Raw genomic sequence first — 144,179 nt, forward strand, 5'->3', positions numbered from 1 at the left:
TTCTTTGAAAGACATTTATTTTATATAATTAACATGAAAGACATTTATTTTATATAATTAACATTACTGTAAAGATGCGCATCTAGCGCGGACGCTAATACATCGATTGCGCAGTCAAAGACACATTTTAACAGAAGCTGAACGACGTTCCGCTTCGATCTAAATAAAAGATGACAGTAAAAAAAAAAACTTTGGTAGATCTTCAGATTTTTTAATGTACTTCTGTTTGTGGTGTGAAAGCGTGAAGAAGGTCGACTTTAAGCTAAAAAAGTGAGCGGTCTTGCCAGCGTGCAGACAACACTATTAATTAATAACATTCAAGTAATTTATGTTCGAAACTGTAACTCGGCAAGATATTGTTATCGGAGGTATTGAACAGTGCAAGAATTGTCTTTAACGAAGGAGAAAAGTGACTGTAATTTGTGACAAAAACGCGAACATAGGAGCTAGTAAAGGACAGGTTGAAATGTGATCGCACCATAGAGTTAGATAATTACTTATGTAAGTTATGCTGTCTATAAAGTAGCTCTAATTGCTTGTGAGAATTATTAGAATATATTTAGTGTTTACCAGATTTCTTATTCTATTCTTTTCCTTTATACTTTTTTATCCTGCATGCCATATTATTTTTATAAATGTCAAACAGCCTTTACTACAGCAGAGAATACTGCGGCATCCTGGTCATAGACAGAAGGCCGCTCCTTGTCTTCTATACAATTCATAGCTGCCCCATTTATGAATGATTTCATTTGCAAATGCATTTTTTTTACTGTTCATTGTTAAAGGTCCCTTAGGTAATTATAAAATTCATACTGATTACGTAAAGAAATCCGGGTTGTTCTTTTCCAAGTAATAGAAGTCTTTGCGTAATCAAAAACTAGCCTCCTTCTGACAACGATCAGGAGCCGACCAGAAGACGGACGTCTTCGACCGCTTATGTGTCTCCTGTGGCAAAGCTGTGCCAAACTGGGAACACGACATTCTAGTATGAAACACAGATTTAAATTGATAGAATTGAAATATATTTAACATAATAATAATAATAATTTTTTTATCATACTAGAACCCACATGCCTTGCTCATACTGTGGCATCAAGCAGTCAGTCCTGCAAGATGAGTGGTCTGCCAAGCGAGTGGATTCATTCTTATTTATCGAGTAACATGAACTCTCGTACTCACAATTAAGTTACCAATTATCCTCCTATATGACTAATACGCAACGGAAACGTACATCTGACTATCAGTGATTTACAGAACTCTGACTGTTCACTACGCACTGGCAATACCACATTTTCTTTTTTGTCTTTTATTTAAGGCCTTTTATCAACACGTGGCCACCGCACTGAATATGAATGGCGCGCACATTATAAATTCAGGACATCATGACAACATACAATTCGAAGGAAAAGTCCACCAATCTTTTTCTTTTCACTATCTTATTTATTCCGATAAATTCTATAACCTAAACACACAAATTCTATAACCTACAACAATAACACATGAGAAATTCCGCCCAGTGGGCACGATTTTACAATGGTGAATCTCTATATTATGGTCTCGTAATTATTTAACGCTACAGTGCACTTTCTGGATAGGATGGTGGATCTTTTATTATTTCTCACACTTCGACTCTCACAATCATCATCACGAAACTTTCCTCCAGACCGAGCAGTACAAAAGGAACATGCATACCCACTACCTCTGAAACTACCTTGCTACTCTCCCATGCAAACCACACATACTTAAATTACATGACATACACCACACTGCAACATGAAATACAAGACAGGGAATAGTCACAACATTATCACTTTCAGCTTTCCCACTTCAATTAATATTTATCCCAGTTTCACACGACACTGCCCCACTTCGTAATTCTACTTTCCTACTATGAACTCTGGAGATATATGCACGTCTTCCTGTGCAATGCAAGCCATGTGGCGCTGCTGGATAGACGGCCGACTCACCTTGCTTCTCTCTCTTGAGTTTGAATGTAGCGTCTCACAGAATCATATCACGCAAAGTAATATTAAGAATGTATTCATCACACACGCGTGTCCTCAACTGATACCATGGACGAGTACTTCTCTTTATCTTTTGTCTCATACACAGATTGAGACTCACACAGTACTCACCATGTGGAAGTACTCGTCTCTAATTTCAAGTCCTGAACACGCCATTTCGTAAATATTTCAACTTATGGTACACACGCTATTTCTTAAAGATTTCAACTTATTGTACACACGCTAGTAACTCAGCTTAACTTAAGCACACAGAAGTATTTCAACTTATTGCTACACGTGGTTTCATTGTGACCGTTGGTCACTTCCGAAGATTACTACAATCCCATTAATATTACCTGCCTGACATTTAATTCTCCCCACAAAAGTTCCTGAAATAGAGAAATTATTATTTCAAACTACTCTTAAATATTCCACATGCATACCATGTCTCCACTCTTTTGTCTTTACAGAGCACAACTAAAACAGGTCTTAACAGCACAAGATCCAGCGGCAGAGTGCCGAAACATGGCCGTTCTTGAGGTCCTCTCGCACCTCTGCTGAAGTGGGGGAGCACCTTGCTACCGTATTGGTCAGCCACATTTCAGGCGCTCAAAGCTCAGGTAAATTTCCTCTCTTTGGTCCCACCAAAGGTGGCCAAAGGATCGTCTCAAAGATGATCATATATTCACATTCACTATCTGTGGTTAGCAGACGACCATACATTCATTCATTTCACAGATCTCACCAAACTGGATGTAGGGATTTACTTTGTGGGAGTGCACATGTGATCAATTAAATAAATAAATTGTCATTCTTTCCCACACTGGTATCTGGGTTCGCTGTATTAATTGAAATTGAGTTATTTTACAAAAAAATGTGTTGTTCTGACAAAAATAATGAAGTATGTTCTACCTATTTTCAATGTAACTATTTGCGTAAGAAACATAGTACCGTTCGTGATATTAACTTGCAATTACTAATTACTTTCACAGGATATTTTACAAGAAAAATATATGGCTATAAAACATGCAGTACTCATAGATTTATCTCAGGTTAAAACAGTGACGCTGGCCACTGACTCATGGACTTCCAGTAGGCAAGATAGCTACATAGCAGTGACGGCAAATTTCATAAAAGATGCAACACTGACTTCGACATGTCTTGACTGCTCCGTTTTTAATGAAGACCACATGGTAGATAGTATCGCTGATAAACTTAAAGAAATAATGGAAACATGGTGTATTTCGAGCAGAGTAACTGCCAGTGTCACAGATAATGGCGAAAATATGGTTGCAGCCGTAAAACACCTGTCCATCTGCCATATTCATGTGTGGCACACACAATAAATTTAGTTTTGTCGGACGATATAAAAAATACTCCCACACTAGCTGTGCTGTTATATCATTGTGCTGACATTATTTCAGGTAAGTCAGATTTTTTATTTCCGTCACTAACAAACATAAGATGTCTGCGTAACAATAACATTTAAAATTCGTTTCAGGCAAAGCAATATTGCTAACGCAGAATCAACAAGTGTGCAAGATATCGCAGGGAAACAGCGATTACGTCTAGTGCAATATGTTGTGACAAGATGGAATACCAGATTGGCTATGATCACACGTTTGCTAGAAGTGAAAGATGAATTGGTCCTCGCTCACTCGCATTAGGCAAACGGTCCTCGGTCTCTTACAGGTTTCTATACATGTGTGATTATAATATATATAACTTTTTCCAGTTACTATCTATTTAATTAACGGATCCCACTTGTTTTATTTCAGCAGAGGATTGGACAGTTCTTAAGGAAGTGTGTTTAATTAGTAGCCGTTAAATACAATGATTACTGTTCTCTCAGGTGAATATGTGACTGCCTCCCAAATTATTCCACTAGTTCACGGTGTCTATTTTACACTCACTCACGTGAATGACAATCTGACCACCAACACTGCTAAACTGTATTTAACATCTATTAAAGAATCAATTGAAAAACGCCTGTTTCCCTATAAACACGCACTGTCACAAAGTTGGCCACCTTTTTTGATCCACACTTCAAGAAGTTAGTGTTTCAATCTTCCCTGTGTGCTGAAGAAGCGATAACTATGGTGACGCCAGAAATACAGTGCTTCCTGAAGAAGCAGGAAGATAAAAGTTGTGCAAACAGTTCAATCAGTTGCTGGTTGTAGTTCCTGGAGTGCAGGATTAGTAGATTTATGGCAGAGAAATTAAAGACTCAGTGGCCATCGTCAGCTGCAGTCGATGCCACAATATGTGTGCATCAGTATGTTGAGAATTCATGTATGCCTCCGATGACAAATCCTGTGGAATACTGGTGCCGGGAAAATCTTAAGACAGGGTTAAGTGATGTTGTGAAGTGGTACTTGAGCATTCCAGCAACATCTGTACCAGCCGAAATAATATTTTCAAAAGCTGGAGAAATTATTTCTGACAATTCATTTCACCCAGAAACATCCAGAAAACTTATTTCTCTGAGTGGAAAAAGGAGTATTTATAACTTATTTAGAGTTTAATCAATTAAACATTCTTATTTAATGTAGTTACTGCTATATATAATTAAATTATTTTTTCTTTTTATGCACAAAATATATTGGCCTTTCTTCTTCGTTCTCAATTTCCCTTGCTGGCTCCCATCACTCTACTCTTCACTTCTTCATAATGATAGATAAGTCTGGATAGAGGGAAAGATAATAATTACATGTAGGGGTAGCTGCAACGGTTTCTTTAGAAATTGTCCGATGTAACTATAGATCACGTCACCTAGGATGGCACTTCCGTGCATATAGGCAGAGTGGAAAGGAAGCTTGGTGGAATGAGAACTGCGCATGCGCTGTAGCAAAGAGTGGCCAAAGTCCATGTTGCCGAACTGCGTTGCTGTGGACAACAGCCAGGGTCGTTTGCTTACGGTACATCGTATTAAACGTTCAAATCTATGTGGGGAATAATAAATATTCAAACCAATTTCGATCAGTTGTAATGAGAGAAATATTAATTCACGTCTTGATGATGCTGCGTCCACTGCTCCACGAATTTACTCTGAGTGACATCGGGAGGCGAGAACAGCTGACACAGCTTTGTGAAGACGTGAAGTAAATTTTTTCTCAAAATGACAGTAGTCAAACGGTAAGGTCATTGAAACTGCTTACAATAATTACCATTTGAACTGCATTATAAGTAAAAACTTAATATACAACAAAATTTTTCAAGCACAAACCGAAATCATTATATCTGCTTGACAAGTGCTTTTACTTAATAGAATTTTTAAAAATGTGGATGCGTGTGTGTGTGTGTGTGTGTGTGTGTGTGTGTGTGTGGATGTGTTTGATGATAGGTAAGTGTAATCGCTGCTTGTAGAAATGAATTAGTGGTAGAAAAGACTACCGTAAAAACTGTCAGTAAACTGTTACACTTTTCGCTGTTAACAAGCATTATGCGTGTTAACTAACGCATTCGAAATTACAATGAGAGACTGCATTTATAATCCATCGAACAAGCAAACAATTAACCATCATCTGGAATAACTCCAGGGATTGCTCACTGATAACATCGAAAACCACCGATACCTCGCAAGTTCAAAAATGGTTCAAGTGGGTCTGAGCACTATGGGACTCAACTGCTGTGGTCATCAGTCCCCTAGAACTTAGAACTACTTAAACCTAACTAACCTAAGGACATCACATACACCCATGCCCGAGGCAGGATTCGAACCTGCGACCGTAGCAACAGCGCGGCTCCGGACTGGAGCGCCTAGAACCGCACGGCCACCGCGGCCGGCTATCTCGCAAGTAACAGTTACTGTGATATTAGGGCCTTACAGTTCATGCCTTGAAAATGATAGAGGTTTACATGTGGAAATATCGGACTTCTGACGAATTTATACAGCTGCATTCTCACGTGTTATTAAGGCATACGAAATGACATGATGGGAGAAGCGCAACTTCTTCTTGCGCAATAGTTTGAACGTTATAGTCTGCATAACTAAAAGAATCCAAAGCCCTAATCTACGCTAGGAAGTTCTCATCATTATGTATGTAACTGACATGCTGACAAACACATTTTTTAAACCGCAAGTCTTTAAAACTAAAAAATTTTATTTTTTTGTTTCAAAGTCTATATCGTAATACGATCGTCACTTCTATTTGAGTCTGTTTCTCAACAATCTGATAGTAAATTTACGATGATAGGTTCAAGGCTTATATCCATCATCATCACTCCCCTGTCAGATTCTTCTTTCTGAAGCATTTCAGCATGCCACACAGATAGTGCTCACGCTGCAGATGGAATGTTGTCTATTGCCTCATTCTCTACTGTCTCACGCACAAGTGATTCACTGTATGTTATCTTGAATGTTTTTTTTTTCTCCCACATATCCTTAAAATCCTTTGCCCAAATTAATTCTATGGGGCTACACTGACAGTGACATGGGAGTAAACGCAAAACTGTGTCAAGTTCTGACACGTGACTTGTATAAATTAAAGAGTTACAGGAGATCGGCACGAGTCTGGTTTATATGCCGCTTAATACTTCTATTTTTAATCTGGGGGAAAAGATCCGCTTTTCTTGTGTTTGTACTTAATGTTTTCTCTATAACAGTTGAATTATAATTGGCAATGACCGACTTCAAAGCAAGGTATGACAAGAATTGTGAATTACATCACGAAAACGACAGCGTTCATTTCCAAATGGAAATAAAACCAGAAGAAGAGTCAGCATGCAGAATAATTATCCGAGGACCTATTCCTATGAGAACTTTAAAAGTGCCATTACCATCACTCATTTTCCAGCAGATCTTCTCTGAATGATTCTAATTGACCCATGTTTCATCAAGGTAATACACTGCTGAACAACCTCCTTCTCTTGTGTCGTGAATCTTTATATGGGATATAGTTCGTCTGCAACTATGTCACTTCTTTGAGCTGAAAACTCTCTTCTTAACGCTTTTAAAATTCTTTACATTGACGAAGCTGCATAACTGTAACACGCTTTTATGATGTTGGGCACTCATTCACATGAAGCACTTTAAGAAACCTTTGTTAAAACCATCCATTTGTGTGACAGTTTCCTCGCAATTTCGATGCTTTCCAGGCGACATGAAACCAACTGTTTCTACAGTTCTTACAGCTCTGACACTTTGGTTTACAATTCTTTTTACAGTTCTCTTGCCGACACCTCATGGTTCTGCAGTCCGTTCTTGTGTTTCCAGATGTCAACAGTATGAGGCCTGCTTTCAAATTCACTTTTGAAAAAGTCATACATGGGGTAAAATTTTCTGCCTCATCTGCTTGTGAAGCACTTCACATTTATTGCCATCACCTGATTTTTTTTAAATTGTACTTAAACATTTGCAGATACACATTCACAGTTATACTGATTCAAGAAAAAAAAGGAAACGAAAAAAATTGAAAATTGAATGAATAATTCGGTTGTCGCAAAGTGCGGCAAGAGTGCAGCATGTAGGAGCGAGATTCTCGTTCTGTAGGTGTAACTCACTGCTAGTTGCCCGGAAAGATAATGAATATTATTGGCTGCCAGTGGCTAGTGGAGGGGGATGAGCAAAACGGCTGAAAATTGGGCCGCCTTCTTACATGACGCGAATTTTAGTACAAGCAGAGCGACAAGAAACGATGAGGAAACAGAACACTAACAACACTCCCTTGTTTCCCGCTTATATACAGTTTTTGGAATCACTGCTGTGGACAGACTAATCAGCAACATAACAGTAGGTCTAAACTAGCTTGGAAAGTGATAGTTTAAGTTTTAATGTGATGTAGAGACACTTGTCTCCAGTTCGACTTTCTTCATAGAGGACTCCTTCAAATTGATTTCACAAAATACGTGGGAAATTTATATGAAGATGGGACACTGTGTAGACGTTAACTTGACAGTTTTTTACAGAGAGCTATAAGGACAGCCCTTGATAAATGTATATGGCATGTTGAATAAAGCTTTAAGAATATATTACCTTCTAGAAAAAAACGCCCTTTCGTAGTAGAAGTGTGAAAGAAAACAAAATTTGGAACACTTATGGAGAATTCAAATGTTCGATATCACGTGGAATCGAACTCAGGACCTCATACCCAGCGATCTTACACTTACCAGAAATGATGCATTACACCGAGTTAACAGCAAAGACGCGTATTGAGAAACAAAGGAATGTACGACAGAGAAAACACGTGGTAGATGTATAGCATATACATCCATATTTCGAACATAATGTTAAGCATATCACATTTTTGAGTCCTAGTATCCTATTCTTCAATTGAGCTGATTTATCTATTCCTATAAATATGAAACAGCAATGTTCGTCAACTGCAGTACGAATACAAATTTTACAGCTGCTGCTTTTTGTCACCTTCACTAGCACTAGTATTACTACGAAATTTTTCAGTCAATACTAGTATTGTGGAAGGCAAAAAGATCGAAATAAGAAAAATTTGTATCCCGTACTTCCATTGACCACTATCGGTCATCAGAAAAGTAAGATATTAGCACTAGCAAAGACGAAAACGGCGACATACATTAACATTGGCATCCTGTAACACAACTGAACTACAAAGGTAGTATCCTGTTCTTCATTTGACATATACAGGTCAACTGCAGTACGGGATACAAATCTTATGTATGTCGCTATTTTTCGCCTTTGCTAGCACTTGTGTCCTATTCTTCACTTGACCTACATAGGTCAGCTGAAGAATAGGATACTAGTGCTATCGAAAGCAGAAAAGTCCACATATATTAAATTTGCATCCCCTACTGCAGTTAACCTATAAAGACCAAATGAAGTTTGGAATACAACTCATATACTTCAACTGAGGTATTCCATGCTTAAGTTACATCAGTCACTTTTTTCTTTTTCTTTCTTTTTTGCACAAGTATCCCATTCTTCAGTTGAGCTGATAAATCCATACCTACAGACGAAAATCAAAAAGGAAAATATGTCCAGAATCAAAAAATTCTTCCAAAATATCTCAAACTCATTAAGAATGATAAGTACCTAATGAATCGAAACGAACAAATGATTTAAATTAATACAAGCGCCACAAATAGTACACAATGTCTAGTCCCTTTTCTGAAAACTACATCCATTTATATCAACTTACAATGATGACGCCTAGCCACAGAAGACAACCAATTTATTATCTATGGCTCGAAAATAAAGATATTAATGTCTTGGAGTAAACTATGACGTCGTTGGGCACAGCCAACAGGTTGTAGTAGTAGTAATAGTAGCTTTATTCCTCTGTAGATCTCTTTTCACAAGGATATAGGCCGCGTCAAAGAATTTACAAGTTTAGACCAATTTAAAATAAGCTAATTCGTATACACATACATTTAAAGGTTTCTAGTTAGAGACAATCATTAGATTTACTCCTGGTATACAATACATTTTTTACAAATAACTTATTAAATAATGTAATGGCACACTGTTCACTCATATCTCACTATCAGTCACTGCACACACTATACACACATAGTTTCATAACACGTCACTCACTACACACACAAACACACACACACTAGCGATCTCTGGGCCATTTTCTGTACCACAACTTCCCATTTGCAACCTGAAAAACTGAGTCAGTATCCCTCTATAATGAGAGAGATGTTGAGCTCAGAAAGAGGAAGAGGTGTTGGTATTGTGTGATGCATAGCTTGGGGGTAAGTTTTCCTAGAAAAAGAAAAAATAAGGAAATAAACATAGTGTGAAGGTGTATAAAATAAATAAAATAAAATAAAATAAAATATAATATTAATTATTTTTATCTGTATGATTGGCTCTCCTATGGGTCGTCAGGTTTTGATTATTCGGTATCAGACGCTTGACAATGGCTTTTTCGTAAAGGCAATGTTACTCGTAGTTGACCGTGAAATAAAACTGAAATAATCGGACTTCGTAATTAAATCGTTTCCAAAGACTGCTGCGGTAGGTGCGGACTCATAAACTAAATCTCAATATTACAATAATTTGCCAGCCATGCCAAAACGTCGTACAGAGGTGATTGTCTACTAAACAAAAAATTACACAGTTAGTTAAATCAGATATATTCAATGAATAAGCCTACAGTTCATAATCCTACTTACTTTTATAAATATAAATTCTTTACAGAATCGAGTGCCTAGTATGGTTGCAACTCGCAGTAATTTTCTATATCATGAAATATGGCGGTGTGCCAGACAATAAACTAAAATACGTGCTTCTCGCACCACTTCAACCAGGGCTCTTTCTTTTTTTTTTAATCAAACATACGAGTAACGTAAATGTACTTTTGTTTTATCAGCGACACAGCGCTGCAGTTGTGTGCCATAGGCTTTATTTGTTTGTCACTGATTATTTATTTAATTAATATCTCGCGTTTCCGAGGAAACTCACGCTCGGCATGCAAATGTGCCTTTATATTGCCCCCTGAATTGCGAGGCGAAAGGACACACCTGCAGGCGAGCAATTCACCTAAAGGCACAAGAAAATCTAAGTTATCTACAACTATTTACATGACTTACATTATACAGTATATTATATACAAAATTTGAATGACGCACGTGCGCCGAAAAAGTTCTTATGTTGGCAAAACAGAGTGCGCGCATGCGCAGAAGCGTCTGTGTAACTACGGCACTGCCGTTATTTCGTAAATTTAGATCACGCGGCACAGTATTGCAGTTCATATTGTTCGTGTGCGCGCGCATTTCTTAGTCGTTGCACAAAGAAAATATTCCACCAAGATTACATATGAAGACTACATTCTATGACAGGTAACTTAGTTTTAAAATTACAATATTTGTTATAATACAATACAACTTTAGATTGTTGAATGTTCTTAGTTACATAGCATTGCAATGAAATGCTTCAACGAAAAATGTTCTGTTGTTTCAGGTGCGTTGACCTATACACATGGTGTCGTTATCACAGTTCATATTCATCTGCTGCACCATAATTTTTTACAGGTTAGTATCGTCGTGGTAAAGTTTTTTGATCACAGTAACATCGTTGTATAACAACGTGATTAATACATAAGCGTGTCCATTTCCTATTTCCATTATAGTCGTTGTGATGCAGTTCGTTGTGACGAAAAGCATTGTTTATTACAGATCAGACGTGACCCGTCGAGTAATTGGTCCACGTGCAGTTCGTTTTTTTTTTTTTTTTTTTTTTACATTCCGTGGAAGCTTGGTTGCAGAACCTCGGACGGCACATAGCTGGCGTCGATCCTTGGACAGTCCAGGTAAGAGTGTCCGTCACATTTCGAGAACATTTCATTCCCTGAAGTTCCAACCAAAACTCTTCCACCCGTCGTGTTGTTTTCTGGACAGGCACTTTGTGTCCATTTAATCCAGTTAACATCTTGAAGTTGGGTACTGTAGTAATGTCACTAGACGATGCACGAATTATTCACTTCACATTTTCAGTTTTTTGCTGAATATAGCTCACCTAAATGTTCGTTAATGTCCGTGAACAGAGGTTCACTATGCAATGTCTTTTTGGCACTCGTTTTGTTCAAATTTTCACACAGTAACAGTTACATTATACATCAGTTTAAAAAAACATAAGTAATAACACATACACACGTCACATATTTTCTTAGCATAAACATAATACAGTTGCACATAAACATGTTTACATCATCATTACATAGCTATAGGTTATTACATTGTGTCACATTTGATTACATGAATTGCAGATATTTACATCCTCTTTAGCGGTTTTGCTGGGATATTATCGATGTTTTTTGTGATGTCATCTGAAATTAAGATAGGTTAGACACAACATTCCTTACATCAGTAGGCAAGACCAGGCGTTTTCACTACTCAATAAATATTCAAAATAGTAAGAGAGAGAAAATGTTCGATTCCTCGCGTTTTGTGCGTGTGTGTAGAGTGTCTGTGTGGCCTTGACTACTGATAGATGCTTTTCGTGTTGAGAGATGTGCGTCTAATCTATTTCTCAAAGTAAAAGATCGCTTCACAGATGACGTCTGTCAGTTCGTCAGGTGTCATATCAAGTCAGTGGTACCTACAATAACAAATGTTCCGTGAAAAATTAATATGTCATTCACTGCTACGTAATCATAAATTTTACTTTAATATTCAGTCTTCTCGGTGGAGCCGCGGCGTTGAAAGAAAAGTTCTTCTGTCTTCAACTGCGTCACTGGAACGCTGAAATGAAAATTTCTATACTACTTATTATCTGTGTTGTAGCAACAGAGTTTTTCGAGTTGCTTAGCAATATTTTGATGGGTATGACTTTTACATTATTCAGCCTGAAATGCTCTAAGATCTCGGTGTGCGTATAGCCCAATAATTTTGTTAGTTCTACGATGTTGTAACAGATACGCACCAGGGTGCGGTATGTTAACAATTATATAAGGTCCTTCATATAGCAGACGCCACTTAGCGTTGCGTCGTTTGAGTGCAACAGATTTATGATGAGTACGAAGTAGTACAAGCATTCCTACCTCGAATTTTTGTTTTCTTTTTATTATGTTTATGTGATGTTTGTTTCGTATCTGTGCGTGATGTGTCAGCGTAGTCAATACTTCTTTTATTTTCTGTTCAGGTGTGATTTCCTTGTCTGGCAACTTAGGTAATGGTTCTATCCACTGATCGTTCTGTTTGCAATTGAACATGATCTCGTTAGGTGTGTAATTCGTATCGTAAATATTTAAGTTATTGTGTACGTCTTCGAAAAGACTTAGGTAGGACACCCAATTAGTATGTTTTGATGAAATATAGGTCCTCATGAATCGATTTAATTCTCGGAAAAGTCTCTCAGTCGCGTTACATTGTGGACTAAACCTCGAAATAAATATACTTTTAATGTTATTGTCCTTCAAGAAATTTCTCCATTTGTACCCAGAATAGTATGCTGCATTATCTGATAGAATTGCTTTAGGTTTTCCCACGTGCGTCAGGTAATCACTTGAGAATCTTCGTATTATAGCACTTGCAGTGGCGGATTTTAAAGCATAAAGTTTAACATGTTTAGAAAATATATCGTAAAAAGCTAAGATATATTTGACGCCTCCAGAGCTTGCTGGATGCGGTCCACTAATGTCAGTACACAGAATTTCCAGGGGTTTACTAGGTAAAATAGAATGTAAATCTGTTTTTGTGGATAAATTCTGAGGTTTTGATTTTTGACATATGACACATGTTTTTAGTTCCCTGTAAATTTTTCTTCTCATATTGCTAAAATAACAGTATGTACTGAGCTTTGCCAAACACTTTTTCGTCCCATAATGACCCCAAACTAAGTGTGTGTGCCAAATTAAATTACGTTCAGACTCTTTGGGAATGCATACACACCAGTTAGTAGCATTTGGATGTCGGCGGTAAAATAGCACATCATTGTGTAACTTGTAATACTTAGTCAAAGGATGATTGTGTTTTTCTACCAGTAATGTTATTATCTTATACCAGTGAGGATCAGATTTTTGTAATTCAGCCATGTTTCTGCACATATCAATATAATATTGGTGATACTGCTTGTCTTGCATTAAGAGAATCCTGTAGTCATTTATATTTTCTAAGTCACTGTTGGTATCATTCATACCTTGTGGAAGTCTAGACAAAGTGTCTGCAATGGTGTTGTCCTTACCTCTTATGTACTTAATTTCAAAAGAGTAGTTCTGAAGTGTAACTGCCCATCGTGATAGTCTAGGATGTACAAGTTTACAAGTTAACAAAAATGTCAGGGCCTGGTGATCGGTGTAAATTACCGTATGTTTTCCAAATAAATAATAATTGAATTTCTTGAATGCCCATACTATGGAAAGTGTTTCTAACTCAGTAGTGGAGTATGTACGCTCACATTCAGTTAGAGTGCGACTCGCAAACCCAATAATTCTTATCTGTTCCTCCTCTTTATTCTTTACAACTTGAAATAAGCAACAGCCCAAGCCAGTACGTGAAGCGTCACAAGTCATACAAAAATCTAAATTGAAATCTGGATGGCTCAATATGTTAGCATTCACTAAAGCATGTTTAATTGTATTAAAGTCATTCTGGCACTGTTCCGACCAGATCCAAACTTGATTCTTTCCGAGTAGATTTAGCAGATGTTTACTGTTCAAAAGTGGTTGTGGCAAAAAACGTCTGAAAAATGAACATAGCCCAAGGAATGATTTTAACTGCTTTTTAGTTCGAGGGCTAGGAAAGTTTCTGATAGCATCTAATTTACTGGGATCCGGACGTATGCCCTGTGAATTAATGATATGTCCTAAATACTTTATCTCACTGCAACCAAACTTTGATTTTCTAAGATTGGCTGTGACTCCAGCTTGTGCAAATTTTTCTAAAATTCTTTGAAGTGTGTCAACGTGTTCATTCCAGGATTGTGTAGCTATCAGTATATCATCTACATAGTGTGTGACTGTCTCAACTAAATCGTCGCCAAGCACGGTATCCAGGGCTGTAATGAATACCCCAGAGCTGACATTCAGTCCGAAGGGTAGAACACAAAACTGATAGGTTCGCCCCCCGAACATAAATGCAGTATATTTCCGAGAATCAGGAGTGATACCCACCTGCCAAAACGAATTAGCGAGATCTATTGTGGAAAAATATTTTGCATCTAGAAATTTCTGTAATTGCTCTTCTAAATTTTCAGGTTTTGTGTGAACCGGTAAAATTATTTCATTAATAGCTCGTGCGTCTAACACTAACCTAATGCCTCCATTTGATTTTTTGACAACAAGTAGAGGACTACAATAAGGTGAGGTGGATGGTTCAATGACCTTCCAGTCTAACATTTGTTTTAATTCTTGCCACACAGCAGGTCGTTGAGATAACGGTACGTTATATGTCTTATGGTAGAAGATCTTGTGAGGCTTAACTTCAATCTTGTACACATACGTGTTGATAACACCTAATCGTCTGGTAAAAACTTGTAAATATTTGGATAACATTTCCTGTAGTTTTATACGTTCATGTACACTGAGAGCTGTAGCTTCACTTATCTTATGATCAAGCAATGTTTTCAAGTCCATTAGCTCTGTGTCAGATGAGTGTGTTTGCATGTCTTGAATGTCTTTGTCAAGTACTAACTGAACCTTGTACCCTGTACAGTGTTTGTCATGCTTTAGAGTTCTCCTGTCCAAATCAATAATAATTACCCTGCTTTTATCATTTAAAATACATTTACCTTTGGAGAAGTCTATAATGCAGTCCTTCTCGCTCATAATATCTATTCCTAATATGCAATTAGTCACAAGGTTTTGTACAACCAGGAATGGCCATTGTACGGTTCCATTACCTATTTTAACGTTTACAAAAACTTGCTTCGTAACCCTACATGACTTATTACCTAGTGCAGTAGTTATTTTACAGTTTTGGGCAGGAAACTCAGGCACAGGTTCCAATTCACACATCTTTTTATAAAAATTAAAAGATAAAACGCTCACAGCTGCACCTGTATCTAGGATAATAGTAGTTGGAATCCCACCTACTACACCAGTAGTGGATGCTAAAACAATTTCATTTGTGTTTAAACGACATTGTGTACTGTCTTGTAAAAGTTCATCTGATATATTGTTATTGTGGTTGTATCTTATAAATAAAACAGGTAGTTTTTGTTTAGAATTACTCGGCATATCATTATTCTGTTGTTCAAGTGTGGTGTCAAATAACTGATTAACATTGAAGCCGCCCCCCAAGGATTCTTCAGCCACGACCTGGGGCAAAGTAGTGACTGTTTCTAGTTTGTTGGATTAGCATTTGTACTAGGTACTGACACAGATTGAGGTTGTGCATCAGGTGTCATTTCTATTATATTCACATTCGGATATTGCCTATTATGATCTCCAAACTTTTGCGGTTGTTGTTGCTGTTGCGCATTATAACTTACCTGTCGGTCGTAAGGTATGCTCCAATTTTGACCTGGTGGCTGCTGTGGTAAAGCAGAGTTTGAATGAAAGTACTGATCGTTACGAGTCCAACCTTGATGCTGTCTTGGCTCGTAGTTATTATTATTTCTATTTCTGTTTGTGTTTTTGTTATTACCTTTGTATCCGTTGTTACCGTTGTAGTTATTACCGCGGTGCCTTTTGTATGGATTGCCGCATGAAATGTTATTACTGTTGTAACTATTGTTCGTATTGGAATACGCGTGTTGATTTTGATTTCCGTACTGAGACGGCATGTGAGTTTGCTGTTTTTGTTGTACCGCGTATCCAACTGTGGGCGCGCCAGAATTGTGTTGGCAAGCCTGCATGTTTTGCATACCACTAGTGTAAACATTATGGCTGCTGTTTTGCCGCGCGAAGCGCTGATCTTCAAGTAACATGTCTACCGAATCTAAAGCTGTTAAAAAATAATCTGAATCGTCATCCGGGATATGTAGAAGTTTTTCCTTAATGTTGAAAGGCAATTTGGCCTTCAACGCTCGGAGTATATCACGTGTTGCGACTGGTTCGTCTAAAAAATGTCCCATGTTCAAGTATTTTTCAAAATATCTGCGTAAGTTACCATTTTTACTGTTAAAAGTTTCAGGTTCTAAGATTTGTCTTCTGAGTCGCTCCTGGACGGATTGCGACCAGAATTTGTTCAGAAAAGCACGCTCAAACTCACTGTACGTGGTACATACGTCAGCTTGACTGTATGCCCAGACAGCTGCATCGCCTTGGATGTAACCGACAATATATGAAATCTTTTTCCGGTCACTCCAAGTGCGTGGAAATGCGTTACTAAAAGATTTGAGAAAAATCACCGGATGAATGGTTCGTTTCTCTGGGATAAAAATCTGAAATTGCCTGTGTTTCATTAAGCTTTCTTCTTCCTTTGCATTATGATATGGATTTGTACCATTGTAATTACTGCAATGCTCAGCTGGCGAGTAATTACGATAATGTTGCTGTGGTTTACCATGATAATACCTTGTGTTTGTGTTTGCACGTTGTGGTATGTGTTGTTGTCGTGGTGTGTTTTGTTCTTGTGTGTATGTTGTGTGCGGTATGTGTGCGTCATACTCGAATGTATATTGATTTCTGAACTGTACATTTTGACTGATATTTTCGTTACATTCAGACTGTGGTTGATCGGTGAATTGTCTCATGGGTGCAGTGACGGATTGTACTGCGTCACTAATCAGCTGTTTGTTATTAGTGATGTATTCCGCTACGGAGTCGTGCACAATTGTTGGTAAATTTTCACGTATGCATCTATCAAAATGTTTGTCTTTGTTCTCTACCCAATCATGAAATTCTTTATTAATATTTTGAAAATGAGCTGTGGCATCAGATTGTAAGATGTCAGTCAGGTGTTGTTCAACATCGTCAAATTTATTCTGCACGTCAGTAATTCGTTTTTCAAGGTTGTCGTGTACTGAAGGATATGTTTGAATTTGTTCAGTAAGAGCTTCACACGTGACATTAAGGTTTTTTAATTGTGTCTGTAAAAGTGCTACGTCATTTGTAGTCTTTTCTTGTCTCGTATTAAGCTTGGAAAATTTCGTACTGAGTTCAGTCATCTGTTTGGTCAGTGTGGCGTCTATAAGTTCCACACGCTTACATAAAGTGTCATTAGCTGTCTTGAGTGCTATGAGATCAGATTTGATTCCGTCATTTTGTGTCTTTAACTGTTCATTTTGCATCTGTAAGGTTGCCATGTTTTCGGCGTTTTGCTTCATTAGCATTTGTAACATGTCGGCAATGTTTACCGTTTGCAAGGTCTCTGCCCCCGCCGCGTCATTAGACGTGACGTCATGCATTAACATGGGCTCTGATTGAGACTTTGAAATTTTTGTGGTGGAAGGCCTATTGTCAAAATTTTCGTCAACACTCGCGTCAATGTTTGATGAATCGTCACTACCGGTTGCTGTCGTAAAGTCATTTTCTAACATTTGTCTCTCGTCCGAGTCGGATTGCGTCTCAATAGTACGTCTTTGCTGTTCCATTTTTGCGTATTGTTTTCTAGTTATTACCATGCCACACGTGATATATGTTTCAAGAAAATATTTGTCACTGATTTTAAAATAAAATACAGTTGAGTATGAATCGGTCGTAGCAACAATGGCTGTCTGTTAATTTAAAAATATAAACTGAATTTGAGATTATTGGTAATGGCTGCTGGCCATGTTACATGATATCGTACAGAAGTCGGCCATATTGTACACTCGTGTATTGGTATTGTTGCATACGTTATTGTTTAAGGAAAAATACTGAGAATGGAATTTATCTCTGAAACTGTTATGCGGAAAAGAAACACTACAGAATTTTACTGAAAAGCTAATACACTGAATTATACGTCTGGTCAAGCCTGCTAATGCAAAGATGCTGCGTCTTACCTTATTTTGCTGGAAGCTTCTTTGCGTCTTCCCGCAAAATTTTATAATTGGCAAATATCTTCTGATTTTTTTTTATTTCTCATATAGTCAAGTCCAGGACCAGAAGGTTGATTTTTCACATGAAACAAAGAGAACAATGTAACAAATGACAAAATAACAAGTCCGACACGCAGTCGCCAATATAAAATAAATAAAATAAATTAAATAAAATATAATATTAATTATTTTTATCTGTATGATTGGCTCTCCTATGGGTCGTCAGGTTTTGTTATTCGGTATCAGACGCTTGACAATGGCTTTTTCGTAAAGGCAATGTTACTCGTAGTTGACCGTGAAATAAAACTGAAATAATCGGACTTCGTAATTAAATCGTTTCCAAAGACTGCTGCGGTAGGTGCGGACTCATAAACTAAATCTCAATATTACAATAATTTGCCAGCCATGCCAAAACGTCGTACAGAGGTGATTGTCTACTAAACAAAAAATTACACAGTTAGTTAAATCAGATATATTCAATGAATAAGCCTACAGTTCATAATCCTACTTACTTTTATAAATATAAATTCTTTACAGAATCGAGTGCCTAGTATGGTTGCAACTCGCAGTAATTTTCTATATCATGAAATATGGCGGTGTGCCAGACAATAAACTAAAATACGTGCTTCTCGCACCACTTCAACCAGGGCTCTTTCCTTTTTTTTTAATCAAACATACGAGTAACGTAAATGTACTTTTGTTTTATCAGCGACACAGCGCTGCAGTTGTGTGCCATAGGCTTTATTTATTTGTCACTGATTATTTATTTAATTAATATCTCGCGTTTCCGAGGAAACTCACGCTCGGCATGCAAATGTGCCTTTATAGGTGTTATGTGTAATGTTGGATGTTTTATGATAATAATATTTATTTTTTGTATAACTTTTTCTTTAACCAAACTCCTAATCTGTTTTATCTGAGTAATCCTTCAATGTACAAAATGTATTGCATAACAGATACTTTTTAGCTGCCTTTTTAAATAAGTGTATTTTTGCAATTTCTTTTATCTGTTTTGGTAATTTATTGTATAGTTTTATTCCTTGGTAGAAAACGCTGTTTTAGGTTTTAAGTTTAATTTATCTTGGCAAATGTAAGTTGAGTCTAGCTCTTGTTCCATGGTCATGAACAGAGCTGTTTGTGCAGTAATTACCAATGTTATTTTTGTGTGTAGGACTGACTGGTAAATGTATTCATACAAAGCAATTAAAATCCCGAGTGTTTTGAACTGATCTTTACAATGAGCTCGACTACCATTTTTGTTATGATTCTTATGGCTCTTTTTTGGAGTTTGAAAATTGTGTTCATATTTTGTGCATTTATTCACCAAAAAAGAATGCTGTAACTAAGAATTGAGTGCACATATGAATAGTGTGTAACTAAAAGACTGTAGCGTTGCTCTTTGGGGGCAAAAAGAAGAAGAGTTGTTATTTTATATTTTTTTGAAAAAATGTCGAAAAAGTGAATATTTTGGTGGGGTACTTGGCAACAGAATCAGAGATTCAGTATACTATTATAATAACATACGTTGATCATTAAATACCTGAATAAGAGAAACATTATCATTTCTGTGCATTTTTATATTCGCGATGTAGTCATACCCGGAACAACTCTAAGGGACCAGAAGATTTATAGACTTTAAAAGAAATGCAACACTACACAATTAAAAAAAGTTGGTTCAGAAATAATAGGAAAACGGTAATGTTCCTTCTGCCTCATGCTGCGTTTGGCCCATCAGCGTGAACGTAATTTCTGGTGATGAACTAACACAAAATAATTATCAATTAAGTAAATGAGGAGATGGAAATCATCAAGGTTAATTTACTAAAATAAGCACACTTATCTACACTATTTATGATAGACTTGCATTGTAGAGCGGCCACTGGTGATGGCTTCGACAAGGAAGTCCGTATCTTTCACTTTCAGGGCTCGAGAGTGGCTCTCCGAATTATTTCATGTATGAAACAGATAAAATGTCTTATACTAGAATAGCTTACAAAACTAATTTTATATACATGTGGGATGGGATACAGGAAGGACCGGATTCTTTGGCGTATTTTCGTGTGCTTATTTTCATTCGCATCATGACCTCTTGTTAAAGTTTAAATTTCAACAATTTTCAGAGGTGACCTTGTGACTTATCTCTGTGTATAATCAGTCATTATACTAATTACGCTAACTTCTCTATCTTAGAGTCTCTCAGAAGGTTTATGATAGACACAAAAATGTTTTCAGTACTGGGTGTAAATGTTTTTGCTACAGAATGTAGCGCACAGCAACTGCTGTTGGCGGTTGAACGTTTACATTATTTCGTCACATGGGGGCTGTCCGCCTCCAGTGTTGTGAGCAGTCTTGAAATTCAGCTTGCGCGCGCACGTGGCCGGAGATTACTTGCACAGCGTTGATTTCGCGTTTGAGGTGCCGTGCGTCGCTTTTGTTCGTCGGATCGTGGCGTTGTGCTTTTTAGATTGCTGGAGAGCACTTCTGCCACCGAAACTGCCTCACATCACTTCTGTCCTCTATCCAGTTACGGATTCACAGGTAAGTGGTAGCTACCGCTGCAACTGCATGTGTGGAATGACACTGATTATGACACACTGCACACATCAATGAATTTTTCACACATATGGTGCAGTAGAATATTACCACTGAAAATCGCGAACGTTACAACTTCACTTGCACTGTGGTGAGCGTCTGCGTGAATGTTGTATTCGATGAAATTCTCACTTCATAACATCACACTGTGTTTAGAAGTTGATTTACATACTAATATTTACAAGAGTTCATATAAATCGAGACCACTTTGAATCAGAACAATTGTTTCTTAATTAGTCTTTTCTTTTACCATTTATGCCTACAGTCACAGGTAAGGTATTAAAAGTCCTTTTTCTTTGACTAAATTCATTCCAATCTCCTTTACAAATTAATTTCGTGCATAGTAATCTTTTCAAGCTTGCTTATTCATTTTGTAGGCCCAATACTTTTTAATGATCATCTTATTTAGTGACTTGAGAGTGATGCTTCATTTATGTCACAGTTTCTCTCATATGTGCTTGTCTTTAAAGAAAATTCGAAGACAGATTTGAAAATTGGCCTCTGGATTTCGTGTAGAAATACAAACCATCGGAAAAGAAGTGGGCAAAGCCAGGCCTACTCGCGGATCGTTGACAGAATTTAAATTACTCCTCAACGAGGTCGAAAATTTAATTTACATTGCGCAATACAAAAGCAATATGCGCATCGCGAACCTACTCATTTTTATACGTAGTGCCTTACTTCCCAAGCACACGTGCATCTTTACAAGTTGTCCTGGGGAGTGGATAGGATCAAGCATTTTAAAAGATTTGCATTTAGGAAAGGGATTCAATAACCACATAATCACAGAGAAAACAATAAATTTTGCAGTGTGCACTTAAAATAAAATCTATCACTTCAAGCACGTATATCTAATATGTATCTTGCTGCAGCTTTCTTACTACTCTTTGTTCATTTCTTAGACTAACTCAAGTTTATGCATTATGCATTTGGGTATTAATTATCATTTGTATATATAAGTTTCTCACTGTAGTCCGTGAGACGAGTGATTGGTACTGAAAGTTCCGGCGGGCAGACTAACTCAAGTTTATGCATTACGCATTTGGGTATTAATTATCATTTGTATATATAAGTTTCTCACTATATAGAATGTTGTTGTTTGCTGCTGTGGCGATCTGTGAAGCTTGGGCGAGATTCTCATTTCTATTTGCTGCTAGCTTGTGAATTTGCAGTATTGTTAATGCTCTATAGTACCGTGAATTTGCTATAATAAACCATGTTACTCATATGTTCTTTTACTCAGCTTGTTTGTAGTCTGGACTCATCTTACTTTGCGTTATATAATAAGCTTCCTTTTTATTCCATCATGCTTTTACTTAAGGTTACCGTCAGGTCTTTTTAGAACAATTGCACTGCGTTATCAATCTGTTCATGCTTAATCCTAAGTATCTGTTTACTTCAAAGAGATGTTATTTTGTCGCTGGCACAGCACTGTGCTGGATCTTACAAGTTAAATCTACCGACTGTTTTGCGCTAACAGGTGGTGCCTTATTTACTTCACTTTTGAAATTAGGGAATAACCTCATGGAATAGAATGTTTTCACACTACTTTCCTCCTTTGTCTGGACGTTAAGTATTTTCTTTCAAAACAGGTCATTAATTTGTCCTCAATTAAATTTCACTTACTAATACTAAGAGCACATAATCATCATTTTTATATTTACTATTTAGCGAGAGAGGTGCATTAATCGCTCCTTCCTCCTTCCTCATTTTAGTACCTTGGGGATAATTAATAACTCTCGAGTACATCATTTTTCTTACACACTAACTTATAATTAAAATTGGAAATCGCCTCTAGGACATGTCCTCCTGTTTACATAAAGATGATTCATATAAATACTTGTCTACAACTTATTCTGTATTTTATTTTCCCGACACATTGTTTTAATACACAAGGTTTTCTTTTAGCACCGGTTAACGTCCGTAAACAGTTCAGTTCAGTTCTTGTCACTCATTGGTTAATCCTGATCTCCAATACCTTAGAATTTTCTTACAGCTTAAATTAACTTAGTTTCTGGCGTTATAAAATTTTCTTAAATCGTGATGGTGATCCTTTGATTTTATTTGTGTCAGGGTCAGACAACAAATAGCTATCGATGTGTGGTTCCCTCATTATCACAAAGGGACCTTTATAAATGTGTTGCCTCTTACGATTCTTCTTTAACAACAGGGATGGTTTAAAGTGAGTCCTGACTAATACCTTTTCTCCTTCTTTGAAATCGATAACTCTGTTTACCTTTTTATCAAATGCCTTTTCTCGGAGGTTAGCATACGTTGTCAATGATATGAGAGCTTGCCTGATTTTTGCGTCTAGGTCCAATTCGTTGTCTTGTGACTTTGGAAGGGGGTCTATCCACTCATTCCTTTCTTTTGATCTTGACATTAACTCATGTGGCGTGAATCCGGTCGACAGATGAGGAAGGTGGTTTACAATCCGTTCGAAAGGTGTTACGAAGTCTACGCACTTAGATTGCTTATTCGGAATGTATGTCCTTATAAATCTGTTAAATTCTTTGAAGGTTCTTGCTGTCGGATTTTATTGCGTTCGAAACTGGGATATCAAAATTTGTTTGATTCCATGGCGAGCAAGAAATGCCCGCGACGGGCGTGATGTGAAATTTGAAGCATTATCGGACAAGATTTATTCAGGAACCCCGAATCATGGGAAATAATCATTTTCAATGCGACAAATTATCGAATTTGCACAAGATTTTACTGCGTACAGTCTTATGTGCTTAGAAAAATTGTCCAGGATTTTTACTAAGTATTTAGCGCCTCCCCTACCGGTGGGTAGTGGACCTTCCAAATCAATACTAAGAAGCTGGTTTGGCCTTTCAGCAATTCTTGAATTTAGTGGGATTGAAGTGGAAATGTTTAAGGATTTTGCCTTTTGACAGATGACACTGTTTCTCAATAATTTATGGATTCTCTGATGTAGATTTGGAAGATAACAGTAAGTCGAGATTTTCCTTTCACATTTCTCTGGTCCATAGTGACCTCATGAAATGTGAGTGTACCACAGAAGATGTTCAATGAAATTTCGAGGGATGCAAACACACCACCTCTCAGATGACTCTGATGTCTTATCAAATAGCACTTGGTTATGAACTTTATAAAACTTTGACAACTTGTGAGCTGGATTTTCGTGAAGAATTTGTCTAACCTTTTTCCATTTTGGATCTGTACTTTGAAGAATCTGAATCTGCTTACATAACTGAAGAAATACTTTCTGTGAATTGGATCTTTCATTAACAAAATTTTATAATTAGACATTTGTTCCACCAGTTCACTGGTTTCAGGTAAGCCCTCAGATGAGCGAGAAAGTGCGTCTGCTGTAACATTATCTTTACCTTTTATATATACAACGTCAAAGTCATATTCCTGCAGGAATAAGCACCATCGAGTAAGACGAGGATGTTGCAACTTGCATATAAGGAGAAATGATAAGGCTTGATGGTCTGAATAGACTTTAATTTTTCTTCCATAGATATAATAGTTAAATCGCCTAGAAGCTGTAACGTCTATTAGCAAAGGACATATTTTGTAGTAAAGAGAGAACATTGTGCATCATATTCTGTTATTGTATGGAATTATGTATTTTTTTATTATTATTATTTATTTTAGATAATATCTGTGTCGGCGAGTACTGAAACCGCACAGACGATAAATATCATACAAAGATAAGAATATACCACTAGTATAAATAATACAGAACGAACATTAATTTCTCTGTCTTCTTTTGGGAGTTGTACGAGTAAGATAGCCTGTGACGCAGTAGTATATGCTAACGTAGTCTTCTTTTGTCAAGGTCGATAGATGTACGCCATTACGTACTCATTGTAAAAGGTGTGTATTAGTTAACATATTTGAATGTTTTGAATAGAGTTATTTAATGAAGCCTTGCATTATTATTTGTAGTAGCTTGCTTGGAATATTATCCCATCCTTTTGAGATATTTTCAGTTATTTAAATATTATCCGTGGTGCAGAGCTGCGCTACGGACGAACGAGCCGCTGCCGCAGCGCATTCAAACTGCATAAAAAGAAATCGATCATACCGCAAAGAAGCGGGAACGTAATAGTGAAATAAAATCATCTCTTTCAGCTTCCGGACTTGCAGAGCAGAGCAACAGATTTTATGATGTGTTTTGCAGGTTGACGCGGGCTGCTGATAATATATTACTAACAGTACAAAAAAGATAATTTACCTTCGTAACATAATAGGAATTTCGCTGTGCTTAGTTCTTGTCTGGCAAACCTTATAGTGAAAACGCATTTTTCTCCGACAATAGTGTCATGTTCATGTGCTAGTCGTGGTAATTATTGGTGTTTTACTCTTAACAAAAATCCACTGCAAAATTATTTTGATGATGAACAATCTTTGCGAACTGTAACATAAATATTTCATAACAAAATAATTTTTCATTTTCAATAACTATAAAGGAGGGAAAATATGTTGACTTTTATAGTGAGTTAAAGTAACGAAAAATGTTCCTTTAATAGAGAGCCAGTTACAGAACAATAAGAACCTAATATATTCTGTTTTGTTGAAAATTAATGATTATAAAGAAATTCATGGCACAGCATTAATAAAAGGTATTTCGCGGCTCTTTTCGTATATGCGTTGTTACGCAAATAATAATAATAAAACAAAGCAAAATAAGAGAAAAGAGAAACTGGCGCCCATAAACGCGGGGCCCGAATTTGCAGTGGCCACGAAAATAAATGTTTATGTAATTTCTTTCAGTGTCTATTGTTATATATATGTATGTATTTAGTGATAAATGTATGTATGTGTATCATGATTAATGCCATGTATTAATGAATGTACAAAAATTCTTTCATGAAACAACGCACCACTGCAAATGAGTCAGAGGAAACGATCCTGATAGTAATGAGAAACTGTAACGACTACATAATCCAGGGGCAGCTGAACCCCGAGATCAGATAAACTAAAGGTAAGACTACAGTGTAGTTGTCCTGTTTGTAGAAGCTTAACTCCAGTGAAGTGATCTCATATCGCTAGTGGTGTGTAGTTTGATGTTAGTGTTTATGACAGGACAAAGTTGATTGTAGATAGTAATTTTTAGTGTGCCGTGTATTGTAGAGAAATTAACATATTTTGTGTGCAAGTGAAAAAACTGTCAGATCTTGTGTTCGAGTAGGTAATATATGAATATGGTTAAATTGCGTAGTCAACGTCTATGCAATATGGATACTGAGGAACAGCCATTAGTCAGTGCAGGAAATGTAGAAGCGGGTGCATTAAGCAGTACAAGTACTCTCTTTGAGGAGAAAATGTGGGGGCAGGGGCACAGGAAGTGATGCCACAGCCCACCAGTGCTCAAGGAGAGGTAGATAAAGAAATTACACCACCTCCAGAAAAGCAGGAACCAGAGAGTGGTAATCTGCCTGGTGGGAATTCACTTCAGGCGATATTAGAGCGCGTGCTGGATTACCAGGCAAAATTTGCGCAACAGCAAGCCGAGCGAGATCGCCAGCAAGCTGAGCGAGATCGCCAGTTAGCAGAAAATTTACTTGCCCAGCAAGCTGAGCGAGATCGCCAGCAAGCTGAGCGGGACCAGCAACTTGTGCAATCGTTAGAACATATGAAAAAAGAGATTGCCTGTATGAAACAGAATTATGAGTCGATACCTAAGGCCGTGCAGGAGTTGACTGTACAGGTCAACAACCTGCAAGTAGCAAACACTAACAGGGTAGACGAGATAGGTGTCTTAGCCAACCGATTAGAAAAGCTAGAAATAGATTCCACACAGCTTGTAGAGCAGAAGTGGAACGAACAAGCAACTAAAATTGAAACCGAATTCAACTCATGGCTAGAAGTAAAGGAGAGTGAGATCGACAAAAATATTAATTCTAAGGTACAAGCAGCCATAGCAGATAGAGATCCCGAATCGTTCAGTACCGCAGTAAATAGTCAGGTACAGAACGACGTGCAAACCATCAAATAGTCAGTGAGGATATTCCGCAGTGGCAAGTGAATATTAACAAACGGATATCCGACTTGAAAAAGGGTTTAGCACAAAGTAGCAAACATCTTGAACATGAAACTATGTCGCTAACAGCCAATGTTTTTGGCAACGCACAAACTTATATGCGACGCAACAATGGTGAATCTTTAGGCGATAATGCGAAGAGCTGTAGCTTCGGTTCGGAGCACACAGCCTGTGTCCCAGGAGCAAATCAGTATAGTCCAAAAATATTAGTTGAAGAAAGTTTGATAAAAAATAGGCAATTTCAAACGTTTACTACTGAACGGAAGTCAGTACACCCAGTAGTATTCATAAAAAGCTTTAAAAATATCTTGCCTAGTGTGTGGAATGAAGCACAGAAAATTCAATACGTAATGTCATACATTCAGGGTGATGCAGCATTGTGGGCTACGGAAGTAGCAGACAGCTGCATGACATACGAACAGTTTGAGAGGGCATTTTTGTCGAAATACTGGTCGCCTTGTATACAAGAGCGGCTAAGAAAAGAAGTATACAATTCCGAACCGTACTCACCCCGTCTTGGGAATCTGAGACGGTATTTCGAGTAGTACATAAACAAAACGAGTTACTGGGACGAGCCTATCTCACCAAGAGACATAATAAGACATTTACCCCTTCATATCAAAGAGAAATTAATACACGTACCAGAAAGCGACATGGAACATTTCCTGTCTGTTCTAGATTCCATAGACTTAATCCAGGAAGACGCAAAAGCAGCGTGTGATCACTCGCGGAATAATGGATTAGGGTGTAAACATGACAGAAATAATAGTGCACAAAACCACAACCATGGAAATGGTGGGAGTGGTAACAAGCGGCAAGAGCATTCGCAAAATTGTAATAATGGTAGAAATCAAAACGGGTATGGTCAGCCGTCTCATAATAAAAAGCGTCGGTTTGACGACCGGTACGATTCCGGACTGCCAGGGACCAACCGCTGGAAAAATGCGCGAGGTCAGTGGCATACCAATTACAATGACGGTAATCGTAATTGGAATCAGAATCAGCAACCAAGCCCAGAGCGGCAGGGTAATGACCGGTACGACAACAACAGACCACCACTGCAAAACGCGCCTATTGCGCAGTCGTGGCGGCCCACAAACCAAAGCGTAAACATAGTAGAGGTCGTGGATAATAGCCGTCCAAGTACCTCGCAAGCAAGCCATCCAACAAACTAGAATCGGCCTCGATATGCTCTCCATCGCTGGCCGAGGGGTGGAGTGAGAGCAACACGAATGACAATAATATCCCTGGAATACATATGCTGCGATACAACGACGGTATCAGTATGGATAAAGATCTACTGACCGAACCGCATGAATGTAAGATAGATAGCAACGAAAATGTGCAAGCCATAATAGAAGCGAAAAGCAATGATGTTGCAGTGAATATAATCATTGACACACGTGCCTCAGTGAGTGTAATGAGTACAGAGTTGTTTAAAGTGCTAGGGAAGGGACGTAGCATACCGACTTTCCCGGTTAATAATTGCAAGGTGTCTGGAGCTATAAGTGCACAGAGCCAGTTAGTTAAGTACCAGGTGCAGGTGGAGATTTGTAAGGAGGGCGAAGCCATAGTGAGCTCGTTCCTCATTGTTAAAGGGTTAAGGGTGGCCTGCATTCTGGGAGTAGATTTTCTCCGTGAGAGGGACGCAGTGATCGACCTCTCCTCAGGAAAACTAAGCATAGTTAATAAAGGTAGGAGGATTGAGTTGTCTATGATGAAATCGAAGGAGGTACTTGTGCCATGTTGCAATCGAATTAACATCAAATGTAGGAGCCCCTGGGTACTACACCTCAATGACTATTCACCTGTGACGGATCTCTATTATCCGAGTATAGGAGATAGAAATTTTGGACCAAATGTTGATGAATTTCAAACCAAAGTACAGGAATCTGAAAGTTTGAGCAACATACAAAAGCAACAGTTGACGCAGCTGTTATCAGAATATGACATGGTATTTACCGACCGACCAGGAATAGTCAAAGGGTACCACTATGATGCCCCATAAAACATACTGTCGCGCATCTTACTCCATACCTTGGTCGAGGAGGGAGGTAGTGGCTAAAGAGATTCGGAACATGTTAGAATGGGATATCATTGAGCCCTCTCTCTCCCCATACAGTAGTCCTCTTGTAGCAGTGGCGAAAGCCAACGGAAAAATTCGGCTAGTGTTAGATGCACGGGATATCAATAAAATTATTATACCCGTCAGAACTCGCCCAGAAAATTTAGATGTGCAGATACAAAAATTCCACGAGGTGTAACTAACAAGCCGAAATACAATGTAGGGGACATGGTGCTTATTCGTAACCACCCCAAATCCTCAGCCACCCTAAAGCGAAATAGTAAGTGGCAATTGGTATATTCAGGGCCCTTTGAAGTCATAAAGGTGCCACACGAATGTAGCTATTTGCTAGCACATCCCCAGACGGGGAAAATAAAAGGACTGTATCCACGTAAAGATGTAAAATTATTTATTCAGTGACATGTCTGATGTAAATAGTAGTAGTAAGAAGATTTCAATTGTGTTTTAGAGTATAAGTATGTTAGTTTTAAGAAAGAATGTGTGTATAGTTAAAACTTTGAGGAAGTAGAATCAGTAAACTGAGCAATAACAGGCAAAGTGAAGACTTTGTTTACAGACAGTTAGTGTCATTAAAATACGATATGCTCTTCAAGCAATGAATAATCTTTTTGTTGACAAAAGAATGATTAATTTCTTGAATCATTTTTCATTTGTAGTAAGTAAGTACAATTAATGATGCAATCTCATATAATTATGTAACAGATGTAATTGTGTTAGAATTAAGGAACCCTGAGAGAGAGTCTCTACTAGCCAAAAATGGACTTTGTAGTACGAAATAATTATGTGATGTAATGTTTACTGCCAATAGTGATCTGAGAACGACACTGGAGCAGAATCCAATCAAAAACAAACCCGTTCCGTGTAACCTACGCTTTGTATGTATCGATGCTTCAATTGAAGCCTGTGTACTTGGTACACGTCCTTGATTATTAATTATGCGGTACGCGAATCAAGTTACGCGGAAACTACACTGTAGTCCGGTAGGACAGATCATTAAAAATAATACTAGTACTAAATGAAGTATTTATTGAGCAATATGCCCAAGTCAAGCTGTCATGCACATGGTAAAATCTGTTGGCTGGATGGGTGATAACCTGGCAAGCTACACTAAAAAATGAAAAGAAAGCTATGTACCAAAAATCACACACCTTTAAATAATTACAAAAAAAGCCATATATGTCTAGTAATAGTATTAAAAGTGTGTAATGACAGGGTAAGACAATGGACTCAATGTAAATGAGAGTGATTATGCTAAGAACAGTTGTTATGCATTAAAAATAAACTGTGTGCATAAACAATCTAGGAAAGGACGGAATATTGTGTGTAGTAGGGACAGAAAATGACTGTTGTACCTGCACCAATATATACGTCGGTATAAGTTAAGTGTTGAGTGACTAACTGTCATAGTGCAGTGCTCAACAAACAATACACTGAGTAAAAACAGTAGTTAGTGATCCGTTCGGAGTCGATACAAACAAACATCGCTCAACGGAAACATTTAGTGTGTGTGTGAACCGAAACATTTTCGCGTGTTGAGAGACGCTTTGGCAGCGAATCGACCGTGAAAACAAATGAAAGTGTGTAGTACAATATGTGTGTGACGAACCCTAAATACCAGTGTCACAAGAGACCCGTTATCACGCCAAAACAGCCTGTGCATACCAGCGAAGCGACGGCGTAATGAACAATAAACGCTTTTAACCAAAGTGCATTTTCTTCCACAGCTAATAATTTGTATCCTTAAAGACAGTACACCGTTGTGGAATATTTGTTTCATGCGTTACGACGGGGAGCCATGCGGAGAAGCAGAGACGGGTGCCGTGCCGCCAGCCAGCCGGTCGCGGAAACCACTGCAACACGCCGACATTGGGGAATGATTCGGCGCGGTTCGCGACTGCTCGGGCGCCACCTCAGCACGCCGTCGCTGTTACTGCGAGCAGGTCGTCGACCTCAGCGGACGTTGGCACGCCGCGTTCCAGACGACGCTACGCAACAATTGCTTCGCGCCGCCCGCTCCGTACGACATTGTTCACGTTCAACCGAACATTACCAACTACGTTGTTAATGTACTAATATGAAAATGATTTATTGGACACGAAATTACGTGACAAACATTTTTTTCTCTTCTTTAGTTTACTGTGTATAAACTCAAAACATTCACTTGTTCAATGATATGTGTGATATGTGTTCGTCATATTAGTGAAGCAAACTGACACGAATGCCATACCATGGTAGAACATTTGTCGTGAGTAAGTGTAGAGACAATCCTTTACATTACTGTAAAACTGTTGAATGATTGACTTTCATAGTGACACAGAACACAAATGTGAAAGAGTGTAGAAGGTACATTTTTAACAGAGAGACTAAAAGTTTAACATTGGGTAATAAATAACCTTTGTTATCTGTGAACATTGGATAAAGTCCAACCTTTTTTTGATGAACAATCAAACCGTGTGTTAAGACAAACCAGGTGAGATGACCATGGCTCCGGCACAGTTTTCCCTGGATTTCTGACCGCACGTAGCCCAAATGGGGGAGCCAGAAAACTATAATGACCCTGGGACTAGGTTTACGGTCACCTCGCAAAGTGTGAAAAAATTATAAAGAGTGTAATTAAAACTATAATGTAAAAGAGCAAAGAAGTGAACAGTGAATATTCCAAACAAGGTGATAGACAATGACAAAACGGGCGTTAGTGGCAGCATATTGCCGAACATTCTTAACGTTAGTCAATTGCTGCCAGGGGGCATAGTAACGTCTATTAGCAAAGGACATATTTTGTAGTAAAGAGAGAACATTGTGCATCATATTCTGTTATTGTATGGAATTATGTATTTTTTTATTATTATTATTTATTTTAGATAATATCTGTGTCGGCGAGTACTGAAACCGCACAGACGATAAATATCACACAAAGATAAGAATATACCACTAGTATAAATAATACAGAACGAACATTAATTTCTCTGTCTTCTTTTGGGAGTTGTACGAGTAAGATAGCCTGTGACGCAGTAGTATATGCTAACGTAGTCTTCTTTTGTCAAGGTCGATAGATGTACGCCATTACGTACTCATTGTAAAAGGTGTGTATTAGTTAACATATTTGAATGTTTTGAATAGAGTTATTTAATGAAGCCTTGCATTATTATTTGTAGTAGCTTGCTTGGAATATTATCCCATCCTTTTGAGATATTTTCAGTTATTTAAATATTATCCGTGGTGCAGAGCTGCGCTACGAACGAACGAGCCGCTGCCGCGGCGCATTCAAACTGCATAAAAAGAAATCGATCATACCGCAAAGAAGCGGGAACGTAATAGTGAAATAAAATCATCTCTTTCAGCTTCCGGACTTGCAGAGCAGAGCAACAGATTTTATGATGTGTTTTGCAGGTTGATGCGGGCTGCTGATAATATATTACTAACAGTACAAAAAAGATAATTTACCTTCGTAACATAATAGGAATTTCGCTGTGCTTAGTTCTTGTCTGGCAAACCTTATAGTGAAAACGTATTTTTCTCCGACAATAGTCTCATGTTCATGTGCTAGTCGTGGTAATTATTGGTGTTTTACTCTTAACAAAAATCCACTGCAAAATTATTTTGATGATGAACAACCTTTGCGAACTGTAACATAAATATTTCATAACAAAATAATTTTTCATTTTCAATAACTATAAAGGAGGGAAAATATGTTGACTTTTATAGTGAGTTACAGTAACGAAAAATGTTCCTTTAATAGAAAGCCAGTTACAGAACAATAAGAACCCAATATATTCTGTTTTGTTGAAAATTAATGATTATAAAGAAATTCATGGCACAGCATTAATAAAAGGTATTTCTCGGCTCTTTTCGTATATGCGTTGTTAACGCAAATAATAATAATAAAACAAAGCAAAATAAGAGAAAAGAGAAACTGACGCGAAAAAGTCCATACAACGACGAGTGCCTCCAACTCTGTAACCGAGTAAGACTTTTAAAACTCAGATAACACTCGACTCGCAAAGCTAATCACTTGGATTTGCTCGTGTCCATCTACTAATTGAATCTGGAAAAGACAAGCGCCGATAGCCTCAAAGGAAGCGGCTGCAGTAATGCAAAATTCCTTATCCATCTGATGATGATGGAGAATGTTTCTGTTAAGAAAACTGTCTTTAATTTTCTGAAATCCGTCTTGGCATTCCGGCGTCCAATTCCAATGTGAATTCTTTTTTAAAAGGTTGTGAAGAGTGGGATTGTTCAATACCTGATTGGCAACAAATCGTCTGAAGAATGACGTAAGACTGATAAATCCTTTCAGTTGCCTTTTTGTAACAGGGGTTGGAAAGATTTTTATAGCAGACAGTTTTTCGGGGTCAGGTTTAATTCCTTCAGGGGTGATGATGTGTCCTAAAAATTTAATTTCACTTTTTCCAAACTTGGATTTCTTAAGATTTGCTGTAACACTATACTCTCTGAATCGTTGAAATACCTTTTGCTGAAGGGCCACATGATCTTCCCAGTTTTTCGATGCTACAAGAATGTCATCCACATAGACCGTTACCTCATCTAAAAGTTCAGGACCTAGTACATAGTCAAGGGCTGAAATAAAAATTCCGGAACTCACATTTAGTCCAATCAGTACAACTTTGAAATGGTAAGATCTACCTGCAAATATAAACGCAGTGTACTTCCTAGACTCCTGCGCAAGTTTTACTTGCCACTAACTGCTTTTCAAGTCGAGGGTGCTCAAATACTTAACTCCATGAAACTTCTGCAGATGCTCTACAAGAGCCTCAGGTCTCGTTCTTATGGGTACTATAATTTTATTGATTAATCTTGCATCTAGGACTAGCCTTACGCTACCATCTGATTTTAGTACAGACAATAAAAGACTCGAATAAGGCGAATGAGATACTTCTATCACATTCCAACATTTAACATTTTCCTGATCTCGCACTTGATAGCTTCGCGTCTCGCATATGGAATGGAGTAGCTTGTTCTACAGTAGGTTGAATGGGGCAGTACATCCATTCGATATTCAAAGCCTTTTATTAGTCCAGGTTTCTTAGAAAATACTTGAACGTAATCTGTTAACAAATTGTAAAGCTCATTCTTCTGTTGTCTGGATAACTCAGTCGACTCACTAGCTTTACCATATAATTCATTCTGACCGAGAATTAGGTCTTTATACTCATCGTCATTAACACTTTCAAGATCTGTCATGTCTTCTGCCTGACTGTGCTGTTGTCTTTTAGTCCATAGCCGTACTGCTATTTGAAACACACCAAAGTTTGTCTTCACCTTACTTCTTAACAAATTTACTATTACTTGTTGCTGACCCACTACTGGAGTACAGTTTCCACACTCGATGTCAATTTTAGCTTTCATCCGCCTCAAGAATTCCATACTCAGGATACATGGCACTGATAGATTTTTAACAATAAGAAAAATGCATGTTACTGAAATAGACTCTATCTGGATTTGAAGATGAGTCTGAAGATTTACACGTTGTGTTAGAGGACCAATTGCTCCGGAAACGGTGCAACCTTGAATTGGAAGTGATAAAACTCTGCATACAGAGGATATTTGCTTAAATAAACATAAAGATAAGACATTTATATTAGCTCCTGTATCTACAATGGCTGTTACTGGTATGTTGGCAATTGACACTCGTATGGAAGCTTGAACTTGTTCATCCCCTGCGCCATCATTGTCTTTCGTCTCAGTGTCTGCTACTAGGTCGTATTTTTCTCATACCTAATTGCTTTAATTTCGTGTGGACTAATGGACAGGGTGCCCCCATTCACACCTGCAGCATCCTCTAGGAGGCTCAAAGGTGCTGCTTTTAATTTTCCACTCGACGCTTACTTTCCTGCTGATTTATATTTCCTAAAGTTTGTTCCGTCTCGAAGTGGTGTTGGTTTTGTGGTACGAACTCGGGTGGAAATGGATCATGTTGCCCTGTCGTATTCGCTTGCGCATAATAAATTTGCGTATTATGCGGACGTTAGGCTTCAGACTTCCCGAAGGTCCGTTCGCTTGTTGCGTGAAGTGTATATTTTGTGGCTGAAAAGTATTTTGCTGTGGCTTGTGTTGATTGTAACCGTTACTGAAAGGTGTAAGTTGGTCTCCACCTTGATTATGCCATTTATTTCCTTTCCACTGACGATTTGCATCGTAAGACTGATTGTTTTGATAATTACCATTGGTCGGTTGCGTGTTTCCATATTGCTGGGGCTGTGTATTATAATGTACATTTCCGTACTGATGTGGTGACGAATTATATATTGGATTGTATCTCTGTCTGTTATTGTACTTATTTTTGTGCTTACTGTTGGGGTACGTAGTGTGTTTATTTTTGAAGCCGTTCTGGGTTTGGTACTGGCCGTTGCTGTGACGCGATTTCGCTCGGCCACCATTGTTGCCTGCGTATTCTGTATTGTGCTGGCCGCCTGCACTGAACTGGGCGTTGCCAACATCAACTCTAGCGTCCTCGTAAATCAGATCTAATGAGTCTAACACAGATAGGAAGGTGTCCGTATCGTCCTCAGACACGTTTACCAACTTTTCTCTGATCGCAATCGGTAGCTTAGTTTTAGAATCATAATAACGTCTTTGGCGGTGATCGGCGAATCCCAGAACTTGATTTTCGCTAAATACTTTTCAAAATATCTCCTCAGACTACCGCGCTTACTGTTAAACACTTCGGCGTTGTAAACCTCTTTTCTGAGGCGCTGCTGCACACAAGAACTCCAGAATTTAGCTAAAAACATCTGTTCAAACTCTTTGTAACTTTTACAAGAGTCGACCATTTCGGTTCCCGATAGGGCAGCATCGCCTACGATAAATCCAGTAACGAATAGAATTCGCTGGCGGTCACTCCAACTATACGGAAAAATTCCTGAAAAAATTCGGAGAAATACTATAGGATGAATTTCTCTTTTCTGTGGGTGGAAAGGTCGGAAAAACACGATGTTTGATCACCCTTTCCTTCTGCATCAAACTGACAAAAGTGGATGGGCTGGTACTCTGGTTAAATTGTGCTTCTATAGAACTATGAGTTTGAGCGTTATCAAGTGGTGAACGGTAATGTACCTGCTGTTGTTCATTACATCGTGGTGAATTATTCCACTCTCCTGACACGGGATGTGGGGAATTTTCAGCTTGACATTTTAGTGTACGAACTTCATCAACTATCTGTTGACGCCATTCAGGTAAATCTTGAGCTAACGTTCGTCTTATCTGGCCTAATTCTGACATGACCGTGTCTCCTGTTTTTCCAGGGGCTGCCAATATTTCAAAGGTTACATTTTTGACAGTTTCCCAGAGTACGTTCTTGACCTTGTTTTCTATGAATCCGTCTTTGTTTTTAATCCACTCTTGGTAGTGGTCGGACAATGCTTCAGCATGTGCCTTAACAGTATTCTTTATTTGATCCTCTACATTGAGAGTCTCAATCTGTTTGGAAAGATCATCAACATTCTCGATCGTGTCTACTGCGGTTTTAACTCCCTTGACCTCATCAGAGATTGCATTATAATCTTCTTTTAAGGTTGCAGCATATTCATGATATTCCATCACTTTTGAATTTATCTCTCCCTTGGCTGCTTCGATTTTTTCATCTAACCGTTCTGAGATATCCTCTATTTTTGACTCTACTTGTGTGTCAATTTCTAACCTCATGGTCGTGGTCTTACTGCTGATTTGGTTTTGGACATTACCCAACAGGGTATTTAAATTAGCTGTTATGTCTGCCTTTACCGAATTTAACCATGTATTTAGGTCATTTATCTCCGTTTGCAGATCTGTTTTTACTGAATTTATGTCTGTTTTATGTCTGCTTTTACTGAATTGCATAGATTTGTAAGGACCTGATCTTTATTATGCCATCTTTCGGCCTTCTCTTTTTCTTAGCGGGCCTTTTCATCTAATTTTCCCTGCTTTTCGCGTTCTTTTCTTTGCGCTTCTCTCTGTCTTTGACTGTCGAACTTGCTTTCCATTATTGCTTCGATCATTACGGGCAAGTCATTTTTTTCAAAAGCGGGAATAGTTTGCACTCTAGGACTGCCTTCTAAAACTTCGGTCGAGGCTGCTTCTGCCTCCGCTCGTGTGCCTATCGCGCGTAATCATAATGGATAGTGAGGTCCATTCGCATCACCGCTGTCATCTGATTTTGTCTATGCCGCTGTTTACGGTCAGCCATCTACATGAATTATTTGTCAAACGTCAAAATGTTACAGATATTGTTTGTCACTGTCGTCAGTCGTTTGTCTGTGACGTAGTGCTATGGCTTACTGGGACCTAAGATGAAATTTTAACTCTGGGTAACAACTGACATTCACGTATGCCAAGAAGACAAGATGGTTCAGATTAATTACAGACAAATGAAGTATCAGACGATTTTACCAGTTTTCAGTGTAATTATCCGCCATATTGTAAAAATTTTTTTGATGCACTGACAACAATAGCACACTTTCACTGAGTTTAACTACATAAGAATGGACTATGGACAAATTGAAATAAAGCTGTTTCAAGGCAAGGAAAGACAGGTTTACGTTCTAATCAACTCGAAAGGTGCAACGTCACTACGAATGCTTGGCTACTGCGTATGAAAATTTCACTTACTATGGCTGTCTTGATAGTGATACGGCTGGATACTCGCGTTTAAGTTTCTTTTTTGGTAATTTCATCAATCGTTCTTTTGAATTAATTATAAAGTTTTCCCACTTTTCTTTTTCGGTTGAATTGCATCCACATGAAAAAATGAAACAATTGTTAGAACAAGCACTGACAAATTTTTAAACACATACATGAAATGATTTCTGATCAGGTTCCCGTTCGGCTGCAAATGTAGCGTTGCTCTTTGGGGGGCAAAAAAAAAAAAAAAAAAAAAAAAAAGAATTGTTATTTTATATCTTTTTCAAAAATGTCGAAAAAGTGAATATTTTGGTGGGCCACTTGGCAACAGAATCAGGGATTCAGTACACTATTATAATAACATTCGTTGATCATTAAATACCTAAATAAGAGAAACATTATAATTTCTGTGCATTTTTATATTCGCGATGTAGTCATATCTGGAACAACACTAAGGGACCAGAAGATTTATAGACTTTAAAAGAAATGCAACACTACACAATTTAAAAAAAGTTGGTTCAGAAATAATAGGAAAACGATAATGTTTCTTCTGCCTCATGCTGCGTTCGGCCCATCAGCGTGAATGTAATTTCTGGTGATTAACTAACACAAAATAATTATCAATTAAGTAAATGAGGAGATGGAAATCATCAAGGTTAATTTACTAAAATAAGCACACTTATCTTTAACACACTTTTTATAATGCTATGTACCTTTTCATATTAAATTACAATAGATGACCATTGTGGTTACATATTTTATACATAACAGTCAAAATGTCCTCTTGATGCTGTCTGTTTGTAATCAGTTACAAGAAACTACATGTTTTCTGATTGGAAAAATAACAATTAGCATATTCACTCAATATTTTCACATGAAATATAAAATAACGTTGCGGAACGCAGCAAGTCTGCATCCGCCTTTCATGGAATACAAACAATAAAAGGTGAGGCGCCAATTGCCTCATTTGTCTTGAAACAACAGAATTCTTTTTTTATATCATTAATTGATACATGTACATAGAGATTTACAGGCACCGCACAAGAACGGCAAAGATAAAGAATAATAGATCCTGTCGCTGCTATGTGATGGTTCATTTCTTTTATTTTACAATTGTTCTAGAACTTTAGGCCATCAGGCATTTACTATTGAGCGTATATTAATGTTTGTGAGGCGAAAATTACTAATATTACAAGACACAGTGTTACACACTGTTGATAGGATTCTAAGGGAATAACATGGTGATGACATTCTGTCTGCAAGTACCTTTGTGTGTTCACACCACTTCAGCTGAGAATCAATATTCATTCCTAGAAATTTTGCATTTGTTACACGGTCTATAGAGGTGCCATGTACATTTAATTTAACACTGTCATTTTCCCTCTTCAAACTGAAATTCATGGCATTAGTTTTCTTCATATTCAATGTCACTTTACTGCTTATCGACCTGTTGTAAACTTCCTTGTGAGCTTCATTTGCTTTCTCTGTAAGGAGTTCTCTAGTTTTATCAGTGACAATAATATCGCTGTCATCAGCGAAGAGAATTTTTTGACCATGAGTAACACTACTGGGAAAGTTGTTGATGTTTATCACGAATAGTATTGGTCTTAATATGCTACTTTGCAGAACCTCTATATTAATGTATTTTGGTTCTGATAAGTATTTTACTGAATGTTTAAATGTATTTGAAGTATATGTTATCTCTACTCTTTGTACTCTATCTACTAGGTATGATGGAAACCAGTCATTAGCTACCCCTCTTCTTCCTAATGCTTCTAATTTATTTAATAGGATCTTGTGGTCAGCAGTATCAAAGATCCAAAAATATGCCTGTGACATATTCATCTTTGTCAAGAGCATCAAGTACAACCTTTGTGAGTTCTACTATGGCTGACTCTGTATTATTGCCACTTTGGAAACCAAACTGTGATTCACTTAAAAGATTGTATTTATTCAGGTAATTCATTAATGTGTCTTTCATAATTGCTTCTATTATTTTTGAGAATCATGACAGCAGGGAAATGGGCTGGTAATTTTCTGTGTCTTCTGCATTACCTTTCTTAAGCAAAGGTACAACTCTTGCCTGTTTTAACTGCTCTGGAAATTTCCCTGATGTGAAGGATTCATTTATTATATTTGTTAAGGGGCCTTGTACAATCTCTATGCATTGTTTCAGTACACGCATTGATACTACATCTAAGCCCACTGACTTCTTATTTTGTTAGTTTTTGAACGGTTTGATTGACTTCATTCTCTGTGGTTGGAAGTAACATCATTGTATTTAGTGCACCATTATTTTTTTTTTTTTTTTGCTGTAACGTCTCTGCAAAACTTGAAAAACGATAATTCACATACTTTGCTAAGTGTTGTGGATCATTTATTACCTTATCCCCCTGCCTTAGCATTGTCTTTTTCTGCGTTTCTTTGCCTCTAACTGTTACCTTTTTTATAACATCCCAGACTGTTTTGCTTTTATTCTCTGATTTATATATTATTTTTTCATTAAATCACTTTTTTGCACCAATCAGCACCTTCCTATAGATCTTTTTGTATCTATGATATAAATTTGAGAATTATGGATCATTGCAACTCTTTTTCATAGAACTGAGGTATTTAAGTGTTTGGGAAGAGTTCTTAATACCTACTGTTATCCATCTGTTTTTGTGAGGTATTTTTACAGTCATGTAGACTTTTGGTAATACCTTTTCAAAGTTCAGTTTAAATAATGTGGATGATTTAGAAAATTTCATATACACATTGGTTTCCGTATATGCTTCATCCCAGCTTTGTTTTGCAAGTTCCTTTGAAAAACCTTTTATTTTGATTTCTGATAGATGTCGTTCATACGCTTGTAGTTTAGGGAATGATTCGATGCCTGATTTTACTGTTGTTATTTGACAGAGCTGGTCTGATAGTCTGAGACCTTTCCAGCTACATGACATTTTTCCCGGTCCATATTCGTGGTCACATGGTGAATTACTGATGCAGTCACTGTAGTAACCCATGTTGCACTATTTACCAATAGGGGGCAACCACTAGGGGCAACTTTGAGGGATATTTATGAAGGTGCTGGTGGGTTCATTTATGATATTAGTAATAAAATTATAAACTGCCGACCAGTTGCAATGGATAAAGAAATTCTTTACCTAGGTTTTGACAAATATAAATTTGTCTTCTTCAGAAGGACAATGAACATCATAGCTTACATTAGAAAGTATGAAACTTATAAGCCAAGAATAAATTTTAACACAAATTAGAGAACTCTTGCATTACAGAAATATAATAACGACGACTGGTACTTACAATTTTACATTAGTTAGGACTAATGTACAATCGCCTTTTTTACAATTGTTGGCATAGATCCATGTGTCAAAAATAAAATATAGCCCTATATTTAGGGTTTGTCACGTAAATATAAAATAGCTCATGGATCTTGCAGAGCTCACAACCGACTGAGTGTAATCGGTGAGCGTAGTTACTCTGAAAACAGGGCAGGTGGCGCTCGTGCTGAGAAACATGTGCCAATTGGCGTACAAAGGCAACGCGTAAATTATCAGTATTAATAACGTCCTTAGGTAGAGTAACAATAAAGAAAGGAAGGAAATTAACACTCCCGTTATAACAGTATGGGAGCATTGGTACAAATAATGTACTTATACATCAAAAAAGGCAAGTGGCGCTTACGCCAAGAAACTTACGCCCAGTGGCATATACAGCCAAAATATAAAAAATTACATTACTATATTAGTGAATCCCACAAACGGTATACACGTCAGAACTTTAAAATTGACTATAATGGCTCTTGTCAGGAAAGAATTACGAACACTGGTACTCGATCCTGTTAATACACATTCGCAGGGAAAACCAAAATTTTAGAGCCAGGCAAAATCACATAAGGGCCGATGTAGTAGCAAACATACATCATGACAAAACCACCATTACATAAGGGGTAGTGAGCTGAAAGCACTGAAGGTGCATCATAGCTTCCTGAGGAAATAAACCACTAAGGTTACCAGCATTAATGTTATACTGTAAACAGTACAGGTTCCAAGCCTTCGAAAAATTGTCTACAAGCAAGGTTCAACTGGTCGTTCGGTATATTACCGTCCTTGAGCTCAAGATGTTAGGAAATTTGTAACTCTTTCCACAGATCTAATCTACGCCCTTAATCTTCTCTGTGTAGGATAACAGTGTCTTCTAAATGTTTTGACGTATGACAGAATATCAGGAGGTGTTGAGCAAAAGTAGAATTGTGTATATTCGCTCCTTTTTTACATAATAGATGTTCTTTATGTCCTGTTTTCACAGCTCTGCCTGTTTGACCAATATAATATGAAGGACAGTTGTTACAGGTTAGCTTGTAAACCCCTGAATTGGAAAACCAATCGCCGGCGATCTCTACTGAATGTACAAGATTTCTTTTGAAACTGTTATCTGTAGAGAAGGAGACGTTACAGTTATATTTCTTCATTAGATGTTTTATCCTATATGATATATAGTCCAAGAAAGGTATAGAAATAAATTTTTTAACTTCTTTGCTATCAGCTTTGAGCAACAACCTCCCAACACATTTGACAATCATCTTGCGACAATAGCATGTCCCGCGAAAAGAACAGTTGGGGACAGCCATGTTAGTTGATGGTTTCGTGACGTGACGGTGCCGGGACGGCCAGTATTAACTGGTCTTAATTCAGTTGAGAGTATTTCATGTAAATGATAATATTGTAACCTTCATGTTTTACGTACCTACTAATTCAAAAATACAAAAGTCACGAGGACAGCAATAAATGAAGCACTCTTCAAATTACGGTACTCGTCATGTGTTCAGGCGAGGATCCACTACCGGAATGAATGATCCATTGTTGAACAATGTCGATGTTTTTGGACTTCTGTTGTCGATGCATCGGCGATCCATCGCCGTTCAAAACATCGATGCTAACCTCGATGTTTATATAAGAAAAAAAGAAACCACAATGTTTTGAAAACATTAAACAGGTGTTGGCGTCCACATCCTTGATGAGAGAGATTATGCTAACACAGCAAAGTGATAATGCAGAGTGCGATATACAGGGTATATAATACGTTATAGCGCTATTGAATAAATATATGATTACATCTTGACGACGAATTTTGGCGCTGTTCGAGAAAAGACTGTGGTAGGAAATTTTCTGCTGTGGCGCTATTTGCACCGGAAAAAAACAAGTTTTGTAACTAATTATTATGAATTCACGGTCTGCAGCGGTCAGCTTTCAACAATATCTTTTCATAATGTTTAGCACTACATTATTTCCTCGAACGATGTTAGTAGCGGTAACAAGGTAAGTTCGGAAACTTTGTTTTGTACTATAAGTGAAACTTATTCCGTAAATTCCTATTTGCTTGTTATGTTATTGTGACAGTAAGCGGTGTTGTAATTGGCGTGTGGTTTGTCCGCTTTGCTGTCTCTTGGAATTCCTATTAAATAAGTTATCGAACCGGGAATTTCGAGAACAATTTAGTCTCCACAGCATCGACGCGGCATTGGACTTCAATACTTCCTTGCCTGTTGATGACGGTGATGAGATGCGCGATTTGTATCGTTCCAAAAATATGAAAAGTTATACATAGACACTCGAAAGTTGCCTAACATATAGGGTAATGAAGGTTTTTTTTTTGTTTCTGTTCCAAGTACAAGGGGACGCATGCTGTGCACGACTGCGAAAGGGAGCAGATTACGACATCTGATACAGCAACACACAGAGGTTTCTAGAGACCATTTAACGCCAGAAATTGCACTCCACCTTATTACTCCTTCTTGCGAATTATGGGAATGCAAAGATCAAGCTCAAGTACCATTCAGTGATCCATACTGGGCTTTTTATTGGCCTGGTGGGCAAGCTGTTGCAAGGTGACTGCCTTTACTTGTTTCTATATTTCGACCATATGCATAACGTTGCTCTAGATGATGTTGAACGTGACTTAAATTTAGTGTTTATAAAGAAAAATAATCGTTGCCGAAAGTTTATGTATTCACTTCCTGAATAGAAGCAGTGGTACTGTGGATATTCTCTAATAGCTCTTCACATGTTTTTGTTTTTAATCGCATTTCAAATCATTTAGATCATTTTAATTGTTTAGGTTGTGACAGTTCATACACAGTGTTGATACCATAGATAAAATGTTGCCAAGGTTTAGGGGATATATGTCAGACACTATACATATTTAAAGAACAAAACATAGAGCAAACAGAGATGAAAATTCATAACACAGTACCAATTCCTACACTAGTATATGGAAGTGAATTACAAGTCTGAAGCAGGCCACAAATGTATCACTTGAAATATGTTTCTGAAATTGTTGTGAAAGGATTTGCAAAATAGGACAAAACAAGTGTAATTTTACAATGTGAGTGTTTTAAAAAAATAAATAGGCCTAGCCTAAATGAAATAAGATCAGACAGACTTATTAATAAAGGAACCGGAGAAGCATATGAATCAACAAATTGGAATGAACACATAATAAGATTAAAAGATGTAAGATTGCCTCACAGAAGTAAGAACTTCAAATCAAGAGAATGCAGAAGTCTGGGGAGACTGAGAAAATGAGAGTAACATAACAGACATATACATATGTACCATTGTACATAAAGGTATGCTGGGTCAATGGAATTATCCCATTCTACCCATCTGCTTTCACCCATGATGCAATGGTGTTGTGGTGTGTGATGTCACTATGGTGTGGAGAGTTTGAGTTGGTTGTGTTTGCAGATGACGTTTTATGGTTTTGATGGTGTCCTCTGGTGGTGGATGCAGATGTGCCGAGTTCAATGCGTGGGATTAGGTTCATTTCAGTTTTGGTTGTCATTTTGCTAATGTGCTATTCAGCTTAGGTTGTTGGTGTGGTAATGTGTGTTGTGGAAGTGTTGTCAGTGAGTTATTAAGGTTTTTTGTTTATGTATTTGACATTTTTGTTAGATCTGATTAGTTTGGTGTTTGTTGTTTGTTGTGTGGAAAAAGTCTAATTTTTTAATTGCTTTTTGTTAGATATAGATATGATAATGAAGTTCATGACTACATCATTATGTTCTGAGGTGGGTGATGATTTGATGTCTGTCATACAGTTTCCCACAGCTGTTCGGTCTTATTGCTGAATATGTTAGGTGTAGTATTTGTGGCAACAACATGAGTTTGATGAGAGTTCCAACAGCTGGGGCCTGGGACATGTAATATGCAGTGTTGTCGGATTACAGGTGTGTGTGTGTGTGTGTGTGTGTGTGTGTGTGTGTGTGTGTGTGTGTGTTTTCCATAGTAATTGTGATGTTTTGTTTATTTTATATGTATGGTAGGTTGGTTGTGTTTTAATTAATGTAGCAAATATGAGGTATTTACATTTTTGAGTTGTTATGATTCCACTTTTTGGAGTTGTAGGTGTTGGGTTGTTTGGTATTGTGGTCGTGTTGGTGTTGCATAATGCCGTAAATTAATTTTTTAAATTATTTTATTTGTTTTGGATGGTGCAGTGTTCTTTTATTGTTGTATATTTAGTGTGTCCCCATCCTAAACCCCCAATTTTCCACTGTTGTTTTGTTAATTTCATTTTATTTTTGGGGTGAGACATTATTGTGTCATTTTAATTCTTGTTTGTGTTTGTTGGCATGTGTGTGTAGTGATGTTATTGTTGTCATTTTGTATACATTGGAAGTAAGCATTTCCTCGCTATTCATGACGGTGGGGGTCAAAGCAGATGGGTGGCATTGGACACTTCTGTAATACCAAGTATGCCCCATTTTAATTCCTTCGTCGGTAGGCTCTAAGGAGAACTGAAAAAATGGGTGATAAATGGTGATTTCTAAATCATGGGCGATAGGATTCCTAGTTTATAAAGTTGCATATCTAGTTTTGTGAACATATATATAGCTACAGCCACTTGCCAATCTTGTTATCTCTTCTTTGATAGCACTTCATCATCAATAACTGTATGATTGTGTAACTTCAGACATTGTTACTAAAATATAAAGTAACTCGTTCTTCAAACAATATATGAAACTAAAGCACTTCCCAGTTTGTATTCCCTACTGAAAAACACAAATCTTATATGACTCAGGTCATGGTAATTGTACTGCGGTAGTGGTGTCTGGGAGCAGCCTTTCTTTTCCGCTTCACTTCTCCACTCCACATCCTTCTGCACTTGGCACTGTAGGTATGAGTGTGACCGGAGCACTCATGGATACAGAGAACTCTTTTGTCAGGTTCTTTCGAAGAGGTCAAGAGTTTTTTATTGCCAATAAATTTAAAATACAAGTATTTTCTACGTGGACGAGATTTCAAATTATCTTTTTTAAGTAGCATTCAGGGAAGGCTTTGTGTACAGTTCCACTGAAATTCTTGTCTTATGGCCCAAATACATAAATCTAGCTGTGAACTGAGATGTTTTCTGTACTTTCCAGTTACTTCTGCAGATGTGCCTGGCAGCTAATAACTAGATTCAGACACAAGTTGTAACATATATATAGTGCATTGCGCAACAATTTTGAAAGCAGATTAACTTCCTCTTGCAATGGATTTAAGTTTATTATCATTGCAGTAGAAACCTCACCTCCAGTAACAAGTAACCTGATTTTTTGATACCTTCAGTTTTTCTAAAGTGTTTTAAAATCTGGCACTTTGGCTGCAAATTCTTCTGTAGGTGATCAGTGCTGAACACTGTGTCATGGTTTACTTTAAACATATGAACATCACTACGGAATTGCATACACGTAACAACCCATAACGCGTTAGTACAGTTACCAGGTTTAATTGCAAGTCCGTAAGCAAATTCACATAAAAATCAATCCAGATAACATCCACAGGTGTAGTCCTGGCAGCACAAGAGTTGTCACCAGATCAGTGTGGGTAGTTTGGGTGAACAGGTTGAAGAACCATGAAGTGCTCAGGCTGCAATTGTGGCTTTTAGAGGCAGTGTGACACCACAGGGCATGCCCTCTGTTTTTTACATAACTTATCTCACCACACCAAGCATGCACTGCTCTCTGACAAGAGACTGTCCCCAATTGTGTGACCTCTAGTTACACATCAGTAACACTACATGACACCATAACTGCTCCATTAATACTGTCACCTGCTGGGAGTATTTTCCTAAATCTGAAATGGGTTAATCTCCTGCATATTATATGCAGTCAATTTAACTAAGTAGGTTACCTGGACTGACTCAAATTTTGGGTGTCACTGATGTGACCAACCAACAGCAGCAACCAAGGGCAAATTTTACCCATCTCACAATAAGATGTAAATCCTGTAATATGTATTTATTTTAAGTAATTGGGTTTCCAATGTGAAATTAGTTTAACAGAGAATGTTGTTGTTGTTGTTGTTGTGGTCTTTAGTCCTTGGACTGGTTTGATGCAGCTCTCCATGCTACTCTATCCTGTGCGAGCTTCTTCATCTCCCAGTACCGACTGCAACCTACATCCTTCTGTATCTGCTTAGTGTATTCATCTCTTGGTCTCCCTCTGATTTTTACCCTCCACACTGCCCCCCAATACTAAATTGGTGATCCCTCAATGCCTCAGAACATGTCCTAAAAACCGATCCCTTCTCCTAGTTAAGTTGTGCCATAAACTCCTCTTCTCCCCAATTCTATTCAATACCTCCTCATTAGTTATGTGATCTACCCATTTAATCATCAGCATTCTTCTGTAGCACCACATTTTGAAAGCTTCTATCCTCTTCTTGTCCAAACTATTTATCTTCCATGTTTCATTTCCGTACATGGCTACACTCCATACAAATACTTTCAGAAACGACTTCCTAACACTTAAATCTATACTCGATTTTAGCAAATTTCTCTTCTTCAGAAACTCTTTCATTGCCATACCCAGTATACATTTTATATCCTCTCTACTTCGACCATCATCAGTTACTTTGCTCCCCAAATAGCAAAACTCCTTTACTACTTTAAGTGTCTCATTTCCTAATCTAATTCCCCCAGCATCACCAAACTTAATTCAACTACATTCCATTATCCTCATTTTTCTTTTGTTGATGTTCATCGTATATCCTCCTTTCAAGACACTGTCCATTACGTTCAGCTGCTCTTCCTAGTCCTTTGCTGTCTCTGACAGAATTACAATGTCATTGGCAAACCTTAAAGTTTTTATTTCTTCTCCATGGATTTTAGTACCTACTCGGAATTTTTCTTTTGTTTCCTTTACTGCTTGCTCAATATACAGATTGAATAACACCGGTGAGAGGCTACAACTCTTGTCTCACTCCCTTCCCAACCACTGCTTCCCTTTCATGCCCCTCGACTCTTATAACTGCCATCTGGTTTCTGTACAAATTGTAAATAGCCTTTCGCTCCCTGTATTTGACCCCTGCCACCTTCAGAATTTGAAAGAGAGTATTCCAATCAACATTTTCAAAATCTTTCTCTAAGTCTACAAATGCTAGAAACGTAGGTTTGCATTTTCTTAATCTATTTTCTAAGATAAGTCGTAGGGTCAGTATTGCCTCACATGTTCCAACATTTATACGGAATATAAACTGATCGTCCCCAAGGTCGGCTTCTACCAGTTTTTCCATTCGTCTGTAAAGAATTCACTTTAGTATTTTGCAGCTGTGACTTATTAAACTGATAGTTCGGTAATTTTCACATCTGTCAACACCTGCTTTCTTTGGGATTGGAATTATTATATTCTTCTTGAAGTCCGAGGGTATTTCGCCTGTCTCATTTATCTTGCTCACCAGATGGTAGAGTTTTGTTAGACTTGGCTCTCCCAAGGCTGTCAGTAGTTGTAATGGAACATTGTCTACTCCCAGGGCCTAATGGAACATTGTCTACTCCCAGGGCCTTGTTTCGGCTCTCTTTCAGTGCTGTGCCAAACTCTTTGCGCAGTATCATATCTTCCATTTCATCTACATCGTCTTCCATTTCCATAATATTGTCCTCAAGAACATCGCCCTTGTATAGACCCTCTATATACTCACTCCACCTTTCTGCTTTCCTTTCTTTGCTTAGAACTGGGTTTCCATCTGAGCTCTTGATATTCATACAAGTGGTTCTCTTTTTCTCCAAAGGTCTCTTTAATTTTCCTGTAGGCGGTATCTATCTTATCCTAGTGATATATGCCTCTACATCCTTACATTTGTCCTCTAGCCATCCCTGCTTAGCAATTTTGCACTCCCTGTCAGTCTCATTTTTGAGACGTTTGTATTCCTTTTTTCCTGCTTCATTTACTGCATTTTTATATTTTGTCCTTTCATCAATTAAATTCAATATTTCTTCTGTTACCCAAGGATTTCTACTAGCCCTCGTCTTTTTACCAACTTGATCATACGCTGCCTTCACTACCTTCATCCCTCAAAACTACCCATTCTTCTTCTACTGTATTTCTTTCCCCCATTCCTGTCAATTGTTCCCTTATACTCTCCCTGAAACTCTGTACAACCTCTGTTTTAGTCAGTTTACCCAGGTCCCATCTCCTTAAATTCCCACCTTTTTGCAGTTTCTTCAGTTTTAATCTACAGTTCATAGCCAATAGATTGTGGTCAGAGTCCACATCTGCCCCTGGAAATGTCTTACAATTTAAAATCTGTTTCTTAAGCCTGTGTCTTACCATTACAATCAATCTGATACCTTCTAGTAACTCCAGGCTTCTTCCATGTATACAACCGTCTTTCATGATCCTTGAAGCAAGTGTTAGCTATGATTAAGTTACCTATGCTCTGTGCAAAATTCTACCAGGTGGCTTCCTATTTCATTTCTTACCCCCAATCCATATTCACCTACTACGTTTCCTTCTCTCTCTTTTCCTATTATCGAATTCCAGTTACCCATGACTATTAAATTTTCGTCTCCTTTCAATATTTGAATAATTTCTTTTATCGTATCGTACATTTCAGGAATTTCTTCGCCATCTGCAGAGCTAGTTGGCATATAAACTTGTACTACTGTAGTAGGCGTGGGCTTCATGTCTATCTTGGCCACAATAATGCATTCACTATGCTGTTTGTAGTAGCTTACCTGCACTCCTATTTTTTTATTCATTATTAAACCTACTCCTGCAATACCCCTATTTGATTTTGTATTTAAAACCCTGTATTCACCTGACCAAAAGTCTTGTTCCTCCTGTCACCGAACTTCATTAATTCCGACTATATCTAACTTTAACCTATCCATTTCCCTTTTTAAATTTTCTAACCTACTTGCCCGATAAGGGGATCTGACATTCCACACTCCGATCTGTAGAACGTCAGTTTTCTTTCTCCTGATAACGACGTCCTCTTGAGTAGTCCATGCCCAGGGATCCAAATGGGGGACTATTTTACCTCCAGAATATTTTACCCAAGAGGATGCCATCATAATTTAATCATACAATAAACCTGCATGCCATCTGTGAAAATTACGGCTGTAGTTTCCTATTGCTTTCAGTTGTTCGCAGTACCAGCACAGCAAGGCCGTTTTGGTTAGTGTTACAAAGCCAGATCAGTCAATCATCCAGACTGTTGCCCCTGCAGCTACTGAAAAGGCTGCTGCCCCTCTTCAGGGGCCTCTCAACAGATACCCCTCCATTGTGGTTGCACCTACGGAACGGCTATCTGTATCACATAGGCACGCAAGCCTCCCACCAACGGCAAGGTCCATGGTTCATGCGGGGGTGGGGGAGAGAATAGTGACAATATAAACAAAAAGGTAAGTATTTTGAACACATAGGGTGAATATAACAAGCAACTGGATTACAGAAGTGTCAGATTCCACTCATCTGCTTTGACCCATGACAATATCAATTCTGCGGAAATGGCTATTCTAAGCATCTCCAATATGGCACCTACGATGTCACACACGTCAATGAACATGAAAATACATATAAATAAGACAATAACATCTGCCTCCCAAAAATACAATCAAACCAATGGGACAACTGTGGAAAATTGATTGGGGGGTTTTAGGGTGGGGACTAGCTAAATATAATAGTAAAGGAAACACATCACGATCCCAAAACACAAAATGACGAACAAAAAAAGATTACAACATTTCTCTACACCAACAAAATCTACAGGAATCGGACACTTCCCTTGACCTACATAGGTCAACCACAGCTGACTATACCAAAACACCAACGAAAAGTACAAAATTTAGAACACCCTTATGTCATGGATCAAAGCAGACGGATGGAATTGGAAAGTTCCATTGACCCTAAGCCTTGAACAGTGGTCAAATCTTGGACAATGAAAGTTTTTGTAAACTAGACACATAAAGTTTGTACATGAATACACAGGCTGTCCAAAGTTTCTGTGCACTCTTTGATCTAGTAACTGAATAATACAGTTTTCTTCTTGATGGGAAGTTTAAAAAACAGAAATAAAAAGGCTTATACAAATATAGGTTATGGTACATCGAAAACTTTCAAAAAACACTTTTCACTCGAATACTGTCATTGACAGATGACATTTACATCCTGCACACAAAATGATTGATTCTGAATGACTCAGATGGAGACCACAGCTTCGACATGTTAACTGGGTTTTCGTGATGATGTCTCTGGCTGTCTGGTTACTTGCGTTCTTCCAGCATATGTAGCATCTTGCTTTCCTTCTTGGTTTCTCATTTGCAGCAATTTTGGTTACCTCTAGTTCCTTTCCAAGGATCTCTCCCGTCATGCAAATGATAGGCAACTTTAGTCCCTTCACGTCCCTGGATTGCTGTTCTGCATATGATTTCAAAAGTTCAGGGCCCAGTTCATGAAGATACAATTTTCTGGTATTTGAATTCCCTTCATTCCACTTAGGCGCATTGGTCTTGAACAGTGTGTATGAGTTTACTGCCACTGTATCAAGTAGGCTTTAGGATATTGACAGTGGCCATCTTCTCGACCCCTTTTTGTAGTGTATATCCTAGCCATTTCATCTAAGGCACCCATCCACCCTTTGTGGGATTAAAGTATAGGTTTATATGGGTTTTCTTTTTTGGTGTTTCTACTTCTGCATCATGATGTTGTCTTGACATCATCAACAGATTTATTTATTTTTTCTTTGTGATGTAAGAGACAATTGTTACTGAAGGCTTCTGAGTAGATGGAACTGTAATGCAAATTTGGAGGAATACAGCTCTCTATCTGCTGTTGTCATAAGTTTCTGTGATATGTGTTTTCTGTTGAAAGGCCCCAAGCAAATCTTCATACAGAATGTCCACCAATTCCACAGAAGTATAAAAACGGTCAGTTGTGATATTGTAGCCTGTATTCTTTATTGGCTCCATCAATCTCTTCACAATCGCAAGAGGGTGTTGTTCACAGGAAGGTCAAATGTCTTTTCCAGCATACACTTCCATTTTTGTTACGTATTGTTAAGTTACACGACTAAGATTTCCAGGTTTGTCTGTGAAGAACATTTGAAAAGGACAACGACCTTTGGAAAGACATAGCATTTCATCAGTTGTAGTGCGAGATCAAGTTCTGAATTACTTTGGAAATATTCCATTCAGTTCTTCAAATACGTGACACAGTGGCGCAAATTTGGCACCTACATGTCTTTCTGCCCTGATACCTTTATCATGAAAGCAATGAATTTTCAATAGTTGTCTTACACATAGTTGGTCTATATATGGCACTTCTCAGTAAATTTGACCATAAGTCAGATACCAAAATATTAGTGTTCTTGTAAATTCCCATTAGAATTAAAATTCCCATCAAAGCATATATTTCGAAAACTCTAACAGGAGATACGCGTTTTTCGTGTCAGCTTCTTCATTTGTATGTCAACAATTTTCTGTACTATTTCAGGAGTGGAAAATTTCTTGAATGATTCGCATATTCTTGTTACTTTCCCAGCAGTAGTAATTCCCTGATGTACACAGACTATGTTGTCAAAATCTCTTTTACAATGCCTTGGAGCTTCTGCAAGAGACACTCTACCAGAACTTGTGTAACATATTTGTCAAGCATTACCTTCATGGTTTGTTTCTTAATTGTTGAATTCTCTTCAACTTCTGTGTGATCCAACTCAAAATCACTGAAATCTGGCAATTTGTTGTCCACTAAAAGTTCAGCAAAAATTTCTGCGTCATTCAAGCTCCTGTAACTCATTTTAGAAAATCCACTTTACAATAAAGGTGTTTGCTCTATTGTGACAGACTGCTGTTAATAATGGTTAGTAATCAACTATGAAGATGAAATCATCAATTAGACTCTCAACGAGGTATGGTAAAACTTTCGAGGTCATAAAGGAGAATGTGTGGGCAGTTTTTGCCTGTGCCTGGTGGTTGTAGGGTTAAAATTGTGAGTGTGTGTGTGTGGGGGGGGGGGGGGGGGGGCGTCACACATGCATGCTTTGTGTGTGTGTGTGTGTGTGTGTGTGTGTGTGTGTGTGTGTGTGTGTGTGTGTTGGAACAGCATAGACTGAAGGGATCAGTACACTATTATACTGCATAAAACTCTACACTATTCTAGATAATCGAATGACCTGTCAAATTGAGCTATGGTCCAGGTGGCTGGTGGTGGGTGTAGAAGTGAGGTAATGTGATACATTTAGTCATTGGATTTCAGAAATAAGGTTGGTTGGTTGGTTTGGGGAAGGAGACCAGACAGCGTGGTCATCGGTCTCATCGGATTAGGGAGGGATGGGGAAGGAAGTCGGCCGTGCCCTTTCAGAGGAACCATCCCGGCATTTGCCTGGAGTGATTTAGGGAAATCACGGAAAACCTAAATCAGGATGGCCGGACGCGGGATTGAACCGTCGTCCTTCCGAATGAGAGTCCAGTGTCTAACCACTGCGCCACCTCGCTCGGTCAGAAATAAGGTATCTTGTCACTGCTGTAAGGCAAATCGTGCTTACCATCAAAAATTCCATCAAAATATCATGGGGCATCAAATATTCGTTACACCGACACTCGAAAGACACAGCAGTGCAGGCACAGGTCCAATATTTGCAACTGGCACTTCCAAATGTCCAAGCAGAACAAACAAACTTATGTTTGGTGGTCTGCAGCGTAATTTGCTGCATCACTCACCACTGCACCCAGTGCAGTGAATCCTACTCACTGTGTACATGCTGATTCTTACATGTTTAACACTAATATGGTGTCAACAGTTGTTATGCTCCAAGACAAGTTCGTAACAACTCGTATGTTGAACTATGAGAAATGAATGTGACGAATCATGAGTTGGTAGTCTACATCTACATCCATACTCCGCAAGTCACCTGACGGTGTGTGGCGGAGGGTACCCTGAGTACCTCTATCGGTTCTCCCTTCTATTCCAGTCTCGTATTGTTCGTGGAAAGAAGGATTGTCGGTATGCTTCTGTGTGGGCTCTAATCTCTCTGATTTTATCCTCATGGTCTCTTCGCGAGATATACGTAGGAGGGAGCAATATACTGCTTGACTCTTTGGTGAAGGTATGCTCTCGAAACTTTAACAAAAGCCCATACCGAGCTACTGAGCATCTCTCCTGCAGAGTCTTCCACTGGAGTTTATCTATCATCTCCGTAACGCTTTCTTGATTACTAAATGATCCTGTAACGAAGCGCACTGCTCTCCGTTGGATCTTCTCTATCTCTTCTATCAACCCTACCGGGTACGGATCCCACACTGCTGAGCAGTATTCAAGCAGTGGGTGAACAAGCGTACTGTAACCTACTTCTTTTGTTTTCGGATTGCATTTCCTTAGGATTCTTCCAATGAATCTCAGTCTGGCATCTGCTTTACCGACGATCAACTTTATATGATCATTCCATTTTAAATCACTCCTAATGCATACTCCCAGATAATTTATGGAATTAACTGCTTCCAGTTGCTGACCTGCTATTTTGTAGCTAAATGATAAGGGATCTATCTTTCTATGTATTCGCAGCACATTACACTTGTCTACATTGAGATTCAATTGCCATTCCCTGCACCATGCGTCAATTCGCTGCAGATCCTCCTGCATTTCAGTGCAATTTTCTATTGTTACAACCTCTCGATATACCACAGCATCATCTGCAAAAAGCCTCAGTGAACTTCCGATGTCATCCACAAGGTCATTTATGTATGTTGTGAATAGCAATGGTCCTATGACACTCCCCTGCAGCACACCTGAAATCACTCTTACTTCGGGAGACTTCTCTCCATTGAGAATGACATGCTGCGTTCTGTTATCTAGGAACTCTTCAAACCAATCACACAATTGGTCTGATAGTCCATATGCTCTTACTTTGTTCATTAAACGACTGTGGGGAACTGTATCGAACGCCTTGCGGAAGTCAAGAAACACGGCATTTACCTGTGAACCCGTGTCTATGGCCCTCTAAGTCTCGTGGACGAATAGCGCGAGATGGGTTTCACACGACCGTCTTTTTCGAAACCCATGCTGATTCCTACAGAGTAGATTTCTAGTCTCCAGAAAAGTCATTAGACTCGAACATAATACGTGTTCCAAAATTCTACAGCTGATCGACGTTAGAGATATAGGAATATAGTTCTGCACATCTGTTCAACGTCCCTTCTTGACCCCCTTAGTCGGTAGCTGATCGGAATACTCATCCATAAGTTCCTAGAATTTGTAAATGATGTTAGCTGGTATGTTCTTCTATTAGATTAGAATTTAACATCGTCATGATCTTTGGCAAAATTGGAAATGAGACATACAAGTAGGGTACTGCTATAACTGTTAAAGCAATCCTTTTTTTCTTTGTTGAGATTTGTTGGATTCACCAGCGCATAAGCAAATTACCACATTCCAATCCAACCTAGGACTTGAGCTACACTACAGGTCATTGTGTCAGCATATTAAGTTTTCTTCCATTCACATTCATTGGCTTTGGATACTCACAACCAGATTGCCATATTTCTACCTAACAGGTCAATCTGTCAGAATATCTAGTTTTTGTTTAGTCACTAAATAAATAAAAAAATCTGTAACAGACTTTAAAATTAATAATCACCTGATTGGCTATGACTAATGTCAATGCATTGCCAACATCACATAAGAGCCGCCGACACCATAAGTGCCTGTAGCCTAATATTCCTTATCAGGTGCCCTGCAATTCATCTCTGGTCTCCAGTTAAGAAAATTCCACTAACTTATTCACTCATATTTGTAACAAGTACATTGTTGTGCATTGCATCTGTAATTAGAGGTGATATATTTACCTGTAGATTTATAAATGGGTGTTACTATTCCATATTGAAGTCTGTCTGGAAATGTGCTTTAAGTCATTGACCGATTATGAAAATAGATTGAGGTTGGTCTTTTTAAGTAGTTTCACATTTTTGGTGGCAAGACTGGAAGGTTTTGCAACACATGTGGTAGTGGATTTCAACCATTAAATACAACTTGCCCTCTGAGTTAGAGCTCTTGATTCATACCCCAAGATTTTTTAGCCCAAATCCATACTGTGTGGCTCTGCTTCTGTTTGCCGTCAGTGTTCTGCTCTTTATAGACTGTACTTGAGTGATTGTGCTGCTTGAGACGTCATGTCCCAGAGAGAAGAATGATGTAGAGTTCATATAAATAGTTCATATATTTATTAGACATGAGATAACAGTACCAGTGCACATGTGTTTGCGTGAAATGCACAGAAAGATTATTTAGATGACGTAATATCTGATCTAGTTAGGATAAACACAGTTTCAGAGAGCACTAAAATAATGTCAGACTGCAGGACATGCTCCAAAAGTATCTGAAAAACAGTTTCATGTTCTACTGAAAAGCAGATGGGCTTGTGCAATACTCATATTACAAGGTGGCTAAAACCAGAGAGTAATAGTGATAAGATCTGCGGTACATACAGGATGGAGCAGAGGAAATGCATGTTTTTTGAACTGCTGGTATGCGGCGATGAGAGGGGGTATTGACTTTGAATGAATGTTGGCAGACTGCCCATACAATGCAGTTTCAGTCGCTATGGAGCGTAGAGCATCTTGTGTTCGTTGTCGAGCAGTACTTTAAAAACAATGCTTCCGTAGTCACAGTACAGCATCTTCTCCATCTAAATTTTAGAGTTGGACTTCGAGGTGCAGTGCCTGATTGGAATACTGTCCTCCAATGGGATGCAGCATTTAGAAGTACTGGATCTGTGCTGAAAAAGAAACCACCTGGTCTTCCTCGTTCAGTTCGTACTCCGGAAAATGTCGACCGAGTGAGAACGGCAGTTCTTGCTAGCGCGAAACAATCGGCTGGACGACAGGCTGTAGCTCTGGGTATATCACGTTGTTCGCTTCACTGCATCTTACATGATGATCGTAAGTTGCACCCGTACAAGGAAATGATCATCCAGCAGCTTAGTGAAGGGGATTTTGTGCAGCACAGGCAGTTTTGTCACGTAATGGACGAAACTTGTACAGAAGATGCAGATGCTACAGTCTTCATGAGTGTTGAAGCACATTTTCATGTAGATGCTTATGTCAATGTTCAAAATTGTTGGTATTGAGCGCCAGAGAACCCACATGAATTACACCAAAGACCTCTCCACAGTTTAAAAGTAACAGTGTGGTGCTGCATTTCAAAGATGGGGATTGTTGGATCCTATTTTTTTGGAAGAAGAAGGGACTGCAGGTACTGTGACATCAGCGTGCTACGTTAAAATGTTAAACAACTTTCTTCATCCAAAACTTGAAAGGTGTCAAGTGAACATGAGAGAAATATGGTTTCAGCAGGACGGTGCCACAGCTCACACGGTGAGAGCATCCATGGAAGTGGTTCGACAAATGTTCCCAGGACATGTTATTTCGAGATATGGTAATGTTTACTGGCCCCCTCGCTCACCCGATTTGTCAATATGTGACTTCTTTTTGTGGGGATATTTAAAATCAAAAGTCTACATGAACAAGCCTTGCACAGTCGATGACCTGAAGAATTCCATTTGTCAGGAAATTGAAGCCGTGCTGAATAAAATGTTGGAGAGAGCCATGCGTAACTTTCGGGAGAGGATCCAAATTTGTATCCAGCAAGAAGGACATCATGTTCAAGACATTATTTTCGAACCTAATTAAAGTATGTATATTTCAAAACTGCATTAAAAAATCTATCACTTAATGCTTGTTTTTATCAAACAGTGTCCCAGTCATTCAATAGTGAAAAACATGTGTCTCCTCTGCTCCACCCTGTGCTAGAGTGTTTACTGAGTAGGAACGGCTTGAACAAAATTAAAGGATATCCTGAAAGCTGGTATTAGAATCTTAGACTGACCATGAGACTCATCTGGAGAAGTAACTGCAAATATGAGAGATAACCTCAGTTTATCTGTTGTCTGTTTCTATGCTAGACATAAATACAGTTTCGTCATAAATGGCAGATTAGACTAAACTTGCTGCAAACACTTAATTTGGAACCCCAACAATGACCAAAATGTATTAGGTTATTGGTGATGGTCAGACCTTAACCTTATGAGGATCAATAACCTTGATGCAGTTGTAGCAACAATTATCACAAAGATACACTGGCCTTAATAGGGGGTTGGGTGGAAATAGAGGAGGTGGCCTCACTCTTCAGGCAGTGTCCCTTTATTCAGGCAATGATTAGAGAAAAGGTAGCCTGAGTTCAAGAGTTCAAATGAATAGCTGACCAAGCACCGGAAGTATTTCTATGTAGTAGAATAATTAGTTTGTACAGATCCTTTTGTAAGCATGAATTTTCATTCTCATCAAAAGAGTAATGCATATAAACATGTTGGTTCCAACAAGATGAATAGATGTTAAGTAATGCTGAAACAAAATGGTCAGGTATATGACCTAAACTGGCTTAAACACTGTATATGTTACGGTAAACTAAGGAGAGGATTTTATGACTTAAGAACTCTGAAATCCTGCACCAGGTACAAATTTGTAATTTATTACATTCAGTTCAAATAAATGATGGAATAATGTTCTGGGAAATTTCTCTGTCATCACTCAGTACATTCAGAACACAAAAGAGATCCATTACAATAATAAGTGGAACTAAAATGAGGGATTCGTGTAAAACTGGCTTTACAGCACATAATACACTTCACCTAGTATGTGTTGACTTCAGAGAAACACTTATAGGATTTAAAACAAATGTAATTGATAAAGAAAAAATGTTGCAAAGTAATTGTGATGCTCACAATCATAAAACAATATTTAACAAAAATCTTCATAAGTTCTGTGTTACAGTTTAACCCATCCAGAATTGAACAGTTCACAGCGGCTTGAAACATTTTAATGAACTTCTTGAGCCAATCAGAGATTCGAACTCTAAAATGTTCTTACAGCAATATTTACAATGCCTGTGTTTCTGTTCAATTACTGAATAAATTTATATAAAAAGTAGAGTTCCATTGTCCAGTTTGTTATCCCATCTAATTTATTTAAATAAACAAACCGAGTTTTGTACAAGGTTCAGAATTATACTAGATGTTTAATTCATGTAGTTATTCACGGAATTAATTATGTAAATCCAGTATGCATCAACAGCATACTGACTTGTCCAGTAGCTGTAGCATGAAAAGCTATTGTAGCTAAAGAGGGCCAATAAATAAATAAGATGTTAATCAAAATGCGTATGACTCCAAAAAGGCAGTACACAGTATGTGCCACAAAGAAATCCTTTTGCATAAACTCTCCCAATCTAATAAATTTTGGTTTTATTTAAATAGTGGAAGTGGCACAAAAATTAGTGCCCATGCGCGTACGTGTCATGGAATAGGCAATGCTGTTCCCAAGGAGAATGCATTTAATGCACATTTTGTTTATTTCTCTGTGTTATTCACTACATTGTCAGGTTTACATATGTACAACAGTTAGTAAACATTACAAGATGCATTGTACAAAATATCAATTGAAAAATACATATTTTTAACACATTCACCTCTAAGCATTACCATACATATCACATTTTAACTACTGTACATTTCACAATAAATGTTTGAATATCTCAACATCAACTTCAGTGCATTTGTGCACTCTTGGGTGAAAATGTGCTGCTTGTCTTAGTGTCTGCACATTCACTAATGAGGAAAGCAACATGTGTGGTGCAACTGAGCTGTTCCTCACATGTATCTACTTTTCATATGAACACCCCAGACTTCTTCCAACCCCATACACAAGAGCCAGTTAACTGTACTACCATGGCCAATCCAGTGATTGGGTAAGTGCAGTTGAGATGTTTTCTCACATGTGTGCTAAAATGTGGAGGCACGCCGTCATACTGCAAGTATGTAACAGTCCACTTGTCCGAAGGATCATCCTCAAGGCGTTCAGCGAAGAAATTTTCCAAATAAAGCAAGTAATTTGGTCCCGTCATTTGCTTTTCTAAAATGACTGGACCTATAAGCATGTTACCAATCATGCCGCAGCAAACTCCAATTGGAAAATGAACTTGGAAATTAGTTTCCACTGTAACATAGGCATGTTCTTGCAACATTTGATGATTATTATGTGTGTTGTTGATTTCATTTTGTGTAAAGTGGTTTTAGTCAGTGAATAGTGTTAATGGAAGCAAATGGTGACTGTCATTTAACCAGTGACAGAATCAAAGTCATTTGATATTGTAGGCAATGTGAAGATTGTGGAGATGCTGTATGTGAAGTGGGTACAAGTTTTCTGCAACTAATGTTGGCAGTTCACATTTTTGTGGACGTTGATACGTGCAGAATGTCGCCGTGTGTTGGTATTAGGACTAAGCGCAACATTTCAGCAATGTGCACAGGTCATTGAACTACATGTTCAGAAGAATGGGTACTTGGAAGAATACATGTTTCATGCAGTGGTAAACGTGCTACACTCTGGAATTCGATGTACCGCAAAGTGCCAATGATTTTCTGTGACAGCAGCAGCAGCACTATCATCGCAGAAGGCGTAAACATACACCATATCTGCCAGTTCTTTGTCAGTGAGTGTACGGACACAGTTAACCAATCCTCCTCTGAGATACACTCTCAGTCTACATCAACATACATACTCCACAAGCCACCATATGGTGCGTGGCAGAGGGTACTCTGTACCAGTATGGACTTTTCCTTTCCTGTTCTACTCGCAAATGTGGAGGGAAAACTGACTGTCTATAACCCTCTATATGGGCCCTAATTTCCCCTGTCTTCTCTTTGTTGCCATCAGGTGAAATGTATGTTGATGGCAATAGAATCTTTCTGTAGTCTGCTTCAAATGCTGGTTCTCTAGATTTCTAGATTTTGTCAATAGTGTTCCTCGAAAAGAACATGACCTTACCCCAAGGGAATCCCATTTGATTTCCGGAAGCATCTCCATAACACTTGCATGTTGTTCAAACCTATTAGTGACAAATGTAGCAGCCTGCCTCTGTTTTGCTTTGCTGTTTTTCTTTAATCCAGCCTGATACAGATCCCAAACACTTGAGCAGTAGTCAAGATTAGGTAGCACTAATGTCCTATATGTGGTCTCCTTTACAGATGAACTACACTTTCCCAAAATTCGCCCAATAAACCGGATTTGACCATTCACCTCCTACCACAATTCTCACGTACTCATTCCATTTCATATCACTTCGGAGAGTTATGCCCGGATTTTTGTATGGTGTGACTGTGTCAGGCAGGTCACTACTAATGCTGTGTCCGATTGTTAAGGGTTTGTTTTTCCTACTCATCTACATTGACTTAGATTTTTCCACATTTAGAGCTAGCTGCCATTCATCACACCAACAAAAATTTTTGCGTAAGTTATTTTGTATCGTTCTGCACTCACTCAACTTCTTGGAACATTTCACTGGGCGACAGATTTATGATAAATGCAAGCTAGGTAAGAGTCCAATGCCATAGGGTACTCTTTGTAAAACTGAGTTAGGAGTCCATCCGGACTAGGTGACCTAATTGTTTTCAACTCTTTTAGTTGTTTCTCTGTGCTAGTGTTGCTCATTACTAAGCTATGGATACTTATTACTAAGTTTTCCATACAGTAGTACATCTATTTGATGGTCGAATGATGGTATGTGTGTACGATTCTTTTTCATGAATTGTTGTTACATTTCATCCTGGATTTTCCATTGTTTGATTTTTGTCTCTTGCATGAATGATTTCTTAAATGTGAGATTTGAAACTTCAGCTGCAACCCCTTACATATCACTCCTGAAGGGATCGTAATCAGATTATTACATCATGCATGAAGGCATTTTAATAATGAAGTGTAATAATGAGTGTAGGAAGCTACACTCCATACATGAATGGAATAGGAAAAATCCTGATAATTGGTACACTCGCGCTACTTCACTCACAACACACCATGCACAGCTGCTCATTCAGTGGGCTAGTTTAATGGCAGAAATACATCCTGAAGTTGAAAGCAATAAGGTAAGTTTGCCAGAATAAAATGTCAGAGGTGGGGTGGGTAAGACGTGCATGCACCATTAACCCAAAAACAAATGTACATTAAATGTGTCCTATCTCAGAAACTGTTCAGAATAGGGCAAATGTCCATATAAAGTTTTTTGCTTCAAATGAGCATTCCTGTCATATCCCTGAATATTGACCATTCCTCCAGGGATATGAGTCACAGTTGCAATTGGTCAACTCATACAGATACCCGAGTGTAACACGTTTTAGGGATATGAAATTGAACTACCACACAGGCTCAGTTGTTGGTGAAACAGGTGGTAGACTTCAGTTTATTGGTAGAATACTATGGAAATACAATCAGTCTGTGAAGGAGATTGCTTACAAATCACTCATGCAACCCATTCTAGAATATTGCTTAAGTGTGTGGACCCATACAGATAGGTCTAACAAAGGATATTGAATGTCTACAGAGAAGGGCAGCACAAATGATCACAGGTTTGTTTGACCCATGGGGCAGTGTTACAGTGATGCTGAAGAAACTGAATTGGGTGACTCTTGGAGATAGACACTAACAATCCCAAGAGCCTACTTAGGAAGTTTCAGGAACCAGCTGTAAATGTAACTCTAGGAATATACTGCAACCGTTGCCATTTTTCGGGGTGCACTCAGCCTCGTGATGCCAATTGAGGAGCTACTCGACTGAATAGTAGCGGCTCTGGTCAAAGAAAACCATCATAACGACCGGGAGAGCGGTGTGCTGACCACACGCCCCTCCTATCCGCATCCTCAACTGAGGATGATACGGCGGTCTGATGGTCCCGATGGGCCACTTGTGGCCTGAAGACGGAGTGCTTTTTTACATATAGCTCCTGTAGGGAATGAGTGAAGTAGTGTGAGTGTACCTTTTATTAGGATTTTTCCTATTCCACTCACATATGTATCACAAGATCAGATTAATTATAAAATGCACTGAGGCATTTTAATAATCATTCTTCCTGCACTACATATGTGAATGGAATGAGGAAAACCCTGATAACTGGTACAGTGGGACCTACCATCTGCCATGCACTGCACGTTGGTTTGCAGAGTATAGATGTAGATGTAGATGTAGGTATCATGTTGTGAAACTATGGTCATAATCCTCTCAAAGTATGTGTGTAAGGACTGGATAAATTCTAACGACAGTGTATTCTTCACGTTGACACAGTAAAAGTAAGTTTAAGAAACAATTTTATCTTTTTTTGTAAGCTTTTCTATAGGAATTCTTTATACAACGACATTTTACTCTTGATCACAGTTAGCTGTAAATGAACATCATTTCATTTGTGCACTAAACAAGCATGTGTTTCAGAATGGTGTTAAAAAAAGTGAGCAGTAAACATCTTCAATATGCTGTCAGGTCATCTCCCACTGTCACAAACAATATTGTTTTGGTCACATTTAATGTGTTACTTCCTTCCAGTTAAATGTGGTAGGCATATGAAGGAAAGACAGTGAAATGGATTAGCACAGGGTAACTCAGATTTTTTTTTTTATTTGGCACTACAACACAATATAAATAGACTACATAATTTTTACTATCTTAATTTTTGAGAATTTACTAAATCTGTTTCGAACATTGTTGCTACAAAACAGTGTGCGTATAGTAAGATGATAAGGTATATATTCCCAACACTCCTTATCATCTAGCCAGTGAAATTTTTCAGCTACTGATTTCACTTAATTAAGAACCTAAAACTTTATAGTTCTCTTATAAAGAAAAATGTATGAAACAGGAATTGTAGGCCTGTAAAGATACTTCAACTTTGCTGAACTTCATAGTTAGAGCTGTGAGCCCAGCTGAAAAATTGCCAGTTATGTCACTTTTATGGAGAATAAATAATTTTCTCTTCTCTTGAAGGTTTTTGCTAGAAATAAGTGTGTCCTTGCATCTCAAACATCCATACATCAGGATGTACAGAGATCTCCAATAGCTGAAGTTCATCACCTCCTTTTCCAATTCACAATCATCCATTGTCATTGTCACAGTTTGCAGTGTCAGGAGTTGTTCAGAACAAGTGTTCTTGCTGTTGGGTTCTGGCTGTAGCCGCCTTTCTAATGGTACACTTAAAATAAATTCCCTAGGCATCTTGATTCAACCTGTTAGTCAGCAAAAATTTAAAAAAACTAAGTAACTATGTTAAAAATATGTATCAATCCTATAATGCATGATGGTGTTGTGAGTTTGCCTGTCTTTTTATCTATTTTATGTATGGTATTTAAAACTTCTTTTGCTCTGTATAGTGTTTCCATTACTACTGGGCAGTGTTCTGATAATGCATAGGTATTTGGATTTGAACAAAATGCTGCTCTGTGCAATTGCAGTCTTTCTTGGTGTATTCCACTGACGAATTCTTCTTGGGTTATCAGCCAAGTGGTGGCATCGTCTTGTCGCAATGTTTCAAAGAGTTTCGTACCCATCATTGTCGCCAGAAGATGATGGGTACAAATCTCATTGAAACATTGTGACAAGACAATGCCACCATGCGGCTGATAACCCGAGAAGAATTCATCAAATGCTGCTCTGTTATTCAGAAGGCAACCAACTTGTTCATAAATTTTATAAAACAAGCTGTGTCCTCTGCTGTATCACTCTGCAATTCTTTGGTTGCCACACATGGTTGCAAATGTTTGTCAATGGGTTTTTGACAGCATTCTGCTGTTTTTGTTCTTCTTATCACTGCCGTAACTTATATCTTCCTAACATATTCAAATGAAACAACAGAATTGTTGCAAATGAAATAGTCATGAAGTGGATTTTTCTGTAATCTTCTGAATAAATGTGGGACAAAATGTATAGCCAACTTTGTCCATTTACACTGAAATAAGGTATTTCTGGAGTAACATGTAAATGCTTGACCATGCTTTGATTACTACCTCCATGATCACAAACACGTAATTTTGGTTTGCAGGTTTGCATTTTGGAGTAAAATAATTAGTTTCTCTAAGAGCCTCAATTAACCTGCATGTTCTGCTCCTGAATTAGACAAAAAGTTTGAAACAGGCAACTTGCAGTTATGTAAATACCTCTAACCGTAAAAGGAAGTTTTGTTTCATTTCATTTATTGAGTATTTAAGGCCTGCTGCTCGATATTTTAAAAAGGAGGTCGTACATTATCCAGTTTTACATATGGTAGTATGTTGTTCCATATTTCAAGCAAAATTTATTATGAGCAATAAAACAAGGATAATAACAATAGGTTACGAAGAAATTGGGTAACGGAGTGTCAGAATAATAAATGGTAGTAATTTAGCAGAAAATAATAGAAAGATAGGAAAGAGACAATTTAAGAACTGCATAATTTCCAGGAAATTGTTTCCTTCACTTATCACCCAAATCTACTAAACTTATTAAATACAAATCTTTTGTATATTCCAGATGCCACATTATCACCATCTCATCAAAAGAAGTTACACGTGCCTTTTCTAAAGTGGTTTGTGCTACATTTTTCTTGCTGAATTGATTAGAAAGGTTTCTGTTAAAGTCTAGTAGATATTTTGTGACAATCCATCATCTAACTGTAGACAGCCCAGCTAATAGAATACCCAGTTTTCATAAAAAATTATTTGCTGCTGGATTTTTCTCAACAGTGGACCACTGACACTTTTTACTCTTGCATTACCTTTTAGCCAGAACCCTGCAATAATCAGAAGGGTAACAGAAACTGCTTAACATATGTTAGACAGTGTAATAATATGCTCTTAATTTTTGAGAAATACGAAGGTATTTAAAAAAAAAAATCTCTTAATATTATTAATTTTCTGTTTTCAGTTTTTGCTTTCTTATAGTATAATCACCTCCATCACACAGAGTTTCTTTTAATTTGTCTTATAGTCATTTCTACAATTTCCTTCAGGTCTGGAAATGTTTCACACTTTAGTGGTGTTGCATTGCTTTCTGCCAGAAGGTACTGTATGATGGTCTCACCTTCATTTCATGTCATGGCATATTAGTCTTATCAATTGATCCCACACATACTCTGAAGAACCAGTATAAGCTATAAATTTTAGAGGAACTGCTGTGTATAAGCAATTTTTTCTGCTATTTGAAATATGCTCACTATTTTTATTTACTTAAATTTGGCATATTTCGTGACAGTACCTTTTCCATGAAATGTTTACGAGATGATATTTGTCTTGGCTTCAGTTGTCTAGTGGAAGTATGATTCCACAATGCAGTTTCGTCGGCTGCAGAAATGACCTGGTTCAATGCGTTTGCCTCATTTTTGGTGCTTCAAATACCATTTCTTCGAATGTGGTTTCTTCTTACAGTTTATATAAAAAAAGTAGTAACGTAATTCATTTTTCCTGTTCACTAGCAAATTATTTATGACGGCGACCTGCAAATTGTTCTACCATCAACACACACCAAGAGTTCACTGCCGACTGACTACAGTCAAAGACGACTCCAGCGTCAAAGACACTTTACACAACACACAAGCTTCCACTTGTAATCAGTCTCTTTGATATTCTTCATCACATCTACTAATAGTAATCAATATGCTGTCACTCTCAAAAATATAAGTAAATTAACATAAAATAAGGCAAATTACAATTAAAAAAATATACTGACAAAAATATAAGAAAACCTTTACAATTTGGTATCGACAAATCCGGTAGAAAATAACACATCTCCCAGATCCATTACAACTGCACCCCAGGGCTTTTGTTGTTATGAACATATACAACAAAATCCCGACCACACTCAGTAATGGATCTGTATTATACAATTAGTACATTAATGATGCAGTCTGATAACCTCTTCCAAATTTGGACTCTTTGAATCTGTGGACTTGTTACTGGCTGTTGTTGCAATGATCCTTCCCCATCAATCTCATACACAAAAAATTCAAGTAAAGAAATTATTTAACATGACAAATATACATGGCATAAAACATACATGAGAAATATTCTTAAATACAGGATACAGATTGAAAACAATAGTAAGATAAAACTCATTTGCTAGAATAAGATATCTACAACCACTTCTTTGGTCACACTGTGCCAACTGGTTCTCATAATTAAATTTTTTGTTCCTCATATTAATGTTAGTTTCATTTTGCTTACATATTGTAGAATAAAAAATGATACTGGACATATATCGTGTAGTGTTTTTTTTATATATATTTACCTTATATAAATTTTTACTTCAGATTTTCTTTTTGAATTTTTTCACTCATGGTTCTTTTTCTTTTTTTTTTTTTTTCTTATGATTTTCTTTTTGAATTTTATATATATATTTTTTTACTCATGTTTTTTTTCTTTTAGTATAGCTAAAGATACATCTGTATTATCTAATATTTTTTTTTTTTACAATTGTTTATGTACACTTGCCTCTCTACTACAGTATTACTACAAGTCACATTCTTGTGAAGAGTACTTTTGCTCCCCACATCATCAGTATAAAGAACAATAAATAGCTCATATATCATGAAGCTTTATCTAAAATTGGTTTTGAAAGTTATACCTTTGCATGCATGTCCTCACATGCATGCCTTCATCCACAGGGAAGACTTAGCTTCCAAAAATTAGAAAAATTCAGAAATGCTCAGTATGGAGACTTTTTTTTTTTTTTTTTTTTTTTTTTTTTTTTTTTTTTTTTTTTTTTTTTTTAAAAGTAAAAATAAATCTTTCACTCATTTTTTGTTACAACAGTGTTTTTTCATCAGTTTCAATTAACATGTGACTTCAAATTATTAATTTATACATGCAAATATACATACTGGGTTGTACAGGTAGTTTTGCTCTAACAAGCATATTCCAGTGGAGGACTTTTATTTTAGATGAAAATAGGTTATTTACATTTTGAAATTATGATTTCTGTTTATATAGTTTCAAAGAGACAACATTCCTGAGACCAAATAATTTCTTTGACTTAGGGTATACCAAACGATAAGCATTAGGGTGTGGATTTTCTATGACTTCAAAAGGCCCAATATAGATATCAAAGAATTTCTTAATTTCTGAAGTTAACATTTTTGATTTTTCATGAGATTTGACCAGAACAAGATCCCCAATTTTGAAAGTGGTTAATTTTACCCTATTGTTATGTCTTTTATTCCTCTTTTCCCCTTGTTTTCTCATAGTTTCCCTGACAATATCTTCTCTCTCTTGCATGGTTAAAGGTGTACATTTAAGAAATTCAATAAGTTCTGATATAAGATTTGGAGGTCTGATGTTAAACATTATCTCATATGGTGAAAATCCTGTGGAACTATGTTGTAGGCTATTCATAATATCTTCAAAATTTCGAATGTGCTCAAACCAGGTTGGATGTTCATGGCTACAATAGGTTCTGCAAAGTCATCCAATTTTCCTCATATATCTTTCTGCAGAATTGCTGGATGGAGAATAAACAGATATAAGTATATGCTTCAATTTTGATCTTTCAATAAACTTTTTCCAAATTTTAGAGGTGAACTGTGAACCATTACCTGATAATATAGCTTTTGGTTTACCCACCTGTGCGAAATAATCTCTTTCAATTTTTATTATAATTTCTTGGCTAGTAGCTTTCTTCACTGGATATAGTTTAATTAATTTTGAAAGTACATCTACCATAACAAATATGTAACAATGACCACCTTTACTCTTTGGTAACATTCCATGTAAGTCCACAGCGATAAGATCTAAAGGTTTTTCTGGAATAATGTTTTGCATCTCTCCACTACGTCTTTGATTGCTCACTTTAACTCTCTGACATTTGTCACAGGTTGCCAATTCTTTTCTTACCTTCTTTCCAATATTGTAAAAATAAACGTTTTCTTGTATCTTTTGAATGCACTTCTGTACCCCACAATGACCAAAACTTTCATGTATGTAAATAATCAGCTTTTCAGCATCTGCTTCTGGCCAACACAGTTTCCAATTATCAGAATCTACATCTGTTCTCCGAAATAAAATCCCCTTATGTAATTTGTAAAATTTATCAAGTTTCTCATACCCCTTCTTGCCTAAACATTCTTTGATTAATTTCCAACTTTGATCTAAATTTTCATTTTTCCTAATTTTATTACACATAGTTCTAATTGTTTTCTCATTTTCCACCCCTTTCAGGTATCTAATTTTAAATTGCTTTTCCTCCTCTTGTTCAAAAATCTCCTTTTCTCCCCCAATTGGTAACCTTGAAAGTGAATGAGCTACTACATTCTCAGAACCTTTTATGTGCTTGATTTCAAAGTCAAACTGTTGCAGAAATATTGCCCATCTGGTCAATCTACTGTGGTATAATTTGCACTCTTGTAAGTAACTCAAACCTTTGAGATCCGAAAATACTATGGTTTTACATCCAATAAGGTAAATTCTAAATTTTGTAAAAGCCCAATGAATTGCCAAAAGTTCCTTCTCTGTGACTGTACATTTTTTTTTTTTTTTTTTTTTTTTTTTTTTTTTTTTTTTTTTTTTTTTTTTTTTTTTTTTTTTTTTTTTGCTTGGGCAACATTCTGCTTGCAAATGCTATGGTACAATGTATCTTAGCTCCATTCTCTACTCTTTCTTGAAATAACTCTGCTCCAAGCCCATAACTACTGCTATCAGTGTTCAAACAAAATGGTAAATTAAAATCAGGTCTGTGTAGCAAGTGTTGCTTAATTTTATCAAACTCTTCCTGACAACTTTTATCCCAAACCCAAACAGTGTTTTTCTTAAGTAACTGACTTAAACATGGTGCATTCAGACTCTGATCACTTATATGTTTTCGGTAATAACCACATAACCCAAAGAACGACTTTAATTGTTTTTTAGTCTTAGGAATAGGAATTTCTGAAATTGCTTTAATTTTTTCTGGATCTGCCAATATTCCCTTGTCTGGGACAACATGACCCAAAAATTTTAACTCAGAAACTGCAAACTTACATTTATTTCATGAAAATCAATTAAATTTCTTTCGCTATCTGTCAGTAACTCATTTTTTACAGTATTAATTTCATCACTCAATTTAGCATCGATTTCATTTACTTTTGCTTCCACAGATTCAATTTTTTCCTCAACGCTGCCAACTCTGTTCGAAAGATCACCCACTTGGGTATTGACTGCTTGGATTTGCAACAAAATGTTATCAATTTTTTCATCCCAATAAGTCTTATTGCCGTCAACTGATTGTTTAATTTCTTTCGTGAAATTTACAAGAAAACTTTTTAAATCAAATTGATCGGTTCTTTCTGTTTCATTTGACCTGCCCTGACTTTCGAAGTCTATTAAATTACTATTTTCTACTTCAGGCACGATACTCTCTAAAATCTCATAAGTAATTGTAAAAAAAAAATTATACAAAACAAGATAAAAATATTGTTTTAACAAAATGCGATGGTTTCGTGACTTATCTGGAACACTCTTCTACTGTTGCAAATCCACGTTTTCCATCCATGGGATTGTTGACCAAAATTCTTGAAATTTTTTCTTCTGTCAAAAATTATATTTTTCGCCGAAACATTTCTTCTCCAAATCTTTTACTTCCCCATGAACACAAATACTGTAACACACATTCTGAAAAACTGGTATGAACACACAAAAATTTTCTTCTTCGTAGCACTGTTGAAGATCACGTGAACACAATATCCCGGCTACAGTCCCCATTTGAAATATGCTCACTATTTTTATTTACTTAAATTTGGCATATTTCATGACAGTACCTTTTCCGTGAAATGTTTACAAGGCGATATTTGTCTTGGCTTCAGTTGTCTAGTGGAAGTATGATTCCACAATGCAGTTTCGTCGGCTGCAGAAATGACCTGGTTCAATGCGTTTGCCTCATTTTTGGTGCTTCAAATACCATTTCTTCGAATGTGGTTTCTTCTTAAAGTTTATATAAAAAAAAGTAGTAACGTAATACATTTTTCCTGTTCACTTCCAAATTATTATGACGGCGACCTGCACATTGTTCTACCGTCAACACACACCAAGAGTTCACTGCCGACTGACTACAGTCAAAGACGACTCCAGCGTCAAAGACACTTTACACAACACACAAGCTTCCACTTGTAATCAGTCTCTTTGATATTCTTCATCACATCTACTAATAGTAATCAATATGCTGTCACTCTCAAAAATATAAGTAAATTAACATAAAATAAGGCAAATTACAATTAAAAAAATATACTGACAAAAATATAAGAAAACCTTTACAATTTGGTATCGACAAATCCGGTAGAAAATAACACATCTCCCAGATCCATTACAACTGCACCCCAGGGCTTTTGTTGTTATGAACATATACAACAAAATCCCGACCACACTCAGTAATGGATCTGTATTATACAATTAGTACATTAATGATGCAGTCTGATAACCTCTTCCAAATTTGGACTCTTTGAATCTGTGGACTTGTTACTGGCTGTTGTTGCAATGATCCTTCCCCATCAATCTCATACACAAAAAATTCAAGTAAAGAAATTATTTAACATGACAAATATACATGGCATAAAACATACATGAGAAATATTCTTAAATACAGGATACAGATTGAAAACAATAGTAAGATAAAACTCATTTGCTAGAATAAGATATCTACAACCACTTCTTTGGTCACACTGTGCCAACTGGTTCTCATAATTAAATTTTTTGTTCCTCATATTAATGTTAGTTTCATTTTGCTTACATATTGTAGAATAAAAAATGATACTGGACATATATCGTGTAGTGTTTTTTTTATATATATTTACCTTATATAAATTTTTACTTCAGATTTTCTTTTTGAATTTTTTCACTCATGGTTCTTTTTCTTTTTTTTTTTTTTTTCTTATGATTTTCTTTTTGAATTTTATATATATATTTTTTTACTCATGTTTTTTTTCTTTTAGTATAGCTAAAGATACATCTGTATTATCTAATATTTTTTTTTTTTTTTACAATTGTTTATGTACACTTGCCTCTCTACTACAGTATTACTACAAGTCACATTCTTGTGAAGAGTACTTTTGCTCCCCACATCATCAGTATAAAGAACAATAAATAGCTCATATATCATGAAGCTTTATCTAAAATTGGTTTTGAAAGTTATACCTTTGCATGCATGTCCTCACATGCATGCCTTCATCCACAGGGAAGACTTAGCTTCCAAAAATTAGAAAAATTCAGAAATGCTCAGTATGGAGACTTTTTTTTTTTTTTTTTTTTTTTTTTTTTTTTTTTTTTTTTTTTTTTTTGTAAAAAAGTAAAAATAAATCTTTCACTCATTTTTTGTTACAACAGTGTTTTTTCATCAGTTTCAATTAACATGTGACTTCAAATTATTAATTTATACATGCAAATATACATACTGGGTTGTACAGGTAGTTTTGCTCTAACAAGCATATTCCAGTGGAGGACTTTTATTTTAGATGAAAATAGGTTATTTACATTTTGAAATTATGATTTCTGTTTATATAGTTTCAAAGAGACAACATTCCTGAGACCAAATAATTTCTTTGACTTAGGGTATACCAAACGATAAGCATTAGGGTGTGGATTTTCTATGACTTCAAAAGGCCCAATATAGATATCAAAGAATTTCTTAATTTCTGAAGTTAACATTTTTGATTTTTCATGAGATTTGACCAGAACAAGATCCCCAATTTTGAAAGTGGTTAATTTTACCCTATTGTTATGTCTTTTATTCCTCTTTTCCCCTTGTTTTCTCATAGTTTCCCTGACAATATCTTCTCTCTCTTGCATGGTTAAAGGTGTACATTTAAGAAATTCAATAAGTTCTGATATAAGATTTGGAGGTCTGATGTTAAACATTATCTCATATGGTGAAAATCCTGTGGAACTATGTTGTAGGCTATTCATAATATCTTCAAAATTTCGAATGTGCTCAAACCAGGTTGGATGTTCATGGCTACAATAGGTTCTGCAAAGTCATCCAATTTTCCTCATATATCTTTCTGCAGAATTGCTGGATGGAGAATAAACAGATATAAGTATATGCTTCAATTTTGATCTTTCAATAAACTTTTTCCAAATTTTAGAGGTGAACTGTGAACCATTACCTGATAATATAGCTTTTGGTTTACCCACCTGTGCGAAATAATCTCTTTCAATTTTTATTATAATTTCTTGGCTAGTAGCTTTCTTCACTGGATATAGTTTAATTAATTTTGAAAGTACATCTACCATAACAAATATGTAACAATGACCACCTTTACTCTTTGGTAACATTCCATGTAAGTCCACAGCGATAAGATCTAAAGGTTTTTCTGGAATAATGTTTTGCATCTCTCCACTACGTCTTTGATTGCTCACTTTAACTCTCTGACATTTGTCACAGGTTGCCAATTCTTTTCTTACCTTCTTTCCAATATTGTAAAAATAAACGTTTTCTTGTATCTTTTGAATGCACTTCTGTACCCCACAATGACCAAAACTTTCATGTATGTAAATAATCAGCTTTTCAGCATCTGCTTCTGGCCAACACAGTTTCCAATTATCAGAATCTACATCTGTTCTCCGAAATAAAATCCCCTTATGTAATTTGTAAAATTTATCAAGTTTCTCATACCCCTTCTTGCCTAAACATTCTTTGATTAATTTCCAACTTTGATCTAAATTTTCATTTTTCCTAATTTTATTACACATAGTTCTAATTGTTTTCTCATTTTCCACCCCTTTCAGGTATCTAATTTTAAATTGCTTTTCCTCCTCTTGTTCAAAAATCTCCTTTTCTCCCCCAATTGGTAACCTTGAAAGTGAATGAGCTACTACATTCTCAGAACCTTTTATGTGCTTGATTTCAAAGTCAAACTGTTGCAGAAATATTGCCCATCTGGTCAATCTACTGTGGTATAATTTGCACTCTTGTAAGTAACTCAAACCTTTGAGATCCGAAAATACTATGGTTTTACATCCAATAAGGTAAATTCTAAATTTTGTAAAAGCCCAATGAATTGCCAAAAGTTCCTTCTCTGTGACTGTACATTTTTTTTTTTTTTTTTTTGCTTGGGCAACATTCTGCTTGCAAATGCTATGGTACAATGTATCTTAGCTCCATTCTCTACTCTTTCTTGAAATAACTCTGCTCCAAGCCCATAACTACTGCTATCAGTGTTCAAACAAAATGGTAAATTAAAATCAGGTCTGTGTAGCAAGTGTTGCTTAATTTTATCAAACTCTTCCTGACAACTTTTATCCCAAACCCAAACAGTGTTTTTCTTAAGTAACTGACTTAAACATGGTGCATTCAGACTCTGATCACTTATATGTTTTCGGTAATAACCACATAACCCAAAGAACGACTTTAATTGTTTTTTAGTCTTAGGAATAGGAATTTCTGAAATTGCTTTAATTTTTTCTGGATCTGCCAATATTCCCTTGTCTGGGACAACATGACCCAAAAATTTTAACTCAGAAACTGCAAACTTACATTTATTTCATGAAAATCAATTAAATTTCTTTCGCTATCTGTCAGTAACTCATTTTTTACAGTATTAATTTCATCACTCAATTTAGCATCGATTTCATTTACTTTTGCTTCCACAGATTCAATTTTTTCCTCAACGCTGCCAACTCTGTTCGAAAGGTCACCCACTTGGGTATTGACTGCTTGGATTTGCAACAAAATGTTATCAATTTTTTCATCCCAATAAGTCTTATTGCCGTCAACTGATTGTTTAATTTCTTTCGTGAAATTTACAAGAAAACTTTTTAAATCAAATTGATCGGTTCTTTCTGTTTCATTTGACCTGCCCTGACTTTCGAAGTCTATTAAATTACTATTTTCTACTTTAGGCACGATACTCTCTAAAATCTCATAAGTAATTGTAAAAAAAAAATTATACAAAACAAGATAAAAATATTGTTTTAACAAAATGCGAGGGTTTCGTGACTTATCTGGAACACTCTTCTACTGTTGCAAATCCACGTTTTCCATCCATGTGATTGTTGACCAAAATTCTTGAAATTTTTTCTTCTGTCAAAAATTATATTTTTCGCCGAAACATTTCTTCTCCAAATCTTTTACTTCCCCATGAACACAAATACTGTAACACACATTCTGAAAAACTGGTATGAACACACAAAAATTTTCTTCTTCGTAGCACTGTTGAAGATCACGTGAACACAATATCCCGGCTACAGTCCCCATTTGAAATATGCTCACTATTTTTATTTACTTAAATTTGGCATATTTCATGACAGTACCTTTTCCGTGAAATGTTTACAAGGCGATATTTGTCTTGGCTTCAGTTGTCTAGTGGAAGTATGATTCCACAATGCAGTTTCGTCGGCTGCAGAAATGACCTGGTTCAATGCGTTTGCCTCATTTTTGGTGCTTCAAATACCATTTCTTCGAATGTGGTTTCTTCTTAAAGTTTATATAAAAAAAAGTAGTAACGTAATTCATTTTTCCTGTTCACTTCCAAATTATTATGACGGCGACCTGCACATTGTTCTACCGTCAACACACACCAAGAGTTCACTGCCGACTGACTACAGTCAAAGACGACTCCAGCATCAAAGACATTTTACACAACACACAAGCTTCCACTTGTAATCAGTCTCTTTGATGTTCTTCGTCACATCTACTAATAGTAATCAATATGCTGTCACTCTCAAAAATATAAGTAAATTAACATAAAATAAGGCAAATTAAAATTAAAAAAATATTCTGACAAAAATATAAGAAAACATTTACAATTTGGTATCGACAAATCCGGTAGAAAATAACACATCTCCCAGATCCATTACATGTTCATGAATGACTTCTCTTCAAAATAGGCATCAAACTGGGGTCTGCTGTGCAACTTTCCGGGGGCCATATCCAGCAGTCAGACTATACCGGTAACAATAATTGTCTCTCAGAAAATGAAAATATATTCACCTCAACAATAGTTTGGAATATGACAGAATTTACTAAAATGACTTCTTATAGCTCACCTGTTGAGGTTTGTACAATACCTTGTTAACAAATAAGCATAATTCCTTCTCAAAATAAGGATGATTTAGTTTAGTTACAAAAAATCATTACAAAACAAAGCAGGCTATCTCCTAAGTGTACATCTTGGTAAAAGAAACCAGAAAATCTTTAACTCATCATGATGATTATCAGTCTTTAGTATTGAGACTGTCATCCCCACACACAGATGAGTTCTTGCACTCTGAAAGGCATGCTCTCGATGAGACAATCAACTTTACCTCGGGATATGAGGTCCCACTCTGAGGTCCACTCCTCTGAGGTCCCACTCCTCTATGGCTGCTTCAGTGTGATCTTGAAAATTGTCAGATGGACTCAGATGCTTTGCAAGGGCCACCTTCAACAGGTCCCATGCACACACAGTTGTATTCACAGAATGAAATTTTCACTCTGCAGCGGAGTGTGCACTGATGTGAAACTTCCTGACAGATTAAAACTGTGTGCCAGACCGAGACTTGAACTCGGGATCATTGCCTTTTGCAGGCAGGTGCTCTACTGTCTGAGCTACCCAAGCATGGCTCACGACCTATCCTCACAGCTTCAGTTCTACCAGTACCTTGTCTGTGAAGTTTGAGATAGGAGATGAGGTACTGGTAGAACTGAAGCTGTGAGGATGGATCATGAGTTGTGCTTGGGTAGCTCAGTCAGAAGAGAATGTGCCCGTGAAAGGCAAAGGTCTTGCGTTCAAGTCTCAGTCCGGCACACGGTTTTAATCTGTCAAAAAGTTTCAATTGCATTCAAATCTGGGCACTGTGCTGGCGTATGCATTTGGTTGGTGTTCCATCTCTGAAGATACCGAGACACTGCTAGAGTATTTTGAGGTCTGGTATTATCATTGACCAATATGAAGTTGTCACCTACTTCAAGTCTGTAGGGTCTTACATTGTTTGTAGTACCTTTTGGAGGTATAGGGGATGAGTCAAATTGCCGTAGATGGGAATTAGAGGGGTCCGCCATCCATCAGTGTTGCCACCCAGGAAATTACACTTCCACCTGCAAATGGATGGACTTCCTGAACGTGTTGGCGTTCCTGGTGTCATCTATTGCTTCTCCAAACCCTAAAGTGTAGTGTTCAGTCGCAAACCAATCCTGGTCATGTCAGCAAACATGAAATTACTCCATTCTGCAATGGTCCAATGTCGATGTGCAAGAGCCCAGGTCCTTTGATTGCATCGGTTCCATTGGTTCAGGGCAAAACTTCTCATTGATCTTCTGGTATGAAGACCACCCCAATGCAATCTTCTACACACTATTTGGTCTGAGATGATAATCTCTGTTGCCCGGGAGAAATCATTTCCAGTGTTTCTGGCAGTTCATGTTGGGCACATGCGAGCTTACAGTTGGAGGAAAGAATCTGGCATTGGTGATGCCATATGAGGATGACCACTGCGAGGTCTGTCATTCACATTTCCTGTCTCTCCTTACTTACTGCACACCTTAGACACACCACTCTGAGTGACATGTAACTCGTCGGCAACATCTTTCTGCGTACGACCTGCTGAAAGTAAAGCCACTAAACTGACTCTATCAAAGTGTTGTATGCCTTTGCGTGACTTGCTGCTGCAGTGCTGAACACAAAATGATTCAGTGTAAGCTTCACATAAAGAAGTCTCCGATAAAGTATTTGCTAATAGAACTCTTTGGTTTTAAGTTATGTTGGACTTTCAGTATTTCAGTTTCCATGTCATTACAAAATTCTATCATGCTCAAGAGACTGTTCTGCATTTCACTCAGTCTTTAAATTTTGGGAATGTGGTCTCTTGCATGGATATTTTAAGCCTAGTTAACACTTAATGAACGAAGATCAGTTGCATTCTCTTGTGTGAAAACAGTAGGCAGGTGTGAGCAAATGACATTCAGTTGTTTGGTTTCATAGGGTTTCACTCACTATCCATCATACCTCTGAAGGTTTTGCTAAAGTTCAGAAACATATGATTTCTAATCCCTTCTGCTATGTGACATTATTTGCTTCATAAGTGAAATAAATCCTGTCTGTAATGTTGTTTTCTCATTGGTGCTTAGCCCTTTCCCAGTCCCTTGTAATTCATACATTAACAGTTTGGAGCAGGGAAGTGGGTACAAATCCATGACAGATTGTGCATTGACTGTGGACTTACAATCTGTGCAAAAGCAGAGTTGCTCACTGGGTTTACAGAGCGAGGTGCCGCAGTGGGTAGCACACTGGACTCACATTCAGGAGGATGACAGTTCAAACCCATATCTGGCCACCCTCATTTAGGTTTTCTGTGCTTTTCCAAATCGCTTCAGGCAAAACCTGGGATGGTTCCTTTGAAAGGGCACGGACGACTTCCTTACCCATCCTTCCCTAATCCAATGGGACCAATGACCTTGTTGTTTTGTCCCCTTGCCTGAATCAACCAACCAACCCTTTGGGTTGTCTAGTGAAGACGAGGGGTGATGCCTGTTGACTGACAGAGACTAAACCTAAGTTCTTTCATCTGTCTCGACTCTGCCACAACCTCCTCTCATATTGCTTGGGGGACACCGCGTGGTTTGACAAATTGCGGCTGTGTGATTTCTTTTAATGTGATGTGGGTGGAATTTTCCACCCCAGAGTGTTCTCAAAAGCCTGCAGCTATTTGTCACACAGCTTCACATTGCTGTCATGGGGGATGTGGGAATTGATCATTGACACATTATCAGAGATTTGGAGCCCAAAGATCTCAAGGGTGTTGAGCCCAAAAATCTTAAGGCTGTCATAAAAGTGAAGCACCGTGACTGGAAGTGCTGTGACTGTAGAAGATATGACAAGGATGGCAATGTGATCCTCATTTTATGTAGTGAGGTGCTTTGTTGGAGCTTTGAGCCATGGAGATTGGAGTTTTTTGAATGTGCACCTATTAATCAATGTTCGGAAGCCCCAGTATCGAGGTGGAATTTGACACAAACACAGAGGGACATTGAGGGTGACTGGCAGTTTGCTTTGTTCAGAATGGAATTGCTGCAGCAGGTTTGAAATGGTAAAGGCTCATCAGAAACCGAATGATTCCATAGTGTGGCAGCATCGACGTGGGAGCTCCAACATTAGCCACACTATGGGGCCCCTTAGGGACATGGCTGCCAAGAAGGGGAAGAAAGCCAATGTGCACTCCGTGTGCACACTGGGTAAAGTCATTCCAGACATGGAACGGGTCCTCCTGGATGCCACCAAGAGCACAGGGTGCAGCCAACTGCAAGTGGTGGCTCAAGTTGGTACCAATGATGCGTGTCACTTTGGATCAGAAGAGATTCTCTCTGGTTTCCAGTGGCTAACAGAAGTGGCAAAGGCTGCCAGTCTTGCTTGCGAGATAAAAGCAGAGCTGACCATTTGCAGCATAGTCGACAGGATCGATTGCGGAGCTCTGGTACGGAGCCGAGTGAACGGTCTGAATCAGAGGCTCAGATGGTTCTGTGACTATGCAGGCTGCAGAGTCCTCAACTTGTGTCAAAGGGTAGTTGGGTTTTTTGTTCCGCTAAATAGGTCGAGAGTCCACTATATGTAGGAGGCGGCTACATGGGTAGCAGGGGCTGTGTGGTGTGGAGTGGGCAGTTTTTTAGATTAGAGGGTGTCGAGGAAACACAAAAAGGACTTCAGTCACAAAGGATGTAGCTCAAATACAGGAAGGACATAGATACAGGAACCATTGGAATAACAGTGGTAAATTGTTGTAGCTGTGTTGGAAAAGTACCAGAACTCTAAGCACTAATAGAAGGCACTGATGCTCAAATAGTTACAGGCACTGAAATCTGGCTAAAGCTGGAGATAAGTTCAGCCAAAATTTTTGTGAATAACATAATGGTGTTCCAAAAGGAAAGGCTAAACACAGTTGACGTTGCATGTTTGCTGCTGTTAGAAGTAGTTTACTCGTCGGGAAATTGAAGTAGATAGTTCCTGTGAGTTAGTATGGGCAGAGGTCATTGTTGGCAACCGGAATAAAATAATAATTCGATCATTTTACCAACCTCCCAATTCAGATGATACAATTGCTGAAATGTTCAAAGAAAACTTGAGTTTGATTTCAAACATGTATGATTATAGTTGGTGGTGACTTTGATTTACCCTCGATATGTTGGCGAAAATACATGTTTAAATCCGGAGGTACACATACAACACCATCCAAAATTGTGCTAAATGAATTCTCTGAAAATTATTTCAAACAGTTAGTTCATGAGCCCACGTGGATAGTAAACGGTTGTGGAAACACACATGACCTCTTAGCAACAAATAGTCCCAAGCTAATAACGTGCATCAGAACAGATAAGGGGATTAGTGAACACAGTGTTGCCGTAGCGAGATTGAATATTGTGACCCCCCAAATCCTCAAAAAAAAAAAAAAATATATATATATACCTATTCAAAATAGCAGATAAAAATTCACTCTGACACCTTTCTGAAAGACAATCTCCACTCCTTCCAAATTAACAATATAAATGTAGACCAGATGTGGCTTGAATTCAAAGAAATAGTATCGGCAGCAATTGAGAGATTTATACCAAATAAATTAACAAATGACAGAGCTGATCCACCTTGGTACACAAAACGGTTCAGAACACTGTTGCAGAAAGAGCGAAACAAACATGCCAAATTTAAACAGACACAAAATCCCCAAGATTGGTGATTTTTTACAGAAGCTCAAAATTTAGCAAGGTCTTCAATGCGAGATGCTTATAATAGTTTCCACAATGAAATTTTCTCTCGAAACCTGACAGAAAATCTAGAGAGATTCTGGCTGTATTAAAGTATGCTAGCGGCAAGACACAGTCAATGCCTTCTCTGTGCGACAATGCTGCCAAAGCAGAGTTACTAAACACAACCATTCAAAATGCCTCCACAAAAGAAGATGAAGTACATATTCCAGAATTCGAATCAAGAACAGCTGCCAACGTGAGTAATGTTGAAGTAAATATCCTTGGAGTAGTGAGGCAACTTAAATCACTTAATAAAAGCATCTTCTGGTCCAGACTGTATACCAATTAGATTCCTTTCAAAGTATGTTGATGCAATAGCTCCGTACTTAACAATCATATACAACCATTCGCTTGATGAAAGTTTTGTACTAAAAGACTGGAAAGTTGCACAGGTTACATCAATATTCAAGAAAGATGGTAGGAGTAATCCACTAAATTACTGGCCCGTATCATTAACATGGATATGCAGCAGATTTTGGAACATGTATTGTGTTTGAATATTATGAGTTACATCAGAGAAACATCAATTGACACACAGTCATCATGGATTTAGAAAACATCATTCTTGTCAAACACAACTAGCTCTTTACTTGCACGAAGTGTTGAGTGCTATTGGCAAGGGATTTCCCCGATTCTGTATTTCTGAAAGGCTCTTGCACTGTACCATACAAGCAGCTTGTAGTGAAACTGCATGCTTATGGAATATCGTCTCAGTTATGTGACTGGATTTTGGTTTCCTGTCAGAGAGGTCACAGATCGTAGTAACTGACAGAAAGTTGTCGAGTAAAACAGAAATGATTTCTGGCAGTCCCCAAGGTAGTGTTATAGGACCTTGCTGTTCCTTTTCTATATGAACAATTTGGGAGAGTCTGAGCAGCTGCCGTAGGTTGTTTGCACATGATGCTGTCATTTATCGATTACTAAAGTCATCAGAAGATTTAAAAAAAATTGCAAAACAATTTAGAAAAGATATCTGTATGATGCGAAAATTGGCAATTGACCCTAAATGACGAAAAATGTGAGGTCATCCACATGAGTGTTAAAAGGAATGTGTTAAAACCTCAGTTATATAATAAATCAGTCAAATCTAAAGGCTGTAAATTCAACTAAATGAGACGGAACACACAGAAAATGTTGTGGGGAAGGCTAACAAAAGACTGTGATTTATTGGCAGGATGCTAACAAGGAGCCGGCCGAAGTGGCCGTGCGGTTAAAGGCGCTGCAGTCTGGAACCGCAAGACCGCTATGGTCGCAGGTTCAAATCCTGCCTCGGGCATGGATGTTTGTGATGTCCTTAGGTTAGTTAGGTTTAACTAGTTCTAAGTTCTAGGGGACTAATGACCTCAGCAGTTGAGTCCCATAGTGCTCAGAGCCATTTGAACCATTTGCTAACAAGGGAACCTCCCCATCGCACCCCCTCAGATTTCGTTATAAGTTGGCACAGTGCATAGGCCTTGAAAAACTGAACACAGATCAATCGAGAAAACAGGAAGAAGTTGTGTGGAACTATGAAAAAAAATAAGCAAAATATACAAACTGAGTAGTCCACGCGCTAGACAGGCAACATCAAGGATAGTGTGAACTCAGGAGCGCCGTGGTCCCGTGGTTAGCGTGAGCAGCTGCGGAACGGGAAGTCCTTGGTTCAAGTCTTCCCTTGAGTGAAAAGTTTACTTTCTTTATTTTTGCGAAGTTGTTATCTGTCCATTTATTCATTGACGTCTCTGTTCACTGTAATAAGTTTAGTGTCTGTGTTTTGCGACCGCACCGCAAAACCGTACGATTAGTAGACGAAAGGACGTGCCTCTCCAATATTCATTGACCTTGTTATTGAAGTCGCGAGGTATATTTGCTGGATTCATATTGCTCACGGAATACATCTCACGTACTTAACGCACTCTCGTCCAAAGTAGCGAACAGTCAACTGCCAGCCAGGGAACCTCATTAGCAGGAATACTCTCTCTCCCGTGCGCTGTAGTCGACTGACGTCGTGTGTTCCGATGTTTGTTTAGGTGTAGCGTCCCCATACTACGGCGCAGTTACCTTGCATCGGATGGACGGACAGATAATAATTGTCTGAAAATAAAGAATTAAACTTTTCACTCAAGGGAAGACTTGAACCAAGGACCTCTCGTTCCGCAGCTGCTCACGCTAACCATGGGACCACGGCGCTCCAGAGCTCACACTATCCTTGATGTTGCCTATCTTGTGCGTGGACTACTCAGTTTGTATATTTTGCTTATTTTTTTCATAGTTCCACACAACTTCTTCCTGTTTTCTCGATTGAACTGTGTTCAGTTTTTCAAGGCCTATCCAATGTGCCAACTTGTAACTAAGTCTGAGGGAGGTGCGATGGGGAGGTTCCCTTGTAAGAAAACGTTACAGATCTACTAAGGAGACTGCCTACACTCCACTTGTCCGTCCTCTTTTAGAATACTGCTACGGAGTGTGGGATCCTTACCAGATAGGATTGATGGAGTACATCAAAAAAGTTCAATGAAGGGCAGCACATTTTGTATTATCGTGAAATAGGGGAGAGAGTGTCACTGAATTGATACAGAATTTGGGGTGGACATCTTTAAAACAAAGGTGTTTTTCGCTGTGGCGCAGTCTTCTCACGAAATTCCACCCCTGAACTTTCTCCTCTGAATGTGAAAATATTTTGTTGACATTGACCTATACAGGGAGAAACGATCACCATGATAAAATAAGGGAAATCAGAGCTCATATGGAAAGATATAGGTGTTCGTTTTTTCTGTGTGCTATACAGGATTGGAATAATAGAGAAATGTGAAGCTGGTTTGATTAACTCCCTGCCAGGCACTTAAATGTGTATCCATGTAGATGTAGACATGTAGACCTGATGGGTGTCCATTGCTTCAGAACAGTGGTCGGTTGTGTTAATAGATTGGCCTCATAATCTTTTTGAACAAACATTGTGGATATGACCAATCTGTTTGCAAAACAAATATTTGGTTCAGTGAAAGTGACAAGTGTCTCCATCAAGAGAGATGTACCACTTAGGGCAGGATTGTAATTTGCCACTATTATGTTTCTGCCGCAGGCATACAGTAGACTGTTTATGGTGCCCAGTAGGACAAGTGACTGACATGTGTTGAGAGCAACTACCACAGGCGGCAACATTTCCAGCAGTGTGATGTCAAACGGCTTCTGTGCCCTGATTATATGAGTGACACTCTCAAGTGTGGAGTCTGACTGTTTGAGGACCTCTGCCCTAAGTCTGGAATTGGTGATAACATTTTGAACTATAGGGTACCACAACATGGTGTCAGCATATGACTGACTACAGGTACATGCAGATTTGCAGGTGCAGGTCTTGCCTCCTAACTCCAAGAGCCACTACTTATAGGACTGGGTAGGTTGTTGCTTCATTCAGAAGAACTTGTACCATGCAGTGGCAACCAAAACTGGGAGTTTAAATACTTATGTAAAGTCAAAATGACCTCCAGGAAAGAAACTGATTCAGGCTGAGTGTGGGGAAAAAAGCTTGATTCAAATGCATGAGATGTCTACACCAATTCAAGAAAAAATATGATTTTTAAGATGAACCGAAATTTTGTGGGCTGCAAAGTGTTGAAACCGTTGCCATTTTTATGTGACCCACTCTTCTGCGGTAAAGTTGAATTTGCGGAACAGTGGGGCCAATCGGCATTTTGTTCCATAGTCATTGGCCTTAGTGATGTCCATGGCAGAACGTAATTGTAGCAGTGTCAGTGTGTAGCTGCTGTTTCACGAGGTTATGGCAGATGGTTTTGCTATGACACTGCAGGTACAACTATGCTGCACTGTCCTGCTGAACGGCAGTGACTTGGCAGCATGTGCCATGGTGCAGCAATGTTGACACCACTCTTGGAGGAGAAGTTAATTGTTTCTAGCTTGTACCATAAGCTATCAGCATTTCTCTGGTCACCATTTTATCATCCAAAAATGATATTTGTCGATAAAGGCTTGATATCGTAGCAGAGGTAAGAAGTACAATCCATTTATTGTTATATTAATAGCCACCAGTGGTCAGTTCCAGGGAATTATCTTCTACTGGTCAGTACCACGATTAGTTATAGAAACATGTACAGGCATCAAAGGCTTAGACTTTATGTCCCCTCACAAAAAGAGTAGCTGAATATTTGAGAATGCTCTCAGACCAACCGTTCTAAACCTTGAGCGACCTCGGCAGACCCCTGAAATTCACTGAAATGTTTCAGATAACTTCAAAAATAGAATGTTTGCTTGGTTTCCAACAGACTTTCAAATTCTTAATAGGACCAACATTTGCGCTGGTTTTCAAAAGGATACAATAAAGAGTGTTACAAACACTGCACCATCACCGAAAGTAAAGTACTTTGCATTGTGTACATACACTCCTGGAAATGGAAAAAAGAACACGTTGACACCGGTGTGTCAGACCCACCATACTTGCTCCGGACACTGCGAGAGGGCTGTACAAGCAATGATCACACGCACGGCACAGCGGACACACCAGGAACCGCGGTGTTGGCCGTCGAATGGCGTTAGCTGCGCAGCATTTGTGCACCGCCGCCGTCAGTGTCAGCCAGTTTGCCGTGGCATACGGAGCTCCATCGCAGTCTTTACCACTGGTAGCATGCCGCGACAGCGTGGACGTGAACCGTATGTGCAGTTGACGGACTTTGAGCGAGGTCGTATAGTGGGCATGCGGGAGGCCGGGTGGACGTACCGCCGAATTGCTCAACACGTGGGGCGTGAGGTCTCCACAGTACATCGATGTTGTCGCCAGTGGTCGGCGGAAGGTGCACGTGCCCGTCGACCTGGGACCGGACCGCAGCGACGCACGGATGCACGCCAAGACCGTAGGATCCTACGCAGTGCCGTAGGGGACCGCACCGCCACTTCCCAGCAAATTAGGGACACTGTTGCTCCTGGGGTATCGGCGAGGACCATTCGCAACCGTCTCCATGAAGCTGGGCTATGGTCCCGCATACCGTTAGGCCGTCTTCCGCTCACACCCCAACATCGTGGAGCCCGCCTCCAGTGGTGTCGTGACAGGCGTGAATGGAGGGACGAATGGAGACGTGTCGTCTTCAGCGATGAGAGTCGCTTCTGCCTTGGTGCCAATGATAGTCGTATGCGTGTTTGGCGCCGTGCAGGTGAGCGCCACAATCAGGACTGCATACGACCGAGGCACACATGGCCAACACCCGGCATCATGGTGTGGGGAGCGATCTCCTACACTGGCCGTACACCACTGGTGATCGTCGAGGGGACACTGAATAGTGCACGGTACATCCAAACCGTCATCGAACCCATCGTTCTACCATTCCTAGACCGGCAAGGGAACTTGCTGTTCCAACAGGACAATGCACGTCCGCATGTATCCCGTGCCACCAACGTGCTCTAGAAGGTGTAAGTTAACTACCCTGGCCAGCAAGATCTCCAGATCTGTCCCCAATTGAGCATGTTTGGGACTGGATGAAGCGTCGTCTCACGCGGTCTGCACGTCCAGTACGAACGCTGGTCCAACTGAGGCGCCAGGTGGAAATGGCATGGCAAGCCGTTCCACAGGACTACATCCAGCATCTCTACGATCGTCTCCATGGGAGAATAGCAGCCTGCATTGCTGCGAAAGGTGGATATACACTGTACTAGTGCCGACATTGTGCATGCTCTGTTGCCTGTGTCTATGTGCCTGTGGTTCTGTCAGTGTGATCATGTGATGTATCTGACCCCAGGAATGTGTCAATAAAGTTCCCCCTTCCTGGGACAATGAATTCACGGTGTTCTTATTTCAATTTCCAGGAGTGTATTTTGATGAATGTCCTACTGCAAGATGGGTAGGAAGGATATTTAAATCAAAACTGCAAAATGGAAGAAAATTTGGATTATTACTGGAAACGAAAAGGCAGAATTTGCTGACTCTTCGGATCTCCAGAAAAATATAGTTTGTAAAAACACACAGCTTGACTTCTGAAAGGAATTTTAATTCTGCTGGTTTTATTGTAAATGCAGGATGGTCACTCTACATCCAAAGAATGTTGATGCTCATCTTTTTATATACATCATAGGACCCCTACACATGCACCAACAGACTGACAAATTGGACATGTGGAGCACTGTCATGCTAAATGCATGACAAAAGTTCGTCTTCTGCTGCTGCAAGCAACATAAAATGCAGTTCTAATACACGTGACAGAATATGAAGTGTACAAAACATTGATAGGAGAGATTCTGAAGAAATTTAGACTTCAGATGTTGGTGGGACATGTATAGAAATAGAGATGCAGGAAATGAAGCGCTTGGTTCATTTTTTAATGAATCCATAATGGTTTCACGTGACACACAGAGAATAAAAGGGAGATATTTTATGGATAAAAGTCCATTGACCTTTTGTATTTCGGTTTTTAAGTATTATTTCAAATAGAGCTACTGAAATACGAACAGATTAAATCATTGATTTCATTTCCAATGCATATTAGAAGTAAAACCTAAAAATTGACATTTAGACAAGCAGAGGACATTCATTCATAAAATATACTTTATTCATTGTTAGAAATCTGTGAAATTTTACCACAACTTTGATGTGTTTGTGTTCTTCCTTCTTCCAATTTGAAATGAGTTTCTTAAACTTGCAGGGGACATCTGTTATGCTACAAATGTAAATAAATTAATGAAGTTTACATGAACATCTTTTGTTTTATTTGTTTTGCTTTACCTGACGTGTTTCCTTGGGCAACTGTGAATCACATTGCATGTTTCAGAGATCATCTTAGATAGTAATTAGGAGGGTACTACTGCTCTGAATTTGAGGCTCTTGCAACTTCTGTTAGTGGCTAAAAACCATGATGTAGCTATGATAGCCCCCACTTGTAGCTCACAGCCTCTGTCATGACTGTATGCTTTCTTATTAAGAATTGTTTGACGATGTTCAGCAGCTCCCAAAAGGATGTTTCACCCATTCTAAAATAATAATGAAAATCATCAGCTCCCATCTCAATAACAGTACATGAGTGGAATTTCTGTTTTTGCCTTAGTCACTTCTTTGCCCACAACTTTCCCTCAGCTTATTTTGTCCTTGTTACCTCTAAAATGTCCAAGGCAAATACCAGTTTTTGTTTTTGTGTAAAACCAAGCAGCATTTCATTAAACATAACCTCAGTGAACTTACCATAAACAATTTTCAATCACTGATAGGAACAGGGCAGTACTATAACTGCTGAGTAAAGTTGGTCGGCATGTGGGTAGGTTGCACATGAAATTGTTCAGTTGGTGCATTTATAGGGCTCTTAACTTTATCGGGGGCAGATGAGTGAAAAAGTATGCTGAAACTCTTTTTGCACATTGAGTTTCCATTTTGGTAGTTTGTACTTGTGATAGACTTCTCATTTATTGCACATTGTGTTGGGTATGTTTGGTTCACTTACACTGTTTTTCACATTAATTTTGATTTATTGAAGTGAAATAAAACTCAATTTACATTAAAATTATTATAGAGCAACAGGGGTGACAGTGGCAGCTTTATGTCAACCCCAAATTATCCTGTTTTAAAGTCACTGTGCTGCGTGTCCCTGAGTTAGAGCACGGGGTGCCAGCATTGGTTATCTGGAACACATTGCATGGACTGAAATGGGATGAGGCATTACAGGACTGCAGGCTGGAAGGCAGCTTGTAATGGATCTGAGAGATGTGTTATTTTCTACTGGATTTGTCGATACCAAATTGAAAATGTTTTCTTATATTTTTGTCAGAATATTTTTTTAATTTTAATTTGCCTTATTTTATGTTAATTTACTTATATTTTTGAGAGTGACAGCATATTGATTACTATTAGTAGATGTGACGAAGAATATCAAAGAGACTGATTACAAGTGGAAGCTTGTGTGTTGTGTAAAATGTCTTTGATGCTGGAGTCATCTTTGACTGTAGTCAGTTCGCAGTGAACTCTTGGTGTGTGTTGACGATAGAACAATGTGCAGGTCGCCCTCATAATAATTTGGAAGTGAACAGAAAAAATGAATTATGTTACTACTTTTTTTTATATAAACTTTAAGAAGAAACCACATTCGAAGAAATGGTATTTGAAGCACCAAAAATGAGGCAAACGCATTGAACCAGGTCATTTCTGCAGCCGACAAAACTGCATTGTGGAATCATACATCCACTAGACAACTGAAGCCAAGACAAATATCGCCTTGTAAACATTTCACGGAAAAGGTACTGTCACGAAATATGCCAAATTTAAGTAAATAAAAATAGTGAGCATATTTCAAGCTGAGTAAAATGAGACTGGTCGACTGGCTAAGTGCATGGGCTGGGAGTGCTGTATGGTACAACTCTACTCTATTCTGATATGAATGACTGCAGGCTTTTTGGAATGACAAGAGAGCGTACAGAAATTATGAAAAATTTTAATGCCACTCAAAAAGATACTGTATGTCACATGGAAATTTGCTTAGAAATAAGAGCCGTTTTTCATGTAAGGGGTATGAATATTTTTCAGCCACTTATGAATCCTTACTAAACCCAAGTTGTATGCCTAGTTTTCATCTACAAATTACCCTAAAAAATGATGTTGATACATACACAGTGCAAATTGCGTGTTCTTGTTGAGTTCGTCATCTGTGATGCATGTTGTCTGTTAAAGTTTTTGTTTATACAATATTTCATTGCATTTTATTTGCTTAGAATAATAATGCTCAGCAGCGAATTGAATGCAGAAACTTTTGGTGAAATATATGTGAATATTCTTACTGAAGGTATCTGCTGGACAACCCTAAGACTGTATGCGGATTTCATGTTCTTGATGTGGGCAGTGGCAGTGGAGCATGTGCGATAGCAGCTGCCAAGGCTGGAGCACAGTCAGTGACTGCTAATGATATTGACCCAGGTATATTGTGTAAATAGTGTTTCCCATCTTATGAACTTTGCTCATGTAGGATTATCATTGATCCCATATTCATCATTTTCCTTCCAGGATTAAGCTTCAAGACTATTCTGCTATTACAAGTTACTAGTACCATTAGTTCCTTCCTCGGGGAGGAAAAACAAAGCCTTTATGGTCTCATAAAGTAATAAACGGCTTGTTACCGTAACCATCGAGCTGCTGCTATTTATTTATTTATTGGGAAGTATGTGTTTTGTTGGTTTCAAAACATATGTTCTAGACGAGTTCTCCTGCTCTTTATGCGCTTTCCATAATAGAGATTTTCTGATTAAAAATGAAATGATATCACCAGATAAAGCACTTACCCAAGCAGGTTCTGTGCATTTAAGCTTGCTAGACAGTATATTAATCACCCCGGTCAAAGAGCACAATGGTCAGTTTGGAGTGTTGTAGGTGGTATAGGATTGGTATCGGGCAGCCATATTGCCCTCCACAGCTGATATGCATCATGGCAGTGAAATGTGTATGTACCAGTCCATTGTATGGAACCAGCACTGTAATGTGGCAAAACAGAAGATGGGTCAGAGCGACAGAAAGGAATATTGTGTTTGGAAATGCACATGAACAAACTGTAAATGATGCTGCACATATTGGTGATGTACCAACATGAACAGTCCAATATGTCTACAAGGAATGGTGAAATACTTACAGCCAGGTAATATGGCATAAGAACACTGATTGTAAAAAGATCCTAACAGACAGACACATGAGACAAATTTCATGCCCTATCAATAACATTCGGCATAAAAGCCATCTGAACCAGTTAATAAGCAAACATTGTGAATGAAACAGTGTGTAATGGACATTTGGGGTCTGTTATCTCACAAGTTGCTATTGCTCACTGTAGTGCATAAATCTGCATTTCATCAGTGGGCCAAAATGCTCAGAAACTGGGTAGGGGCTGACTGGAGGTGTGTGGTGTGATCCAATTAGTCAGAACTGTGCTTCTGCTCAATTGATGCAAGTCGTCAAGTACACTGATGGCCCAACAAGGCATTCAACTGACAGTGTGTAGAGCGTGTAGCTCTGGTCAGTGTTGGTACTGTAAAGTTTTGCGAGTCTTTCTGATACCGTGACTTTGGGCTCATTGATACATGTTACTGTGAAAATGAACTAGGAAGTTGACTTCAACAAGGCCGAATGTTGTTTCTCTTTCATCTTTATGATTAGTGTGCTGTGGACACTCCTGTCTTCCAAGATGGCAACAGACCTGATCACAGGGTTGCAAAAGTACCTTTCTGGTTTGACTTACACTCTCACTTTGATTGGCTTGCTAACTCGCACGACCTTAATCATAAAGAAAATATAGGAGTGTTTGAGACAGCAGGATAACCTACCAATCAGCATCACACCAGTTTGGTAAAATTATAATCATCAGTGTGTGGCTTTAGCTGGGTATAACTTCAATGAGAAAACTAGTGGTCTCTTTTTGTTGCCAAATTGAGGCCGTTTTCAAGGTTTGAGGTGGTGTTGCACTACACAAGTACGAGGACCACTAGGGGTGATTAATTTCATTATACTTCCTTCTTGACACAACATTTGCCAGCTGAAATTTGGCAAATGACTGCCTCATCCACTATCTCATCACCTCCTGTAATAGCAATGTAGATAAGAGACACAGTGCTGAGTCATCCTCTGATTGTGTAGGTGATCGTTGTGATGGAAGATCTGAGTCTTACCTTTAGTTGCAGTGGGAAAATACCTTACAGCCTTGGTTCGTTGACGAACGTTTTTTGGGACCGTACACGTTATGTACTCACTTTATTTACTGCTGTTTTCAGTGGTCATTCCATTTTAGCTATATCTCTGGCTGTCTCTTTTTGCATCACTATGATAATTATTCTGAAGACACTTGAATGGAATATTCTTAAGGTTCTAAGGGTAAACTGAGAATGAAAAGTATTTCTTTTCCCTCCTGACATGTATGTAAAAACACCAATGAAGTTGTTAGTAGTGACTTCTTTTCTCTTCTACTTCCCATATTTCAGCCGATCTTGTTAACATTGTTGCATCTCTCACTTTTTCTACAGCCTCACTATCAATATCTGTTGTTCATTCTATTGACAACCCTCATTTGACTTGTTTGCAAATTACCTTATCTTTCAGTGTCATTCGTTATTTCTGGAAGACCTTTAAGCTTCATAAATGCTGCTGGTATGTAATGTTTGCTTGTGTATGTTGCCGGTTTCTAGGTTCTTATTGGCACAGTATTTCGGTGATTACATAACTTGTCATTATCATCAAGTGCTCCTAGTTGTGGTGACACATGGTGTGCCTCATTTTCTGTAGCTGATGTTCAGTACACTACCTGTTCCCAGGTGCGCTCAGATTCCAATTGAGGCTTGCCAATCAGGGTAGATAGTATAGGTTTTCATCCAGTCTTGAGAAAGAGCGAGGCAAATGGACATGCAGATGCAAAAATGAAATGTATTATGGTTGTAGGGATAGATTAGTGACACATGCATGGTATATTTCACACTTTTTAGAATGGTGTCTGGCCCACATGATGCCGTCGGATACTTGTAGCAAGGCAAATTGTTCAGCTCTGTTTCCTGTGGTTCTCGGGTCACGTAGTGTTGATCCTACTCTTTCAGTGAGTTTAACGGTTAAGGCAGGATTTCACATCTTGCTGAATTTGTAACCAGCATCTCTGTTGGTAAGATTTTCTGCCAGTCTGATCCCAACTGCCTCTCTGGTAACACACTCTCAAAACCAAAGGATCTATGCCAGAATTTTTATTACACTATAATCCATGGTGTGCTTAATCTCTAGGCAATAGTCAGTGACAACTGAGTCACTTGGTTGCAACAGATAAGTGAAGTGGTTATGTTGCAAGCATTGGACCTAAATTGTCTTAATTGTTTAGCCAGTGTATGGCATACCACATCGATCTCAAATGCTGTAAATTCAGGACTTGCATAAGACAATCTCAACTTTCAGTCTGATTATCAAAATACCTTTTCTTGAGAAAGACCTGTAGACGTTGTAATTTGCAGGCAAAATTAATCATCTGATTAACTGCATACTCTGCATATCTAAGTTTTTATGATACTATTCTCCTTTGAGGCTCTTGATGAGGTCAGGGTCAGTGTGGCTGAGCTTGCAGTATGCAGTATCTGCTGTGGCCAAGTGTGCCATCTGACTCTGCTTCACCAAATGTATTGCAATGGTAACTCTCATCCTTTTCTAGAGGCACAATGAATCTAATGTTGGGATAGTGAGAATTTGGATATTGTTGGAACCTGGTCATGTAGTGTAAGAAACCAGTAGGCTTGTGTGTGGATAGCTGCTAGGTTTCTTCCTTGATGATATTTGCTACCACTGGATAAAGCAGGTAGTCCACAATTTTCCCTTAGGTTTGTTCAAAATACTGCCATCTTTACTGAAAGTAAGTTAATATTAGCAGATACCTGAACATATCCATCACTGTAGAGTCAAACATTTCACAAGCAAGTACTGATGTGTACTTTAGGTGGACCTTGGTGCCCAAGAAAACTACATAAAAGCTGAACATAATGTAATTATCTGTTATGCAGTCTGTGGTCCAAGGGATAAGGCCCAAAGGGATCGATATGTGATGGCAGCACTTGCTTATGTATGGGCTCAGTGTTCTTCTGAGGAACTTGATGAGTGGGTAAGTTGAGGCTCACTTGTTGTTCACTATTGGGTTGAGTGAGGATTTTTCCTTATGAGTTTTGGTTATTTGATGCCCATGCTAGACTGCTTATGTTGGTATTCTCTGAGAAACCTGAGGTGTTGAAACACAGCCATCTTCTTGTTGACTTGAAGAACCTTCTCGTCATAAACCTGTTGTTGCAGGAAGGATGACAGAGCTGTAGTTTTCTTGCAACTTACGAAGTACTGTACTTTTAACTGTGGAACTGTTGACTTTAAATGACTGAGTACTGGTCAGTATACGGCATATATTGTGATGAAGTTCCTCTGTTAGATTTGGTGTAAGAGCTGTGGCCACTTGCCCTACTGTCCTTATGAAACCTGATACAGGTAGTACTGTTGGCATTGGTGCAGAGTTTAGACCTCTGTCTGATAGTTTCATTATCAATTCATTTGAAATTTTGGTGCATGACGAGCTACTACCATCTTGCATAGAGTGTCTGCTGGAGCCATTATGCCCTGTAGTTTCAGAATCAAGAATGACGGCAAGAAACAGTTTAATGTGCACAAGTTCTTTCAAGATAGCATTGATTTGCCAATGGTTATATCAGATCCTATTGCTTACTAGTGGCAAGCAAACTTGGCAGTAGTAAATGTGATGTGTCATTGTGGGAAGACATGGCTTAGCATATTTTGTCATATGAACACCACATGTCATCAATATGCTTTCCATCCAATGCTTGATTTATTTTTAGCTGTAAACTCAAAACCAATGTTAATGTTCAAGCTGTGAAATAATATGAATGTGTTGTCTTAATTATAAGAGTAATAGCAATAATCATGAAAGAAAGTTGAAGTTAGTCAAGTGTTGAAGTTAGCAGCCCCTTGCATCTCCAGCACTGGGTTTATTGTATATTTGTGAGAATAAACTTCCTAGGAACAACAGCTGCTGTTAACAAGAGTTTCTATAATTGTGTCTGTAACAACTAGCAGTAACTTTTTGCAAGGGGTTTAGTAATGTAAATAGAATAATGAAATACAAATAAAAAACTTAATATTAACAGAATCTTCCGTCGGTTCTTGGTAGAACAACATTATAATAATAAATGAAAAGCACCAGTTTGCTTTTGTTCTACAATATTGTAGAACAAAAGCAGACTGGTGCTTTTCATTTATTAAAAAACTTAATCTTCAGACTGTGGGCTGATAGAGATTATAAGACATCAGTGCGGAGCAGCAAATAGTCACTCAATATGTTGGTCATTTACATTAATAAACTCTTCACACACACACACACACACACACACACACACACACACACACACACACACACACACACACAGCTAAACTGAAAACTATTCATTACATAAAAATTTATTCTTCATAACACAAATAAACACAAACATATAGCTTTGCTTTTAACTGCACAGTGGCTACTTCCATTATCTGCAGACACTAATGTTACTTATTTGGCACTCCACTCTAAAACGACGACTCTCCATACTCTGAACATAAAGTTATCTATACACACTTATGCTTTCTTGTTATTTGTTCAATATTCTCATCTGTTTCTGGCACTCAGCCCACTGTGACTGGTTTTGTAACTGCATCACTTCACTTGGCACGTGGCCTCAACAACATTCAACATTGGCACTCTATCTGCTCCATGACTAATACTCATCAGAGATCACAGCATAGCAAAAATAACTTACATCCATCTCTAACTTCTTTTTGTAATTTGGCTAGAAAATTTGGAAAAAACAAATAATAACAAAGAAAACCCGCCAAGTCATGAAATTGAGACGACATACTAGCCTGATATACTAATTTACTCTGCAAGCACTCCAGATTATTACAAGGTCATTTACAACATATGAATCAAATAACGCTTCAAAGAGCCATAACAAATGTATACACTGATAAGCTAAAACATTATGACCGTCCACTTAATAGCTTGTTTGTCCATCTTTGGAACGTAATATGTCACTGATCGTGCATATCAAGGATCCAATAGATTGTTGGCAGGTTTTTAGATGTATGTTGCATTAGATATATATGCACAGACCATGTAATCCACATAAATAATGGGCTGCTGATCTGTGTACACAGTTATGGCGGCCGTTAGCAACCCAAGCAGGTTGCATAGGATTTACATCAGTATTATTTGTGCTCCCTGCCGCCGTTGGATAAGCAGCTGCCAGCAGCAAATCGTATACTCCTAGCTTACTTGTTTGTTACATAGTTTAATTCTTAACTTCTTTGCCTGTTTTTGGGTACTTGCATTGTTTAATTCATAAATTTCGGGCGTATTATAGTATTTGAGAGTTGTAGCATCACGCTTTAGTACCTGACTAGTGTAAATTCGCGTGTTGTGGGCTGAGCTCCCAGTTGGGACAGTGCAGAAAGATACGTATATAGCTTCTTTTCTGAGTTTACTTCGTAGATTCTAACTTAAATTGCACGTGAGTTTCGTATAGGAGGTGTAATTTCGAGTTTTAGTTACTGTAATCGTAAATTCAGGCAGATTGTAGCTCAGTCGTTAGGCATTTGTAGAGGTTAGTTCATACATTCTTTGCGTGTTTCCCTTGCGTTATCTAGGCACGGACTCGTGTTTCAGTAACTATTGTTCAACATAGATTAGAATGGACAGGGACTGTGATTGCTGTGTTCGAATGAGGGCTGAGTTGGCATCCCTTCGCTCACAGCTGCAGGCGGCGCTGACTTCGGTCGCGCAGCTTGAGGCTGGCACCACTGTGGGGAGCCAGACTTGGGTATCATGGGGATGTCAACCTCATCCCGTCTGTCCCCAGATCGGTCTGCCACTGTGGTTGCCCCGGTTGCTGCCCGCAGTGGGGCTGAGCCCTCGCCTGTGGTTGATTGGGAGGTCGTTCCAAGGCGTGGCAGGCAGCGAAAGACGTCCCTGGAGGCTGATCAGAAAGCCTCCCCGGTGCGTCTGACAAACAGGTTTCAGGTACTGTCTCTGGCTGAGCCAGATGCAGCTGCCTGCCCTGTTTCAGAGGATGATTCTCAGCCTTCAAGGTACGGGCAATCTCAGAGGGTGGGCTTATTGGTAGTTGGGAGCTCCAATGTTAGGCGCATAATGGGGCCCATTAGGGATATGACGGCTAAGGAGGGGAAGAAATCCAGTGTGCACTCCGTGTGCATTCCAGGTGGAGTCATTCCTGATGTGGAAAGGGTTCTTCTGGATGCCAGGAAGAGCACATGGTGCAGCCAGCTGCAGGTGGTGGCACATATCAGCACTAATGACGTGTGTTGCTTTGGATGTGAGGAAATTCTCTCTCGACTCCGGCGGCTATCTAATTTGGTGAAGGCTGCCGGTCTTGCTTACAAGATGAAGGTAGAGCTCGCCATCTGCAGCATTGTTGACAGAACCGACTGCGGACCTTTGGTGCAGAGCCGGTGGAGGGTCTGAATCAGAGGCTCACACGGTTTTGCGACCGTGTTGGCTGCAGATTCCTTGACTTGCGCCATCGGGTGGTGGGGTTTCGGGTTCTGCTGACTGGTGAGGAGTTCACTACACTCAGCTGGTGGCTACACGGGTAGCGGAGGCTGTGTGGTGTGGACTGGGCGGTTTTTTAGGTTAGAAGGCCTCGGGAAAGTACGGGGTGGGCTGCAATCTCAAAGGGTGCATAGCAAATACAGGACGTGGTTGGATCAAGGAACAGTCGGAATTGTAGTTGTAAATTGTTGTAGTTGTGCTGGGAAAGTCCCTGAGCTTCAAGCGCTAATAGAAAGCACAGAAGCTGAAGTCATTATAGGTACAGAAAGCTGGCTAAAGCCTGAAATTAGTTCTGCAGAAATTTTTACAAAGTCTCAGACGGTGTTCAGGAAAGATAGATTAGGCAGAATTGGTGGTGGAGTGTTTATGTCTGTCAGTAGTGGTTTATCTTGTAGTGAAGTCGAAGTAGATACTCCGTGCAAATTGGTATGGGTGGAGGTTATACTTAACAGCCGAACTAAGTTAATAATTGGCTCCTTCTGCCGACCCCCAGACTCCAATGATATAGTTGCTGAACAGTTCAGAGAAAATTTGAGTCGGTAACAAATAAATACCCCACTCATACGGTTATAGTTGGTGGGGACTTCAACCTTCCCTCGATATGTTGGCAAAAATACTTGTTCAAAACTGGTGGTAGGCAGAAAACATCTTCCGAGATTGTCCTAAATGCTTTCTCTGAAAATTATTTCAAGCAGTTAGCCCATGAACCCACGTGAATTGTAAATGGTTGCGAAAACGCACTTGACCTCTTAGCCACAAACAATCCAGAGCTAATAGAGAGCATCATGACTGATACAGGGATTAGTGATCACAAGGTTGTTGTAGCTAGGCTCAATACCGTTTCTTCGAAATCCACCAGAAACAAACGCAAAATAATTTTATTTAAAAAAGCAGATAAAGTGTCACTAGAAGCCTTCCTAAGAGACAAACTCCACTCCTTCCGAACTGACTATGCAAATGTAGATGAGATGTGGTTCAAATTCAAAGATATAGTAGCAACAGCAATTGAAAGATTCATATCTCATAAATTGGTAAGAGATGGAAGTGATCCCCCATGGTACACAAAACAGGTCCGAACGCTGTTGCAGAGGCAATGGAAAAAGCATGCGAAGTTCAGAAGAACGCGAAATCCCGAAGATTGGCTAAAATTTACAGACGCGCGAAATTTGGCACGGACTTAAATGCGAGATGCATTTAATAGGTTCCATAATGAAACATTGTCTCGAAATTTGGTAGAAAATCCAAAGAAATTCTTGTCGTATGTAAAGTACACAAGCGGCAAGACACAGTCAATACCTTCGCTGTGCAGCGCCGATGGCGCTGTTACCGGCGACTGTGTCGCTAAAGCGGAGTTATTGAAAGCAGTTTTCCGAAATTCCTTCACCAGGGAAGATGAATGGAATATTCCAGAATTTGAAACACGAACAGCTGCTAGCATGAGTTTCTTAGAAGTAGATACCGTAGGGGTTGCGAAGCAACTCAAATCCCTTGATACGGGCAAGTCTTCAGGTCCAGATTGTATACTGATTAGGTTCCTTTCAGATTACACTGATACAATAGCTCCCTACTTAGCAATCATATACAACTGCTCGCTCACCAATAGATCTGTACCTACTGATTGGAAAATTGCGCAGGTCACACCAGTGTTTAAGAAGGGTAGTAGGAGTAATCCATTGAACTACAGACCTATATCATTGACGTCGGTTTGCAGTAGGGTTTTGGAGCATATACTGTATTCAAACATTATGAATCACCTTGAAGGGAACGATCTATTAATACGCAATCAGCATGGTTTCAGAAAACATCGTTCTTGTGCCACGCAGCTAGCTCTTTATTCGCACGAAGTAATGGCCGCTATCGCCAGGGGATCTCAAGTTGATTCCGTATTTCTAGATTTCCGGAAAGCTTTTGACACCATTCCTCACAAACGACTTCTAATCAAGCTGCGGGCCTATGGGGTATCATCTCAGTTGTGTGACTGGATTCGTGATTTCCTGTCAGGAAGGTCACAGTTTGTAGTAATAGACGGCAAATCATCGAGTAAAACTGAAGTGATATCAGGTGTTCCCCAGGGAAACATCCTGGGACCTCTGCTGTTCCTGATCTATATAAATGACGTGGGTGACAATCTGAACAGTTCTCTTAGGTTGTTCACAGATGATGCTGTAATTTACCGTCTAGTAAGGTCATCCAAAGACCAGTATCAGTTGCAAAGCGATTTAGAAAAGATTGCTGTATAGTGTGGCAGGTGGCAGTTGACGCTAAATAACAAAAAGTGAGAGGTGATCCACACGAGTTCCAAAAGAAATCCGCTGGAATTTGATTACTCGATAAATACTACAATTCTCAAGGCTGTCAATTCAACTAAGTACCGGGGTGTTAAAATTACGAACAACTTCAGTTGGAAAGACCACATAGATAATATTGTGGGGAAGGCGAGCCAAAGGTTGCGTTTCATTGGCAGGACACTTAGAAGATGCAACAAGTCCACTAAAGAGACAACTTACACTACACTTGTTCGTCCTCTGTTAGAATATTGCTGCGCGGTGTGGGATCCTTACCAGGTGGGATTGACGGAGGACATCGAAAGGGTGCAAAAAAGGGCAGCTCGTTTTGTATTATCACGTAGTAGGGGAGAGAGTGTGGCAGATATGATACGCGAGTTGGGATGGAAGTCATTAAAGCAAAGACATTTTTCGTCGCGGCGAGATCTATTTACGAAATTTCAGTCACCAACTTTCTCTTCCGAATGCGAAAATATTTTGTTGAGCCCAACCTACATAGGTAGGAATGATCATCAAAATAAAATAAGAGAAATCAGAGCCCGAACAGAAAGGTTTAGGTGTTCATTTTTCCCGCGCGCTGTTCGGGAGTGGAATGGTAGAGAGACAGTATGATTGTGGTTTGTGAACCCTCTGCCAAGAACTTAAATGTGAATTGCAGAGTAATCATGTAGATGTAGATGAATTTGTTCACCAAGACAGCAGTGTGAGTGCATCAAACCATTGTAACATGGTTCTGGCTCTGAGACAAGGACAATTGTTCTGCTGAAAGATGACATCACCGTCAGGGAAGACATCAAGCACGAAGGGATGCAGGTGGTTTTAGCATGATGGTGTCACCATGTCTTAGATTACTACCATAGGTCCCAGGCAAGTGCAGGAGAATGTCTCCCATAGCATAATATTGCTCTCACCAGCCTGTGTCCATGACCCACTGCATGCATGTTTCAAGCCACCATTCACCTCGATGATGGTGTTTGTGGAAACAACCATCAACATAGTTTAGCAGAAATGTGATTCACACAAAGAGTCAATACATTTCCATTGATCGAAGGTTGAATCCCAATGGTCCCATGCCCACTGCGATCATATTTGACGATGTTGTTGGGTCAACATGTGTACACATATGGCTGGTCTGCTGAGAGTTCCATGTACAACAATGTACGATGAACAGTATGCTCCAAAGCACTTGTTTGTGCACAAGCATTGTGCTCTTTTGGCAGAGATGCCACAGATCACCATCTATACTAGTTTATAGAGCAGACAAGCCTCCGAATGCCATGTTCTGTGAAGATTGAGAGCACCTAGTGCCAATTCCACTGTCCTACTTCCTTCTGTTGATGCTCATGACAGTCGTATGGAATATTTGACCAGCTTTGTGATTTTCGATATACTCATTCGCAGGTACTGAGTAATAATAATTTGCATTTTGTCAGAGTCGCTTCTCTCAATGGACTTCCCCATTTGCAGGGTGACCTCCCATCCGTGTCTGCTCCACTTACATACTTTTGTTGCCATGTCATGCCCCGACATCATCATCAGGTGGCATCCAACGTTGCGATGAGCATTGATCATAATGTTTTGTCTTATTGGTGTACATGCTCCAAACAAATATTCACTATTTAAGGCACGCTGTGTCCTCGTGTTTCAACATTACAGTATGTAATGGACCAAAAAATAAACCGAGATTAACTATTGACAAAAATAAATTGAGACAAAATGTTATTCCACTAGTAATGAGTTCCATGACTTTCCAATTCATCATATGGAATGTTGGATTGTCTGCTGAAAGGGAATAGTTTAATTATCAAGAACATAAAATTAAATTCACTTTCCATCGCACTCCCACTTACAAACATAAACGCCTTCACTTTTGGGTGTGATGCTGTACCATTTGTGGTCCATCGTAATGAGGTGGGTTGTACATTGCGCTCGTGGTCCATCGTAATAAGGTGGGTCGTGCATTGTGCTTGTGGTTGTGCCTATAAACATCAGCTGCTGGCTCAATATAAACGGCTGGAGGTCGTTGCTGGCTGGTGGTGATGGTTCCAGGCCCCATACATGCTCAGAATTGCTCCTAGCAACCTCACACAGCAGCTCTGGCGGGGACGCATGGATGTGTCCTGGGGCTGCACAGTATTGATATCTGGATGTGACTCAGCTTGCTGTTCAGTGGAAGGAGCCAGCTCTATCATGCACATTCTCAGTGTAGGTAGTTGGATCCATTGTTGCCGTTAGCGCTCGGTTTGTTGAAAAGTTGTGCTTCAAGTGTCCACCTGCAGATAACATTTTGAAAATTAACACAGGCATTTACCTTCTTACAGCCTGTTCAAAACATCACTTTTTTAACTCCTGTCACTACGGTGTACTGAAGCTTGTGGTCTGTCTTTCTTCTTCTTGCTGCGATTCTGTTTCACACCATAAAATAAGTTCATTCTTTCCTTACACAACACACACAAGATTTTTTGAAATAGCTACAAATCTGCTGTGGTGGTCTGCTTGGCCTTCTCAGACTCCCTTCCCTCTTCTCTCTTTGCCATGATTTTCCTCTGTTTGCTTTCTTTTCCTGGTATTTAGATGAGTTTCCTTCGATTTTGCTATCTTTTTATGTTATTTTCTGGTTAACTTCGTCTTCTTCTGTTCAGCATTCTTTGTCCTCTAAATGCTTTTTAAACTGCTGTATCTAACACGATCTATTTGTTCCCATTTCTCATGATCTTCTGTTATCACAGTGCAGTATATCCTTGTAAGTGCATCTCTATCCTCTATAGTCTTCTTCTCTTTAAATATAACCATTTGCTGCTTTCTTTCACCCTTCTGAATCTTCACCGTATTTTCGTCAGAGTTAACATGTACTCGATATTCGTTCATCCAGTGTGTTCCTAATATGCAAACCACACACAAATTTGGTACTACTAAAGTCTCAATTGTATAGATGTGTTATAGATTTCTCCCCTTATTTCGCTTACACTACTATCCTCTGCTTGTATATCACTCTCTTCTATCGAACAACCTTCCTGACCTAAATCTGTACTCACTCAGATTTCTTTACTTGTGTGTGCAACTCTTTCAGTTTGGTCATGTTTTTGCAGTTCTGCCTCTGATTTGGAAGTTCCTACTTGTTTGACAGTTTCTGATCCCTCATAATTGACCACAACTCCTTCATACCCACATAATATTGACAATGATATTTCTTTAAGTTCTTTTCCTTCGACCCCTCATTATCTGTTTAAATTGTTCCTTTGAGTAGCTTTCATTGCATTTCTCACTTCTTTCAACTGTAATGAATAACTCGTAATAGCTGACTCGTAACAGCAGCTGTTTGAATGAACATGTAAAATATTTTTATAACACAGTCCATAAATTAAATAAATAAATAAAAATAAAAATACGACAGGTTCAATCAACGATTCTATGTCAGCAAAACTTGGAAATCTAGAGTTTTGTTTCTTGTAAACTTACTTTTCGTTTTCTTCAACTGTTGTTGCACCCTCTTTGATGTTGAAGACTGTTCAATGAAGTTGTTTTCATTTCTTTCATCATTTCAATTTTGTGAATACCTTCCATTTCTTCAGTTTGCTGTTAGGAAACCGACTCGTCCCAGTGGTCCACTATGCTGCTCTTCGTCTCCTCCTGACAATGGGTCTCATCCTGCCTATTGTCAGCACTTGCTGCCAGATCTGTCACGATCACCTTTTTATTTTTAATATTGTTCTGTCAGTTTATTCTCCCCCGCATGTCTCTTCATCGAAGATTGCCCGGTCACTTGTTGCCACAGGGGAGATATTGTCCCAGGGGAGCAAATACCAAACAATGAATTACTGTGTGTTTCAATCATGTTGGTCATTTATATTAATAAACTCTTGAAACATATATCTATGAAAAATATTTATTATGTATTTACTTGTTCTCCCTCACACAAAGAAGCAAAAACATATACTTATGCTGTTAACTGCAGTCTTGTTTCTTTCACACTCTTCGAAAAATGATATTGCTTATTTAGCACTCTGTAAAGCTATTTATGCACATGCTTTCTAACCTTTCTTGTTATCTTATTAGTTATTTCAGAGGCTTTGAACGTCTTTTTTTGTGGATAGTCCTACAGGTTTCTTGTTTCATTTTATTTTTATTATTATGTTGCATCTATTTCCAGTATTATTCTGAAAAAATGAACAGCTCAAAAAATTTTTGCACCACCCCTGTCATATGTACAGTTGATATCATTTTTTGATCATTAGCATCTATCTCAATACTCTTGACCACAGCAAAGTGCTATGTACCTGCATAAAAGAGGCAAAAGTAAACTTTCGTTCTAAGTCTCATACAGTAGAAAGGAGCATATCTTCAGTTGTGTTGGGACACTGCAACATGTTTCCGCTTTTCATTTTGTCAAAATTCCTTGAAGGGTCTCTTTAAGCTCAGACCATGTATGCATTGTCACTTACAACACGAAGGGTTATGTGTGGGAAGTTGCTCTTCAAATTGATGTACTGAACAGCAACTTCAGACATACAGCCACTACTGTGATACACAAAATATTAAGGAACTGCCTCATGGTGGTTGCATGTGATCACCACCAACTGATTACTTTTCTCTATAAACGTGGTTTTTAGGTACTCTAAAGAGAGTACAACAGAACTGTGTTGTGATTTTGGAGGCAACTGTGAGGTTTTTGTGGATCAAAATAGTATGACACCACATCCACAGTATGAATTTGGCCTCTAGGAGTCCATTACAAATGAGGTACAAATCCCTCAGCAGTTGGTGTGTGGAGTAAGTCGATAACAAAACATCAGAACACATGGAACAGAACCTGGATCAATGATGCCAGGTTCTCGCCATTGACAAATACAGAATTTTTCTGACCACCAAGAATAGCCATAGAAGTGTGTAGAGGCAGGCATGTACAGATGCCTCTCACAGGCATGCCATACCACAGGTTATCAAGGTAATAAGGCAGTGATATGTTGAGCTTGTATTGTGTGTGTTTGTCGGACACTGCTCATTACAGTCAACAGTAATTTGAGAACTGCTCATTATCAGGACAACATCCTCCAACCTACAGTCCAGCCCTAAAGTTAATTTATTGGGGATATATTCATGTTTCAAGGTGATAATGTTCAAACCCTCTCTGCCCACCTCTGGAACACTTCGTTGAGGAGGCAGGAATTGACTAAATGGAAAGGTCTACAAAATCTCCAGATGTGCTCCCAGTTGAGCATGAATTGAACCAGGTGCACCTTAACAGTGTATCGTTGCAGAAGCCCCCCCCCCCCCTCCCACCACCCTTTTTCAAGGTTGTACGATCTCCTGGGTGTGTGTGTGTGGGGGGGGGGGGGGGGATTCTGTGCCATCTATATGTAGGATAGGCTTGAGCACATCTCAATCACCCGCCTCCCTTAAGTGTAAACCCACACATGTTCACAGATACACAGGTCACAGATACACAGGGGGTGCATAACTTTTGATGAAGGTTGTATCATATATCCTTATAATGTTCCTATTAAAAGCTAGGCAAGAAATATCCAAAATCAATTTGATGCAGTTAATAAGTGACAGTTAAAAGTTCTTGATTAAGAATTTCAGCAGCGCTTGTATTTAACCTTTCTTTAGATTGACTGCATGTGTAGATTCCATGTTTTTATAAAATGTTACTGTTGTGCCACATTAACAAGAAAGTACTCATTCAAACACCAATTTTAATCTACACCTACACCTAGACCTACATCTGCATCGATACTCCGCAAGCTGGTACTCAGTGCATGACAGAGGGTACCCTGTACCGCTACTTGTCATTTCCCCTCCTGTTCCACTCACAAATAGAGCAAGGGAAAAACGAATATCTGTACACCTCCGTATGAGCCCTAATTTCTTGTATCTTATCTTCCTGGTCCTTACCCACAGTGCACATTTGCAGCAGTAGAATCATTCGGCAGTCAGCTTTAAATGCTGGTTCTCTAAATTTTCTCAATAGTGTTTCTCGAAGAGAACATCACCTTGCCTCCAGGAATTCCCTTTTTAGTTCCCAAAGCATCTCCCGTAACACTTATACGTTGTTCGAACCTACCAGTGACAAATTTAGCAGTGTGCCTCTGAATTACTTCAGTGTCTTCCTGCAGTCTGACCTGGTACGGATCCCAAATGCTTGAGCAGTACTCAAGAATAGGTTGCATCAGCATCTTATATGCGGCCTCCTGTATAGATGAACCACTCTTTCTTAAAATTCTCCCAATAAACCAAAGTTGACCATTTGCCTTCCTTACCACAGTTCTCACATGCTCATTGCATTTCGTATTGCACTATTATCTTCTATAATATCGAGAATATTATTGTTCTAGTCTTTGAATAGATATTTTTATTTTTTAGCCTTCTTGCTTCTATTTTCAGTGTTTGTAATAAACAATGTAATACTTAAAACAACTATCCCATTCAGCTTTCTATTGCAAACAGTCGCAATTTTTTTGTGTTTGAGTTAATGAGGAAATGAATATTTTGGAGCTGCTGAAACAGTTTTTATCAATATAATTTTTTGTATTGAACTGCTTGTTACTGTAAACTAACAGTACCATTCTTATTGCAGTAGCAGGAGAGGCAATACTCCTCAATTGTTCCTTAAATCAAGTGAACGTGAATGTGTCATTAAATGACATAATAGGCAATACGTGCTTTGAGTGGGATATTATCTTGCTGGGTGATGTACTGTATGACACAGAGTTTGCACAAAGGCTTCAACCATGGATCAAGAGTCTGCAGAATGCTGGGAAGACAATATTTGTTGGTGATCCAGGACGACATGCAATGAATGTAATTCCAAAAGGAAACTTGCAGTTACTGGCAACATATAGCCTACCACCACAAACAAATCTTGAAAATAGAGGTTTTTCTACAGCATTTGTGTGGAAAATTTTGTAATAAACTAGTCTACTGCGGAGAATATGCTGCGTTAATATGTCAGATTTCATTCACAACTGTGAAACACTGTAGTCATTCAATTATTAACAACACACTTTGTGTGTGTTGTTTTTTTTTGTAATAAGAGACATTCTCAAATCTTCTTATGCATACATGTATGTGGGGCAGAATAAAGGTAAACAGAAATTATCTGTTTTCTCTGTTTATGCAAAAGAATAACATTTTCGTGCATGCTTACAAAACCTCATTTACATAAATTAAGAAACATCCATAAAACTACCAAATTAGGTGACATAGTGGTTAAGACACTAGACTCATTGGATAGGACTGAGGTTAAAATCTGTGTTCTGCCATCCAGATTTACATTGTCTGTGGTTTCCCTAAATTATTTATGACAAGCACTTAAATAGTCCTTTCAAAAAGAATAGGGTTGATTTCCTTTCTCGTCCTTCCTAATGTAAACTTATGCTGTGTCTAGTGACATTGTTAATTGGGCATTAATCCATACTCTTGCTTCACTTGTAAAATAGAATTTACAGCTGAGAGTATTCTCCTGATCAGGTCCACAAGACTGCAACTTAGGGGCCTATGCCATAAACATTTAAAATAAAAATAAGTCTGTCTTTCAATACTGCTGTGGTGCAAGCCCTCTTGTAACTGTAAAACGTATACATGGAATTATGTTGTATGTACTTATTTGCTTGAATTTCTCAGTGGGCCGCTGATGCGACTTAGTCAGCATTCAACTCTCAAGCCCTATAGTCCATAGCATCAAGTTCAAACTGCCTGTTGATGTTACATGTGGCACTTAAGCAGGAAAAACTGCAAAGAATTTTAAAAGAATACTTAACAGAACTGTCAATAATTATGAAAGGGATCGTTGCTACTCACCATATAGAGGAGATGCTGAGTCACAGATAGGCACAACAAAAAGACTATGAGAAAGTAAGCTCACAACCAATAAGGCCTTCATCGGAAATAGACAACACACACACAAACACACACAAGCGAAACTCAGATGCACAGTCCCTGGCTGCTGAGCTCTCAGCAATTTGAACCCTCGAGTGAGTGGGCTGATTTTTGTAACACGAGTGAGCACACGGTGTGCTATGTACACATGTAAAGAATAGCTGTCTTCATGTTACCAAGGTAAACATGTATGAGCAAAATCTTAGTTTAGTTAAATAATGATAAAATACACCTACATAATGTGTTCTAAAGCAATTTTTAATTAAACACTAATGAAATAAACTTTCATTATATCCCTCTGATTTCATGGAAAGGCGTTACCCCACAGTAATGACCAACTTATTTGACCATGCATTATCACATAGACAACTGCTTCACTGTGGGATTGTTTTGCTAGATCATAATGTTGGTCATTTTCTTGCAAGGACGGTAATTTTTTTCTGACCAAGCTTGGAGTTTATTTTATATTACTTCTGTTCTCATGGCTGTATGATAACACAATTTATGACTGTTACGTGAAGCAATAATGAAGGATTAGACATGAGCTCACTAATGTGAAACAAGTGTTTGGTATACTTTATAAATAAGTGCACCTGCTCGAGGTTAACAATGTTTTTCATTTAGTTACAATTACACAAATCTTCTGGAGATGTAACATGCTTTGAAAAGTGAAATAACTATGGCACTGGTAAGCAAGGCTCAGAAATAGATCTCGCATTGCCAAAAAATGAAGAGTGACAGGAGGTCTTTTGTTGACTGTGATTGGCTTCCTGAAATCTGTGTGTGTTTTTCTTTTTCTCCAGTAGCTAGTGCTACCACATTTGCAGGAATTCGAAATAAGTGGATGACATCCAAGTGAAGTTACAAAAACCAGAGCCGTCTTCCATATGCAGCTCGTGCAACATGTTATTACCGCCAGTTGTTCTCTAGTAGCTTTCGTCCACCACTAACAATGATGTCTTTCACTTGGTCTGTATGACCCTTTTTAGAGTATTAATAGTGCAGCACCACATATCATTACATTTCCTCATCACTTGACTTAACGTAGCAGATGATACAAAAACTGTATGACCGACATTGTTACAGATGATGCAAATGCACTAAGAGAAATATTGTCCAAAAGTGTGTACAGAGACAGAGACCACAAAAAAGTTGGAAAATGTTACAGAATACATGTTTTGAACCAAAATATGTTTCCTGTTGCAGTGTGTACAAGTCTTAAAGACAATATGGGGGGGGGGGGGGGGACACAGGAAAGAGAGAGAGAGAGAGAGAGAGAGAGAGAGAGAGAATGTGTGTTCCAGCAGTGTAAGTATTTCGTTCTTCTTTTAATAGTGCTACTGTGTCTAATTTCAAGACATTTTATCATTATATTTGGAAGAGTCACCAAAATTTAAAGGACTGTTTTGATCTGTGCCTGGTGAACCTACTTTAGCTTATTGCAGTTACTGCTGTAGCCAGATTTCTGTTAGTAATATGGGATGTCAGACGCTTTTTAGCCACATGAAGGGAGAAAAACATACACAATGTGCTTTAAGTAAGGGAATATCATCTTGAAGTGTTTCTTAGCCAAAAAGTCAACTGCTATCCTGTCACCTACTACTTCTAAGCCACACATTTCAGTATCATCTTCTTAAAAATCTAAAGTATTGTGGCGTTCACTGTTTTATTCAGTGGTTTGGTATGTAACTAATTTGTAAATGAAAATGATAATGTTATTTTATTACAGTGAGTAATTACTAAATAATTTTTCTCCCAGCTAAAGATTTGGTCAAGTTGCTAAAGAACTCCAAGTTAACGTTGTGTTAAAGTGTTGTCTGTAAGTTGTGTAAGTGTCACTAAATCACAGTTCATACAACAGATTCTATACAACTATTGATTGTGATGGAAACAGCTATCTTCAGCAAACTGATCATTAAAACTACCGAATATCAGCCGCGCACAACACTGACGTTTGTTAGCTGAAACAATATTCTTCGCAACTCGTGCGTAGTTAATTTCGGCTCCATACATCAGCAAGAAAAAGTTTGTTATATGGATCTTGCTATGAGCACTGTTTTTAAAAAACCAATCTGATTCGAACTATTTTCATTAAAATGAGTTCGAGACCACCGGTGCACATTATTTTTACACAATTTTATTACTTCGCCATTTATGTCTGCAGAGTTGCGTAATTTGAATTTGCCGCTAATTTTTAAGACGGCAGCAGACAATTGATAGAGACTTTCTGTTGTTAGAGCGAATGTATTTGAAATGCTTATTAAACTTTACTGTCATATTGTGCACTATTTAGACTTCATCAAGCAAACATTTGATTTTTTTCTAAGGAAAACACAGACAAAAAAACGCAATACAAATCGCTATCATCAATGGCTGTACTCCTTGCAGCGGAAAGAAATAATTAACACAGATAATGCTTACTGAGAGGGTAATTAAAGTTACAAATAATTATTCACTCATATTTATAATAATAATAATAATAATAATAATAATAATAATAATAATAATAATAATAATGAACTCTATTCTCAATAATAATAAACAAATAACAATTAACAAATAATTACAATTTCTTAACAGACCTCAGTTCGATTTGTGTCTTGCGTCCTGAACCTACAAACCAACAAAAGGTAAAAACAAAGGAAGACAAACGCAGATCATAAAAGGAATTTAAAATTATCATTGTCTTTGTATGATACACATCGATATGTGCAATTACATCATAAAATATTATATAAATAATTAATATTTATCATCGTTTTCACTGTGTTTTTTTTCATATATCGGATAGATAATGTTTATAACTGTTAGAGGCATAATTTCCTCTCATCGCACTGTAGCTAAATTTTATCTCGTGGATGTTACAATGCCCCTTGGGCTGAGAAAAAAAATTATTTTATCTATTGTATATTTTTTTATCAGTCCACGTAATTCACGAAGATTTGCTACTCTCAAGATGCAAAAGTTTAGTTTCAATGTTGTTTTAGACATGATAAAACTATAGTTGAATCGAGTACTTTAAATGACTTAAATGACTTTATCATCTCGGAAGTTGCTACGGATACTTCCCGGATTAACTTATCCCCCCCCCCCCCCCCCACCCCATTTGGGTTCACTGGACTCAGAAAATCGGGAATAAAACCGTCCAAGGGGCTTCAAGAAAATACAGACACCTACATTTAACAGTCAGGCTTGACATGAATATAATAAAATATGCTGGAAAATGCAAATTTATGACTCTGTTGTAAGCATCTGGGATAATGAATGTTTTTTTCATGGTGGTATATCATAAAAATTCCAAAGTTAATGTCATAACAGTTTGCCGCTGATGTTGTAAGACTGCCCCCGTGTCGAGCCGTTGGAATGCAGACAGGTAGTGGCTGCTACTGGACCGCCCCCAGCCAAGTCGGTGGGGCGTCGGCTGCCGTCGCCTGCATCGTGGTTTGGATCTGCTGCTGGCTAGAAGTCGCGCTGCAGCAGGTCCTGTTTCTCCTTTCCCACGTCCCTCAATTTTAGATGGGTACATGAAATGTCAAAATATAAGCATCAGTGACAAGATAATTACTATTCTCATTCTGTGGAAAAGTTTATTAGTGTCCATTTCACTCGAATTCACACGGATGGAATTAGACTGTTTTTGGAATATGTTCTGTATTTTGACACTGTTCAACACAATGTAGTGATTCATGTGTAAGTTTATCACAATATGCACATTTTGAACACTGCACCGTTGATCATACAAGTGTCCGTAGTGTGCTTCATTTACTTAAGCGGAATGTAAATATTTTCGCGCTGCGTAACCAACGTTGCATTATTGTTTTGCCGTGCCGCGCGGCTGGCTGTACAGTCTGTCACATTAAATTTGGCACGCGAAGATGCTTCGTATCAAACTACTAGAGGTCATCAGTTCAAGTTAATTATTAATACAGTCAACAGTACTCAATGTTCATAGCGTTGCTGCTAGCTTTGACACTCCAAGAGCATTCATACGGTTACGTGATCACAGTTTTTATCACTGTTCATCATTATTCACAATATAAATCACAGTTCTTCACACGTCCACTAGTTCCTCCGAAACACGTTTCACAGTTCTGATTGCTGTCAGTAGTTTTCCACAGTACTTAACAGACAATCTATGTGCAAATGACACTTTTCAAGGAATGAGGTCTGGTACACTTGCACATAAGTTCATATTACCATGACTGAATAGCAAAGTTTAAAATTTTACACTGTCACATAAACATGAGACAATATAAAACTTTCAGAATCTGCTACATTATCTTGACCATGAGATCATTACTGAACTGTCCAGATAACAGTACATTTCCATTTTTATTACAGATACATATATTTACATATTTCTATTTTTTTTTATTGGGACTGTTATTTACCATGTTTTTGGTACAGATGTCCAGGTTCGGTTTATCTAACCAGAATGTTGCTCATAAGAGCATTTTAAATGATTTCGTAATGAAACCATATATATAAATCATATATAAAAACAAAGATGAGGTGACTTACCGAACAAAAGCGCTGGCAGGTCGATAGACACACAAACAAACACAAACATACACACAAAATTCAAGCTTTCGCAACAAACTGTTGCCTCATCAGGAAAGAGGGAAGGAGAGGGGAAGACGAAAGGAAGTGGGTTTTAAAGGAGAGGGTAAGGAGTCATTCCAATCCCGGGAGCAGAAAGACTTACCTTAGGGGGAAAAAAGGACAGGTATACACTCGCACACACGCACATATCCATCCACACATACAGACACAAGCAGACATATTTAAAGACTGGTCTTTAAATATGTCTGCTTGTGTCTGTATGTGTGGATGGATATGTGCGTGTGTGCGAGTGTATACCTGTCATTTTTTCCCCCTAAGGTAAGTCTTTCCGCTCCCGGGATTGGAATGACTCCTTACCCTCTCCTTTAAAACCCACTTCCTTTCGTCTTCCCCTCTCCTTCCCTCTTTCCTGATGAGGCAACAGTTTGTTGCGAAAGCTTGAATTTTGTGTGTATGTTTGTGTTTGTTTGTATGTCTATCGACCTGCCAGCGCTTTTGTTCGGTAAGTCACCTCATCTTTGTTTTTATATATAATTTTTCCCACGTGGAATGTTTCCTTCCATTATATTGATATCATATATATAAATCAGTACACATTCAGATTTCGCTTCACTAGTGGTGAAAGCAGTTTCTTTTTTTTTTTTTTTTTCCCCCCCCCCCCTTCCTTCAGTCACACAGCTCAAACACCATGAACACTCGCTACATGTGTGGGACTACATGACTCAATCTTATGAAAATATTTTTGCTATATCCATTCTTACACACGAACAAATATATTATTTAAGCATTTTAATCATTTCTATCCTACGTATAAAAAGTAAAATCCCTCACATTTAATACAATAACACTCAAGTGTTTATCAAGTTACTGATTCCTTTTAGAGTAAAATACATTTATTATGGGGATTCTCTACGCCTTGTTCAAATAATTAAGAACATTACAGTGTAATACTTGACATAAAAGCTTATAAACTAATACATACATAATATTATCCCATTATTATTGCTAATTATCTTACCATAAACATTAAATTTACAGTTATAGGATAGTGCACTTGCACTTCTGATTGGTCCATTGTATATTCACTTCGTTTTTCCTAGTCCAGGGGACCGAGTAAGGTGCTCTGCAATAGGTCTTGTGCGGATATACTTTCATATTATACTGGTAATCTTTTATGATTCCAGGGCGTTCAGTGACTACTTCGAGGTATCTGGATAATAATTCTGTTAATTGTCTAGCCTCTGAAACATTAATGCAAGTGGGACTGATGACCATAGATGTTAAGTTCCATAGTGCTCAGAGCCATTAATGCAAGTTGCCTCCTGTACTTTCTTTTCTATTGTTGTGACGATGTCACTCACGTTGTTGGGTGCATCGTTATTTTGATATTTGTGACACATCTGTGGGTGCTTATGATCCAACACTAACAACTTCTGTTTGCTGTCAGAAAGATTCATTTTTCTCATCAGCGGAAGGTTCGCATCGAACTCCCCATTCAGCTGTTGGTACTTAAGTGCACATGTCCCACGGGCGAGATCAATTACAGCTTCCCTTTCCCAAAGGAACTCAAAACCCAGAAGCCACCGGTACTGACAAGTTATCCATTAGTAGGAACGTGAATAATAAGCGATCATTTCCCAAGGAAACTTCCACCTGTGTCTGGTATTTTATACTCTGTGTCTTTTTTCCCAATGCTCCTATAACCTTACAATTTGCAACTGGCAAAATCGGCAATCTTCTTATCTCCGATACCTTCTTGAAAAAAATGCTTGTTCATAACTGATACATTTGCACCTGTGTCGAGCAGAATAGTAGTTGTTACACCATTTACAGCTCCGGTGACACTTGCTTGGATATTTTCCCTTTGTGGCTTATCAGAGACAGCAGGTTCCTGATATAGCTCATCTTCGATCCTGTTGCCATCCTGATACTGTATCATGTTTATTTTTTGTTTCGTCGACCTATTGCCTTCATTGCTAGCCTCGGTCACCTGGCGAAGGCCTACAGGGACCGAAATTAGTTTGTTGGCTTCTGAGTGTTTTGTTTTGCTTCCGAAGATACCTCCACTATTCTAACATTTTGTGAGTTTTCAGTCGGAGGAGGCCTGCTTGGATCCCACCACGGTGGATATTGATTGCTTGGTATAGGTATAGCCTGTACATAATTTATTGGCTGACCTGAATTGATAGAATTTTGCTGCGGCAGCCAATGAATTGGCCCTGGCTGTCGCCAATATTCACTGTCACCCCACATATTTTTAGGCTAGTCTTTATATGGACTGTCTGACCTGTTGTCATTTCATCTCTTTCAGTTGCTATTGTTATTGTTTGGGTTTTCATTGTGGTACTGCCTCAGATTACCATTTGGTTGTTGGTGTTCTTCGGCCTTTTGATAATTACTGTTATTATTATTAGGATAACCAAAATTTTGGTTGTATGGATTCCTGCTACTATTATTATTATTGTATTTTCTGTTACTATAAGCTTTACTTTTATTTTTCTTTGGACTACCTTCGCCCCTATTTCCATTATTTCCATTCCATGAATTTTTTCTATTAGGACTATTGGTATTGCTGGTCATGTCAGAATTTTTTTTGGCGTCTTCTTGCACTAGATCCAGAGAATCAATTACAGACAGAAATTCTTTCAGATCCGTGTCTGTAACATTAAATAATTTTTCTCTAATATGTATGGGTAATCTAGATTTTAACACTCGCAATAAGTCTCTGGTGGTTACTGGCTCATCCCAGTACTGGGTCATGTTAATATATTTTTCAAAGTGCTTCCTTAACGGAACCTGACTTCGGATTGTACATTTCTGCATTGTAAACAACTTTACGGAGTAGCTCTTGAGTAGACGCTGACCAGAATTGGTCAAGGAACGCCTTCTCAAAGTTTGGAAAGTCTTGCAAGTTTCTGCTGCATTTAATGCCCAGAGCGACGCATCACCAGAAATATGTGAAACCACAAACTGTATTTTCTGTTCTTCCGACCATGATTTTGGAAGAACACTTTTGAAGTTTCGAATGAAAACCACTGGATATATGTTTTTCTTGCTTTCTTCGTTAAATATTCGAAACTGTCTATGCTGAATCAGGCTTTCTTCATGCATCAAAGTAGTTAAGTGCATGGAATTGCTATCATTTGCAGGTGGTGTGATTACTTTATTACAAGTATATTCTATTTCACTATTATTGTTCCTTGGTGTCACATATTGCTCTGGTAATATCGGTTGATTACCAAAATTTGGTCTTCCTTGTGGTGCATTAAAATTCGCCGTTAGATTATTTGCGATCTTTTGCCTGTCAGTACCAGTGTTGTCATTACTGCATACTGTCAGATTTTCAAAGTTTTGATTTTCAGAGCTCAGCACCCTGCCTACTTCTGTTCGGGCTTGCTTTCGAATTTTTGAGGGAATGTCCTCCTGCATTGTTTCCACAGTGGTAGTCAAAGCTTTGAATTCGTTCTCTAGTCTATCTACTTCAGTTTGAAGGCTATTGACCAGAACTGGAATGTTTGTTAACGGTTCAATAGTGGTTTTTACTGCATCGATCTCCTGCTTAAAATGGGTAGTAATAGCATTATCATGATCGACCAACACTTGATTTATCGTACGGACAATTTATTTATCCCTTTCCAGAAAAATATTGTTTATATTTTCCATAAATTTCTTTTCCTTTTCTTGGTCCCTGAGCTCCTGTTGCTGTTTTTCTATAAGCTTTTCCTGTCTACATTTTTTCCTTTTCCTGCTGACGTTGTCTTCCATGCTCCTGCTCTTTAAGCTTGCATTGTTTTTCACGCTCCTGTTCTTTAATAGTAAACTTTTCAAATAATGCTGTTAGCATATCCTGTATGCACATAGCTTGAGCATTGCTAACGTCTGCCCTTTGCCCAGAAGAAATACTGTCATTAATTCCTAACTGGTTGAATGCAGGAGTGTCAGTTTGTTTTGGCAACTCCTCAGTTTTACTATCACTCGGGACATCAGTTACTAAATTATCATTCATAATTAAATTTTCTAATAATTCGACAGAAATATGGGTAGATTGTTCTCCCTGAGACTCTGATGTCATCTCTGCATCAGTATGGTCATTCAGTTTAATCTGTTTCTTTTGTTTATCCATTGTAGCACCAATATAGCACAACAAATATATAAATCACTGACAAGCACCAATTGACACAAAATAATCTTATAACTAACACATATACGCAAATAACACTTAAAAATATTATTCTCGCAGCCAGAATATTCAATTATTACCACTAATGGCTGCAGGTACTGATATCAAATTTAAAATTGCACACACAGCGATTGTTCATCATGTGCTGCTGTTTAATTACTGAACATGAACATCTGTTCCTACCTGTGTTGATTGAGAGTGGTGGGCTGCACTGCTTATATGTAGTTACTCCTGCGTCTCGCACCAGCGCAAATACAGATTCGTACAGCAGTTTGGTAGGAAGATGTCAATGCTCCTGAAACAAGTAAATATTCAATGATTAATAGTTTGTTATGGTACCTGTAATAGATCACAATTTCAATTATTAAAATGAATAAATGTGCATTGGTGGCCCCACGTTGGGCGCCAATGTGGCTTTCACTGTTTTATTCAGTGGTTTGGTATGTAACTAATTTGCAAATGAAAATGATAATCTTATTTTATTACAGTGAGTAATTACTAAATAATTTTTCTCTCGGCTAAAGATTTGGTCAAGTTGCTAAAGAACTCCAAGTTAACGTTGTGTTAAAGTGTTGTCTGTAAGTTGTGTAAGTGTCACTAAATTACAGTTCATACAACAGATTCTATACAACTATTGATTGTGACATAAACAGTTATCTTCAGCAAAATGGTCATTAAAACTACCGAATATCAGCCGCGCACAACACTGACGCATTTTAGCTGAAACAATATTCTTCGCAATTCGTGTGTAATTAATTTCGGCTCCATACATCAGCAAGAAAAAGTTTGTTATATGGATCGCGCTACGAGCACTGTTTTTAAAGAACCAATCTGATTCGAACTATCTTCATTAAAATGAGTTTGAGACCACCGGTGCACATTATTTTTACACAATTTTATTACCTTCGCCATTTATGTCTGCAGAGTTGCGTAATTTGAATTTGCCGCTAATTTTTAAGACGGCAGCAGACAATTGATAGAGACTTTCTGTTGTTAGAGCGAAAGTATTTGAAATGCTTATTAAACTTTACTGTCGTATTGTGCACTATTTAGACTTCATCAAGCAAACATTTGATTTTTTTCTAAGGAAAACACAGACAAAAAAACGCAATACAAATCACTATCATCAATTGCTGCACTCCTTGCAGCGGAAAGAAATAATTAACACAGATAATGCTTACTGAGAGAAGAATTAAAGTTACAAATAATTATTCACTCATATTTATAATAATAATAATGAGCTCTATTCTCAAGTAATAATTAACAAATAATTACAATTTCTTAACAGACCTCAGTTTGATTTGCGTCTTGCGTCCTGAACGTACAAAAGCCAACCAACAAAAGGTAAAAACAAAGGAAGACAAACGCATATCATAAAAGGAATTTACAGTTATCATTGTCTTTGTATGATACACATCGATATGTGCAATTACATCATAAAATATTATATAAATAATTAATATTTATCATCGTTTTCACTGTGGTTTGTTTGTTTTTTGCATATATCGAATAGATAATGTTTATAACTGTTAGAGGCATAATTTCATCTCATCGCACTGTAGCTAAAATTTATCTCGTGGATGTTACAGTATCTGTATTCCCCACACAGATTGAAGAATTTGTGTTAAAAGAAGATGTAACAACAGCAGAAATTCTCAGGTGTTTTGATGATGATGATGATGTCATGTGACGACGGCCTCCCGTTGGGTAGACCGTTTGCCTGGTGCAAGTCTTTTGATTTGATGCCACTTCGACGACTTGTGCGTCGATGGGGATGAAATGATGATGATTAGGACAACACAACACCCAGTCCCTGAGTGGAGAAAATCTCTGACCCAGCCGTAGTCGAACCCGGGCCCTTAGGATTGACATTCTGTCGTGCTGACCACTCAGCTACTGGGGGCTGACAGGTATTTTGAAACACTTATGACACACAAGTCACTTTGAGAGACTGAAAAAGATGCTGCTGTAATCTCAAGAATGTGTAAAGGTAGTGAAGCAGCTACCGAGATGCAACTTAAGTGAGATAAGATAGGGTATGTTCTTATGTTCAGAATTGTGCATTATTTTAATCAACAGTTCCTTGACTTGCTGATGAAAGCCAGTTATATTTTAGGTTTTGGTGATGAATCGCTGAATAAAGTTGGGGGACACGCACAAATTGCTGTAAATACAAGATTTTTGGAATGAAGATAAAAAAAGAGATATCAACAATATACCTTACTTGCTCTCTTCTTGGTCGCTCCACAGCTACTGACCTTTTATATTCTTTCATTGATGTGACAAGACATACCAAAGGGAAAGATTTTCCAGATGTCGTTGGATGGGCCAAATGTGAATTGGGTATGTGTGAAAGAATATAAAGTACATTCAGCAGAATTGAAACTGCTAGATATTGGATGCTGTGGTCTTCACTACATGCGTAAAGCTTTCGAAGGGACACTGTATTATTTTTTAAAGTTGTGTTTAAGTTGTTCAAGAAAGCCCCAGTCAGGAGAGCATTATATATTCTTTATTCAAACTCCACTAGGTTTCCAAAAAATTTTGTTGTCTCAGATGGCTGGAGAATTCCGTAATGAACAAAACAGTGAAATTTCCATATTAGAGAGTAAGTTTATTTACGATCCATTGCTGCTTCCCAAAATTGCTTTTTTCAGGTTGTTAGCCTTGCAATACTGAACATTTCCAAACAAAGTTCCAGATAGATAATCTCTTAACTCCATTTCTCCACACAGCTTTGGTACCTATAGTAAGACAATATTAGAACATTTTATGAAGCCAGAAATATTAGAAAAAAGCACTTCATTCAAGGAAGGAAAAAATCTGTTACTTGCTTAAAACCTAGTTCTAGGCTTTGATATCCATAAACCATTAAAGAAAAACCGATTTGGTTTGGCTACATATGTGATGGTCCTATGAAGATGGTAACTACTGGTGTCTGAGTAGGGAATTCTGTGTTACTACCAGTGACGATTAGAATGGTCTGGTCCCATCTGAATTTAGTGCACTGGAATCCATTAGGATGGTGCGGTACGTCCATGAAATTAGCTTTTAATACATCAACAAAAATGTAGGCCAAGTCTTCCAACATTGGTCATCAAACTTAATAATGGATCACCCTTAAACTACCTGCTGACACTTTAGAAAATGCTACAAAAATAGAATTAATACTTGAAGAACCAATAAAGGCTTCAAAAAATTAAAAAACTGTGTTGTGACAGTGTATTTGTTTCATAAATAGTGAATTATCTGAAAATTTCAAAATTTTTGTTTCCCTACCAAATTAATAAATAGACATTTCATATGTTTTAAGTGGGACTTCAGTGTTTCAAGATATCATTGGGGCTTGCATAAATGAAACATTTGAAATACATATATTCTGTAAGAATACATTACTTGTAATGAAAATAGTATTTAAAGTGATTTTTGACAGAAAACTGTATTTTGTTGTATAAGCATGATTCATTTTAAATTGATTTTTATCAACTTAATTTTTTTGTTTGCATGGTCTTTTCACTATTTTGACCACTTCATCCTGAACCTCCTATAATAATATTGTTTTTCCCAAAAATACAGGTATGTATAACACTTTAAACTTTTTTATGCTATAAAGTTCCATTCCTTTGTACACAAGGACCATTGTGTACTAATTTATGTAGCGACGTTATATGAGAAAGAAATGAATATTTTCACCATAAAATTTGTAACACTTACCTGGAATTCTCAGGGATTTTTTTTAAGTTCAAGTAGCCACCCTCTATATGTCAGGAAACTAGACAATTAGGCATTAGTTTCTGTAAGGTTATGACATTCAAATTGTGTTCCTTTATAGTATTCTTCTTCTCATAATTCCATTGTTGATTGAAAGGATTTTGAAGTGATTTTTAAAATAACTGCACACAACATTGTGGAAATAGATTTCCACATTTATGTATGTTTACTAACATTACCACTCATGTTGATGAAAAGCCTGATCATTAGTATTCCCTCATCAGATAAATAATTCACATACAAGCTTGTGCTCTGTCTCCACACAATGGCTGTTCCATGCATACAGTTGTAGTTACATGGATTAGTTATTCACTGCAGACATGAAGATTTTCATAATGAATTTGAAACTTTTCATAATGAATTTGAAACTTTTTGTAATGAATTTAATGATGGGAATAGGAGTCATACAAGAAGGTTAAAGTGCAAAGTTATTCCATTTTAGAGAACAAAATAAAAGACAGAAGAAGTATAGATTTTGTAAACACGTCAGACAAGTTGTATAGGTTAAATATCTACTGGCTTTTGCAACTGTCATGCAAGTCTTATTAAGACCAAACACATTTCGCGTTATTCTGAAGCTTCTTCAGTGGTCACTGTGACAGTATGGTTTTTCTCTTGAAATTTTCTTTGCTACATCATGAACAGTCCACATGCATTAACTTGCTGCTATAAACAGTATTAACTTGTTATAACCTTTAATTACTAATAAAGTGCGTGGATATACAAAAGTAGAAACACTAGCGGGTTACATGTTACTAACTCCGTATCTGTCATTCGACTGCCGTGCCGTGACATGCGGCCGGCGCCGTTCAGAACCAGGTGGCGCTCCCGCGCTCGGCCGAGCTGCGGAGCGCCTCTATCGCCGTGTTCGCGTACTGACGTAGCGGCACTTTTGAATGTCTTGGCACTGTCAACACTTTTCCCCCCTTGAAAAAAAAACTCACTTCCGTGGAGACACGGACAGTGCGGAGACATCCATGGCCTCTTGGGAGGTCCCGAGAAGATCCCGCGAAGAAACACAAGAGTATGGTCGAAAATGTCCAGGACGGAAGCTTGCGCGTGGAACGTGCCTCCTGGACGAGATGATGGGTGAAAACTCCGGAGCAGCATCCATAGGTGTCGTGGACCTGGGGGTGTGCTCCAGCGAGATGGGTCCCGGAGAAGGCGGCGTCGCGACTGGGGCCGGTTCCGGCGTACTCGGAAGCGGTAGCGACGGCGGCGGCAGCAGCAGCAACACGCCCGGAAGATCGGCAGCAGCGACAGGACTGGCTTCTCGGGCTGGTGGAGATGAAAGAAGGGGTGGCCACCACTCGTGGGCGCATCTGGTCGTAATGGCGAACAACCATGCCGTCGTCCGTACGTATTTCACAAAGCCGGCGGCCGCGAAGAGCCTGGACCACCCCTGGAATCCATTTAGGGCGAGATCCATACCCCCGTGCCCACACGTCGGCGCCCACCGGGTATTTTCCCGCACTAGGGGACACAGTACAAGGCCTGACAGGGTGAAGCAGATGCAGTAGGGTGCGCGGTTGGCGGCCATGCAAGAGTTCAGCAGGGCTGCGATCACCCAGAGGCGTGAAGCGATAAGAACTCAGAAATTGCAACAGGGCGTCATCTGTGGAAAAATCACTAAGGAATTTTTTCATTTGGCTTTTGAAAGTGCGGACAAGGCGCTCGACCTCCCCATTCGATTGCGGATGGAAGGGCGGTGCTGTAACATGATGAATCCCTTGTCCAGTACAAAAATCACGGAAGGCCTGCGAAGAGAACTGAGGGCCATTGTCCGTGACAATCGTGGATGGAAGACCTTCTAGCGCAAAGATTTTTGACAAAGCCAGCGGTGTCGCCTCAGGAGTGGTGGGCGACGGACATCGAACAACAAACGGAAACTTCGAGAAGGCGTCAATCAACAGTAGCCAATAAGTGCCGCGGAAGGGGCCTGCAAAGTCAGCGTGCACCCGTTCCCACGGCTGCGCGGGATCAGGCCACGGAGAGGGCAGAGTACGAGGCGCAGCCAGTTGTTGAACACACTGATCACACGCAGCGACCATGTGGGCGATGTCCGAATCAATACCGGGCCAATAAACGTGCCTGCGGGCCAGGGACTTAGTCCGAGAAATCCCCCAATGGCCCTCATACAATAGTTTGAGAACATCTTTGCGAAGAGAGGCGGGCACCACAACCCGTGGAGATGCGCCATCCGTGGCCAGAAGAACAACACCCTCACGAACAGACAGACGAAGGCGCAAGGCATGGTAGTTGCGAAGGGGATCCGACGCCCGGCCCTTGGTCCTGTCCGGCCAACCCCGCTGAACAAAACCGATCACCTGACGCAGGACCGGGTCCCGCGCAGTAGCCGACGCGACCTGCGAACCTGTGGAAAACCCTCGACCTCACGACGTTCTTCATCAATGTGGAAACAGAGGAGTTCATCTCGATCGAAAACCGGGTCGGGGCCCATCGGCAAACGCGACAACGCGTCAGCATTGGCGTGCTGGGCCGTGGGGCAATAGTGAATCTCATAGTGAAAACGGGACAAGTATAAGGCCCAACGTTGCAGGCGGTGAGCTGCCTTATCCGGAAGCGACGCCGAGGGGCTGAACAGAGAGACCAGCGGCTTGTGGTCGGTGATGAGGTGAAACTTAGAACCATACAAAAAAACGCTGAGCTTTTTCAGAGCATAAATGATAGCGAGCGCCTCCTTTTCTATTTGAGAGTAACGCCGTTGGGCATCGTTGAGGGTCTTGGAAGCGTAGGCGATGGGTCGTTCCGACCCATCCTCATACCGATGGGCGAGAACAGCCCCTAAGCCATACTGCAACGCGTCAGTCGCCAGAACCAAGTGCTGACCCGGACGGAATGTGGCAAGACAAGGCGCCGACTGCAAATGAGCCTTCAGGCGGACAAAAGCCTGCTCACACTCGGCGGACCAACAGAAAGGAACGTTTTTGCGTAACAGCTGATGCAGAGGATGAGCCACCGCCGCCGCGGAGGGAATCAATTTGTGATAATAAGCAACCTTGCCGAGAAACGCCTGAAGTTCTTTGACCATAGACGGCCGGGGTAGAGCGGTAATGGCCGCAACGTGCTGTCTCAGAGGACGTATACCCTCACGGGACAAGTGGAAACCAAGATACACAATGGAGGGTTGGAAGAACTGTGACTTGTCCAGATTGCACTTCAACCCGGCCGAATGAAGAACCCGAAATAACGAACGCAAATGGCGAAGGTGCTCCTCAGTGGAGGCCCCCGTGACAACAATGTCATCCAGGTAGTTGATGCAGCCGGGAACGGAAGCCGTGAGCTGTTCCAAAAACCGCTGAAAAATGGCCGGCGCGCTAGCGATGCCAAATGGTAACCGCTGGTACTGATACAACCCACAAGGAGTGTTGATGACGAGAAATTCCTTGGAAGATGCATCCAGCGGCAACTGATGGTACGCCTCCGATAAGTCAAGTTTGGAAAAGAACTGGCCCCCAGCGAGCTTGGTAAATAACTCCTCAGGACGGGGAAGAGGATAAGTGTCAATGAGGCTTTGAGCGTTGACAGTGGCTTTAAAATCACCACAGAATCGCAGACTCCCGTTTGGTTTAGAAACCACCACGATGGGCGATGCCCATTCGCTGGAGGTAACAGGAAGGAGAATCCCCGAAGCTGTTAACCTGTCTATCTCAGCTTTGACAGACGCACGCAACGCCATCGGAATAGGGCGTGCCCGGAAAAACTTAGGGCGAGCCGTAGGTTTAAGAGTAATGTGGGCTTCAAAATCCTTGGCCCGACCCAGACCAGCAGAGAACACGGACGAGAATTCAGAACACAAGCCATCCAGCTGTTGATACGGAATGTCCTCAGATATGAGGTGCACATCATCATCAATGGAAAACCCGAACAACTGGAAAGCATCATAACCGAACAGGTTTTCAGTGCCCGCATGATCCACCACATAAAACGTGAGGGGCCTAACAACAGACTTGTAGGCAGTGGAAGCATCAAACTGGCCAACGATAGGAATTTTCTGCTTATTATAAGTTCGTAGATTTCGCGTAACTGGAGACAAGGAAGGGGAGCCTAACTCTAAATACGTGCGAGAATTAATGAGAGTTACTGCAGAGCCAGTGTCCACTTGCATGCGAATGTCTTTATCCAGAACACGAACAGTAACAAACAACTTATTCGTTTGAGAAAGCACACAGTTAACATCCATGTCCGATGCCTCGTCCTCGTCGACAGGAACTTTAGGGGACTGACACACAGAAGCAATGTGGCCTTTTTTCCTACATGAATTACACGTGGCCCAACGTTGTGGACACGCGGCTCTGTCATGCTGTACGAAACAACGTGGACAAGAAGGAAGGGCGGAACGAACCTGCTTCCGTGGTTGCTGTTTTCGCTGCGAGCGTGGCGGCCCAACGCTACGTTGTTGACGCGAGTGCACCGCCGCCACATCGTCGTTTCCCTGTGAAACAGGCACATTGTCTGCGTCGAAAGTGGTTTGTACAGCGCCTACATCACACCACGTGTCTATTTGCGCACCAGCAGCGTGAGACACTTCAAACGATTGAGCGATGCTGAGAACTTCCGACAACGACGGGTTTGGCAATTGTAAGGCACGTTGCCGAACTTCTTTATCAGGAGCAAGCCGTAAAAGAGCGTCCCTAACCATTGAATCAGCGTAAGACTCATGATGAGTGTCCGTGACAAACTGACATTTCCGACTCAGACCGTGTAGTTCCGCCGCCCAAGCCCGGTAAGATTGATGGGGCTGTTTACGACACCGGTAGAACGCCACGCGGGCGGCAACGACATGGGTGTTTTTTCGGTAATAGTTAGACAATAAGTCACACATTTCTTGGAAGGACAGAGAGGCAGGTTCCCGCAGAGGGGCTAACTGAGATAGCAGCTGATAGATCCGTGGGGAAATCCAAGAGAGAAATAACGACTTACACATAGGAGCGTCGACAACGCCGAAAGCCAAGAAGTGTTGCCGCAAACGCTTCTCATAATCCTCCCAGTCTTCAGCGGCCTCGTCATAAGGAGGGAACGGAGGCGGAGAAGAGGAAGACAGACGATGAGTAAGCGACGTCGACAACGCCTGAATAGCAGCCGTCAGCTGTGTTTGTTGTTCAATAAGCGCTTGCATAAGCTGTTCCATGTCTGCCCCGACACGAACACACAAGTCCACAACGCAGGAAAAAAAATATCCGACCTCGTCGCCAAAAAGTGTTATAACCTTTAATCACTAATAAAGTGCGTGGATATACAAAAGTAGAAACACTAGCTTAGCGGGTTACATGTTACTAACTCCGTATCTGTCATTCGACTGCCGTGCCGTGACATGCGGCCGGCGCCGTTCAGAACCAGGTGGCGCTCCCGCGCTCGGCCGAGCTGCGGAGCGCCTCTATCGCCGTGTTCGCGTACTGACGTAGCGGCACTTTTGAATGTCGTGGCACTGTCACAACATAACTGTTATTGTTACTTATGGTTTTTTTTGTTGGTGTTATGTCATTTTCCTGTTCTTCCACATATGTGTGTTAGAGTTTAGTGCACAGCGCTTTGACTAACATTAAACATGAAACCACTGTAATCTCGCCACTCACGTTTTTTGGATGTGTCAGCCTTCTGTATCTTTTGATAGTGGTGGGAGAGTCTGCTATTTCTCTCTCAAAATAATTGTTGGATATATTAAAGCTGGAAATAAACCACATTGGTTTACTGCATACAAATGAGTAACATCTTTAAAGCATTTCAAATCTGAGCCCCTTTAAAAATCATATCCCAAAATACGTATATTGGACAATTACCTGAGCCATGAATAACCCCAATGAGTATTGTTAATATTTTCTAATTTTTGCAACAACCAACATTGGAACTTTTATTCTACATTGTTGTTTTTCAACATTTACTGATATACATTTACACATCTTGTAGTTCAAACGAGGAAATGTTATTGTTGAAATTAAACCATTTGATAAAATTTTTGTTGATGGGGCAGTGAGGACGACTGTTAGATGTAGTGTCTTGTGTTGGGATCCTTTATCCTAGTTTCTGTATTCCAGATGAATGAAAAATAGTTGCTCTGAAATATAATTTTAAAAAATGAGATTCAGCACTGAGCAGATATAAAGAAATTTTAGAGTTGGATGTGAACTCTGTGAACAGTGCCTACTTCAAGAATAACTGAGATTCGAGACACGTGGTTTGTGATTATGTTAACAAAAATGACCATCAGTGAAGATGCTAAATCAAGCAGTAGGGGTGGTATCAAATATGTCAGGATTCAGAGCAATCACAAGTTGATAAAAAGCCAGACTTATGTGATTTGATGAGATCCGTGTTAGGACAAGTGTAGAATTTAAGTTCTCAAACAGTAGAACTACCATGTAATATGAGAAGTGAAACAAAATCCAACAATCACCTTTTGGTGTGTGTGTGTGTGTGTGTGTGTGTGTGTGTGTGTGTGTGTGTGTGTGTGTGTGTGTGTGTGTGTGTGTGTTTTACAGAAGATGTGAGCATCTTCAGTAAAAAACTAAATCGTGATGCCACAGAGTAGAAAAGGGGAAGAAATTAAAATTTTTCTAAAGTTCACACTAACACAGCCATAGGTGTTACCAGGCAGAAGGGGTGATACAGTTGTGCACCAGAAAGAAACAACACTGTAAGTGGGCCACAGACATGAGCACACATAGCTGCATGGATACCAGTACCCAGGCACAAGTTACACTTTCAGAAACACATCCACAAGAGAGAAAGAGAAAGCAGCAAATTATACCTTGCATGCAATAACAGCTATCAGAGACTTAACAGTGCTGTTAAGAGCCTGTAACAAATTGTTAAGCAAACAAAGTGGTATGCGGTCTGCTGACAACTAGCAAAGAAGCAGGTCATAGTCACTCATCATGAACAGACCCTTACATCGTTGCTTCCCACCCATTTCCATAAATACCACAATCCATTTGATCATTAAGATCCATGATGTTTATATTGGAGTACTCGGTTCAATGATTACTATGGTGTAGGGCATCCATGTATCAGATGTTCCAGCATTTCTCATGAACACATAGCTTGCCATTCTCAAGATGGTGGCATCCAAGTAACAATGATCTGCCACTCGTGGGACTTCACATTGGCTATCTATCACATTACTAATGGGTAGACTGACTGTCTTCCAGCATCAATACATCTCGTGGTGCTTATCACTCTAACACTGTCGTTATTACTGGGTGACAAGTCCATTCGGTGTCTCATTTTCTGATCACCACTGCAGATACTTCCAGGTGCAAGAGCCTACCTGTCCAGTGCGGCCAGGAACAGCCGACTTCCAACAGCACAGTACATCTCAGTCACCTGAATTGGGATTGACGATGCTGTTATGCAGTGTTGGGTCATAATCTCATGCTACGATTTCATCTGCCAGTTGGCCGCCCATGATATTTTGGCCAAATTGCTGGTGTAGCAGCCTTGGCTACCGGTACAACCAAGCTGGCAACAGGAGTCAGCGGAATTCCTCTGTTTTATTGGCACGAGGCCTCAGCCAAGGCTGATGAGAACACAAAGAACAGTAAATCTGAGTAATAAATATTAACTTGCTAATCATGTTTTATTGCTCTACGGGTTCCACAAAAACATCCTGGCAACGTAGACGTGTGTCTACTCGGCGCCCCTACAGAATGGAATTTGAGAATATTTTGTATCAAAACATTTACGTTTGAATGGTGGTACAGTGTGGTCCAGCTTGCCAGTGGAAAGCTTCCCTTAAGATAATTTATGTGTTGATTTCTTGAAACACTGCAAAGAGAAGTTTGTACTTGGTATATCAGATAATTAGATTACATTTGTTAAAAGTTTCGATGGTAAGGTATTGTCATGGGCAAATCAAAATCTTGATCAGTGGGAAACCTTTAATGATTTTAAGAAAAGTTTTTGAACCAGTTTTGGTCAGAGTCTGAGCAAGCTAGAATCAAGAGTGAATTTTTAATTGGGCCTGTTTTCCGAGAAAGAAATGGAACTACATAGGACTTTTGCAGGAATCAGTTAAAGAAATTACTACAATTAGATAAAATTTTTATAAAATGAGCCACATGGATACACTCAAAAGAAATTTGCCAGGAAGATTACAGAGGGATCTAGTTCATGGGTCAGATGAGTTCTTGATGTAGACAGATTAGATAGGACTGTGGAGAGAAATCATTCACAAAACTTTAGCTATGAGAATTGTCACCATGGCAGCTGTAGACATGAAAATCAAAATGGCAGGGCAAGAGATTGCAGTGGAAACAGAAGAGACTGAGGCTGGGAAAGAAATGTTGGTGACAGAAATGGAAGCTGGAATGGGAAAAATAGAATGTAAACAAATTGGAGAGAGTATAGCAAGGGAGACTGTTCAGAAAACATCAGATTGTCTCAATGAGGAGCCGCAGTTTTTGGATGAACAGATAAAATTACAATGGGACCTCTAACTTTTACTGGAATTCAAATAAGCAAAATAATTGTTACAGACTTGAATCACATAAGTAGAGCATCAGACGAATCATATACGCTTCAATAACAAATTTTGGGATAATATGTGGAATAGTTAAGGAATAATCAAGCTCAGGAATGTGTAGAGAATCCAAATTTGGGTGTAGAGGCTATAAGTGATTTTTACAACTAGTATAAACATGAGGTTGAAACTGATAATGAGGAAAGTGAAATGTACATAAGCCCTAAATTGGAGGAGGGGAGTTTGTTTGAGGAGAAAGATGATAACTTAGTGAATGGTAGTGCTGAGCTACATCAAGTTGTAAGGAGAATGCAAGGGTGGAGAGGGGGGGGGCAATGTTGAAAATAATACTGTTGAAGGTAATGATGTTACAAGTATCTCTGTCAAGGAATGAGATGTTGAGGATTCTGAAGGGGAGCATAAAGTGTATATTGAAGCAAATAGAGATGAAATGAGGCAAAATGTTCATGATGTTTTTGTTGATGAATTCAGGGAAAATGTACCACCTGAACAAGAGTTGATAACTTGTCTATTTTGATCAGTCCATAATCATTGGAAGAAGTAAAGGTAAGAGTGGGATAACTTGTCATTTAAATCTGTTTATAAATCTGGAAGGTAATAGGGAGAAACTTTTAATACTGTTATGGAGCAATGGAAACTCCAAAGAGAATATCAACAATGTAGGAAAAGACAAACTGAAACTTACCATAAAGAAGTCATGTCAAGTTGCAGACAGGCGCAATTAAAAGACACCTACATAAAACTTTCGCACGCACACCTGCCAACTCCAGCATCTTGGGCCAGAATGTCATATCTTTTAATTGTGCCTCTCCGCAACTTGATGTGTCTTCTTTATGGTAAGTAGCAATCTGTCTTTTCCTACTTTGTTAATATTATTATGGGATCAATTTGGGAACAATGCTGACAGGGTAATATTTTGGAGTCAATTAACAAAGATTAGTAGAGCCTTATGTGCAAACTGGTGGAAGGAAGTGAAAAAGAAACTACAGTGAAAAAGTTATAAGTAGTAATACGATTGCTTGTGTTCAGCGTATGTTAAAAATTGATACTAGTAATAAAGATTCTGGTGCCTCTGCTAATATAGAAAAAACTAAAAGGCTTGGAATTGGGGAAATTCCAGAGATGTCATACATGATTAATTATATGAAGTTTCAGAAGGGAAAGATGTTGGTGGGGATTAGATTGTCCATATATTAATGTCAAAATAGATCAGTATGAAGATAAGTGCCTAATTGACATGGGGGTCCTATATCTAGAATATCAGGAAAACTAAGGGATAAAATCAGGAATGTGAAAAATGAGTCTGAAGAGGGGCAGTCTACATCTGACCTGTGAGGCTAAAATGTTTGTGATGTATCATGAGAGACTTAGCAAAGTTCGCACATTCGAACAGTTACAGAGAGTGTACACCAGAGATACAATAAACAGAATAGTACTAGATTTTTTTAGAGAGTAGTGGAGTGGATTAATGCAAAAAACAATGAAACTGTTGAACCCTTTTCTGATAGAATTCGAAAAGTGAAAGCACAGACACATAAATTGACATAAAATCAAACAATGGAAAATCCAGAATGGAATGTAACAATACCAGAGAAGGAAAGTTGCTACTCACCATATAGCGGAGATGCTGAGTAACGATAGGCACAGTAAAAAGATTCACACAATTAAAGCTTTCGGCCATTAAGGCCTTTGCCAGCAGTAGACACACACGCACTCACATAAACGCAACTTGCACACACGTCTGCAGTCTTAGAGAGCTGAGACCACACTACGAACAGCAGCACCAGTGCATGATGGGGGTGGCGACTGGTTGGGGGTAAGGATGAGGCTGGGGCAGGGAGGGGGAGGGGTAGTATGGTTGGAGTGGCAGACAGTCAAGTGTTGCAGATTAGACGGAGGGTAGGAGAGAAGGTGCAGAGGGGGGAGGGGGTAAGTAGCGGAAAGTAGAGAAATAAAAGAAATGTGGTTTTCACTTGTGGAACAACCTTGTTTATAACTTTCAAAAGTAGCTTACATTCTCCTGGTATCAGCAGGGAGACACAAACTTTGCTCTCTATGCACAGAACTTGGACAATTTTATTGGCATGTCGGGGAATTCCTCTTGATATATAGCATGTGCTTCTTTCAATGTCATGATCATGTACCTCCTCTGGACTTTGGGTTTTCCACCTTCCTTATCACATAATCTTTCATTCCAGGAGTTTGTCATGAAAGGTCATCTTGTACATAAAACGTAACAACAGCTTCTTCTGTGCCTGGATTTAGGTGCTGAATTTTATTTTTCACCTGTTGTTTGTTCACCAAAACTCCATGAGCAGCAGCTAATTCCAAGCAGATAAACAAGTTTCCACACGGGTAACCGCTTTGCTTAATGTAGCTGGGAATTTATATGGACTATTGGTGTAGATGACGCAAGAATCATCAACTTTGCCTTCACTGCTGCCTCTAACTTTATTTGTGAATCTTCTTTAATTGTGTTTCTCTTTTTCTCTTTGCTTCTTTAGAAGAGCAACAGTTAAATTTTGTCATTTCAGCCTTTACCTTTCCCTGTCCTTTCTCTTAATCTCATCACTTAACTCTGTTTCTGTGAGTCGTTTCCAGTATTCTCTCATTTTCTCAACTGATGTCAGAGGCATGATAACAACTGTAAAAATGAAGTATCTTGTTTGAGAATTATTGTGGAAACAGTGTAATTGCTAGAAATAAGCCACTCTCTGTTTTAAATAAAAAAATATATACAATATAGTAATCTAAAAACACAATACATAAAAATGTCTCTGTTACTTAGGCATAATACATAGTGACCTTCAAAGATAATTAACATTCTGTTGCAGTACATAGGAAGTCAGTAAAATATTTTTCTATAGGGAATATTGCGGTTTTCTTATAATTTGGCGTTTCCATTTCTTCCCAAAGAAAGCATAGGTTATGGAAGAAGAAATACTGTTTATCAAAATAATTAACTCCATTCTACATGTAGTATGCAGCCATTTAGTCATTACATTGTAATCTTTACCAAAGAAGCTTATTTACTCACCTTTCAGCAGTTACTCTTCAGACTCATTGGATATAAGTATCTTCTCTCTGAAAAGTACATTCTTGGGTTGTGGGATTTCCCCACTTTCCCTCCAGTTTTTAATAACAGTATGGCCAACACATAAAATTGCAGTATAGCCAACATATAAATGTATTTGACCTACAACATCTTAAGGAATATCAGTCAAATTCAGTTATAAAATTCCGTTACTTCATTTATGTCATCCCATTACCGCATGTGTGTCATTCCGTTACCATTACAAAATATTGTTTATAATGAATATGTCTTCTCTGCTGTGAGGCTTTTATCTATCTTGTTAATTTGTATTTGCTTGCCTATTTTCAAGATTCTATGAAATTGCATTGACCTGAAAACAAATTTCAGGCTTTTCTCAGTAACACAATGACAGGAGATAACAATAAAAAATAAATCAGCCTGGGGACTTTACTTATTAAATAATATCAATGTAAGCTATTGAAACGGGCTGGCATAAGATACTTGTTAAGTTTTCCAGATATATTCTGTTAATAAATTACTTTACAATGCATCATTGTAGTACTTCTGAAAACTTAATTTCGTAGAGGTTCTAGAAACTGAAATGTTAGACAAGCTATAAATCCATTTGTTCAGTCCGAGCACTTCTTAACATGAAAATAAAGCTTCAAATTAAAAAAAAAGTCTTTCAGTGAATAGAACTGATAATCACACTTGTAATAAGAATATTTTTAAGGTTCGTGTCCATGTTCTCATGGAACAGCCGCTCCCTCACTGCTGTGCGAAAGGCTAATAATGGGGTATCACACTGGTCCAAGTTGTCTTGTTGCACATAAGCACTACCTGTAACATCCGGTGAAACATTTCCACCATCCCATTACTTGCTGAATGGTAAATGATTATGCATAGATGGTTGCAGCCGCAGATATTCATTGCTCCGTGAACAGCTGTGATTCCAATTGATGACCTCCAAGTATGGTATTTCGAAACATGTGGACCACTCACCAACTAGTACTTTAGCCAGTGTCTGCTCAGTGGCTGATTTAAAAATTTTGCGCTCCTAGGCAAACCATACATGGTGTTACACTTTCTTCTGTCGAAAGACAACAGAAATCAACACAAGGAAAACAACTTTTCTTTTGTGGCCTAAAAATTCAGCAGAGCGTGTAGGAGACAACGGATTTTTGTTGTACATTCACTTTTAATATGTTGTTTTATACAAAACCATTGAAAATGAAAATAAAGAAAGTTGTGTTATGATCTAAAAATTGGAGTGAACATTAGAAATTAATACGTACTTTTCAGAGATGCGTTCAAAATTAAACTGTCGTTTTACGATCTAATAACATGAATGTGTAGCAGATAAAAAAGACACGTTTGGTATTAATATGTGAATCTATAGGAAAGCGTAAGAAATGAAAATGAAATAGAGATTTCGGGTCACGAAGTAATAACTAAATACAGACGAACAAACACAGAACTGGATTTGCTATTACATAATTTTACAGACTATTGTGGAAAAATCAAATTTGTTATATAATCTAATAGGTAACGTGTAAAGCATTGGGGTCTCCTTAGCTAGATGCTGTATAATAAGTGTATACAATACCTTTAATCCATGTAAGGGCTGAACAGTTTTGTACTGCAGCTACTGTTCTCAACATAGCTCTTTCTAAAGGTATTAGCAAAGCTTTTATGCATTTATCGACAGAACTGAACTACTTTATTTATTAACACTTTATCATCTGAGCGTACTCTCGTAGAACGATTCGACGATAACTATTGAATTCAGCAGATGCCAAGAAAACGCATTAGTTGTAATATACTACAGTATCAGTATGACTTGACTGTAAAGTGCCGAGCGACCTGGGTCATTCGGGTATTGTTTAGTATTGTTGGGCGCCTTCGGCTATGAATGGACATAAACGAGGCTTAGCTCCACATTTTGCCATCGGCAATTATAAAATAAACAGGTAATATGTAGTTTGTAAATCCAATGAATGTGCTCTGAGTTATAATAAAATTCACCTTATAATCTTAAATTTTTAAAACCAATATGAATAAACAAACAAACTCACTAGTCAGCAAAGTTTGCCGTTATCAAAAATGGCTCTGAGTGCTATGGGACATAACATCAGAGGTCATCAGTCCCCTAGAACTTAGAACTACTTAAACCTAACTAATCGAAGGACATCACACACATCCATGCCTGTGGCAGGTTTCGAACCTGCGACCATAGCAGACACGCAGTTTCAGACTGAAGCGCCTAGAACCGCTCGGCCACCGGGGCCGGCTTGCCATTATCTATAGATATGATCGTATGGCATTGTTAGCCGGGAGGCCGCTGTATTGCAAGTCCTTTTTAGTTGACGCCACTTCGGCGACTTGCGAGTCAATGATGATGAAGGACACGCAACACCCAGCTCCTGCCGGGAATTGAACTCAGGCCCCCTGCTTGGTAGGCGGTAACGCTAACGCTACGCTATGGAGGCGGACTCTTTGATAATATCTTCATAGTGCAGATGGTTATCAGTTAGGAGGTCGGCTTCGATGTGAGGATTGGACAAGGCGTTCAATCTCTCCTCAGACAACGTAGAACATAAATTTCAGTCTTTTAAGAGATGAAAACGAGCATTCTGCTGAACAATTTATAAGTGTCATACATACGAGGGTCACTCCAAAAGAAATGCACACTATTTTTTTTAAATCCATCTTTTATTATACATGTTTGAAAGCTTTACAATGTGTAGATACATCCTTTAGGAACAAGTTTTTCTTTTCTCCACATAATTTCCACCCTTTCAACTGCCTTACACCATCTTGGAACCAGCTCCTGTATACCCGCACGGTAAAATTCTGGACCAATCTGTTGGAGCCACTGTTTGGCAGTGTGCACATTGGAGTCATCATCTTCAAACCTTGTTCCACGAAGAGTGGCCTTTCAGTTTCCCAAAGAGATGATAGTCACATGGAGCCAGGTCAGGATTGTAAGGCGGGTGTTTCAGTGTTGTTGATCCGAGTTTTGTGATCGCTTACATTGTTTTTTGACTGGCATGTGGCCGTACATTGTCATGCAACAGCAAAACATCCTCAGTCGAGTTTGTAGTTTCTTCAGTGTCATCACATATGCATCCAAATTTATGGTGGTTCCATTTTTTTTTCTTGGATGAATTTGCACGATGTCACTCCATTTATTGCCTCTTCGTCTCTGGTCTAAAATGATGGAGCCATTTTTCATCACCTGTCACAATTCATCCAAGAAAGTCATCTCCACCATTATCGTACTGTTCCAAAAGTTCGCTGCATAAGGTTTTTCTTGTTTCTTTGTGAGCCATTGTCAACATCCTTGGAACCCACATGGCACAAACCTTTTTTAACGTCAACACTTCCAGTATTCTGCAAACACTTCCTTCCCCTATCCCAACGTAGCGTGACAATCCATTCAATGTGATGCGTCTGTCAGCAGTCACCAATTCGTTAACTCCCTGCACATTGTCTGGTGTGTGTGCAGTACGAGATCTCCCACTGCGAGGACAATCCTCAATATTGCCGTGCCCGATTTCAACACGTAACCTGCTTGCCCACCGACTAACTGTACTGCGATCGACAGCAGCATCTCCATACACCTTTTTCAACCTCATGTCTCGTTTTCAGAGCACAGGAATTCTATGATAGCACGTTGCTTCTGACGGACGTCAAGTGTAGCAGCCATCTTGAAGACATGCTGTGACGGCGCCACTCACGGGAACAGGTTGAACTAAGTTTGAAAACAAGCGGGAAGGATGTATCTACACATTGTAAAACTTTCACACATGCAGAATGAAAACTGTATTTTTACAAAAATAGTGTGCATTTCTTTTGGAGTGACCCTCGTAGAAATATTCTAAGAGTAATGTCAACATTCGGAAACACGGACTATGACCTCTCTTTTCGTAAAAATTGACTCATTTCGACTGGTATTTCACTAATCTCAGGAGGTTTCAAAAGTGCCACGAAATGTACACATTCACTAGTGAAGGAAGGCTCTTAAGGTTACTGAAAACTGTGAAGGAGTCCAACAGTGTTCTATAGCTTTCCTTCCTCCTCACTAATTCGGCGTACAAGTTGTCGAGTACTGGGATAAATGTTTCGACTCTAAATTTTTCCCTTCCAGTCAGAAAAACTTATTCAGAGTCCGCTTCTTAGCCATCACGAAGTTTGCGTTTTCGTGATCTTTTATAGGTCCATTCATAGTCTATGTCAGTCAAAATCTCCCTGGATTTATTTTCATAACAGTCGAACATGCCACGGATGGATGCAATAAAAGCCTACAAGTGATCCACATAATTCATGCACTATTTTAGTATCAATGTTTACACTTTAATATTTCAGATTTACACTAATAAATCTCTGGAGTATGTTCTTCCAAACTGTCTTCGTGAATACTGTTTCTAGTCTGCTGAGTTGATTCAATAAAGCTGAAGCCTCGTTTCGCACAAGCGGTTTTTCAAACGTATTATTGGTAATATGTGTGGGGGCATAGATAACGCCTTCCCAGTTTTCATACACACACGCTTCCTTTCTTGCTGACCAACGTGTTTTTGATAAGATTTTTACCGTTTTGCTTCCTGGTTTCATGAAAGAAAGAAGTTTTTCTCGGCACTGTGTAGAAGCAGAGAAAAAATTATAAAGGTTTTGCACTACATTGAAAAATGAACATGCTTCCCGACAACAGCTTGCAGCACTAGTGCCATAGACTTAGTAAATGATTAGTGCCGTATAAATTCAAAGAATGTGCTGCACTAGGCACACAATGCGCTTTCGGATTTCGTTCTTTAATGCGTGCCGACAAACCAGTGTGGGTTCCTGACATAATGCTTGCGTTGTATGACTGGCCCCTACAGTTAGTAATATCAATGGAATTTGTAGACAGGGCTTTTAGTACAGCCTCAGCCAAGTTATCGGTCTTGTGTGCCGGGTTTGGTAAAAACAGAAGGGCGCTTGGGCGCCAAAACTCTTGTGTTTTTTACAGACATTTCAAGTATAGCATTTATTTGTTTCAAGTAGACTAGTGAAAAAGGTGAATTATTTCTCTATTTGGTTAAGTTCCCAACAATCTGCCAACTGATTAATAATGCTTCTGGCGTCACAGGGTAATCGGCGTGTCGAAGCTAACCTCGATGGCCAGCAATGGCTTGTTAGTGACATTTAGTTCATGCAACAAACCCCTTGCATGTAACCAACGCCACACAGCACAACAATTAGAAATGCAAAATCGCAGGAGTGTTGACGTAGACAACAGTGGTTCAAAAAGAGCAGTCGACACAATTCCCGTGAGGTACAGACATCTAATAATCGGTGCTTGGAGGCCAATCGTCAACTTCTTTTACAAAGTAGAAGATTATTATATTAAGTGGGTGACATCGATATTATATGTTGATTCCAAAGCCACTGACTGAAAAGAGGGAACCACTGAAGCATAAGGTAAGGTCCTTGTTTGTTCATATATACCCAGAAGTTTAAACAATAAAAAAATATGTTGGTTCTCGGTATGTAACTATGCAGGAATCAGTATTAGTGTTTGTTATCATCATTTGGATGATTTCGAATACAGTAGACATATAATTAGCGTTCAGAATTTTTTCACCCTTAGTACTGGTATGTAATTGAGAGTTTTTAATGCCAAAATGGAACGTCATCGACTTGAACTTAAATTTTGAAGAGGAGAACGGAACACTGGTGAAACAACAACCTAGCAATCGAATTTGCGTCAAAATTTGAGCAATAATTTTGGTAGTGCGCAACTTTGAATATCTGTGATGTACATCTTAAGCATCAGCACGTTGCAGCACCCCATCCCACCCTACAGTATCCTCTTAATGGTAAAGCGTGAAGCACGAACACAGGTAATTGGTTAAACAATTATTTTAATAACAGGTTCATAATTTTCAATTTACAAATCCGTAGCGTTGAAGAATGGTGTAGTTCTTGAATCTGTACTTCACATTAATACTTGTTAGCTTTATAATTCAAAGGAACTCCAACAATTTGTCAAAGGGCGGTGATCTGGAGTGACGTCCACCAGCCAGTCAAGACATTGGCAGCGAAAATCATTCAATATTGGACATAGCTTTGCAGCATATAAGCCGGTACTCTTCGAATGATATGCTCAGTGATTACCATTGCATTGTGAATTTACGCATATAGTAAAATTGTAACTTGAAGATGTCTGTACGTAGGAGATATTTAAAAGAACTGAATACGAGGGTGTTTTTTTATATAAGCTATCTAAGCGAAAAAAATTATGTTTAGAATGTGTGTGTGTGTGTGTGTGTGTGTGTGTGTGTGTGTGTACGCGCGCTATGCAAAAACTGATGCACGGAATTAGATGCGATTTTCAATTGTAGTTTTGCAGGTCTAACTTAAAAAGTGATATAGCTTTCATTTTGACACGCCGCATAGAATCAAAGTTATCCCAGTTTTGCTATAAAACATGTGCTATTACACACCATAGGACATTGTTGCTTGCTGCAAACAATCAAATGTGCCGGCAGGACGGCAAAGCTTTGTGAGCCGCCGCAGACGCAGACGCACATGACTGAGGGATTGTACCCTCTGCAGTTGGCGAAGTTCTAGCGCAACTAAGGCGCTTTTCCTTCTTACTTGAAGATTGGTGTGGGATGTCATGGCGGTTGGATGTTTGCTTGACTTTTGTGCTGTGTTTTTTTTTTTTTTTTTTTTTTTTTTTAATGAAAGAAGACAGGACAGTAGAAGGGACAGTAGAAGTGTGTGGAAGACGAATGGCTCTTTGGCTAGCCGAGAATTATAACTAAGTGATAGAGTAAAAGATAGGAGGAGGAACAGCATAAGTTGAGAGAAAACGAAAGGCCATTTTCCTAGCCTCTTCTTCTTCTTGGCGGCATCTTTTGATGGTGGTGGCAGACAGTCTTGAGGTGGTGAAGTGGGGTGGGAAGAAAGAGAAAGAAGTCTGAGAGTGACAGATAAAGAAGTGAAAAAGGAGAGCCTGTCATGATTAGGCCGGTAGTGGGGAGGGTGTGGGGCTGATGAGGGTGGCATTCTGTGGAGGGTGGATGACATGACTAGGGGAGATGAATCAATGATATGAGAGATGGTAGTCTACATGAATTGAGGTGGCTAGTGTGTGCGAGGTCATGGGGGGGGGGGGCGGAATAAAAGGTCAGGCCATCGAGTGGTGGCTAGACGATGGACACGGGTGCCCAAGGAAAGGATTAAGGGATTAGGATAGTGACGGGTTTGTTGGTGAAAGGAATTGGCTGCGGAGAGGATACGGGTACGAAGGAGCGGCACCTTGGCCAGGATGTGGAGCTCTTGGGTTGGGAAGTCGAAAGGGAGGTGGAGGGCACGCCGGAGAGCCCGGTTCTGGACGGTTTGGAGTCGGCGGAGGTGGGTGGGGGCAGCATTGCCCCACACCACCACCGCGTATTCAAGGATGGGGCGAACAAGGGAGGTGTACAATCTAACAGCAAGGTGGGAGGGGAGTGAAGAGGTTGGATTGATGAGAGGGTACAGCAGGCATAGCCGCCCCATTGCTTTACGACGCATGTCATTGATGTGGGGGCACCAGGTGAGGCGTTGGTCCAGGGTAACACCCAAGTACTTCGCAGTACGAGTCCAGTGGACTGGTGTACCAAGGACCATCATCTGAGGGATCCGAATGGGAATATGGCGTTGGCAGATGATAAGGGCTTGGGTTTTGGAGGGATTAAATGCCAGACGCCAGGTCCTAGCCTAATCGGTTAGGGAATCTGTAGCCCCCTGGAGCCGCTGTTGAAGACCTGCCGCACTCCGAGAACGAAAGAAGGGTGCAGTATCATCTGCATAGAGAGCTAAATGTACCCTCAGTGCAGAGGGCAGATCGGCTGTGAAGAGGGAGTAGAGTAGCGGTCCAAGTACGCTGCCTTGTGGTACTCCTGCCCTGATGCATCGTCGTGTAGATTTCCCGTCAGGGATCCTAACATGGAAGGTGCGACCTTCCAGGTATGTGGCTATTAGCCATACATGGGACACTGGAAAGCCGAGGGAAAATAATTTGTAGAGCAGCCCTTCATGCCAGACCGAGTCAAACGCTCTGGACACGTCGAGGAGTGTGGCCCCGAAGTACTCCCTACGTTCTATGGCGTCCAGTGCCTCTTCTACAAGGTGCAGGAGTTGGTGAGAGGTTGCGTGTCCCTGCCTGAAGCCAAACTGCTCATCAGGGAGGACTCGTTCTCGGGCAGTGTGGATGAGCAGTCGTTTAAGGTACAGCCTCTCGAACACCTTGGAGATGGCGGGCAAGAGGCTGATGGGGCGGTAGTTGGCAGGGGAACGAAGATCCTTCCCAGCCTTGGGTATGGCGACCACTTCAGCATCTTTCCAGGCAGTGGGATATTGCCTAGTTCTGAGGACGTTGTTGAAGGTGGCCATCAGGATGGGAATAGAAGCTGGGGGTAGCTGCTTGAGGAGGGTATTCATCAGCTTATCAGGGCCACCAGCTTTCTTGGATTTGAGGTACCGCAATTGCAGTTCAACCTCCTCTTCATTGATGGGATGATTTCATCCTCGGGGTCCTGGATGGCAAGGATTCGTGGGAGGCGAGCCGTTTCCAGGTTGATATGGTCGGGGTCAACGGGGTCATTGACTGGGGTGAAGTTGTGCGCGAAGACATCAGCCAGGGCGTTAACCTTGGCGTCTGGCTCGGACACAAAGTCATTGCCGACCTGGAGGGGGGGGGGGGGGGAGATCCGTTGCTCTTGTCTCAGAAGACTTTTTGTGAGCCGCCAAGCAGACGGGTCACTCAGGTCAATGGCAGAGATTTTGTTCTCCCATGCCTGATTGCGGTGGTCTTGCACCGCAGCCTTGATTTGGCGCTGTAGTCTATTGATGAGGCGCTTGGTTGCCAGGTTCCGAGTGAGCTGCCATTCTCAGGTGGTCCGGTTTTTCTCTGTGATGAGAGCAAGGATGTGTGGGGGGGGGGGGGGGGGTAGGAATGGACGCAGATGGTCTGGGCGCCGGTGTGAACGGTGAGGGGTCGCTGCTGTTGCAGCATCTAGGGAAATGGTGGTGAGGTGTATGAGGGTACGATCTGCGTCTGTTTGATTGGCAACAGGGATTGTGGGTAGGGCTGCTTCGACCCATCTCTGGTAGGACTGCCAGGCAATGCTGCGGATGTTCAGGCCTTCACTCGGCGTGGTCATGGTTCCAGCGAGGTCGATGGAACAGATGACCGGCCGGTGGTCAGAGGCTAGAGCGATGCGGGTGGCTGCAGTGATGGGGTGGGGTAGACCTTTCACCACTGCGATGTCTAGGACATCAGGGGGACGTCCTCCAGTGGGGTATATTGTGGGGTCGTGCGGGCCGATGGTGCAGGCGTGATGCCGCTCAGCAACCCGGAGGAGTCGACGACCAGATGTGTTTGTTAATCTACTGTTCCAGGCAGCATGTTTGGCATTGAAGTCGCCGCCAACAAAGACGTCGTTGCCGAGCGGCAGCAATGCCTCATAGTCCAGTGTTTCAAGAAGGCCTCATGGTGGTCTATAGAGAGCCACGAACGTGACGGGACCACTCACCGTGTGAACAACAACGCCAGTGGCTTCCGCAGTGTTAAGTGGGGGGAGGGGGATGGGGTGGTGGCGGAGTGAATTTCGTACGCACACCGCTGTGCCACGGAAGGCGGTGGCCCTGTCTGTCCTGTAGCAGGAGTAGTTTGCTACACGGACAAAATACCAGGTTTGAGGTGCATCTTAGCAACAAGGCAAATGTCAACCCTCTCATCAAGGAGAAACTGACGGAACTCGCCCTGCTGTTTGTGGAGACCATTGGCATTCCAGATCATGGCTGTCAATCCGTGATGTCTAACAGCCATGACTGGTTGGAATGGGGGTGGTGGTGGGGGACATGGATTGGGAGAGGGCAGAGGCAAGTTGGAGTGGGATAGTTTGGAGGAACAAGCTGAAAGTGGAGGAGATTGCTGAGGTCAAGGCCTCAACAACATTGTTGATGAGGTCACCAAAGGGGGTGGGAATGGGAGACTGGATGGGGGAGAGTGAGTTGCTGAGATTGTACTGGGGTGGGGGCAGCAGAGCTTAACGCCTGTTGCCGGGTGGGTGAGGAACAGTGGAGCATGACACCCGCTGTGGGAAGGGGGGGGGGGGGCAGTGCATGACGCCTGCTGGGAAGGGAGGAGAAGGAATGCTGCTGGGGCGGAGGGATAGGGATGGAGAGGAGGGGGGGTGGGTAGCAGCCCTGAGGGGCAGGATGGGAGCGAGACGCATGGAGGGGGTAATTCCGCGACGCCGACCCACCCAGGGCACCAGCGGAACTATTGCCCGGACGGGCCACCGCCGAGAGCCCTGAAAATCGTTTTTGGTTCTGATATGCCCTAAATGACTGAATTTTTGGGCAGCCCATGTAGCTGCCCGTATGATTCCCGCCACAGCGGGCGCAAGTGGGGGGAGCGTCCCGGGGTTTGGAGCACTCCGAGGAGGCATGACCACCGGGTGAGCCGCCGCCTGCACCGGCGTCTTTTATGCGTGGACGAAGTCAGAGATAAAAGCTAGTCACAGTATAAAAATGTACAAAGCAAAGATTTCTCTGGCACCAGTTACAGCTCGCAAACAGTCTCAAAACTAGTTTTCGCGGAAAGTGGCCAAAAAAACACCTGTACAAGCGAGTGGTTAAGTGTGTGTGGCCCTGGCATTTTTTAATGTCCGTTGAACGAAACTACGCACACAACTCTCACGATTTAGTAAATTTTTAGCATGTTCTTCGTTCATTGACAAGATTTTGTGACCTGAAAACTATTACGGAATGAAAACTAATTTACTGTAATCTTGTATGATTTTAAAAAACACGTCGTCTCGCCATATCCGCCAGTATTCCTTGTCTATAAAATGACTTGTCTGGTAAAATACGATCCTCATAAAACAAAGTTTGCTCATCTCGTGCCCCTAGTATTCACATCGCTTCTTTGCAGATACCGTTGGCATGTTGTGTAGCTTTATATAGTATTACTGACGCACAGACTGGACAAGTGTGTAGTCTTTTGTCTCTATTTGATGGGACGACGACCACACGCGACTAATAAAATGAAAATACTCTTATACATATTTTATCTATCGAAAACTCACATAGTCATAGTAGCTAGGGTGTCGTTAAAAAATTCTTCACACACACAGTAAATATGACTTTCGTAACAATACCTAGTTGTTTTGTTGTAGTAAGATGGGTTGCCTTTCGCACCACAATAGAACTATTGAATACGTACACCCACGTAACGGATTATTTTACAAAGTTGGGCCCACTTGTATTGTGGCTATAACGTCCCACTGCTTAATATGTTAACGTCATGTAGCGTCACGTTATTGAAGCACACGATATTAAATTTATGTAGATCGATTATGTTGACCTTTCAAAACATATGAACAAACGTACATCGCTTTCAATCCTATTTACTGTTAATACTGTTAATTTACAGATCGTTTTTGTTACAATAATTAAAAATCTCAATAACTGCCCTGAACATTACCTTCTTTTTAGTCTTCCAGAAAGTGACAGACCGTTTCGAATAATCCTTCGCTATCAACTCGAGCTATTACTGATGATTTTAAATCGTTAGAACAGTCTTCATTATCACTTACTTTCTCATTTTACCATCCATTGACCTTACCACCATTGGAGGTTGTAAACAAGTATCCAACGTCAGTTCATTATTTGCGTCTTCATTTGGAAAGTTGCAACGAAATTGAAACGTATAAATAAGGGCGCAAAGGAAAGCCTTTACACTTCCATCTGCATGTGAATTAGATGGAAAATAATAATTTTAGTCGGTCATGTCTTTACTAGCTCTCGCTGTTTTACATTCAACCCATTTAATTTGATTGTCTTTCCATTCAAATCCTGGAACTGCCGCGCTGTAACTCGTGTGTAGCCGGTAAGTCGAAGTTACGTATGTACTTCGCGTTCAGGCTTAAAATAGCAGCAATGTGGCGGAGCGAGTGACGAACAGCCAGTGCGCAAGAGTATAGTCAGATCTTAACCGCATACTTTCACTATATGGCCCACATTCTCAAGCTTCCCCTATTAAATATAAAACATGAAGCCAAGTGGATGATATTTTGTTGAGAACGCTAGTTACTAATAATTTAAAGATGTGCCTGAGTTTGTATTGACGGGTAGATAAAAGCTGAGAGCTCACTCCCAACTCGTTTTCTTCTTCTTCCTGCATGAATTTTATGGGTAGAGATTCTGTAGATCTCGATATGCGGGAAGCTGAAGTTGGAATGTGACTGTTGGCTTTGCGCCACTTCGTTTAGTGCTAGTGATCAGACACTCGCTTCTGTTCGCACGGCATGTATCATTTGTAAAATCTCTATGGGTGAAAAGGTTCCATATACAGGGTGAGTCACTAACTTTTGCCACCTAGAATAACTCCGAAAGTATGGCAATAGCTGTAAAGTTTGTGGGACAAATGTTGCATTGGACAACGGGGGCCATAATATGACGTTGGCTCTTTGTTGCTAGGTGGGGTCGCGTCAGAGATATGAAGGTCAACTTTATTTTTTTTAATGGGATGCCATACTTTGGTACTTATTTTCTGATAGCGGCTATCGAGACGAATCCAATGATGTGTAACAGTAAGGTCTTCGAAGGTAAAAAAAAGGTGGCATGAACGTCCATTTACAGAAGATGTTCGAAGTGATGACCATTGGTATCACTGCAGTGCTGCAGTGTTCTTATCATGGACTGAGTGGTATTTCTTATCACTGCAGCACTTATCAAAGCACATGTTCTGACAGTTCTCTCTCGTATATCGTGCAAATAGTAAATATTCACTGAATACGGCATATCCATCTAACGTGCCATTGTCATGTAAACACCATTCGAGCATTACGTAATACAACATTAATAGGAATGGTAATACTAGTATCGTCGAAACAAGCGAATGTGAATGGTGTATTCCTTCGAAGAACAAGTCGATATGCTCCTCATTTATGGAGAATGCCAACGAAATTCAGTGAGAGCTAGAGACTTATACACTGAAATATATCCTCAATGTACTCTCCCAACAAGTCGTATATTTAAATATGTGTATAAAAAACATATCCGGCAAAGGAAAGTTGCTAATGGGGAAATAAAAACTGGTATTCTGGCCACTGTGATTCAAGATCCTTGTGTTAGTTTGCACAAATCGTAAGGGAATCTGGCGTGAGCCAGAATAGTGTTGTTCGTGTTCTGCATCGCCACCATATCAGTCTCCAACAAGAATTAACTGGTATCGATTGTATGTGTTGCACTGAATTCTGCCGATGGACTCAACTTCAGATTCAGAGGGTTGAAACATTTATTAATTTGATTTTATTTACTGATGAGGCTACATTCACGAACCTTGGAAATGTTAATCTGCATAACATGCATTACTGGGCAACTGAAAATCCATGTTG

At 39.2% G+C, this 144,179-nt stretch overlaps 1 protein-coding gene across 3 annotated transcripts; it reads left to right on the forward strand.

Annotated features, from left to right (window-relative positions):
• The first annotated feature begins 42,569 nt into the window (after nt 1-42,569).
• LOC124613876 (electron transfer flavoprotein beta subunit lysine methyltransferase-like) lies at nt 42,570-105,942 on the forward strand. Of its 3 annotated transcripts, none has more exons than XM_047142605.1 (4): nt 42,570-42,952; nt 43,303-43,521; nt 89,210-89,340; nt 105,398-105,942. In XM_047142605.1, exons 1-4 carry the CDS (start codon nt 42,855-42,857, stop codon nt 105,724-105,726), a joined length of 777 nt encoding a protein of 258 aa, XP_046998561.1. In that variant the 5' UTR covers nt 42,570-42,854; the 3' UTR covers nt 105,727-105,942. The 3 variants fall into 3 exon arrangements, with proteins under 3 accessions (XP_046998561.1, XP_046998562.1, XP_046998560.1); XM_047142604.1 differs by having other exon boundaries at nt 42,575-42,952; nt 105,395-105,942; XM_047142606.1 differs by lacking the exon at nt 43,303-43,521 and having other exon boundaries at nt 105,395-105,942.
• Nucleotides 105,943-144,179: the final 38,237 nt, after the last annotated feature.

This window comes from Schistocerca americana, chromosome 4, assembly GCF_021461395.2.
Source record: "Schistocerca americana isolate TAMUIC-IGC-003095 chromosome 4, iqSchAmer2.1, whole genome shotgun sequence".
NCBI classification, from domain to species: Eukaryota; Metazoa; Arthropoda; class Insecta; order Orthoptera; family Acrididae; genus Schistocerca; species Schistocerca americana.

Bases quoted from the DNA above. Each gene is read 5' to 3' on its own strand.
- LOC124613876 (XM_047142604.1), top strand. From the start codon at position 42,855: ATGAATTCACGGTCTGCAGCGGTCAGCTTTCAACAATATCTTTTCATA. The intron at 42,953-43,302 runs GTAAGTTCGGAA...TTCTGTTCCAAG, and splicing joins ATGTTAGTAGCGGTAACAAG to TACAAGGGGACGCATGCTGT. The intron at 43,522-89,209 runs GTGACTGCCTTT...TTCTTACTGAAG, and splicing joins GGTGGGCAAGCTGTTGCAAG to GTATCTGCTGGACAACCCTA.